The sequence below is a fragment of the Molossus molossus genome, unplaced genomic scaffold, assembly GCF_014108415.1.
Source record: "Molossus molossus isolate mMolMol1 unplaced genomic scaffold, mMolMol1.p scaffold_m16_p_13, whole genome shotgun sequence".
In the NCBI taxonomy this organism is placed as follows: Eukaryota; Metazoa; Chordata; class Mammalia; order Chiroptera; family Molossidae; genus Molossus; species Molossus molossus.
In genome coordinates this window covers 71701544-71823439 of record NW_023425348.1, presented here as the reverse complement: position 1 = coordinate 71823439, position 121896 = coordinate 71701544, and the positions used below count along the sequence as shown (strand labels likewise).

The 121896-nt window shown below is 38.5% G+C and overlaps 2 protein-coding genes across 10 annotated transcripts; both read right to left on the bottom strand.

Moving 5' to 3' along the window:
- Positions 1-369: 369 nt before the first annotated feature.
- On the bottom strand, positions 370-63671 carry QSER1 (glutamine and serine rich 1). Of its 9 annotated transcripts, none has more exons than XM_036258104.1 (14): positions 63475-63671; positions 47030-47139; positions 46472-46633; positions 39456-43139; positions 20493-20821; positions 18927-19043; positions 17772-17905; positions 16483-16700; positions 12817-12954; positions 9102-9199; positions 4835-4987; positions 3264-3359; positions 2116-2235; positions 370-693 (listed from the first exon to the last, which is right to left on the bottom strand). In XM_036258104.1, exons 1-14 carry the CDS (start codon positions 63669-63671, stop codon positions 550-552), a joined length of 5700 nt encoding a protein of 1899 aa, XP_036113997.1. In that variant the 3' UTR covers positions 370-549. The 9 variants fall into 9 exon arrangements, 7 of the variants coding, with proteins under 7 accessions (XP_036113997.1, XP_036113999.1, XP_036114004.1 ...); XM_036258106.1 differs by having other exon boundaries at positions 2167-2235; XM_036258111.1 differs by having other exon boundaries at positions 46472-46534; positions 63475-63531.
- A 19051-nt stretch (positions 63672-82722) lies between these two features.
- Positions 82723-97836, bottom strand: PRRG4 (proline rich and Gla domain 4). Its single transcript, XM_036259048.1, has 6 exons — positions 97592-97836; positions 97122-97234; positions 91617-91780; positions 90235-90283; positions 89289-89421; positions 82723-83333 (listed from the first exon to the last, which is right to left on the bottom strand). Exons 2-6 carry the CDS (start codon positions 97222-97224, stop codon positions 83099-83101), a joined length of 684 nt encoding a protein of 227 aa, XP_036114941.1. The 5' UTR covers positions 97225-97234; positions 97592-97836; the 3' UTR covers positions 82723-83098.
- Positions 97837-121896: the final 24060 nt, after the last annotated feature.

Here is a 121896-nt window from a genome sequence, read left to right as displayed (position 1 = left end):
AAATGTGGCTAGTGATTTCAAACATGTATTTCAAGTTACGTAAATACAAGAGGCTTTAAAAAATATATAAACCATCAGTGATTCAGGTAAGAAAACTGGGGGAGTAATGTAAAGACGATACTTATAACACTATATTAGGAGATGTACTTTGAAATGAAAGAAACCAATTCTGTCCAGAGTTAATACCAGAAAAAAATATGGCTGCTTCCTACTCTTCTACTTAGCGAAATTAATTTCACGATGCTCTCACTGCTGACAGTCTCTTATTTGAGTTACTAAAATGAATTTAATAGGTTACTTTTGTTTTCAAAATAAGCTGCCTAAACAGTTTTTTTTTTTTTTTAACTTTCAGAAATGAAACATTTAACCCTTAAGAGAAACTTCGATTACCGATTATCTTGTCTAATGGCAGGTACAAAGATTGTTGAATTAAGGATTATTGCTTTTAAAAAGATAACCATCAGAAATAAATATGTAAGCTTAACTAACATATTCATTTTTCACTCAATGCTACAATATTTTATTCTCAAATCAAGTCACATGTTACCTTCAATTCTTTGCCAGTTTACTGAGGTTTTGAATTATGAGAAGTTGGCCTGTTAACTCAAACCGAAGACAACAGCAACGGCCACAGAAGCACGCCTTATTTAGGCATGAAGCAGTAATGCTGCTTTCCTGATAGGACTTAAGGCACTAAATGGTGGTAAAATAAACAAAAGTAGGATGATTAACAACTTCTTTAGAATCCTAAAAAAGGAGATATTTAGAAGGACACTAGTAAATTTTTTTCTCAAACAAATAAGGCATCCTGTTGGCAAACACAAAAAACACAAGGTCATGATGAACCTAATACATTCACTGCCTCAGCTAAAGTGCTGGACACACTAACTAGCAAACTAAAGAAGCTACAGTAGCGTATAAAGGTTGGAAAGGCACCCAAAGGAAAGCTCTACCACTTCCAGTTCTAAGTCAGGTAAGCTGTGTTTAACACTGCATGTAGTCTAATTATACAATTTATTCTTTAAAATGTATAATGTGGTTAGAGTTTTGTTTCAACAAATCAGTTAATCAAGTGCTAGTTTAGTAAGAAATTTATTTTAATGAATCAGAAAATTACAGCAGTGTCTAACACAACCCCAATATAAAGCTAAACTAATTCTAGTACTGAATGCATATTCTGGATAACACTGAAGCAAATCTGTATAAACAAAAGGTTACCTCAAGATAGAATTCACAATAGAAATTCCATATATAACTAAATAAGATTTACTGAAAATAATGAAAAGTGTAGTACACATAAATCAAACATTATTTTAACCACATTTTCCTTGTGAAAAAAAATACAACCATTAGTGAAATAAAATGTACAATTGAAATTTTTTCCAAAGGAAAAACAGTATAAAGGAAAATACTTTTGAGATAGGGAAAATAGTATGTCATTGTTTTTTCATCACAATATAATTTGACACAAAAAGCAGTCACAGAATTGCACCAATTCCATATCCAGTTTCCTGAACATGTTAAGAGTAAAAGGAGTTCGTAAAGCAGAATGCAGTTTCTGAATTTTGTATTTTAAATTGAAGATATTCTCATACAGAGTGTCACAGCACACCAGATCTGTTTACATAATGTACAGTACTTTCCCTTTTGTGGCCAGCCATGAATACAAACATATGATTTCTGCCACCTTTCTTTCATTCTGGTGTTTAGTCAGAGTCGGGAAAAAATAATCAAGCTACTTAAGTGTTATCTCTCTAACAATACAGAAAAATTATATTTAGTGCATGCTTCATCATTTGTCAAAAAACATTTCTGAAAATAAAACTCAGTTACCTAATGGTTTACAAAATAGAAAATTCATTCATTAGGATAAAAATGTGGTGGGATGTAGGTCCACTTCTGAAGGACTGACTTCCTTGGCAGCACCTGTCCTTCAGCAGAGGTCAGGATGCAGGCAAGTTCCATGATCAAAGCAGGTGTGCCTGCAGGAGACCTCTGCTTGACATTTGATTATCTGAGGCCCTAGACCCACTCTGATCATCCCCTCCACCATTTCATTAGTGCTATAAAATAGATGGAACTTTTGTGGAAATGTTAGGAACATTTCTGCTGTACATGATTTAGTAGTTCTCCAAATTTTTCAAATAGGTCTTCTACCCATTTTACATTTTTCATACAAAGTTGAACAATTTCTTCCTGTCCTAAATCTTCATTTTTTTTCTGCACAGAAGAGATCTAAAATAAAGAGAATTGCCACATTAGCTTATACTTATCATTTTATAAGCTCTTAATAAGGGCTTACTATTTCTATATCCTGAATGAAAGGAGGATTTATTAATTCACCTATAAGTACTGATCTTTAAAAAAAAAAAATCCATCCATAGAGAATAATTATTTCATATAAATTTGGATAAAATCTAATATTATCATTTTTGGCTCCATGGGAGCAGGGAAGGTTAGGAAAAGTGGTTCAACTTTCTTAATTCCTTTCGATTGTATTAAAAGCAGAATGACAAAATTTGAGGTCATTTCTTCCTTTCTGAGATTGTAAAAATAGTCAACATACTTTGCATGACCACCTTTACTTCCTTCTTTGCTAAACAGACTTATGAACATCTTTCAATACCAGACCATTATCAAGCACATCAGGACTCACTTTGAGTAAACTTAACCCTTTTAAATTAAGAAACTGATAGTGTTGGTCCAATAAAGGTAGTACTATCTACATTTAAACCCTGAGAAATTAATTCTTATATCCCATCCACAAAGTGGTATTATCGTCATATATAATTTGTGAGCAACTTAAATTATGATATTTAAAAGCTACAATTAAATTTTAACTATCACTTTTTCATGCCAAGGCAAACAAAAAAACCATTTCTCTACAATTAAGTAGGATAGGACCATTTTAGTGATAAGGAGGACAATGAGATATCAGCAGTGACTGAAGTGAATTAAAACAGGATCATTATACATTATAAGAGAAGAAAATACAATAAAGTACCATTTATTATGGCAATGTAAAGCAAGCACTAACACTTAAAACATGATCACTTATAGCTCCTATGAGAGACAGAAAGCCTCGGATTAATCTGAGCACAACACATAACAGGCTCAGAACAATCTTCTAGTCATAATTTACAGGCGAATATAGACACACGTTTTTAAATAATTCTCTTTAGCACATTAAAAAATACTATAGCTACAGTTCCCTTAAAGTTTGGAAAAAACATTCTTTTTAAAATAAATGAAAAAATAATTACCTCATCTTTACATATCAGATAAACATGATATTTATAATGATGGAGTGAATGATACAAAGAATATAACTGTATTTTCTCTGGATCAACAGCAAACTCCTATAATAAGAAAACAGTTTATAGATGTAATTATTTCATGAAGCATCTGAGCTAAGAGTATTTTTACAAAAATATTAGACAAAAAGTGTCAATGGAAATCTTAAAAGTGACTTGCATGGCTAGATAATAGCTTGTATTAATAAGAGGCTTATTCAAGATAAGAATTTAAATTGTATTTTTAAATCTCCTTTTCCTGAATATAAATGTACACTATTTCAAAATATTTAACCATTAAAGAAAAGTTTAAACAATAATCAGAGAAGATGACTTATAAAGTAAAAGAATCCTATAATCTCTTAGTTTAGCGATAAATATGGTTAACACAATGTTGTCTCTTTTTCCATGTTTCCCCCTATGTATAACATACATCAACACTAATTTTGTAATGGAAGGGAATCATACTATATATTTTTTTCTGCAAATATGTATATATTTGCGTATATATACATATATATATATATATTTGCATTTATCTTCAGATAGAGCAGGGAGGGAGAGAGGGAGGAAGAGAGAGAGAGAGAAACATCTATGTGAGAGAGAGACATCAACTGGTTGCCACCCACACGACCCCAACCTGTGCCAGGGACAAACTGCAACCAAGGTATATGCCCTTAGTGGGAACCGAACCTGGGACTCTCTGGTCCGGGGGCTGACGCTCTAACTGCTGAGCCAAACCAGCCAGGGCTGCAACTATATTTTTAAAACTTTAAAAAAAAATCTAGATATCTCTTTATTACATACACCATCCCCCAATATAAATTCAATGAGGGCAAGGATTTTTTTACTTTTTTCAGTTTAGTATCCCTAGTACTTGGAACTGTATTTGGCACACTATAGGCACTAAAAAATTCTTATTGGAAGAATGAATTAGTCTATCACTTTTTCTGAAAAGGTATTAATTTAGACGGTACTCAAAATTGACTGAATCCCAATTTTAATAATTTCGAAGATATGTAATCAATACTGCATCTTATGGAATGTGAGCACTCTCATTTATCTGTATGCATTTGTATCCAATGACAAAAAGCTATATAAAAATATAAATACAAGCATGGGATGATTCCTTGCTTACTAGCCTATTTAAAAAATTTGTGGTCCGGCTGGTGTGGCTCACTGCAACTGAGAGGTCACCGGGAAGATTCCTGGTCGGGTTATATGCTTAATCGATGTTCTCTCATTGTTTCTATCTCCTTCTGCCTTCCCCTCTCTCCCTAAAATCAATAAAGAAAATAAATTTAAAAAATAAAAAAATAAAAAATTTATGAGCACTTTCTGTATGCCAGATACTGTGTGCTAGGCAGAGGGGAAAAACAAAGATGAATCCCTGTTCCTTAGGCCAGAGATGCTCATTCCTACCTGAAAAACTTTTATATTTAACAACAATATAGTAAAATATTTGTTTGTTTCAGTGTTTTAAGTAGGAACTATATTAACAACTGGAAGAGGTATAATTACATCAATCAATATGTACTTACTTGTGCAGATTTAGTGGTGGTTTTAGAAGTCCTTAGAGTTTTCTTATTATAAGTTTTGCCATTCATTTTGATTTTAGAAATAGAAGATCCCCCACTTTTTGCTTTAGAGTCTCGAGTAATTATTGTTAGTTCAGGAAAACTTTCCAAAGCATTCTTTAAAATAAAGCAAAAGTAATTGACATCATAAGAAAACTAATCTACACTACTTACAAGTAGTGTAATCTACACTACTTACAAGCTATTCAAGATGGGAATCTAATTAGACTCACTGTGGTCATCATTTCGCAATATATACAAATATTGAATCATTATGTTATACACCTGAAACTAATATAATGTTGTATGGAATTATACCTCAGTGAAAAAAATGTGAAATCTATTTCCCCATCCCTTGAATCTGGGTTAACCTTATGACATACTTCAAGAAACAGCACGTGAGACTGTGGAAACTCCTGAATAAGGCATAAAGTTCTTTGTAATAATGCCTTTCTGGCTTTAAGGTAGGGGAAAGAGAGACATATGCAGATGCTTTTAACTTATGAGGGGGTTATGTTCTGATAAACCCATGCTAAGTTGAAAATATTGTAAGTCGAAAATGCATTTAATTAATACTGCACTACAGAGCATCATTTTACCCTTGTGATCATGAGGCTGACTGGGAGCTGTGGCTCCCTGCTGTTGCCCAGCATCACAAGAGAGTATCATACCACCTATCACAGCTCAAGAAAAAAAATCAAAATTCAAAACTCAAAGTACAGCTTCTACTGAATTCATATCACTTTTATACCATCTTAAAGTCAAGAAATTAAGTCAAATCTATTTAAGATTCTTCAAAGCTCTACCAACTGAACCACTGTTAACACTGAAACTTGGCCAAGCCTTGGATCAGGGCAAGAACAGAGGAAAACAAGAAGCATTGTAATGTTCCTCTGGCTTCACCACTTCTCTTGCTTCCTTTGACTGTAGAAAAAGCAGCTGTGAAATAAGAGTGTAAAACAGAGTTTGATGAGTTTTCTGACTACAATGACATAGTAGTTATCATTGATAATTTAGTGGCCATATGGCAAAGCCTATTCCTGTCCATTTTTTAAAAGCCACTGGTATATTTATGCCCTTACCTACTTGGCAAATCATCCTGACATGAAAAGCTACAAATAACTGAATGATATTTGTAGCTAAATATAACTAGCTTGAATCGTTTTTAAAAGTTACTAGTTTTAATATTTTGATACTAAAAGGGTTCAAGTGCTCCCATTATATTTATTTTCCCCGTTGTATTTATTATACAGAATGTACTTCTCATTTGATAAACTCAACTGTTTTATAAACAGTTACAATCTTCAAGGATACTCTTTTCCAAGCCCAGTTGAGTTCCCAAGCACCTGGTATTGTGACTCCAACGTCACATTTTTAGACAGATAACCTAATGTTTTAGATATAAGTGTAGGAGGGAACTAAGTTTCATTTAATAGACACAATAGAATTTTTGGCATTTCCTACCAGAGTAAGCTATCATCAATTTCTAGCTTCATTCTCTTAGATTATTTGTGCTTTTATGATATACTTTGGTGCTTTCCTTATAAAACATGCCCAAATTTGAATTATTATTACTATTATTTTTTACAACAAATGTAATTTAAAGACAAAAAAAAAAAAAGGCTCTTCAAGCAGGCGGCAGCGGCAGTGGCTTGTTCAGCAATGGCCAAAATTAAGCTTGAGACCTTCGGGGCAAGGCAAAGGAGGAGCTGCTCTAACAGCTGGACGACCTGAAGGTGGAGCTGTCCCAGCTGCGCGTCGCCAAAGTGACAGGTGGCGCGGCTTCCAAACTAAGAGTTGTTCGCAAATCTATTGCCCGTGTTCTTAGTCATTAACCAGACTCAGAAAGAGAACCTCAGGAAATTCTACAAGGACAAGAAGTAGAAGCCCTCGGATCTGCGGCCCAAGAAAACACGCGCCATGCGCCGCCGGCTCAACAAGCGTGAAGAAAACCTGAAAACCAAGCAGCAGCAGCGGAAGGAGCGGCTATACGCACTGAGAAGTATGTGGTCAAGGCCTGAGTATCGTGAGTCAATAAAGCACAAACTGGCAAAAAAAAAAAAAGGATTCTATACTTGGAAACAATGAACACTAAGTCAGTGGAGATGAAAGGAGAACATTTAAATGATCTTTCTAATAAGCACAAGATAAGGTTTCAGAAGAAAATAGATCATTAACTTCAAAAGGCTTTAGGATTACTAAAATTACCAAGATCATTATGAGAAGTTGGTGTTATTTCTAAATAGAAAATATTTTATAATCTACTGTTTGTAGTATTTTACATCAAATCACTCTAAATTTTAGTACGGTGTGTGTACTGTGGCTTAGAAATGCAAATTGCTATAAATGAAAATTATCAAAATTAACTATAATTTCAAAATTTAAATTTTTTTTCTGTGCAAATAAGAATATAAAAACTAATTTTTTACTTGTTTATCATAAACTATTACATAAGCCTTAAATATCTACTTACTATTTAATTCCAAGTGGTGGCTGTATTTTTAATAAAAATTATTAGAGAACTGGTTTGACATATTTTTTGGTGCTGAAACCCGGGATTTGACCATTTTAAAATGGTTAGCCAAAACTGGTCATTATTAAGATTTAGTAAATCTTTAGAAAACACATATCTGAGAATATTCTCTTATCTCTAAAAACATGGTATTTCCCAAAGGATATTTCGTATGCAGACAGCAGTTAAGCAGAATATACTTGACTTGGAGTCTGTAGATCACATTCTCAGAAATGGGCTTCTTACCAGCTTCTGACACTTTTTTCCCTCTACACGTGTATGTCAGTGAAGAATACAGGACTACTAGTTTGGTGTCAATTAACTTTAAACTCAGTCTCAGCTTTAATTTTCACTTTTTTGTGGAGTTCAGATAAAATAGGGATGTGAAAAAGCTATACAAATTACCCAAAGGAGTTGAAAACTTAAGTCCACACAAAAACCTGCACATGGATGTATATAGCTTTATTGATAACTGCCAGGATTAGGAAGCAACCAAGATATCCTTCAGTAGGTGAATAAACTGGTACATTCAGACAATGGAATATTATTCAGTGCTAAAAAGAAATGAACTATTGAGCTATGAAAAGACAACAGTACCTTGAATACTAAGTGAAAGAAGCCAATCTTAAAAGGATACATACTATATGGTTTCAAATATGTGATATTCTGGAAAAGGTAAAGTGGTGGAGACAGTAAAAGGATAGTGGTTGTCAGAGGTTGGGGGGACAGATGATTCGATAAAGCACAGAGGATTTTTAGGGCAGTGAAACTACTCTATATAATACTATAATAATGGATACTCGTTTTATACATTTGTCCAAACCCATAATTGTACATCACTGTAATGTAAACTATAGACTTTGGGTTATGATATGTCAGTGTAGGTTCATCAGTAGTAAGAAATGTACCGTTCTGGTGGGAGAGGTTGATAACTGGGGAGGTTTTTCATGTGGGAGCAGGGGGCATACGGGAACTCAATTTTGCTGTGAATCTAAAATGTCTATAAAAAAATAAATTCTATTAATAAAAAGAAAGGCTATACAAATGTGCCAAAAATATTCTCCTAAGGCAGATAGACTTCTGTGCTTCTAGATGTTACATGTTATACTCTGAATAAGAAAAGCTGGAGAACATTTTGACAACTGAGTAGCTTCTGAGATAAATTTTCTGAGTTTAGACTAGCTTACTGTTGTTCTATATTTCTGGTAACACCAAAAAACAACTTATAGTGGCAAGATATATTAACAGATATAATTATATATATATATATCTCCTATCATTATGTGAGGATTAATTTTTCTTCAAATATTAGGTAAATCAGGCAAGTAAAGGAAATTTTGATGACCGTGCTAAGAGGACAATTCTAACTATAGACGAAATGTGAAAAATTTGAAAAGGTTTAAAACTAAAAAAGATGGGAAAACATTGGTAGTTTAGAGGAAGTATTTTTTAAAATATTTGGGAATTATTACACACAAGGAATACTAGATGAATATAAAAACCTGGAAAATGAATTCAAGCAGAGAAAAGCAAACAATTAACATTAAGAATATGCTTAATAACAAACACAAGCTAAACAGACTCATAATGAATAAAAATCAAATTTTTATTGGGTAGGAAATTTTATAAAATGGAGAATGACTTTCTTAAATTTTCCTTCCTATTATATTTAAGACTGATTGCCACTGAGTTTGCTAATAAATCATCTGAAGAAAATACCTTGAATGACTGATCCAAATGAAGATTCAAAAGAAGTCTCTTTCGGTTATCATTCAGCATGCTATCTATTTTTTTCATATGAGGCAAAAGTAGCTCATCTAAAACAAGATAAAAATTTATTGTAACAGGATAAACTATCAAAACAAAAAATTGTTAAAATCCAACTTTTTCTCAAAACATTAATATATTAAGACATTAAATTAATTGGCTTATGTAAAGTATTACTTTCAAAAACTAGGACATGAAGTTTTCTGAACAAAAGCTAACTTGAAAAATAGGTTTACAATAACCAAGTGAGAAAGAAACGGCACAGTAGGATATGATCAAGTCCTAGGTTTTACTGGTCTCTGTCACTAAAATTCATTGATGGCGGCGATGTGACCAGTGACTAAGCTGTCCAATTTCTCCAGACCTCATTTACCATCTGAACAATAACAGTATTGCAACTATTACAAGTATTATAAATTTATCTAACATTATAAAATTTTATAAATAATGAGTGTGATATTCTGAATTCACTGTGATTTGGGGCAAAGAAAAAAGTAGGAGAAGGCCCTGGCTGGGTTGCTCGGTGGGTTGGAGCGTCATCCTGTACATCAGAGGGGGTTGCAGGTTCGATTCCCAGTCAAGGCACAGGCCTAGGTTGCCAATTCAATCCCTAATCACTGTTCATGTGAGGAGCAACCACCAATGTCTCTCTCTCTCTCAAATCAATAAAAAAAGCCAGGTCTTCGGGTGAGGATTAAAATAATTATTTTTCACAAAATGATCAAAATTTAGTTTTAAAAACACAACTGAAGAGCTAACATAGTTATTAAAAATCCTTATCTGAGGATATTTTTTCCATTTATTTTTAGAGAGAGTAGGTGGGGGTTGTGGGGGAGATACATTGATGTGAAAGACACACATCAAGTGGTTGCCTCCCACATATGCCCCGACCTCCAGGATCAAACCTGCGACCCTTCGGTGCATGGGTGGATACTCTAACCACTGAGTGACACCAGCCAGGCTCAACATAGTTATTTTTAAAAAAGAGAGTGTGAAAGTATAACAAAGATTCCTACCCAAGACATTTTGCTTTCTTTTCACACCTCTAAAACTTTGTCTTTTAAGAAAAGCATCTTCAGAGTGTAAGTTAATTACTTTGGTGCTATATTAAATATTTTAGGTTACTACACGATTTCTTTCTTTCTTTTCTTCCTTTCAATCCTTACCCAAGGATATTATTTTTATTGATTGTTTTAGAGAGAGAAAGGTTAAGAGAGAAAACATTGATGTGAGAAACATCAATCAGTGGCCTTCCATACAGCCCCTAGGGGAGATCAAACCGACAACCTGGGTATGTGCCTGACCAGGAATGGAACCTCCAACCTTTTGGGATGTGCTCCAGCCAACTGAGCCACCAAGCCAGGGCTAGACGATTTCTAATGACATGTTTTAGAACACTGATTACCTTTAATAACCTTTCCGAAAAATATATATATAATACTCAGGATCTCATTACTAATTTCAGAGATAAATAAAGCCACTTTTTATATATTTGAAATACAAACACAGGCACAATGACCAGTAAAGAACACTTTCTAAGATCACACTATAGCACACCTGATAGTTTTCCTTTACCATTCTAGTAGTGATTAATTCTATTCAACTACTGTAAGAATTACATTTCACAAAAACAGGTTTTATGTATTTGTGGATTATTTTTTAATATGACCATTAAAACCGTTTCCCCTTATACTAAATGGAGAAAAATCAGAAAACAATAAGGAATAGAAAAAAAATCACTTAAAATACAACTATCCAGAAATGACCACTGCGAAGATGTATATTCTATGATGTACGATTTTTTTAAAATATGGTTTTATTGATTTTTTTTAGAGTAAGGCAAGGAGAAAGAGAGAATAGCAATAGGCTACCTCCTGCACGCCCCCCACTGGGTATTAAGCCCGAAACCCAGGCATGTGCCCTGACTGGGAACCGAACCAGCGACCTTAGTCCATGGGTTGACGCTCAACCACTGAACCACACCAGCTGGATGAGGAAGGAGTTTTGATTGAGAGAACAAAACATTTAATGGTAAAAATGCCAACCTGGAAAATTAACTATTATTTTTTTTTATCCTCACCAGAGAACATTTTTTTTTTTTTTTTTTTTTGCATTTATCCTCAGACAAAGCTGGGGGGAGAGAAGGAGGAAGAGAGAGAGAAACATTGACATGAGAGAGACACACTGAGTGGTTGCCACCCACATGACCCCAACTGGGGCGGGGGGACAAACTGCAACCAAGGTACATGCCCTTAGTGGGAACTGAATCTGGGACTCTCTGGTCCATGGGCCAACACTCTAACCACTGAGCAAAACCGGCCACGGCTAGGTTTTAATCATGGTTCATCTACCACTAACTTGTTCTGTAACTTTAGGAAATACATTTCATCTCTTTGAACTTTAGTCTACCAAATTAATGTTTTAGACTGATAATCTCTGACTCTAAAATGATTGATAAACGATTACTGTCTCATATGGTCAAAGAAGCAATGGACCAGAAACTAGAAGACCTTGGATCTTAATCCTTTTTCTGGTACTTGCAAGTCACTTAACCTCCAAGCCTCAATGTTTTCATCCACCAAAATGGATGTCCCCGTTGTTATGGGATTGAAATGGAATAACATGTCAAAGTATATGGAAATAATAAAAGAATATATATTATTAGGCACTGTTGTTGACTTACTACAAACTACCTTATTACTATTGTTTGATCTTACACCCATTCAATCCATTTTGATATAAGGATAATGAAAACTGGCACATTAACCTTTTCATTACTTCTTTTTTTTTTTATTCCTCACCCGAGGATATTTTTCTATTTATCATTTATCACTAGAGTGGGAGGGAGGGAGAGAGAGAGAGACAGAGAGAAAAATCAGTGTGATAGAGCCACATCGACTGGTTGCCTCCTGTGGGACCCAACCAGGGCCGGGTCAAACCGCAACTGAGGTACGTGCCCTTGACCGGAATCAAACCTGCAACTCTGGTCCGCGGGCCGACGCTCTAACAGCTGAGCCAAACCAGCCAGGGCTCATTACTTCTTTGAGTTGTCTCTGATGAAGGCTAACGTAGCTGAAGGCTAAATATTAGTGAGCAACATTAGCTATGTGAATTACAAATTTATTTCATATATCAATTTCTTCCCTATTTTACTGTAAGAAAATAATTACTAAAGGAAGAGTATAAAGGAATAATATTAATGAATATAAACTCAATGCATATACAATTTAACTAATAATAGATTAGAAAATAATTACTCTGTGATATACCTTTTACAGGAAACAAATAGTTTTAATTTTTATACCATTATTATCTGACTCATCTTTCCAATTATTATTGTTATCTGTATATTTCACATAATACAGATACTTAGTGAAATATCATGAGGATGATAAAGATTCTAGAATTGAAAGACACTATTGGGTAGTTACATAATTTTCCCATGAGTAGAAATAAAAAAAATTACATCCAATATAAAGTCGTTCAAATATTCAGACAATTCATGAAAAGATATTACCATTTTACAGAATATACAAATCATGGATTTGTTAACTGACAAAGTATAGGTATATATTACAAAAACCATATATTAAACACATAATTAAAAGACAAGAATAAAGAAGATCCAGAAAGTACTACCAAGAAAGTACTACTTAGCAGACTGTACCATTGCTCTTCTCTAAGGCTTGCATTGTGTCAGGGTCCAAAGCAATGCTAACAAGCAATTCCATGTAACTCTTAAAGGTTTCCTTCATTGCTCTTGTGTTCAAAAAACGAGTGACAAAGGGAGCTGGAGGATCAAATTCTGGGAGGGAGAAAAGATGAAATATTAAATATTCCTTCCTGATAACTTTAAAAACACTTTTCTCTATAACAAGACCCTATAAGCAGGGGAAAGGCTGTAGATAAAATTTCTCAAATTAAGGTTCTCCCACTGTGTCATTAACATCTAGGAGAGAGAATCTCAAAGCTGGTTTGCACATCTCAATCACTGAAGAGCTTCTATTATTATTATTATTACTTTTTAAAATCCTTGCCCAAGGAGATTGTCCATTTTTATATTCATATAGAGTGGGAGGGAGGGGGAGAGAGAGAAAGAGAAACATCATTGTGAGAGAGACAATGATTGGTTGCCTCCCACTGGACCCTTACCAGGGCCGGGGACTGAACTGCAACCAAGGTGCGTGCCCGTGACCAGGATCGAACCCGCAACTCTTTGGTCTGTGGACCAATGCTCTACCGCTGAGCCAAATCCGCCAGGGCTCACTGGAGAGCTTTTAAAGCAAAATAAAATAATAGATTGATTGATTTATTAAAATACACTCTTTTCGGGGTGGGGGGGGTAGTTGCAATGAAGCTTAAATATACTTTATAAAAGGTTCCTAGGTGACTCTGAAGGCCAACATCAGCCCAGCATTTGGAAACATCAGCCTCATCGGAACCTATTTCTCCTCCCTGGGCCCCACCACAGACATCAGCTGCTAGGTCGTACTATCCCAATATGATGGTTTCTCAGTATTTAGATAGTAAAGAAACGGTTAAGACATCCGATGGATGAGTTAATAGATACCTCTTCTTTTTACTTCTACACTTAAATTACTATAAAATTCAAGTCAAGAGCCAAGACATCTTAAAGAAAAATATTTAATGTAAACATTACCCGTACATAGAAAATTTTTCACTCAAATTCAATGGCAAGAACGGCAGGATTAGAAGTGTGTCTCAATTTTTACTTTTTCCCATCCAAATGTATAACTATCATTAGCTTTTTTGTTTTGTTGTTGTTGACAGTTACTACAGATGTCCTCGCCCACCCCACCTCACCCCAACTGACCCACTTCTGATCCCCACCATCACAGCGTTTTTTTGGTACGTACCCCTAGTGAGAACCAAACCTGGGACTCTCTGGTCCGCAGGCCAACGCTCCAACTGCTGAGCCAAATCGGCCAGGGCTCATCACAGTTTTTAACAGTAGTTCTTAGAGTATGGTCCAAGGACTCCTTAGGGCAGTGGTTCTCAACCTTTCTAATGCCACAACCCTTTAATACAGTTTCTCATGTTGTGGTGACCCCCAACCATAAAATTATTTTCGTTGCTACTTCATAACTGTAATTTTGCTACTGTTATGTCTTAGGTGACCCCTGTGAAAGGGTCGTGACCTACAGGTTGAGAACCGGTGCCTTAGGGTCTCTCCCAAGAACTTTTCAGGGGTCTCTGATGTCAAAATTATTTTCATAATAATATTAAGGTGTTATATACCCTTTTTACTCTGTTGACATTTGGAAATGTTGGATAAAACTGCTGGTGCCTTAATTAGCATGAATTTGAAGGGGGAAAAAAGCCAGTTTCACGTACTAGTCCTTGATAAAGCAGGAAAACTTATTAATTGTATCATACCTTCCCTCTTGAGTAGTAACTTAATATTCTTAATATTCAGTGTGATGGAATCAGAGGTACATTTAAAGTACTTTGAAGTATAATGGTTATCTCCAGGAAGATCATCCATGCAATTGTTTGAGTCACAAAATGAACTAGACACTTTTTCCCTTGTGGGACACCATTTTTATTTAAAAGAATGAATGACAGACATAGTATGTCTATTCAGACTTGGGTATTTAGCAGACATTTTCTTAAAAGTTAATGAAGTTGCCCGGTCGGTGTGGCTCAGTGGATTGAGCGTCGTCCCGTGGACTGAGAGGTCCTGGTTTCATTCCTGGTCAGGGCACATGCCCAGGTTGCAGGCTCCATCCCCAGTGGGGTACATACAGGAGGCAGCCGATCGATGTCTCTCTCTCACATCGATGTTTCTACCTCTCTCTCTAAAAAAAATCAATAAAAACATATATATTTTTAAAAGTTACTGAAGTGAATCTGTCACCTCTAGGAAAACAATTAATGTTATCTGTTGCCAATAATAAAATTTGAGGTTTCAAGTGAAAAATTAGAATTCTGGAAAACTTATATCTATCCACCACTCTCCTGATACTTAAAAGACTTTATCAATGAGCCCTGGCTGGTTTGGCTCAGCAGCAGAGCATCAGTCCACGGACCAAAGAGTCATGGATTCGATTTCGGTCAAGGGCACGTACTTCAGTTGCGGTTCATCCCCAGCCCTGGTCAGGGTCATGCAGGAGACAGCCAGTCGATATGTCCCTCTCACATCGCTGTTTCTCTCTCTCCCACTCTATCTGAAGATAAATAGAAAAATATCCTCAGGTAAGGATTAAAAAAAAAAAGATTTCATCAATGAAGACAGTAGTGACATTAATAAATGTTATTTTTGATACTATAAAAATGTATGACTTAGATGTAAGAGCTAAAACCATGAAACTGTTACAAGAAAATATAGGAGTAAATATTCATGAACTGGGATTTGGCAATAGATTCTAAATGACAATGAAAGCATGAGCAATTTTAAAAAATAAATAAATTTGGCTTCATTAGCATTTCAAACTTTAGTGCAGTAAGGGACATTATTAAAAAAGAAAATAACTGCTGATTTATTTCAACCTTTTCATGTTATAAAAGAGATGTAAGGCACAGACAGGTTACCTCGCTTAGCCATGGACAACTGGCTGGCTAGTGGCAGTATGCATTATAGTATGTAAAATATAATATACAGCCCTGGCCGGTTTGGCTCAGCAGTTAGAGTGTCAGCCTCTGGACCAAAGAGTCCCGGGTTCGATTTTGGCCAAGGGCATGTACCTCGGTTACAGTCTGTCCCCAGCCCCAGGTTGGGGTCTTGCGGGTGGCAACCAGTCGATGTGTCTCTCTCACATCCTCATATCTCTCTCTCTCTTGTCCTCCCTCTCTCCGAAGATAAAATGTAAAAAAATAAAATAACTCCTCAAGTAAGGATTAGAAAAAAATTAAAATATAGTATATAATACAGTAGTAGTATGCATTATATAATTGATCAACATTCCATGTATACGGAAGTATACATTATTACATATATTACTATATACAGTTTCAGAGTGGCTGTTTCCTAGGCTTATTTTACTCTTTTAGCATAAACACAAACTCAGAGATTTAGAATTAGAGGACTCTTAGTAAATCATCTGATCTAATCCTCAGTTTACCCAGATGTGAGAACTGGAATTACTAAAGCTAGACCTGAAAGGTCTTTCAGTTAACTGCTTTTTCTATTTTACAAAGCTGTAAGTGTGGGCAAACTGTGCTCAGGGAAAGTGAATTTATTTTTATAAAAGTCTAATTAGGTAGCTAAATCCCCTCCAAAATAAATAAATATTGAATTATCAGCATCACTGTTTCTCCCCATTTATGTAGAAAATTTAAAGTTATTAAGGTATTCATTTCATGGAGAACTCACCCTCATCATCACTACTACTATAGTGGATCTCAGGAGATGAGTCAGATTGGGATGATGAAAATTCTTCTTTCCATTTCTTCCGTTTCTTTGGTGGTGGCTCAGCCTTCACTTTTAGCTGTTTACCTTTGGGTTTCACGGACGGGGCTTTTGTAGTTGTCATTTTTGGTATTGGAGGATCAGAAGTTTTATTGCTATTACTAGGCTTAGCCTGAACAGTTCTGCAATGTTATAAACAGACTTCATTAGCACACTGAAATCTTGTCAAATGAAAATAAATTAGACCAAACAAGAGAAATACTGGACAAGTTTAACTACCTCAACAATGCCTAAAAAATAAAGTCCAAATCCTATACATCTGCAATGCCCCCCAAATTCTCTTGAAATGCATTCTTTCACTACTGACATTCAATATTCAGTTATTAAGGGACTATTAATTCAGACCCTATTTCTTTCTCTTCACTACCCCCTCCCTTTATGAACTCATTTCCCCAAGTATTAGGCTGTACAACAGATGATCAATGGGCTTTGGGAAGTAATAAACTCTTGATAACCACATCTAGCTGTGAACATCAGACTCTCGCATCACAGGTGGTGCAGGTTTTGATGTCGAGACCCAACTGCATCTAGCCTAGAGCCCCTTAAGAAGATCTGCTATATGCTAGTTCGGGAGATTTGAATGGATCAAATTCTATTATACAAATAAAGTGCGCTGTTTCCAATAAGTTGGAATTTTAATTAAACTAGACCTTCCTAGCATTAGATTGAGAATAACTGCTTATATCTCCATTTCCATACTGACCACAGGGAATGTGGCTAGGTCAGTTATCTTCCAGATTCATGCTCAGGACAACAGAGTTACCTTGATATGATGATAATTCTATTGTATACTTGTTTAGTAATATACAGGTCTTAAGACATTTTTTCTAAAAATTTATTTCATTTTAAATTTGACACACCACTGTCATTTTCATTTTATATATAAAAAAAGGTTGTCTTGCTCTGGGTCACAAAAAGCTGGATTCAAACCTTAACTCCAAATTCTTTTTTTCTCACTACACTAGGGTAACACCAAAAGGACTCATCGTCTCACCACAAACACGCATGGGCTTTACAATTCCTGTTTCATTACTTCAAAAGGAATCAATTATTAACTAGAGCACTGAAATTTTAGACTGTATATAATGAAAAAACAAGTCTCTTTCATTGATGCAATTCTTTGTACAAGACATCACCAATAATAAGCCTTCCAATAATTACTACACAAACATAATACATAAGAAAATAAATACCTGATAGTTTGTGAAGGCTTACTTCTTGGCTTTTTAGAGCACACTCTGACATATTCCTTTTTGTTTGTGTTTTCAATGAACTTCACATATATCCTTTTGTATTTACTCTTTGCGTCTCCAAAATATCCAAGGTACTAAGGAAAAACACCACTGAATTACATAATTATAGATTGTGTACATAGAATATTACTTTGTCAGCTTGACTGTCACATAACCATCCTTCAAGTTTTTCAAAATGCATCTCTGGCCAGGCTAATTTCACCATCAATAAAAATAATCCTAGGCTCATTCTTATTTGCAGGCCCATCTATACAAGCAATCTCATTTGGCTAACCAACAGATGCTTACTTACTCAATGCTATTAAACAACTACATAAGTACAAAAGAATAACCTCTGTAAATATTCTGGTAAATCAGGATATTTGACTGGAAGAATAATTAACATTAAGAGTCTGAGCCCATCTGAACTCTTCACAGGCTAGCACTAATTTCTTTCCATTATTAAAAAAGAAAAAGGTTAAGCAATAGTGTAAAGTGATTTAATTTTAAGTAGCTGGTATTTATACATTAACTTTATTTTAAAAGCAGTCCCTAAGAGTATCATATACAGATACACCTAGTTTTATCGTACTTCACAGACACTGCTTTTTTTTTTTTTTACAAATTGAAGACAAAACCTTCAACCAACAAAAAGATTATGACTCCTTCTATTGTGGTGGTCCGCAACTGAACCTGCAATATTACCAAGGTATGCCTGTACTCTGTCATTCAAATTTGATGCTATTTTATATTACAGATGCTCAATAAATAATAGGTTTAAATTTAAATCATTCTAGCCCTGGCCAGTTTGGCTCAGCAGTTAGAGCACTGGCCCACAGACCCTAGAGTCCCAGGTTCGGTTCCCTAAAAGGGCACGTACCACGATTGCAGTTTGTCCCCGGCCCTGGTTGGGGTTATGTGGGTGGCAACCAACTGACGTGTCTCTCTCACATCGATGTTTCTCTCTCTCCCTGTCTCTACCTCTGCTCTATCTGAACATAGATGCAAAAATGTCCTCGGGTGAGGATAAGAAAAAAAAATTTAAATCATTCTATATTTTCCCCAGGGTCACTGTCAAAAAATAGGAAGGGTAGTATAAACAAGCATTGTGCTTACACTATTGGTAGCAGCAAATTCTCTTTGTCCATCTCGAATTTCAGGAATAAACTTCTGTAATAAAGCTTTTTGTACTTTCCAAATAGCTGGCGGTTCTTTTCCTGTTTTTAAAGCCTCCTGTAATAAGCAGAATTCATTACACTTACAAATACTAGCAACATATTCTAGATTTATAGACTCTTAGGGCTTAAAGGAAACTTAAAAACCTACCTAGCTCAACCTTTTATCTTTTACCTAGCTGAACTTTTACAATAAATCTGATAAGTTGGCTACTCCATCTCTGCTTAAATTCTTCCAAAAACAGGGAGCACACCAACATGCAAAGTAGCCCATTACCCTTTTGTAGTTATTGGAAAATTTTCCTGTTGATACTGTCATACATTATTTATGTAATTATATATATATATATTCAAAAAGAGAAACAAATATGCTAAAATATTAACAGCAGTTGAATGTGAATGGAAATAATATAATTTGAATTTTGTACTCACTATACTTTTTAATCCCATCCCCTCTCCATCCCAATTAAAACATAAACCCAGCCCTGGTCAGTTTGACTCAGCAGTTCGAGCATTGGCCCTCAAACCAAAGGGTCGTGGGTTCAATTTCCGGCCAAGGGCACTTACCTGGGTTGAAGGTTTGATCCCTGGCCCTGGTCGGGGTTGTGTGGGAGGCAACCAATCCGTTTTTCTCTTTCACTCTCGCCCTCCCCTCTACTCTATCTAAAAAAAAAAAAAATAATGGAAAAATATCCTCGGGTGAGGATTAACAAAAAACACATAAATAACGCTGGCCAGTTTGGCTCAGCGGTTAGAGGGTCGGCCTGCAGTCCCGAGAGACCCGGGTTTGGTTTCTGCTAAGGGCACGTACCTCAGTTGCACTTTGTCCTCAGCCCTGGTTGGGTCGTGCAGGAGGTAGCCACTCGATGTGTCCCTTTCATGTGGATGTCTCTCTCTCTCTCTCTCTCTCTCTCTCTCTCTCTCTTCTTCTCTCTCCCTCCCACTCTATCTGAACAAAAAATGGAAAAATGTCCTCAAGTGAGGATAATAAATAAATAGCAAGCAAGCAAACAGAAACTTGAACATAGGTTATCTTAAACATAGCTAAAATGTTCTTGTATGAAATTATAATGTTCTACTCATGGTGCTATAACTTGAAATTATGAAAATAAGTCTAAGTGTACTTTTACATTATATTCCTGTTATTTTCCTTAAACTTTAAAATTAGATAATTACTTTCTCAATCTCTTAATAATATACAGTTAGTTGGGAGCCTTGAAAAAAAATTAACATTTGAAAACTGCTTTAATTACCACTATATAAATGCAACATATTCACTAGGCAGAAATACATAAATCTCAGATATAAGTTAAAATTACTTTAAGCTACTTTCTTTTATACAATATCTGATATATACTAGCGATTTTATTATTTAATAACAGAGTAATTGTGAAAATATAACTTTCTGCAATTCAAGCTAGATGCATGCTATGGAAGTTAACATGAAGGCTATCATAGTGTATTCCCACTAAACTATAACCTTTATACCTGTTGACATTCACATCACCTTAAAAGTCTCTATGTCTTCTATCTTTACCACAAACTCATCACGCTCTCTGTATTGGCCTTCTCCTCCACTTTCTGTGTTATCATCATCTGTAAAACCTTCTATGGCAACAGTGTCCTGTCCTTTAGCAAATTGGTTTGAATGAAGACCATCAAGTTCGATGGGCTTTGAAAGTTCTGTAGAACTTTTATTTTCCAGGATATTTCCAGTAGATGAAGTAGAGTAGAGAGGTTCTTGCTTAACTGCACGCACAGTGGTGGTGGAAGTAGTAGCAGTACCAGTAGTATTGGCAGTTAGGCTAGTAGTTGCCACCTGTAGGGCTTCTGAAACTAGATCAAGCAAATGCAAATAAATAATACAGATAATTAAACGTAACAGTTTAAAAATAAACACAATTATTTTTACCATCAAATTATGTAAAACAATCAAAACTGCAGTAAGACCCTGGCCAGTTTGGCTCAGCAGTTAGAGCATCGACCTGTGGTCCAGAGACCAGGGTTCAGTTCCCGCTAAGGGTGCGTACCTCAGTTGCAGTTTGTCCCCGGCTCTGGTTGGTCATGTGGGTGGCAGCCACTCACTATGTCCCTTTCACATCGATGTTTCTCTCTTCCTCTCTCTCCCTCCCACTCTATCTGAACAAAAAAATGGAAAAATGTCCTCGGGTGAGGATAAAAACAAAACTGCAGTAAGAAATTAAAGAATGGTTAATTTTCAATAATCAAAGTGGTGAGAATTACAGACTGAGAACCTCCATTGACCTACACTAACCCTAAGTCCACTTAAGTGGCACAAAGATATTTTTAAAAGAATAGAGACACAAAAGTAAGATAGAAGCAATATAAGTAAGAGTCAGCTAACCAAAGCTGTGAAAAATTCCTAAAAGAAAAGCCAATTAGATGTGGGAAAGAAAAACAATACCCCAAAAATATTTTGAATCAGCACTAGAAGCTATAGAAATAAAAAGGATTATAAAGTAGTAATATGAAAAACTATATGCTGACAAATAATTTAGATGAAATGGACAAATTTCCTAGAAAGATGCAAACTACCGAAATGGACACAAGAGGAAACAACATCTGAATGAATAGTCCAGTGATTCTCAACTGGTGTACCGCATAGTCAGGGGCACTGACGTCTTTAGACTGTCAAATGAAAAAATGGCAGCAGCCAACACAACAATAACCCTCCAGTGTAAATGAATTAAAAGTATACCTATTTCTGTCAGATCAGCAAAAAATGTATCTTTTGGTGTACCACAGAATATTAGAGTATGTGTGCCAAGAGATTTAAAAGGTTGAAAATCAGTGGAATAGACCAATAACAGAGAATAAAAAGTTTAAAAACATCCCACAAAGATAAGCACAGGCCTAAATGGATTCACAGGTGGGTTCTCCCAACAATTTAATGATAATTAATACCAATCAATCCATCATAAACTCCAAAATAAAGGAGGAAATACTTCCAAACTAATTTTAAAAAACAATCCTCACCCGAGGATTTTTTTCATTGATTTTAGACAGTGGGAGGGAGGAAGGGAGAGGAAGAGAGAGAAACATCAATGTGAGAGGCACATCAGTTGGTTGCCTCCCACATGACCTCAATGGGGGCCAGGGATCAAACCTGTCCTGGCCGGTTTGGTTCAGTGCTTGGAGCGTTGACCTGTGGACCAGAGAGTCCCAGGTCCACTTCCAATAGGGGCACGTACCAAAAAAAAAACCAAAAACCAAAACAAACAAACAAAAAAACCTACAACCGAGGTACATGCCATGCCCTTGACCAGAAATCGAATCCAAGACTCTTCAGTCCTTGTGCCAATGCTCTAACCACTGAGCTAGGGTGAAACTAATTTTATAAGACTAGTATTATTCCAATACCTAACAGACAAAAATGTAATGAAAAAACTAGACGAGTATCCCTTATGAACATAAACTCCGAAATCTTCAACAAAATGAGAAAATCCACCAACTATATAAAAAAGTGACCCCAATGGGTTTTATTCTAGGAATGTATACTTAATTTAACATCTGAAAATCAATCAATCAATCATATTACTATAACAAAGGACAGAAACCACAGGATCATCTCAATGGGCACAGAAAACGCATTTGGCAAAAACCAGTATGATGAATAAACACTTTAATGATAGAAAACTCACAACCTAAAAATAGAAGGAAACTTCTTCAACCTGATAAAGGGCATCTATTTATAAAAAAACCCACAGCTAATATCACACTTAATGGTAAAAACTAGATGCTTCTTCCTAAGGATGTCTGGAGAAATAAAATTACAGGCATACCTCATTTTATAGTTCTTGGCTTGTTTGCGCTTCACAGGTATTGCATTTTATAAATGGAAGGTTTGTGGCAACCCTGAGTAAAGCAAATCTACTGACACCACTTTTTCAACAGCATTTGCTTTCTGCATGTTTCTGTGTCTAGTAATTCTCTCAATATTCCAAACTTTTTATTTCTCTCTCCCTCTCTTGTCAAAAGCTGAGACAGGCTGAAAGCTAGGCCTCTTATGCCAAGCAGTTGTGAATGCAAAAGAAAAGTTCTTGAAGGACATTAAAAAGTGCTATTCCAGCCCTGGCTGTTTTGGCTTAGCTGTTCAAGTGTCGGCCTGGGGACCGAAGTATCATGGGTTTGATTCGGTCAAGGGCACATGCCTCGCTTGCGGTTGGATCCCCAGCCCCGGTCAGGGTTGTGCAGGAGGCAACCAATAGATGTGTCTCTCTCACATTGATGTTTCTCTCTGTCTCCTCCTCCCACTCTATCTGAAGATAAATGGAAAAATATCCTTGGGAGAGGATTAAAAAAAAAAAAAGTGCTACTCCAGTAAACACACAAATGATAAAGCAAAACAGCCTTATTGCTGATAGAAGAAAATTTTAGTGGTTTGGATAGAAGGTCATCCCAGCCACAAATTCCATAGCAAGGCCCTAACTCTCTCTAATTCTATAAAGGATGAGAGATGTAAGGAAGCTGCAGAAGAAAAGTTTGAAGCTACCAGAGGCTGTTCATGATGTTTAAGGAAAGAAGCTATCTCCATAACATAAAAGTACAAGTGGAAATTGTATGTGCTGATGTAGAAGCTACAGCAAGTTACCCAGAAGATATAGCAAAGATAATTAACGAAGGTGGCTATACTAACCAACAGATTTTCAATGTTGAAACAGCCTTCTCTATTGGAAAAAGATGCCATCTAGGACCTCCTAGAGAGGGTAAGTTAATGCCTGGCTTCAAATCTTCAAAGGACAGGCTAACTCTCTTTTTAGGGTCTAATGCACCTGGTGACTTTAAGTTGAAGCCAGTGCTCATTTACCATCCTGAAAATCCTAGGGCCCTTAAGAGTTGTGCTAAACCTACTCTGCCTGTGCTGTATAAATGGAATTAAGGCTAGATGACAGCCCATCTGTTCACAACATAATTTACTGAATATTTTAAGCCCACTATTGAGACTTATAGCTCAGAAAAAAAGACTCCTTTCAAAATATACTGCCCAATGACAGTGTAACTCGTCACCCAAGAGCTCTGATGGAGAATTACAAGGTTAATGTTTCCATGCCTACCAACACAACATCCATTCTACATTCCATGGATCAAGGAGTAATTTTGACTTTCAGACTTACTATTTAAGGAATATATTTCATAAGGCGATAGCTGCCATTGATAGTAATTCCTCTCAAGGGTCTAGGCAAAGTAAATTGAAAACCTTCTGGAAAAAAACCCCCCATTTTAGATGTTATTAAAAACATTCATGATTCGTGAGAAGAGGTGAAAATATCAACATTGACAGGAGTTTGGAAGAAGTTGCTCCCAACCCTCATGGATGACTTTTAGGGGTTAATCTTCAGTGGAGTAAGTAACTGCATATATGGTAGAAATATCAAGAGAATTAGAAGCAGAGCCTGAAGACATGACTGACTTACTGCAATCTCATGATAAATAACTTTAACAATGAGGAGTTGCTTCTTATATATGAGCCAAGAATATAGTTTCTTATGATGGAATCTTTTCCTGGTGAAAATGCTATAAAGATGACTGAAATGACAACAAAGGATTTAGAATGTTACGTAAACTTAAGTTGATAAGGTCATGGCAGGGTTTGAGAAGAATGACTACAATTTGAAAAGAAGTTCTACTATGGACAAAATGCTACCAAACAGCATTGCATGCTATAAAGATTGTTGGTAAAAGACCAAGAGTCAATCAATGCAGCATTTTTTAGCAAGTACGTTTTAATTAAGGTAATTACATTGTTTTTAAGCATAATGTTAATGCACACTTAAAAGACTACAGTGTAGCATAAACATAACTTTTATATGCTCTGGGAAACAAAAAAATTCATGTGACCCACTTTATTGTGAAATTCACTTTCCTGTGATGGTCTGGAACTGAACCTGCAGTATCTGAGGGAGTCTGTATCTCTATTTGCAGATGACATGATCTTCTACATAAAAATCATACGGGGCCCAGCCAGTGTGGCACAGTGGTTAAGCACTGACCCATGCACCAAGAGGTCACTCGTTCGATTCCCGGTTAGGGTACATACCCAGGTTGTGGGACAAATCTCCAGTGGGGGCATGCAGGAGGCGGCCAGTTGATGTTCTCTCTCACCAATGTTTCTCTGACTCTCTCCCTCTTCCTTCCTCTCTCTAAAAATCAATAAAGAAACAAAAGTTTAAAAAATCATAAGGAATCCACTAAAAAACCATTCTAATTAAATAAATTCAGCCCTGGCCGGTTTGGTTCAGTGGCTAGAGTGTCAGCCTGCAGACTGAAGAGCTGTGGGTTCAATTCCAGTCAAGGGCACGTACCTCAGTTGCGGTTCAGTCCCTGGCTCTGATCAGGGTCATGCAGGAAGCAACCAATCGATGTGTCTCTCTCACATCAATGTTTCTCTCTCTTCCCTTGGATGAGGATTTAAAATTAAATAAATAAATAAGTAAGTAAATACAGCAACTTTACAGGGTACAAGATGAGTATATAACTATCAACTGTACTTCTACACAGTTGCAATGAGTCATCCAAAAATGAATTTAGGAACACAATTCCATTTACAATAGCAAAGAAGAAAATACATAAGAATAAATTTAACAAAAGAAGTGCAAAGTTTACACTCTGAAAACTATAAACATTGCTGAAAGAATTAAAAGTCTAAGTGGAAAAATATTTCAGGTTGATGGATCAGAAGACTCAACACTGTAAAGACTGCAATACTACCCAAATTAATTTACAGAGGCAGGACAAACCCTATAAAAATCCTACCTGCATTTGTTGTACAAATTGACAAACTGATCCTAAAATTCATATGGAAATGCAAAAAACCCAGAATAGCCAAAATAATTAAAGAACAGCCCTGGCCGGTTTGGCTCAGCGGTTGGAGCGTCGCCCTGCGGTACAGAGAGACCCAGGTTCAGTTCCCGCTAAGGGCACGTACCTCAGTTGCAGTTTGTCCCCGGCCCTGGTTGGTCGTGAGGGTGGCAGCCACTCAATGTGTCCCTTCACATTGATGTTTCTCTCTCTCTCTCTCTTCCTCTCTCTCCCTCCTGCTCTACCTGAACAAAAAATAGAAAAATGTCCTCGGGTGAGGATAAAAAAAAAAAAAAAAAAAATTAAAGAACAAAGTTGACAGACACCTTTCTGAAATTTCAAAACTTACTATAAAGCTATAGTAATTAAGACAGTGTGATGGTAGAATAAAGATAGACATATGAATCAACAGGGTAGAATGAAAGTCCAGAAATAAACTCTTATATTTATGGTCAAATAATTTTCTTCTTTTTTTTAATCTTCACCCAAGGATATTTTTCTATTTATCTTCAGATAAAGTGGGAGAGAGGGGGAGAGAGAAACATCAATGTGAGAGACACATCAACTGGCTGCCTCTTGCACGACCCCGACCAGGGCCAGGAACCGCAACTGAGGTACATGCCCTTGACCAGACTCGAACCCACCGAAAACCATTCAATGGGGGAAAAATGAATAGTCTTTTTAACAACTGGTGCTGGGACAACTGGATAGCTACATACAAACAAGTTGGATCACTACTTTATAACAAATACAAAAATTAACTGAAAATGGATCACAGACCTAAATGTGAAAGCGAAAATTATAAAACTCAGAGGAAATAGGTGTAAATCATTGACCTTACAAGTGACAAAAGAAAAAAGTAAATTGGATTTTATCAAAATGTAAAAGTTGTGCTGCAATTCATACCATCAAGAAAGTGGAAAGAACCCTGGTCAGGTAGCTCAGTTGGCTGAAGCATCATCCCATATAGCAAATGATTGTGTGTTTGATCCCTAGTCGGGAAGCTTATGGGAGGCAACTGATCAATGTTTCTCTCTCCCTCCCTTCCTCTCTCTAAAAATCAATACAAACATATCCTTGGTGAGGATTTAAAAAAAAAAAAAAAAAGTGGGAAGAAAACCCACAGAATGGGAAACAATGTTTAAAAATCATGTATTTACCAGAGATGTGGATCCAGAATATATAAAGAACTCTTATAGTCCTGTCCGGTTTGGCTTAGCGGCAGAGCGTTGGCCTGCGGTCCAGAGAGACCTGGGTTCGGTTTCCGCTAAGGGCACGTACCTCGGTTGCAGTTTGTCCCTGGCCCTGGTTGGGTCGTGCAGGTGGCAACGACTCGATGTGTCCCTTTCACGTCGATGTTTCTCTCTCTCTCTCCCTCCTCACTCTATCTGGGCAGAAAAATGGAAGAATGTCCTCAGATGAGGATTGAAAAAAAAAGAACTCTCATACCTCAATAATAACAGAATTTAAAAAAGGGATCTGAATAGACATTTGTCTAAAGATATAAAAATTGTCAACATGTACACAAATGGCTGTTCAACATTACTAATCATTAGATCCATACAACTTCATTAGATAAATACTTCATACCTATTAGGATAACTATAATTAAAAATACAGACTGTGTTAGGAAGTATGTAGAGAAACTGGGACCCTTGTACATTGCTAAAGGGAATGTACAATGATACAGCCAGTTTGGAAAACAGTTTGGCCATCCTCAAAATGTTAAGCATGAAGTTATCACATGACCAAGAAACTACACTTTTGACTCCTACTTTCTAGAGAAATAAAATACCTCCATACAGCCCTAGCCAGTTTGGCTCAGCGGTTAGAGTGTTGGCCTGTGATTCCAGAGAGACCCAGGTTTGGTTCTCACTAAGGGCACGTACCTCAGTTGCAGTTTGTCCCCGGCCCTGGTTGGGTGGTGCGGGTGGCAACCACTCAATGTGTCCCTTTCACGTCAACGTTTTTCTCTCTCTCTCTCCCCCTCCTACTCTGTCTGAACAAAAAATGGAAAAATGTTCTTGGGTGAGGATAAAAGAATAAAAGCCTCCACACAAATACTTATACATGAATGTTCATAGCATTATTCATAATAGCCCAAAAGTGGAAAAAATTCCTTCAACGAACGGATACACAAAATGTGGTATATCCACCTTATTAGAGAATAAAAAGTAATGAAGTACTGATACATGCTACAACATGAATAAACCTTGAAAACATGCCAAATGAAAGCCAGTTGCACCCCTCGCCAGTTTGTCTCAGTGGTAGAGCCCTGGCCCATGGATCAATGAGTCCTGGGTTCGATTCCAGTCAGGAGTACGTATCTTGGTTGCGGTTCATCACTGGCCCTGGTCAGGGTCGTTCGGGAGACAGGCAGTCGATGTCTCTTTCTCCCCCTCCCTCCCACTCTATCTGAAGATAAATAGAAAAATATCCTTGGGTACGGATTTTTAAAAATTATAAAAAAATTCTTTTAAAAAGAAGCCAATTGCAAAAGGTCAAATATCATAGGATTTCTTTCACATTAAATGTCTAAAAAAGTGCAAATATATAAAGTAGATTAGTCATTACCAATGGCTGCTTGTAGGTGTGGGTATTGATAGATAATGGGTTTCTTGTTGACTGATGTAAATGTGACTGGCCACGGTTGGACAACTCTATAGAATCAATGAATTGTACACTTTAAATGGGTGAATGTTATGGCATATGTATTATAATGTAACAAAACTATTTAAAAAGTACTTTGAAGGCTAGAGCTGATAGAGGAACTCAAGGTTGAGAAACAAATATAAAGAGAATGCAGCATTCCAGTGGTAATTTTGAATGATGATGATGAATTGAAGTACATAAAAACAGGAAGGCCAGTCCTGGCCTATTTGGCTCAGAGCTTAAGAGTGTCGGCCCGCGGACCAGAGACCGGGGTTCAGTTCCTGCTAAGGGCACGTACCTCAGTTGCAGTTTGCCCCCGGCCCAGGTTGGGGTTGTGTGGGTGGCAACCAGTCGATGTCTCTCTCATGTCTCATGTTTCTCTGTCTTCCTTCCTCTCTCCCTCCCATTTGTTCTGAAGATAAATGTGAAAATGTCCTTGGGTAAGGATAAAAAACAAAAACAAAAACAACCCAGGAAGGCCAGTGACTCCCTTGCTTACACTGAGCCCTAGGCCACAGGGGTATTTGATCACAGGCTCATACACAGAAGCTGATCACTGAAGAAAGTGAACTCTATTTGCCCACAGAAGTGAACGGGTTGAGAGGGAAGGCAGAGGCTGAGGTAAATCCAGACTTATGAAATGCAGACAAGATTGGAAAAGCAGACTGGCAAGTGAAATAAGTGTACGTAAAGTACCTGGCAACTAGGGAGAGGAGGGGCCGGGAGGGGTCAGCAGTTGTTATCAACCAGCCTACCTGTTGTGTACCCCATAGTAAAACTATCCTCGTATATTTATATGATTCCACCAAATCAAGGAAAGGCCTATTGAGGAAATGCAGATGAACAGTCTAATCATTAAGTCATTATGCTGTACATCTTGAACATATACAGTTTATGTCAAGGAGATCTAAATAACAGAGGAAAATAATCTAATTATGTTAGGAACCCATACTATAGAACTTTACTCTAATGAAATATATTTTTATGCTACTTTAAATACATTATCATTTGCCCTGGCCGGTTTGGCTCAGCAGTTAGAGTGCTGGCCCATGGACCAGAGAGGCCCAGGTTCAGTTCCTGCTAAGGGCACCTACCTTGGTTGCGTGGCAACCACTCTGCGTGTCTCTCTCACATCGATGTTTCTCTCTCTTTCTTCCTCCCACTCTATCTCAAGATAAATGCAAATACGTTCTCAGGTGAGGATAAAAAATAAATACACAAAGAAATAAATATACTATCATACTTTTCTGCCTCAAAAAAGTGTATAAACGGAAACTGATTTTTAATGTCTTTTGACCAGAAGGCTCTAAATATTAAACTTTTCTGTTTTTTAAATTCTCACCCGAGGGCATGTTTTCATTTTTTGTTAAGATAGAGTGGGAGGGAGAGAGGGAGAGAAACATCAATGTGAAAGGTACACATCGAGTGGCTGCCACCCGCATGACCCAACCAGGGCCGGGGACAAACTGCAACCCAGGTATGTGCCCTTAGTGGGAACTGAACCCAGGTCTCTCTGGACCACAGGCTGATGCTCTAACCGCTGAGCCAAACCAGCCAGGGCAATATATTAAACATTTCTAATATTATATGACACAGAAGATCTCAGTGTTTTCCAAATTTAATGTAAAAAATATGTAAATGTAAAAATAATTAAGTATAAAAAGAATGCTTTTTTTGGGTGGGTGTGGCATTTTAAAACTTATGGATCCATAGGTGAATATTACTGAGATTGGTTTTACAAACAATTTTGTTTGTCCTTCATTTTTATTGACATAAGAACTGAGAAACCTTGTTTGTATAAATAATGGATGAATGAAAGAATAAAAGGAACTTTATTGCAGCAATGTCACTGAATTTTGAAAATACTTTCTAATATGGCAAAACAAATCACATAGCTATCTATGAACAAAAACAGAGGCACTGCCACCAGCAGACCCTCAGAGAAGGAAATTGGCAAAGACAAGCTTTAGTCATAAGTAATGTATTCTCAAAGAGAAGATATAGGGTGCAAGAAAGAATGATGGGCAACATGGTAAATATATAAGTAAACATAAACAAATACTATTTAAAAATTATTAATGATGTCCTGTTGAATATCAGAAAACTAGACAGTACATGGAAGCCGAAAATACATATTGTAATTCTTCTTATAAATAGGAAAAGAACAGAAATATTTCCTCAAAATAATCAGGGGGCGGGAGGGTAGGAAAAGATAGGACTCAAACAAGACTGACCACATATTATTGAAACAGTGATGCATAAATTGGCTTAATTATATCAATATTTGTTCTTTTGTTTATGTTTGAAAATTTCCATAATTAAAAGTTAAGCAAATTTGTCCTGGTCGGTTTGGCTCAGTGGTTAGAGCATCAGCCAGCAGACCAGGGAGTCACAAGTTTGATTCTGACCAAGGGCATGTACTTCGGTTGTGGTTCGTCCCGGCCCTAGTTGGGGTCATGCGGGTGGCAGCCAGTCGGTATGTTTCTCTCATATCGATGTTTCTCTCTCTTTCTCTCCCCTTTCCACTCTGTCTGAAGATAAATGTAGAAAATTTAAAAAATTTAAAAAGTTAAGCAAATTTTTTTTTGGTACATGCCCCTAGCGGGAACCAAACCCGGGACTCTCTGGTCTACAAGGCCGACGCTCCAACCACTGAGCCAAACCGGCCAGGGAAAATTAAGCAAATTTAGTAATATATATTCTTATTGATTTGTAGAGAGTAAGGGTGAAGGAGAGAGAAATATCAATGTAAGAGCAGAATATCGCCCCCAATCAGAGATTGAGCCAGAAACCTGAGCATGTGCCCTAACTGGGAATCAAACCAGCAACCTTTTGGTACACAGGACAATGCCCATCAACTAAGCCACACTGGCCAGAGCAAGCAAAATATTTTTTTAAAAGACTGTATAACTTCCAAATTAGTAGAGAGAAAAGTGTATCAATACTATATGATGCCCTCTATATGAAGTTTAAAAACAAGCTAAAACAAAAACACTGTGTCTAGGGATGCATATACAAGTGGTAAAATTATAGAAGAAAATCAAGGAAGTAATTACCATCCAACTCAGATAGTACTTAATTCTAGAGTACTTAATTCTAGATGTTATGAGTTGGTTAATTTTTAAAATGTTTTTAAAATTGATTTATTAAAGAGAAAGGAAGGGAAAAGGAGGGAGAGAAAAACATCTATCGACTGCTTCCAGTCCCCTACTAGGGATCAAGCCCACAACCTGGGCCTGAGCCCAGACCAGGAATTGAACGACACTCAATCCACTGAGTCACACTGAGCCACACAGGCAGGACAGCTGGGTTTAATTTAATACCCAATGTATTTTTGTACTTTCTTGCTTTCTAATGTGTAGCATTTAACATCAGAAGTTTTCTCTGCCCCACATTCTTAGCACATCCCATTGGCTTTAAAATATAATACTCCACTGTCCTTTCTTTTTAAAAAATATGTTCGTATTGATTTTTAGAGAGAGAGAGGGGAATATCTATGAGAGAGAAACATTTATTGGCTGCCTCGTGCACATCCCCTACTGGGGATCGAGCCCACAACTCAGGCATGTGCCCTGACCAGGAACTGAACCACCAACCTCTTGGTGCATGGGATGATGCTCAACCAACTGAGCCACACTGGCTGGGCTCCACTGTCCTTTCTAAGTGGTTTGTCATTTCAGTTCTGGTTTCCCTTCTAAGCCATGAGTTGTTTAGAAGTTATGACAAGTTATTTAGAAGATTTAAAATAACATATTTTTATTTCTTTATACTTTTCTTTTTTCTTTCTACTATTCTTTTATGAAATTACTGCATTGTGATCAAAGAATATGGCTTAAATAATGTCTGCATTTTCAAAATTATGGAAATTTTTATGTGTCATCCACATTTGAGTTTTATTTCATAAGAAAAACTGTTCTAAAAGAAAGAAAATAGATATGGAAAAATACACTAAATATGCTAACAACAATAAAATTAGTATGGCAATATTAAAAACAGAAATGGAAAATTAAACGGGAAAACGATTTTTATTATGATAAAAGAAAATTTAACTGTAGTAAAATTTTATGCACCTGATTACATAAGTTCAAAACATATCGAGTAAACAATATTAGATAGATAATTAAACATAGTTGGAAACTTTAACATTCTTTCCCAGGAATCAACAGATCAAGCAATCTAAAAAGAAATAAGGATAGGGAAGACTTAAAAAAAACAACTTTATTATTATTGAAAATTTTGAATACACAAAAAAGTAGAGAAAACAAACCCTCATGTACTATAACCCAGTGCCACGAACATTTTGGTATACTTCTTTCATCTGTCTATCCATCATCACACATTAAATATTTGCTGGGATACTTAAAGGCAAATTCTAGACCTGTCATTTACCTCCAACATATACATATACATTTTCTTATATAACCTAATGTCATTTATTAAACAAAAAATAAACATATAAAGGATTTAAACAATATTACCAAATGAAATCTATTATCACTTGTCACTCATGGAATTTTTGAAAACTGACCGTTTATCAAGCTAATAAAATTTCCATACATTAAAAAAATGCAGACATTATTTAAGCCACTATATCCTTGATCACAATACAACAGGGCTACAAATTAGTAATAAAAGAATACCAAAACAACAAACACTGAAACCTACTAGGAAATAAGCAAAAAAAGACCGTTCTTAATAACTTGGGGGTTCAAAAGGAAATGAAAACTGTAATGACAAATCATTTAGAAAGAACAGCGAAAGCATTACAAATTGAAACCAGAGGGATAGAGCCAGAGTGGGGCAAAGAAGAAAACTTACACTTTAATGCCATTAATTATAAAGCAAGCAAATATAAAAATTAACTAAGTATTAAACTCAAGAAGCCAAAGAGAGAATATTAAATTGAGTCCAGGGCAGAAAGAGAAAAAAGAACTGATAAAAGCAGAAATTAAGAAAAAGTGAGTACACTGAGTAAAATGATAACTGGACCAAGAAAAAGAAAGTACACTGGCTTCTTGAAAAGACTCATTAGCCGGGCCAGTGTGGCTCAGTGGTTGAACAATGACCCATGCACAGAGAGGTCGCTGGTTCAATTCTTGGTCAGGGCACATGCCCAGGTTGTGGGCCAAATCCGCAGTGGGAAGCATGCAAGAGGCGGCCAGTTGATGTTCTCTCTCATCAATGTTTTGCTCTCCCTTTCTCTCTCTCTCTAAAATAATAAAGGAAAAAAGAGAAAGGTTCAGCATTAATAAATCAACTGAATTCATAATTAAACTTTCTGATATGGGAAAACAGCTACATGCAAAAAAATGAAACTAGACCACCAACTTACACCATACACAAGAATAAACTTAAAATGGATAAAAGACTAAAATGTGACTTGTAAATCCATAAAAATCCTAGAAGAAAATGTAGGCAACAAAATTTCAGACATCACATGCAGCAGAATTTTCAGATACAACTCCTAAGGCAAAAGAAATAAAGGAAAAAATTAAAACACGGGACTACAACAAACTAAAAAGCTTCTGCACAGCAAAAGAAACAACCATCAAAATGGAAAGGGAACCCACTATATGGGAGAACATAACTGCCAATGATACATCAGATAAGGGGTTAATTTCCAAAATATGGAGAGTAATCATACAACTCAACAAAAGGAAGACAAAGAACCAAGTTTAAAAATGGGCAGACACCTCTTCAAAATAGACACCTCTTCAAAAAGGACATACAAATGGCCAAGAAAACTTATGAAAAAATCATCATATGTCACCAATCATCAGAGAGATGCAAATTAAAACAACTATGAGTTATTACCTCACACCTGCCAGAATGGCTGCCATCAACAAATTATCAAACAACATGTGCTGGCAAGGGTGTGGAGAAAAGGGGACTCTAGTACACTGCTGGTGGGAAAGCAGACTGGTGCAGCCACTATGGAAAATAGTATGGTGTTTCCTCAAAGTTAAAAATTGAACTGCCATTTGACCCAGTGATCCCACTCCTAGGAATATACCCTAAGCCTGAAACACCAGAAAAAATATATGTACCCCTGTTCATAGCAACACTATTTACAATTGCTAAGATCTGGAAACAGCTCAAATGTCCATCAGGATGAGTGGATAAAAAAGCTGTGGTACATATACACAACGGAACACTATGAGGCTGTAAGAAAGAGAGATCTCTTATCCTTTGAGACAACCTGGAGGGACCTGGAGAGTATTATGCTAAGCGAAATAAGCCAATCAGAGAAAGACAAATACCACATGATCTCACTTATCTGTGGAATATAATGAACAAAATAAGTTGATGAACAAAACAGACCCAGAGACATATAAAGGAATACGGTTCAGACTGACAAACCTTAGAGAAGGGGGGCAGGGGAGAAGGATAAGATAAACCAAAGAACTTATATGCATGTATGCGTAACCAATGGACATAGACAACAATGCTTGGGGGGGGCATCTGTAACAAAAATAAATAAAATTTACAAAAAAACAAAAGAAAAAACTTTCTGACAAAGAAATATCCAGGTCTAGATGGTTACACTAGCAAATTCAACCATACATTTGTGGAAGAAATACTACTACCAAATCTTTTACAGAAAATACAAAAGAGCCCAGCTGATCTGGCTTAGTGGTTGAGCATCGACCCATGCTCCAAAAGGTCGCCAGTTTGATTCCAGGACAGGGCACATACCTGGTTGTGGGCCAAATCCCCAGTGAGGGGCATACATGGAGGCGGCCAATCAATGTGATGTTCTCCCTCATCGATGTTTCTATCTCTCTCTCCCTCTCCCTTTCTTTCTCTCTAAAATCAAAAAAAGAAAAAATTTTTTTAAATACAAAAGAAGGGAACACTTCCCAATTCACTAATGAATTTAACAATAACCAGATACCCAAACCAGACAAAGGTATTATAAAAACAAAACTACATACTAATATCCATTGTAATCACAAATGCAAAAAAAATTAGAAAATTGAATCCATTAATGTGAAGTAATATATCAAAGTCAGTTGGGTTTATCCTGGGAATGCAAGGCCACATATATATTTTAAAATGAATATAATCCACCATATTGACAGACTAAATAAGAAAATTACATGAGGCCCTGCTTGGAAGCTCAGTTGTTTAGAGCATCGTCCTGATACACTAAGGCTATGGGTTCAATAATCCCTGGTCAGGGCACATACAAGCACCAACAAATAAATGCATAAATAAGTGGAACAACAAATCAATGTTTCTCTCTCCCCACCTTCCCCCCTCTCTCAAATCAGTAAATAACAATTTTTTAAAAAGCCCGGCCAGTGTGGCTCAGTGGTTGAGAGTCAACCCATACACCAAGAGGTTGCCAGTTCGATTCCCAGTCAGGGCACATGCCCAGGTTGTGGGCCAAATCCCTAGTGGGAGGCATGCAGGAGGTGGCCAGTCGATGTTCTCTCTCACTGATGTTTCCATCTCTCTCTCCCTCTCCCTTCCTCTCTAAAATCAATAAAGAAAAAATTTTTTTTTAAAAATTGCATGATCATTTCAAAAGATGAAAAAGCACTTGACAAAATTCAACTTCCATTCATTATAAAAATTGCCAATAATTTAAGAAACGTAAGGAACTTCTTTAAAAGACATCTACAAAAAATGTACAGATAACATCATACTTAATGGTGAGATTGATTTCTTTCCCCAAAAAATTAAGAACATGATCGGGATGTCCAAACTTACCATTCTCATTCAACATTGTATAGGAAACCCTAGTCTGTATACTGACAGGAATGAAAAAGGCATAAGATTGGAAAAGGAAAAATAAAACTATATTTGCAGATGCCATCATTTTCTACACAGAAAATCCTATGGACTCTAAAAGGAAAAAGATCCTAGAATAAATAAATTGTATACATATGCAGGATTTAAAATCAACATATAAAAGTCAACTGTATTTCTATGATCTACCAACAAATGTTATCTAAAAATCAATGGAGAAATATCCTTGGGTGAGGAATAACAACAAAAATTATTATTTTTTTAATCCTCACCCAAGGACATTTTTTGCATTTCTCTTCAGATAGAGCGGGAGGGAGAGAGGAAGGAAGAGAGAGAAACATCGACGTGAAAGAGACACATCGAGTTGTTGCCACCCACACAACCCCAACCGGGGCTGGGGACAAACTTCAACCAAGGTACGTGCCCTCAGCGGGAACCGAACCTGGACCTCTCTGGTCCGTGGGCCAACGCTCTAACTGCTGAACCAAATTGGCCAGGGCAAAAAAATGTGTTTTTTTTTTAAATAAAAATCCTGGCAGGAGTTTTTGCAGATGCCAACAGCTGATATGAAAATTTATATGGAAATGGAAAGGAACTAAAATAGGCAAAACAATTTAGAAAGAGGCAAACTTGGAGGACTCTCACTGCCTAACCGTAAAGCTACAGCAATGTGGTATTGGTGAAAACATAAACACACAGGTCAGTATAACAGAACTTAGTCCAGAAATAGATTAATGTAAATATGACCAACTGATTTTGACAAAGGTACAAAAACAATCAATGGAGAAAGGATTGTCTTTTCAACAAATGGTACTGGAAAAGCTGGACCTCTATATGTAAAAAAGTTACCTTCAACCTATACCTCACATCTTGTACAATAATAAAATCAAAAAAGACCACAGACCTAGCCAGTTTTGCTCAGCAATTAGAACGTCAGTCAGCCCATGGACTGAAGTGTCACGGGTTTGATTCCCAGTCAAGGGCACATGCCTCGGTTGCAGGTTTGATCCCCAGCCCTGGTTGGGATCATGTGGGAGGCAGCCAAGCTATGTGTCTCTCTCATGTAGATGTTTCTCTCTCTCCTTCCTCCTTCTCTCCCTCCCACTCTAAAGACCAATGGAAAAATATCCTTGGGTGAGGTTTAAAAAAAAAAAAAAGGGGGTGGATCACATACTTAAATGTAAAATGAAACACTTTCAAACTTCTAGAAGAAAATAGGAGGAAAATTTTATAACCATTGGTTAGGCAAAAAACATAAATCATAAAAGAAAAAATGGATAAATTTGACGTCATCACAATTTAAAACTTCTGCCCTTCAGAGTTATTTAAGGGCTGTGGTAATTTACAGGACAGGAACACTAATTCTGCTTAGAGTAACTTCCACAAAGTGACTTTGAAGATGGTCTTCAAAGATAACTAAGTGTGTGCTGGGCTAAAAAAATGGAGAGGCGGTCGAGGAAAACCCATTCAAAGACTCACAGTTGTGAAGGAGCTCACAGGTCCAAGAACAATGAGAAATTCAGTTGTCACAGAAGAAGGAAAGTGGAGAGTGGGGCAAAAGAGTACTATGTAGAAAAGGAGAATTTTTACATATTTGTCTTTTTTCCCCATTAAGCACCGAGTATTTCAAAGCAGAAAAATAACCATGTTTTCCTTTTTTAATAAAGATAAATTTGAAATGTGGAGGATGGACTGGTGTAGAGACTGGTGGAAAGCATTCTAATGAGAAGTCTGTTGCAATAATCCCAGCAAGGGATTAGTTCTCGCAGGTGAGGTAGCAATGGAAATGGTAAAGAGAATTTCAAAAACCTATTAGTAAGGATTGGTTTGATGATGATTTTAACTAAAAATGAGATAATAACAGTTATCTGGAAGAAACTATTTTCAACACATATTTTAGAACAAAATTACAAAAGGTCTGTTCTAGGACTGCAAGAGGGAATTACAATAGTAATTGCAAAGCATTCTGAATTGGGATAGGAGTGTAAAATCTTATTAGGATTAGCTACACCCTTAATGTCTTTGGCACACTGGCTCTCCATTATGCTATTTCCCTGCATAACAAAATAAGAATTCTTTAGAAATATACTAGCAGATAGTTATGCTAATAGATTATTTGGGATTCCATTTGTTTCATATTACTTTAGTAGTTAAAGGTAGTCTCAAGTCCAAAAAGAAGCTAAGAAATACATCACAAAACAAAGCTTAGCCCTGGCCGATTTGGCTCCCCGGTTGGAGCATTGGCCTGTGGACCAGAGAGTCCGGGTTCAGTTCCTGCTAGGGGCACATACCAAAAAAAAAAAAGTTTAACTCTTGAAGCACCACTCTGTTTATACAAAAGAGCTAAGCTCTAGAACCAGGCAAATTTGAGTTCAGATTCCAGCCCTGCCACTTACTAGTTGTGGGCAATTCATTTAAATCTGGGCAATTCATTTACTCTGTTATATTATCTATATACTGGACGTAATGATGCTTATCTCCCACCATTGCTACTAGTTCCTGGCACAGAGGTGGGTAGCTATTTTGTTTTAAATATTTTGTCTTAATATATTCATAAAATAGTAACATTTATACTTGTCAATTATTTATATAAGGCAGTACTTGTCAAAACAGTTCTTCTAAATGTTCCCTTAACTACAGAGTAAAGTGAAACACATACCCAAAGATTTGGACATATAGTCTGGAGCCAGCAGAAAATTTTATCTTATATTAATGTACATGCTGCATATAATGTAACCATATTTAATACTAAACTGTTTAATATTCAGGTAAAATTGGCCTACCAAGAAAATATGTCAGTTTATACTACAATAGGGCCCCTAATACAATGCCTTATATCCATAAGCCACCTTAAAATGTCTCAGCTTAGACAAGTCTGGATAGCATACCATGCAAAAGTTAGGTTGCATGTGGCAAAAAGCCAGGAAGAAAAACAGAACTACTCCACCAAAAACCCAGACCTTTCCTACAGCCAAGGAACATTAAAAAAAATAAGTCCAGCTCTGGCCGGTTTTGCTCAGTGGTTAGAGCGTTGGCCTGCGGACCAGAGTGTCCCGGGTTCAGTTCCCCCTAGGGGCATGTACAAAAATAAATAAATAAGCCCCTAAGATACCTACCTATGCATTTTGTCCTGAAAATTTATTTGCAGACCTGCTTCAAGTGAAGAAAGCTTAAAAATCAGTCTTACAGCCACAAAAATAATAGTGGAAAGCCATACTTATGAATCTAAATTTTAAAATTTTACCTGTTTTCTTTTTTTTATCAGAAGAAGCATCCAAAGTAGTTAAGGTAGTAGCGGCACTTTTATAAATATCATGACTGCATACTCCAGGATCATCTTCATCAGAAGAAAATGAAGATACATGTTCTAAGTTTTTGAGTTCATTATCAACTTTTTCTGATGGACTGTTACCCCCCGTTTCAGATACTAAGGGTGTGGGCGTTGTAGATGAAGTCTTTGGAAATGGTGGGGGACAAAATGTACGAACAATCTGGGTCCCTGGTCGTCTAGTCCTGTTAGGCATTCGTACAGCAAGAGTGGAAAACTGCTGCTTGGGCCCAGATTTCAGAAAATCTAAGAAAGAGGCAATAAATCCTGTTTTGACTTCTGGCTGTTTTTCCTCTACTTCTTTGATCTTCTGTCTCATTTTTTCCTGATGCTGATAAACATCATGGCAGCCTTCTGAGGGAGGAGGAGTATATGGTAAATATGTATCTGTTCCCCTTGGGTTCTGGCGTTTGCCTTGGACAGGTCTTTTCAGCTGTTTCTGATTACTGTTGTCTTCTTCTTTAGTTTGACCTTTTCCTTTCGTTTTTTTCTTTTGAAGGTTAAAATGCATTAAATCTTGGCTTTCTTCTTCAATCTTGACACTGATTGCCTCCCCAGGTTGGGCCATGGCCAAGAGTGCAAGTGCATTCCTAGCTGGGTTAACTGACACACCACTGTCATCACCCCCTAAGGTGAATTCACTCTCCGATGTAGCACTCTCCCCACTCATACTTCTACTGCTAGAAACAAACTCTTGGTTTCTGTTATTATTTAATGAACTACCAACAGGAACCTCACAATCATCTTCAGATTCATGATTGGTAACAGACTGTTTCTTGAATGGGCCAGAACTTTGCTCCTGGACTTCATGATTTGGTCCAACCACTGGTGAAGTTAGTTTAGATGCTTTATTTTGACCAGGTGTCTCAATATGCTGATGATCAAGAGTCATTTTTGACTGAAGGGTAGGTACTGGTGAAAGGTTTACTGTAACCTGACTGCCATTTAAGGAAATATCATTTATATTCTGTGGCTTTCCTACTGTTATTGAGCTAAAATCTGAACTCACATGCCCAACATCTAATGACTGCTGAAAATGAGATTTAGAATTACCATCTTCAACAGTTGAAATGGTTTCATTTGAAGTTGACTTGGAAAAATCAGAAGGTGTAACCCCACAAGCTGCTGCTGTAGCTGCTAAGATATCATCCACATTTGATAAAATATGTCTTTCATCACTGAGAAGCATTGCCTCTGGGAAACATATTGATCCAAGGGAAACAAAATGATTCTTTGAATCATGTTGATTTGTTTCACTAAAATGACCCTTTGTTGTTAGATGTTGTTGTAAAGGTTTTGAAGACTCAGACAGGTCCATTTTCATAATTTCAGAATTTTGGGTATGGAGTTGCTGCTGAGAATGATCACCATTGCTCTGAATAATATGACCATCCATTTGAAGAAAAGGATGTACTATTTGTTGAGGACTTGGAACACGCTGTAGAGACGCCTTCACTTGTCCTAAACCTGCCTGTAGTATTGACTGCTGAAGAATTTGTAAATCACAGGTAGAATCTAAAAGGATCTGTGTATTAGGAAGAGATGCCTGATGGCCATGCCCTAAAGTATGATTTGGAATTTGAATCTGAGATGAGGCGTTAATTATTTGATCATGTTGCTCCTGGACTTTGGCTTCATGTACCTTATGTAAAAGAGAGTGCTGCTGGTTTAAGTTTTTAGTATTCAACCTTATTTGTGGAGTTTGCATTAAATTAGTTGCCTTCTTAATATCAAGGGTTGCTGCATTACTGACTTGGCCAATTTGTTGGTTAAGTTGTGCCACTGAACCAACGATACTTTCTTCTTTTTTTGAACCTTGTAGAGTAATCCCAACAACTTGATCTTCAAGATGGGAATTACTTCTGATTACACTCTGAGAATATCTGTCATCTGCCTTTGATACCTTATAAGCTGATTCTTGAACATTAATTTCCCCATCAGATAGCCTTTGGGTTGATGACTCAAGAGATACTTGTGGCTGTAATACCTGTAATTCTTGCATTGGAAAATCATCTTGCTTTGAAGATGTATACACATTTGAGTCAAGTTTTCTTTCAGCATAAGACTTTGGATCAGGGGAAGGCATGTTATTCTGTAAAGTCTGACAATGAGTAGAGGATGTAAAAGATGATGATTGGATGGCAGGCAAAAACTTTTGAGACTGGGGAGATGATGACCCGTGAGCTTGAGCATTTTGGGAAGAATGCATAGAAATATAATTCTGGGTTGTGCTAGAATCTGGCAAACTCTGAGCCCGAGAGGCGGAAGAGTAAGAAAGAGAAGGAGCTGTTAATGTTAGGGACTGCCCTGACGCATAGCTTTCTGAAGGACTAACAACTGACAAAACTTGTGATTGAGATGAATAATTAACCTGTGTCTGGTTAACTGGTGATAAACCCTGAGAATGACCAGATGAATAACTTTGAGACTGGCTAACTGAAGATAGATCTCTTGTTTGGGCAGTATAATTCTCATTTGTAACTGAGGATAACATCTCTTGCTGATTAGAAGAATAATTAAGTGTTTGATTTTCAGAAGTTATAGTCTGAGATGAGCCAGAAAAAGTCAATGTTTTATATAAGGATGGCAACTTTTCAACTTTGCTGGACCTATAAACCTGTGAATGAACAATAGATGGCACATTATGTGGCTGTACTAAACCATAATTTTGGGATTGACTAACTGATAAAAGGCTTGGTAGTTGCGCTGTAGAATAAATTTGTGCTTGACCCGATATTATAGAACTCTGATTATGTGACGGTTTGGAATAGCTTAGTGTTTGCACAAGAGGAATTATACTTTGAGGTTTTGGGGTCTTAGTTGATGTGAGTGGTTGTTTTGTAGAACAGCTTTTTACTGTTGTAGAGGAAGGAGGATACCCTGATGATGGAATTGCAGATGAGTAAGACTGAGCAAGTTCCACTGAGACCTGGGAGGTCTTCTGCTGCAATCCTCCATTGCTCACCTGAGTGGATTCTCCAATTGGGCTACAGGATAAAGAAGACTGCCTGTTTGTTTCCTGAAAATTAACTACACTTGCATTTGATAAATAACTATGTAAGGAATGCTGTGAACCAGTCAGTTGTGCCTGAATAGACTGGGTACCTGAAGGCCGCTGATGGTGTTTAATAACACTACATTCTCGAAGAAGAGCTCTTTCAATGGAAGCAGTAGAATTAGTAAAGAGAGTTGAACTGTAGGCTTGAGGAGTTTGCTGGGTTCCCCCAAGTGCTGAAGGCAACAAACTGAACTGAGGCTGTAAAAGATGGGGTGCAGACTCTTGAGCTGAGCGATATGTTGAGGACTGAGGTGGTATGCTGTTACTTAACACAGAACTGCCCAGGCGCTCAAATGCCAAAGCAGTCGGAACAGTTCCCTGGGAAGTTTTGATTTGTAGCAAAGGGTCATGAGGATTTAAAATTCCATTTGATGTAGTGTTAAAAGTTGAATCCTGAAGCACCAAAGGTGAGGTGGTAGCAAAGTTTCTATTGCTAAAGGTGGTAGGATGTTGATAAGCAGAGAGGGCAGAAGGTGGAAGTGTTCCAGTGGTTGGCAAAGGTCCAGTAACAAACAGCTCAGTTGCTGCTGAGGAATGCATACCTATGAAGAGAAAACATAAAGATATTTATGCAATTACTGCACAAATATGTATGTTTTCATAGTAGATACTAATATAACATATAACCTTCAATCCATCAAAACTTCTATAAGACTGACAAATTCTATAGATAAATTCTGAAAATTACATTTCAAAATCATTAGCTTTCTTAGAGCAGAAACAAAATTACAGGTATCGGCAACTCATACCTATAACTGTTACATAAATATCAGTATATATATAAATGTCAGTATAATATTTTTAGATAAGGCCAATTAAGAAACCAGTAAAGCCCTGGCCAGTTTGGCTCAGCAGTTGAGCATTGGCCTACGGACCAGAGAGTCCCGGGTTCAGTTCCTGCTAGGGGCACGTACCACAGAAAAAAAAAAAGAAACCAGTAAAAACGATCACTGGCTGGGTAGCTCAGTTGGTAAGAGCATTGTCACAATATGCCAAGGTTGTGAGTTCGATCCCTAGTCAGGGCACATACAAGAAGCAACTAACAAATGCATAAATAAGTGGGACAACAAATCAATGTTTCTCTCTCAAATCAATCAATAAAAATTAAAAAAAAAAAAAAAAAAAAACCTAAAAATTTACATACTCTCTAGTGATTAATTTATCCAATGCAAAAAATACCAATGGACAAGCCAAATATTCATAACATAAAACTGAAACTAAACTGCCTAAGTTTAACATGATAAATAAATCTCACAATTACAGTAAGGTTAATACTGCAGTTTCTTTTGTAAAAATATATGCACTTAAAAAATCTCTTGCATTTCAAGTTTTGACTTCCTATAGACAATTCTCAGTAATAATAGATGCTTGTTTATCATAAAAGGCTAATTAGAAATTAATTAATAAAATACTATCAAGAAGAGACTGTTAACATTTCAAGACAGTATTCTAGCCCTATACAACTAAAGTAAAAAAGTGTATGCTCTTGTGATCCAAAAATTCCACTTCTAGAAATTTATCCTATGGAAATAAGTGGACACAAAGACATTTGTATAAGATATTCACTATAGTTATTGTATATAATGAACAGAAACAACCTAAATGACCATCAACAGGGGATTGATCAAATAATGATGGCATATCCTAATACTGTTGCTATAAACATTGATTAGGTGGATATATATGTTTTTTTTTTTTTTTTTTTTTTTTTTTTATACTCATACGAGGACATTTTTCCATTTTTTGCACAGATAGAGTGGGAGGGAGAGAGAGGAAGAGAGAGAGAGAGAGAAACATCAACGTGAAAGGGACACATCGAGTGGCTGCCACCCGCACGACCCAACCAGGGCCGGGGACAAACTGCAACCGAGGTACATGCCCTTAGCGGGAACCGAACCCGGGTCTCTCCGGACCGCAGGCTGACGCTCTAACCGCTGAGCCAAACCGGCCAGGGCTATATATGTTTTGATATACAAAGATATCAGAAAAGAATAAATACCAAACTGTTAAATCTTCTTTAAAAAATGGGACTGTTGTTAGAAACTATCACTTTCCATTTTATACAGCCTTGTATTGTTTACATGTGAGCTTCCATTAAAAATTTTTTTTTACTTTGGAAAAATGGGGGAAAACAGATCTAGCCCTTACAAAAATATTTTCTCATTTCTTTCCAATGAATGTCAAAAAAGTATTACTATTACAAGGACAGAAAATATCTAGTTATACTTAAAAGAATAAATAACACTTATAATTAATGGTTAAAATAATATAACCATAGGAACCAAAACAGAAAGTCTAACTGAATATGTATAATGTAAAATTATTCCAGAAAGCAAAAAACAAAGCTATTGTGTTTTTAATGTTGCTTTATTTCACACTAAAACATTAATTATCTCCTTGGAAGCAGAAAAAAAACTGCTGAGACATATTGAGAAGCTCTACTAATGGAATTCACATCAGAATGATAAAATATTATTTCAAATAGCTATCATTTACAAATACCTTTCAAATATGCCTTAACATTTTTTATTCTTTAAAATAAAACCTTAAAAACTAACCTTCCTGCCATCCTACAAAAAATAAAAATACATACAAATAATTGTGGGTGAGAAACAGTTGAAAAATAAAATTAAAAAATGCATAAAGCTCTGGCCAGTGTGGATCAGTGGTTAATGTCAACCCACTCACTAAGGGGTTCTTGGGTTTGATTCCTGGTCAAGGGCACATACCAGGGGTGCAGGTTTGATTCCTGCCCTGATCACCCAGCACGCGGGCGGGAACCAATTGATTTGTCTTTCTCACATGGATGTTTCTCTTTCTCCCATGCCTCTCCCCCCTTCAATGGAAAAGTATCCTCCATGAGGAGGATTAACAACAATAAAATACATACATACATACATGCATACATACTGTACATGTACTTTCTTTTCCTTATGATTTTCTTGGTAACATTTTCTCTATTTTAAGAATACAGTACATAATATGTATAACATATAAAATGTGTTAATCAACTGTTTCTCTTATTGGTAAGGCTTCTAGTCAATAGTAGGCTATTAGAAGTTAAGTTGTAGGGGAGTCAAAAGTTATATGCAACATAGGGAATATAGTCAGTATTGTAATAACTATGTATGATGCCAGGTGAGTACTAGAATTATCGGGATCACTTTGCAAATTATATAAATGTCTAACCATGACGCTGTACAACTGAAAGTAAATAATATAAAATAATATTCAATGTGAACTGTAATTGGAAAAAAAAAAAGTAAATTTTATTTTCTTAAAAAAAAGTTAGCCCTGGCCAGTTTTGCTCAATGGTTAGAGCAGCCCGCAGTCGAGAGACCTGGGTTCGGTTCCCGCTGAGGGCACATACCTCGGTTGCAATTTGTCCCTGGGGTCATATGAGTGGCAACCACTTGATGTGTCTCTCACATTGATGGTTCTCTCTCTCTCTTCCTCTCTCTCCCTCTTGCTCTATGCAAAAATGTCCTTGGGGAAGGATAAAAAAAAAAAGTTGTATGTGAATTTTCAATTGTACAGGGGGTCAACGCACCCCTAAACACCCATGCTTTTCAAGGGTCAATTGTACTTAAATTGCCAGATAAAAACTTTATTTCTAGGGTTTATCTTTAATGATTTAATGACTATCTACCTTCTTTAACTTGTTGGATTTTATCAGAGTGTTAAAACTGAATTTCTGCTAGTAACACTTTATTGAATTATAAATTTATTATCCACCTTAAAATTGTGAAAAATTCCAGGTTTTAAAGTTCACTGCAAAATCAATAATTAACTTCACTCTCAGCCACACTACCATGACAAGGCCATACAAAGTATATTTTTACAAGACTTAAAAATTCTGAAAACAAAGAATCACCTGTCTGCCAGGATGGAGCCCTGAATTGTGGTAAAAGAGTAGTTCCTGAAGAAGCAGCCGGAGCTGTTCGAGATTCAACAGAAGAGAGAAAGTTCATTACTGAAGATTCCTTAGTGTTAGTGCTGGCACTGTTCACACCAGTATCAAAACTTCCAGAAAGACCTACATAGAAGATAAAATATATCCCAAAGTAAAAATATTATTAATATAAAATTATATTCCTGATCATATTTTAAAAAGGAATCTCTGAAATTTGAGGCCAAAAGTTCTACAACCCTAAACTGTTTTATTTTAAAATAGCAAACAAATATTAATTTGACCAAGCATAGTTATAATTTAAAATCTATAAAAATGCATGAAAAGATATCCCAACTAATTAATTATATAGATATTCCTTATCAATAAAAGAGAAAGCTTTTAATCTCATTTTCAGTAAAAAATTTCCCATGACACTGTTATGTCCTGCACATACATTCATAACCCATCTGAAAACTGATTTTTCTTCTTATTCACTAAATGTGTCCAGATTCATGTTATATCTCACAAGAAAATTTTTACCGGTTGGCTGAGGTGTGGTAGGATATCCAGGAAGCTGATGAGAGGCTGCAAAAGTCTGTCTCTGAAGATTTGTTTCAGAGAGTGAGGGATGTCCTTCTTCATAGCTTAAACTGGAGGATAATAAACATAAGTGACCAAAAATACATCGCCCAAACCATATAAAAAAATTTCTAGAAAAAAAATTTCTAGAAGAGCAATTATCAAAGGTAGCATAAGTCTTTGACTAAATTCCTTTCCTAGAGACAGATAGATCAAACACAGTCTGAGAATACTGTCAAAATGGGGAACATAAACTGAAGATATACAATGAAGAAAATGGTATTGTGTTTTCCTTAATTCAACTTTTACCTCCTAAAAAGTCCTTTGGGAGAGGTAAAACACAGTATATTGGGAAAAGCAATGTCCTGGAAAACAGGAGAGCTGAATTCATTGTCCAAACTCTACTACTGGCTTACATTTTGATTACAATAAGTGATTCAATTACTGTTGGACTAATTTCCCCATCTATATAAATAAGGGACTACACAAGATAATCTTTAAGATTCCTCCAATTCTAACATTGTAGAGTATCAGATCATTCAAAAGAATTGATCATTAATACTATTTCCTGAAAGCTCACCTAGAAAATTTCAAGCTTGTACATGTTGAGTCACTCAAAACAAGATGTTTACTTCCCTTCATTTTTATTTTGAATATTTAAACCCAGAGAAAAAATTAAAATAGTACAATGAATACACCTGTCACTTAAGATTCAACAATTGTTAACATTTTGTTATATTTATCTTTCCCTATACACACAATTTTTTTCTAACTAAACCACTTGAAAATAACTTGCAGACATCATGACACTACATCCTTAATTCCTTCAGTTTTATCTCATAGGAATAGGATATTCTCCTATATAACCAATTATTAGACTTGAAGAACTTTAATATCAAGTCAATAACAGCATGTCACATAGAGGTCATAATCCAATTTCCCTCAATTATCACCAAAATGTATCACAAAATTTTTAAGCTTTTTCCATGTAGGATCCAATCAAATTCAAGAATGGCATTTGGTTATGTCTCTTTAAATTCGGAACAATGTCCTCACCCTACCCATAATCCCAGATCCCATTTGTCTTGATTTCGACATGGAATTCTTGATCATAGCCTATTCCAAATTCTGGACTAGTCTGACTGCTACATCATGAAAAGTACATAGTGATGCTTTGTACTTCTTATCAAATAACATGAAGATGCACACACAATGTCAGTTTGTCTCATTATGGATAATGCTAAACTGGAAGGTACCATCAGATCTCTCTGTGTAATTTTTTTCTCCTTGGAAATTAATATGCAATTTTGAGGTATTATTTTAAGACTGTGTAAATATCATGATCCCAACAGCCAAGGGTTTTAGGTATCATCCATTCATGATATTTAATTCAATTATTGCTTTGAAAATTGGAAATGGTAGGTTTCTGATTATATTATTATTTCATATTTAAAAGTTAGCATTCTTGCCCTGGCTGGTTTGGCTCAGTTGTTAGAGCATCAGCCTATGGACTGAAGGGTCATGGGTTCGATTTCTGTCATGGGCACGTACCTGGATTGCAGGTTCAATCCCTGGCCCCAGTTGGGGTCATGCAGGAGGCAACCAATCGATGTGTCTCTCTCACATTGTTGTTTCTCTGTTTCTTTCCCTCTGAAGTTATTTATTTTTAAAACAAAACCCAGATTAAAAAACAAATTTTATCCTGGAAAAAATTCCTCAAACCGTGGTCTATTTCTAACTCCTATATTTGAACCAATGTAAGATCTCCTTTGAATAAATGTACATTTCATATAGGCCACCATGACATATCCCTCCCTAGCCCCCAGGGCTAGATGGTTGGTAGGGAGAGAAACAGTATTTTTACTATCCTACATATTCCAAACATTACAGGAGCTAAGGCCTAGAGAAGAGGAAGAAGCCACAGGATGAGTCACACTCCTTCAATCTTCTTCCCAGTCTAGCTTAAAAATTTGATCTTCCATTCCCTCCCCATATACTCAAAGTGGGGTGTGGACTCAATCTTGATGATAAGGGTCAGAATTTTGCAAGAGGAAGTATCATCTTCCTTCAGGTGCTGTCACTTAAATTCCGAAAATAATTTCACATTTTCCTGAGTAAAAATTAAAAAACAAAAACAAAAGATATTAATTATTCAGTTACCACTCTTTACCTTTTTTATTTTTTTATCCTCACCCGAGGATATGTTCTTATCAATTCTAGAGAGAGAGGAAGGAAGGAGAGAGAAACATCTACCAGTTGCCTAACGTATGCATCCTCACCAAGGATCAAACCAGAAACCTGGGTTTGTGCTGTGACTAGGAATCAGACTGGCAACCTTTTGGTTATGGGACAATGCTCCAACCAATTTAGCCATACCAGTCAGGGCACCCTTTATCTTTTTTACTCTAAGTCTGAACATTCCCTAAACTTCTTTCTTAATTTTAATCTAATTTGTTTAACAAAAAAAATTATTTTAAGGCAGATGAGAAAGCTGACACAAAAATCTCATTTAAAATGGCAATTCTTTCAGTGAATATGGTACATGATCATAAGAAAAAAATGTTTCTAGGCAGGGGCTGGGTGGAGGGGGAAAAAGGTAGAGATTGATGTTTCTTTCTCATTAGTGTTTCTATCTCTCCGTTCCTCTCACTAAAATCAATAAAAATATTTTTTCAAAGAAAGAGTAAGTTATCTATGGTTTATATCCAGATATTAGTAACATACAAATCTACTCTTTGGGTAGCATACTTCTGTCCTTAATAAGAAATAAAATGGCCCTGGCCGGTTTGGCTCAGCAGTTAGAGCATCAGCCTGCAGTCCAGAGAGACCCGGGTTTGGTTCCCACTGAGGGCGCGTACCTCACTTGTAGTTTGTCTTGGCCCTGGAAGGGTCGTGTGGGTGGCAACCACTCAATGTGTCCCTTTCACGTTGATGTTTCTCTCTCTCTCTTCCTCCCATTCTATCTGAACAAAAAATGGAAAAATGTCCTTGAGTGAGGATTAAAAAATTAAATAATACACATTCTAAGTTTTAAAATCAATTAGCAAAAGCTCCATGAAATATGTTAAATCCCAGGTAAACACACCAGAACTTGCACACAAGTCATAAGTTACTTAAGCAATGAATGAATGATTTTGCCTTAAGTAGTCATATCACTTTCTTCTTTATTAAAGAATTCAGCCCTGGACGGTTTGGCTCAGCGGTTAGAGCATCAGCCTGTGGTCCGGAGGGACCCGGGTTCGGTTCCTGCTAAGGGCACGTACCTCAGTTGCAGTTTGTCCCCGGCCCTGGTTGGGTCGTGCGGGTGGCAACCACTCGATGTGTCCCTTTCACGTCGATGTTTCTCTCTCCCTTCCACTCTATCTGAACAAAAAATGGAAAAATGTCCTTGGGTGAGGATTAAAAAAAAGAATTCGGCCACTGCCTAGCCAGTGTGGCTCTGTTGGTTGAGCATTGTCCCATGCACCAAGAGGCTGCTGGTTCAATTCCCGGTTGGGGCACATGCCTGGGTTGTGGGCTAGGAGGCATGCAGGAGGCACCCGATGAATGTCTCTCTCCCTTCCTCTCTAAAATCAATAAAAACAGGGATTCCAAAATGGCAGGGGAGTGAATGGAAGCTACACAGACCAACTCCCAGGACCAAACTGGAATTACAACGAAAATAAAGACAAATCGTCAGGAAAAAGCAATAGAAAAGCAGCTTGGAGGACCATATAAGCAGGGACACTGACTAGTTCCTGAAAAAAAAAATTTTTTTAAAAGAAGAAATAAAATAAAATAACATCAATAAAAACATTCTATAAAAAAACAACCACGCCCTGGCCGGTTTAGCTCAGCGGTTGGAGCGTTGGCCTGGGGTACAGAGAAAACCGGGTTCGGTTCCCGCTAAGGGCACGTACCTCGGTTGCAGTTTGTCCCCGGCCCTGGTTGGTCGTGCAGGTGGCAGCCACTCGATGTGTCCCTTTCACGTTGATGTTTCTCTCTCTCTCCCTCCCGCTCTATCTGAACAAAAAATGGAAAAATGTCCTCGGGTGAGGATAAAAAAAAAAAAAACAACCACTAGTATTTTATACAGTCATAATTGTATTACATTATTTATCATATTGTAAGATTGACTTCAGGTAGCAAAGCAGATAGAATATTTACAGATTGCCTTAAAATATCCCACATATGTGGTTATGTTTAAAAAAAAAATTTAAGTCTTTATCTTTCAGAGGCATATTATGGTTGAGTGATACATACATGGCCTGAAATTTGCTTTGAAATAATCCAAAGCAAATACAAAGTAGAGAAAGTAGGTGAGAGATAGAAATGAAACAAGACTGACCATGTGTTGAAATTGTTGAAGCTGCCTAATTGATATATGGGGATTCATTACACCATTCTCTCTACATGTGTTTGGTTTGAATGTTCCATAATAAAAATGTTAATGTTTATAGTCTAGGAAAACAACTTTAGTGGGTAAATCATAAGGTTAATGTGAAGGAAGAAAATATAATGAACATTAGAGATAAGGTATATGTTTTAAAACATAGTTTTAGCCCTGGCCGGTTTGGCTCAGCAGTTGGAGCGTCGGCCTGCGGTACAGAGAGACCAGGGTTCGGTTCCCGCTAAGGGCACGTACCTCGGTTGCAGTTTGTCTCCGGCCCTGGTTGGTCGTGCAGGTGGCAGCCACTTGATGTGTCCCTTCACATCGGTGTTTCTCTCTCTCTTCCTCTCTCTCCCTCCCGTTCTATCTGAACAAAAAATGGAAAAATGTCCTCGGGTGAGGATAAAAAACAAACATAATTTTAAAAGAGTTCATAAAATATTATTCACGTGTCATAATTTACAAGCTTACTCTCTTAAAATTTCTTAATAAACTGTTAAGTGTGAATAACAGACATACTCACTTCAAAGTACATTTTATGAGGATGATGCTAAATGATCATAACAGGATTCACAGTAATCAAGATTATTCAGGTGGTGTATTAGATTAGCTTTTAATAGCAAGTTTGGAGTCATCCTGTCCTATGCTATATGAAATACAACTTAGAAGCAATTCCAATCATTAGCATGTTGAAGATCAGACTGATCCCAAATTTGCTTTTTAAAGAAAAAAAATTATACAAAGATATTAACCAGTGGCAAAAGACCATCTCTAGTTTTGTTTTACTTTGAGGTTTTGTTTTGTTCGTTTTTTGTTTTATTGTATAGCTACAGATCTACTTAAATACCACCCTTCCAAATGACTAACATTTTTATTTTGGCATTATTCCACTAAATCCTTTGTGGCTCTGACCAAATCAATCTTTGACTTAAATAGTTTTTATGTCTAAGTGAAGATAGTACCAGCTGCTTTATACCACAGTAATATTCATCTTGCAGTCTGCTCAATGAGAAATGTTTTAAAATATTAAGCCATCTAATTTAAGCAGATTCAAGCAAAAGTATTTTAGCTAATCCACATTTTTGTGTTTGCCATGCTTCACTGGGTCAGACAAATCTTCTCTCAAGTTATTTAAGTAGGATCAGTGATCACACAGTACTATAATGAGAATGATGGCATTAAGTCATATGAAAATTTCATTATTTTATGCTTAGTTACACTCCATAAATGCCCACAGGCCTATCACAGGACAAACTTACGTGGTCAGGATCCCTAAGAACCTTAAATTTATGGAGGCCAAAATTAAACTATAAATATTAGATAATACATCAAAGCAGAGTATATTCCAGCATTAAATATATTCTTTAGTAAATCAATATTTATTGAACACTTACTATATGACAGATATGAGGGGAAAAGACAAATAGTTCAAGTTGCACTGTCAAGAAACACCCAAGTTAAAGGACAGGAATCAACAATAAACAAGAACAAATATTTAATATCAAGGATTGATAAATGCTATGAAGAAACTTAAAGCAGGGTTATTGGGCTACACAGTGATGGGGGCGGATAGGGTAACTAAATCCCATGCCACTGAAGGTATTAAAGAGAGACCTTACAATGTGACACTTCGAATAGAATGAAGAGAGGGAGAAAGCCATGCAGATTATTAGAGGGAAGAGTGATCCTAGCAGAGGAAACAGCCCAAAGATCCAGAGATAAGAGCATTCTTGCTGCCCTTAAAAACATAGTGTTTCAGAGATCAAAAAGACAGAGGGCAAGGGAGAATCTGTGGTCACTTTTAGAGGCAACATATTCCTCATTTAGGTGTGTTAATTTGGCCCATTCAAAGAATGACCTGAAAAGCTGCTAGTTTTGAGTGACAAAAGAAGGCCCTGCAACAGCTCCAGGCTGCTATACAAGCTGCTCTGCCACTTGGACCATATGATCCAACAGATTCAAGGTGCTGAAGTGTGAGTGACAGACAGGGATACTCTTTGGAGACCTTGGCAAGCCCCTACAGGTGAATCACAGCACAGGCCTTTAGGATTTAGGAGCAACACCCTGACATAATCTGCAGATAACTACTCTCAATTTGAGAAAGAGCTCTTGGCCTACTACTGGGCCTTGGCAGAAACCGAATGTTTAACCATGGGCAACCAAGTTACTATGTGACCTGTGACATTATGAACTGGATGTTATCTGACCCACCAAGCCAAAAAGTTGGGCATGCACAGGAGCACTCCCTCATCAAGAAGTGGCCCAAATGCCCATGGTCTCCACTCCTGCTACATTGCATTCTCTCTCCCAGCCTCTACCCTTACTATCAGTTGACAGAAGAGAAGATTTGGGCCGGTTTACAGATGGTTCTGTAAGATATGCAACTACCACCTGAAAATAAACAGCTGCAGCACTATAGTCCCTCTCTGGAACATCTCTGAAGAATAGTGGTGAGCAGAATCCTCCTAATGGTCAGAAATTCAGTGAACTTGGTTGTTCACTTGGCTTGGAAGGAGAAATGTCCAAATAATTATATGTTGATTCATGTGCTGTGGCAAATGGTTGGCTGGATGGTCAGGGATTTGAAAGGAGCATGAATGGAAAACTGGTGACAAAGAAATTTGGGGAAGCAGCATATAGACAGACTTCTCTAAATGGGAAAAAAAATTCGTGTTCCATGTGAATGCTCATCAAAGGGTGACCTCAGCAGAGTATAATTTTAATTATCTAGTGGACAGAATGACCAGTTCTGTGGATACCAGTCAGCCTCCTTCCCCAGCCAACCCTGGGCTCAAGAATACAGTGGGCATGCTGGCAAGGATGGAGGTTATGCATGGGCTCAGCAACTTGGACTTCCACTCACCAAGGCTGAACTGGTTAGGGCCACAGATGAGTTCCCAATCTGCCAGCAACAGAGACCAATACTGAAAACCTGATATGGCACCATTCTCCAAGGGGATCAGCCAGCTACCTAGTGGCAAGTTGATTATATCAGACGGCTTCCATCAGGGAATAAGCAGCATTTTGTTCTTACTTGAACAGATACTTACTCTGGATATGGATTTGCCTTCCCTGTATCCAATGATTCTGCCAAAACTACCATCTGTGGACTTAAAGAATGCCAATGCCTACCATCATCATGGTATTCCACATGGCATTGCTTCTGATCAAGAAACTCACTTTCAGCCCTGGCTGGTGTGGCTCAGTTAGTTGGGTGTTGTCCCATGCACTAAGAGGTCACTGGATCAATTCCTAGTCAGGGCACATGCCAGGGTTGTGGGCTCAATCCACAGTAGGGGTGTGCAGGAAGCAGCCGACTGATGTTTCATCAATGTTTCTCTGTCCCTCTCCCTCTCTCTCTAAAATCAATAAAACCCTATTTTAAAAAAGAAACTCACTTCATAGCAAAAGAAGTACAGGTATAGACCCATGCTTATGGAATTCACTGGCCTTATCATATTCTCCAACATCCTGAAGCAGCTGGCTTGACAGAACAGTGGAATGGCCTTTTGAAGACATAGTTCCAGCATCAGCTAGGTGGTAATACCTCGCAGAGCTGGAGCAAGATTTTCCAAAAGGCTACCTATGATCTCAGTCAGCATCCTGCTGCCTTGTGCTGTTTCTCTGATAGCCAGAATTCACGGGTCAGGAATTAAGTGGTATAATGGGAGTGGAACCACTCACTAACACACCTAGTGACCCACTAGCAAAATTTTTGCTTCCTGTTCCAGTGACCTTGTGCTCTGCTAGCCTAGAGGTCTCAAGTCCAGAAGGTAGAGGAATGCTTCATCAGGAGACCCAAAAATGATTCCATTCAACTGGAAGTAAAGACTGCCACCTGGGCACTTTGGTCTCCTTATGCCTTTGAATTAATAGGCGAAGAAAGGAGTTATAATGTTGAATGAAGTGAATGATCCTGACTCCCAAGGGGAAATTGAAATACTCTACAATGAAAGTAATGAAGAATATGTCTAGCATACAAGAGGTCCCTTAAGGCATGTCTTAGTATTACCATTACCTGTGATTAAGATCCATGAAAATTATAACTCTCAATCCAGGCAGGACTAATAATAGTCCAGACCCTTCAGGAATGAAGGTTTGGGTTACCCCACCAAGTAGAGCCACAGCCAACTGAGGAACTTGCTGAAGGCAAACAGAATGAGTAGTGGAAGAGGTAGTTATAATACAGCTATGAGCACATAACCAGTTAAAGAAACAAGGACTGTTAACTGTCAAGAATATTTCCTCATTTTGATATGAATAGATGTATTTGTATGTGTGTGCGTATCTTTGTTTTCTTTCCTCTCTTATTTCTTTATCATGTAACACAGGATGTATTGAGTTACACTAAGTCACTCAGAGTATTTAAGTTATGGGATATCAAGGAAAAGAAACTCCAGCATTTTACCTACTCTCTGGGGGAAGAGATTGATGTTTTCAGTTCTATACAGGCCAGTTATATCATGTTAGAAGAAATTATGACCGTTTGTCTTTATTTAAAGATTAAGTTTAGTTGAAGGATCTGCCTATGGGTGCAAAGTTGACAACGGGTAGACTTCTGATGGGTTAATTTTATGTGTCAAGTTGTTGGCCATGGGGTGCCCAGATCAACCATTGTTTCTGGGTGTGTCTGTGAGGGTGGTTTCTAATAAGATCTGCATTTGAATCAGTGGGCTCAGTAAAGTAGATTGCCCTCCCTAATGTGGGAAGGCATCATCTAATCCATTGACAACCTGAACATAAAAGGCAGAGGGAAACCCCCCCCCCCTTTTCCTGCCTAACTGAGCTAGGACATCTCATTTTCTTCTGCCCTTGGACTAGGATTTACATCATGGGCTCCCCTGGTTCTCAGACCTTAACTCAGATTGAATCACACCACAGGCTTCCCTGGTCTCCACTCTGTAAACAGGAGATCTTAGAACTTCTCACACTCCATTACTGTGTCAATCAATTTTTATTTTTTTATGTTCACCAGAAGACATTTTTCCATTTTTTGTTCAGGGAGGGAGGGAGAGGGGGAGGGGGAGGGAGAGAGAGAGAGAGAGAGAGAGAGAGAGGGAGAGAAACGACGACGTGACAGGGACACATCAAGTGGCTGCCTCCCGCACATTCCCAACCAGGGCCAGGGATGAAGTGCAACTGAGGTACGTGCCCTTGACCAGAATCAAACCCGCAACTCATTGGTCTGCTGGCCAACAATCTAACCGCTGAGCCAAACTGGCCAGGGCTGAATCAATTATTTATAGATAATCTATCTACCTATCTCTCTCCCTCTCGTCCCCCCTTCCCCCATTGGTTCTGTTTCTCTGGAGAATCCTTACTAACACAACCTCCTTCCTGCCTGGTCTGATGAAATGCCTCTCATTCATTTGGTATCGTGTTTTCTACCTCTGCCAATTCTAACCCATTCTGTACTTGCCTACCAAATTACTCTTATTAAAACTTTCTTGCTTGTAGTATCATCATCATCATCATCATCCTTCTCAAAAACCTTTCAAAGCTCCTAATAGGCTATAGAACTAAACTCCATTGCATGTCATCAAAACCTCTATAAAATCTAGTACTAATCAGCCCTGGCCAGTTTGGCTCAGCGGTTGAGCATCAGCCTGCGGACCAGAAAGTCCCGGGTTCGGTTCCCGCTAGGGGCGCATACCACCAAAAAAAAAAAAAAAAAATCTAGCACTAATCCACTGTGCTACTCTGGTGACCACCCCAATGAAACATAGTTTTGTATAGTCTCCCTCCCATAACTGCACTGGGACCAGTAGACTGTGGAAGAAGTGATGCTGTGCCAGTTCAAGGAGCAGCACTTAACTTGTCTGGCACTTCCTCCCTCTTTGGAATACTTGTTCTTGGAAGCTCTCTTTCTGCTAATCCCTTATTCCACTTATGAAACATTAACAATAATTTTGATCAGTGTGTATGTAGTATAGACAAATGCTTCCATGATTCCCTTGAACCTAATATAATTTTTCCCCTGTAAGTTCCCAAAGCATTTTTGTATCTCTTAAAAATAAACAAATATTGCCAGGCCAGCATGGCTCAGTGGATTGAGCATCATCCCATGCACTGAGACAGTCTTGGATTAAAAAATAAACAAATAAATAAATAAATATTCTGCCTAGTAGAATAGTTACTTTATTCATTCACTGAATGTTTAATGGACACTTAAAATGTGCCAGGCACTATTCTAAGTGCCGACAACACAGCTAATATTTTATATGCTATGCTACACATTATTCTGTATGTTGGACAAGGTTCTAAACACTTTTTCTGAATTAATCTCATTTAATCCTTTAGAACTCTAAACAGCATCCTCATTTTACACAAAGAACCTCAAGCACAGAGAGATGAAGAAACTTGTTTAAGGTCATACTGTAAGTAGTAAAGTTAAAATATAAACCCAAAAATTCTGACTTTAGGGCTTATGCTATCAACCATTACTGTAAATTGCCTTCTACAGATGTGAACAATACAGACAAGATCCCTGTTCTAATGGAACATGCATTCTATTTGTGGTAGTTAGGGGTATGGGGAAAGAGTAATAATAAATTATATATATATAAATAAAATGACTTTAGAGAGTGATAACGCTATGAAGTAAAAAAACTGTGATATGACACAGTGATGAGAAGTTACTTTACATAGGGCAGTCAGTCAAGAGAAGGTCTTTCAAGGGGGTAACATCTGGAAGACCTGAATGTCCAGAAGCAGCAGCAAAACAAAGATTTGTAAAGAGACCTCTAGATAAAGACAACAGCCAGTGTGGCTGAAGGGTGGTAGGAGGAGTGAAATGAGGTCAGAGAATTAGCTGTGGCTCAGATCATGCAGGACCTTGTAGGTCACGACAAGGATTTTAGATTTTCTTCTTGAGAAACATTGGAAGGTTTTAAGCTGGGTAATGATATTACCTGATTTATATTCTGAAATGTTAACTCTGGCTGTTACATGCTTAATAAACTCTAGAAGGACTAAAGTGGAAGCAAGGAGAGCAACGGGAAGCAACTGCAACAGTCCACGCAGAAAGTTATGGACACAGAGATCAAACCAGCAGGATTCATTAACAGAGTGGATATAAAAGGAAAGAAATGAATCATAGACAGATCCAACCTTTTAGGCCTGAGCTACAATAAAAGTGGCATTATTTACTGAAGTGGGAAAGATTAAAAAACCAGGTTGGGGGTTAGGATGATATCCATGTTTTGGATATATTTGTTTGAAATACCTCTTTGATGTTCACATGGAGATAATAGGTAAGCAACTAGGTATGAATCTAGAGATATAAATATGAAAGTCATTTGATACATATGGCATCTTCACTTAGGATGACTTAAAGATGTTAGGAGGCTACTATAGTTATACAAGTGAAAAATAATGGTATCTTGAATTAGGGTAGAGTAGTGGAAACAGAAGAAACTAGACAATTTCAAGATATAGTATTTAAGAGATAAAAAAGTAGTAGGGCTCTGTGACTGAGTACACACAATTCCTGAGCAACTAGGTGGACAAATGTGTGACTGAGATGGACCTCACTAGACAAACAAGAGGTGGGGTAGGTGGGGAAAGCATGAACTCATCACTAAATGCCCACTACATATCCAAGTAAAATCTCAGAGAGGAAGCTGGATATGCGATTAGGTGCTCAGAAGAGGTCTGGGCTTTAGCCACATGTATCTCCAAAGATTATATTTAAAGCCATGAGCATAGCCCAGACAGTGTGGCACAGTGGTTGAGCATCGATCCATGTACCAAGAGGTCACCGGTTCAATACTCAGTTAGGGCACATGCCCAGATTGTGGGCCAAATCCCCAGTGGGGGACATGCAGGAGGCAGCCAATTGATGTTCTCTCTCATCAATGTTTCCATCTCTCTCTCTCTCTCGATAACCAGTCAATCAATCAATCAATAAATGGATGTATGTGATTGAGCATGGATATATGTGATGTCCTCAGGAGAAAGCACAGAATGGACAAGAAACCTTATCAGTACCAAGCCCTGAGGAAATGACAACATGTAGAAATTAGAAGAGTAAGGACTAATGAAGAATAGGGAAAGCAGCATGCCAGAGAGGTAGGAGGAAAATACACTGCTATGGAAGTAAAAGGAAGCATGTTTGAATTAGCAAAAAAAGGTCAATGGTGACAAAGAACACTGAAATAAATATGTTAATAACAGTTAGGTTTCCAGGCCGGTTATAAAAACTCATTTAACCCATTATATAGATAGATTATGGCATCAAACTATTTTACCATGAAGTAGTAGTACAGCACAGTAATTACACATGCAGGCTCCAAATCCACAATGCCCAAGTTTAAATCCCAGCTCCACTACTTACTAGCTATGTGTCTCTATGTATGTTACTTAATGTCTCTATGCCTCAGTTTCCTCATTCATTAAAGGAAGATAAACATAATACCTAAGGACTAGTGGAGGATTAAACAGTGTGCATGTGTAACATCGCTTAAACAGCAGCTAGCACACATTAGTTGCTCAGTAAATGAGTTACTATTGCTTACATTATTTCGATGGGAAAATACTTTCTGAGAAAAACAAGTTTGTTTAAAATAACCTTAGTAAATTGTGATCTTACAAGGTCTTTTTCCAAAAGCCTTGAGGAAAACTCTAGCTTTAAAACTTATTCAAAAACTACTTAATATAGTAGCTGACCATTTTTATTTTATTTATTTATTAATTTTTATCCTCCCCGAGGACATTTTTACATTTATCCTCAGATAGAGCAGGAGGGGGTGAGGGGGGAAGAGAGAGAGAAAAACATCGATGTGAGACACATCAACTGGTCGCCACCCACACGACCCCAACCGGGTCCAGGGACAAACTGCAACTGAGGTACGTGCCCTTAGTGGGAACCGAACCTGGGACTCTTTGGTCTGTGGGCTGACGCTTTAACCATTGAGCCAAACTGGCTAGGGCAGTTGACCATTTTTAGAGAGCAATTATTGTTTTGTTTTCTTTGGAGGGGTACCTATCACATTCATTACACTACACATACTATAATCAGAAAGAACTCATTAGTAAACTCTAAAAACTGGTGGAAAAAAATATATATAAATCATTGTCAAACAAAATATTTCCATCTATTCACTTTCTGGTGCATATTCAAATATAAACATCTATCATCACCATGATAAAAGTGCTGTCTCTTCCTGTTCAGTACAAAATATAAATATCAGATAGAGAAAAGGCAGCAAGTCTGCAGCTTCCTGATGATCATCTTATATCCAAAAGCATGCAGATATTTACAGTATCGAAAAGAGCCCCACAAAAAGTATTTCCAACTCTATAGTGATAGGCAAAAATATGCTCATTTAGTCCCTAAAACTGAGAAAAGCACAAATAAATGGAGACAAATATGACCAGTTCTTATCCCTGAATTTCCCATACTATTTTAGAAATATTCAGAAATCTCTCTGTACACTCTATTTAAGGTAAAATGCTGAGGTTTCCCATTACCTCTTTATTTCTCAATGGTTTAAAACAAAAGAAATACCTATATCTGATGGAGCTGTTATATAAAAAAAGTATTGTTTTAAACTCATGAAAAATTATTTACCATGCTTTTCCCTATCTAATGAAAATGTTCCATTTCAAGACCAAGCAGACAGAAAGTAAGATGTTAGATCCCATGCCAGTAACAACTGAATGTCATTACCATCTGGTAGCTTCTGAATAGGTTACTGGAAACAAGGTGACAGACAGGCTAATTCTTTATGGATAAGTATCCATATTACATCATCACAACTAGTACTCATTTGCACCTTCAAGAAGAAACTGCCACAAAGGGAAACAAAAACATTCAACTGATACTGAATTATGTAAAAGCTCTTTAAAATGTTATAAAAATATGAATAGGCTTTTGAAAATGAAGAGTATTGAAAAACTTAAGGGCACTATTTCAGATTCAGTATTTTTTATATAACTGAAATGAAAGAGGGCACTGCGCAGTTTGAGGAATACAGTAAAATGAGGTACAATTAAGAAGTGTAGCCCTGTACAGATGGCCTGATCCTAACACAAGATGTTAACAAAGCAAGTTGGTGGGGGAGGGGGAAAGCCTGCATTTTCTATGCTAAAATTTTGCTGACCCATCCCCAAAATATATTTTTTAAGGGGGGAGGACTTAGCATTTAAGAATCAGTAACTTCCAATAAACAGAAAATAAATTTCTTTTAGATTATGTGTTCCAAATGAATCTACTTACTGTTTTCAAATGTGTTTGGGAAGTCATTCTTTGTTATTTTGATAAATAACATTTGGAAAATATGACAAGTAGATTTTAGTTTCTTGCCTCAGAAGTATTCTGCTAAAAGAAATAACAGAAATAACTAGGTAGCATTTACCTAATAAAACAGTTTTTCATTTAAAACATAAAAATGTTGCACAAATACCTATCATTGCTGTTCACTTGAGAGTAATTTTAATTTATGAATTACCATTTTCAATGCAAAAGCTACTCAAAAAATGAGTCAAATTACCACCAAAACAATAATAATGGGAAAGATGCTAAACATCTTTCATCAAACTCCTTAAAATGGCTTAATTGTATATAATACAAAGTTATAACTATTTCCAAAAGATTTCAGCGTTTAATAAGTATTTATCTCCAAATTGGCACATCACATCATTGTTTTTTAATCCCAGTTCTTTTACACAAAGGACCTAAATTTTTCTTTAACCAGATTTTTCTCAGTGTCTCACAATCATCCCAAGGTACTTAGCCAAAGATCACCTGATCTTTACACCTATTTTCCAAATCGTTAATGTGGAACTTTCATAAAAACAAAGGTAACCTAAAACACTGTAATATAAAGTTTAAAAAAGTTCACTTCTGTCGTGACAATAATGAAATCTGATGAGACAAAGCAACGAAGCTTCCTGTTGGTAGTTGAGGATGAAGGCATTAGCAACCCAGGATTCCCTGGTCCTTGCAATCAGAAGCTGCACCTACCTACCAGATTCAGCATTGTTCAGCAGAGGTGGCTTTAAAACACCCCGCTCACGAATCAACCAAACCAGACCACGCCTTCCAGTTATCATTCAAATGACCGTTTCACAAAGTGGCACTACTACACATTTCCCGCGAGCTTAAATATCTAGTAAGAGTCAATACTTCAGATTCCCTCGGTCATGCTGGAGCAAAGATGAACTCTTGAACCCCACGCTACAATAATGAACCGGAGCTCCAGAAGCCGAGATGGAGAAGCATGCTCCTGTTTTTCAACCTTTATGGCCTTCAGCGCCGCCCCCCTCCAATTTTTCCCAACTTTCAGTTATCCCAAGACACAGAGGGCAAAGAGAGATTCCTTACTTCCTGCTGCAGTTGAAAGGGAAGAAAACCAAAGAGTAACTCTGAACGCGTGAAAGAGAAATAGCTTGATCTTGGCCACCACTGCAAACATATGTCACCCAGCTCGGCGCAGCATTCGCGCGCCACCAGGACCACTCTTGGGGCCCGACGCCCCAGGGGTTCTCCCGCGGCCCCACACTCCAGGGGCTCTCCCGCAGCCCAGCCCTCCTGGGTCCCCCAATGTCGACACGGCTCGGCGCCTCTTCCTCTCCCGCCTCCCCCACCCTCACACTGCCAGGGCCCCCAAGACCACATTGTCGGTTCCAATACAATGGAATGTCACTGCCCCGAACTCCTCGGGGCCCCCCTGGGCCCCCGGAGGCACTCTCGGGTCTCCGTGATAGCAGAGTTCAGCCACGAACCCAAACTTCACCATGTGAGAGCCCAAGACCCAGGAGGTGACGGAGACCCACGAATCCCGCCCAGCCCTCCTTTTTACCCACGATCCCCGGCCAGTCCCAGGCGCGAATCCCACATTGGGCGCCCCCACCCACCCAAGACCACCGCATAGGAGTCATCAGCCGCCTCTCCGGCGGGGGCAAGGGCAGGGAAACGGGTGGAGGGCTGCCCGCCCGGCCCGGACCCCGGGGTGGCACGGCACAGGGGCGAAGGCCCCAAACGCATCCCCGGCCTTTCCTGGCCCACCACGACCCCGCCGCCCACCCTCCCTACCTGGCCTTGAGGCTGGGGCTGCTGCCGCTACTGCTGCCGGCGGCGACTGCGGCTCGGGGTTCGTAGGCCCAGGCGGGGGCGGGGGCGGGGGGTTGTGCGGCGGCGCGGGCAGCGGCGGCGGCGGCAGGGGCAGCGGGGGGCGCAGGCGGCGGCGGCGGAGGGTCGGCGAAGCCGGAGGTCGCGTAGTTCCTGTCCATCGTGGGGGTTGCGTAGGTAGGGCGGGCGGCAGCAGTGGGGGCTCCTCTAGGGCCCCGTGTGAGGGGGGCGGGAGGGGAGGGAGGGGGCGGGGGAGGAAGAGGAGGAGGAGGCGGAGGGAGCTGCCCCTTCACATGGCCCCGGCCGCAGGACGGGCGGAGGTCGCGCTGGCCAGCTTGTGCCTGGGGATCCTGGGCCGCGGCGCGCGGCGAGGCCCCCCTGGGCGTCAGGGAAGCGGCGGCAACCACGGCCCGGACTCGCGGCGGCGGCGGCGGCGGCTTCGCCCCATGTTGGTGGATTTCCCAGGATGCACCTCCCGCCCCCTCCGCCCCGCCTTCCCCCCTCTGCGCCCCGCGCTGGCCGCTCGCGGGCCAAGCGGCGGCCCGCGAGGCCTTCGCTGCCACCGGCCGCTTTCCGATGGCCAGCGGGGCGGTGAAGGCTCGCGGCCTCCCCAGCCCAGCCGCCTCTGGGGACCCGGAGCGGCGCCCGGCAGCCGTGGCCCGCGGACTTCCCGCCGTCGGTTGCTCCGAGGGGAGCTGTTCGCTCGCCGCGCCCCGCGTGGGAAGGGGCCGCGCCCGCTGTTCTCCCTGCGCCAGGGAGGGAAATGGAGTGGAAGCGGAGCGTAGGGGGCTGCAAAGGGCGTGGGGGACTTGTCGGTGCTTTGCCTGGAATTCGTTGTTTGACCCTTCGAATTATTTTGAGTGACCCAAATACTCAGTTTCCACTTCAAGATTTCTTTCTCTGCGCCTAGTCCCAAACCAGAAACAGCTGAGCCGGCTGTTTTACAGTTCCGTTTACTCCCTTCCTGCCCAAAGTTTGCTCGGCGAGGGGACCCTTTTCCTGCTGTTAGGGGGAGATTTATATTTAAAGCGTTTCAATTCAACGTGTTATTTATTTTCCAATCCTCGTTGAAAGGGCCTTTCCCAGGGGCTCTTATTAACTGTCGCACCCCCACCTTAGGGATTTTCTCATTCTGGATTTTAGACTCCTCTACCCCAAAATAAATAGTGCCTCTTCATTGACTAATCCAGCTACCATCTGGATGACTTGAATTACAATTTAAACTCACTATTCACGCTTTGTGTTGGAGTTTTTTGTTTGCGACTTGGTACCTCAGCAGGACTCTTGACCCAAACATTTACTACCTGTTTGGTGCGCGTGATTTAATTACTCTGACACGAGTTGTGTTTTTTCTACTCTAGTAGTGAAATTTAGGGATCCTAGATAACATCGTTTGGTCCTTAAGGCATAAAGTAAAAGTTAAAAATAAGAGTAAAGTTTCTATTTCTTGACCACTGCCCTTAAAAATCAATACTGGTTTAACGCCTATTATGTGCTTAGCGCAGAAATACATTCTTCAAGATAAGGCAAACATAGGTTTAAGCAAATCGAGCAGGCATAGTAGAAGAACCAATAAATTTGATACACCAGCTCTGATCACCATTTTAAAGGCAGTTTAAACTTTGGTAATGCCCAGTATTGGATTAGCTATTCCTTTTGAGATTAATTTTGCCCTGGGAGATTGTTTTCCTCCTGGCGCCTACATCCTTTTGTTCCTATTCATTCCTTTTAGTAAGTCTTTCGGCACCTGTGATGCTTGGAGTCCGGTCCTGGGGTGGGGAAGCAAGGAAGTGAGTAGTGGTTATTTACAAATGAATTCAAACGTGTAGACACAAGTGACTTTGCCAATTTTATGTTAATTCCAGTATGCATTTACTGGGGTATCTTTGAAAAGTGGTTTTCCTTGGGGGAGGAATTTGCCAGATAATCTGAGATCCTGCAGAGAAGTAGCATAAATCTTCCTTACAACATTTATTTTTGTTACTGCAGAATGGAGGTCTGTAATCTAAATAAACCAAAAAAGTTTTCACTACTGACTATTACGTTTATATATACTTTTCTGAGCACTAAAGTTTTGTCTCTATGGAAAGTGTAGGAAGTGAAGTGGCATGCTATAAATGTTTTATGGCACTTAGTTTGAGATACCCACCACTGGTACTCAGAGTGAGTTATGCAGGCAATACCAGACAAGTGGCAATAAAACCTTTATAGTCTCTCGCACCATTATGTAGTTTGTTTATGTCATATAAATCAGAGAAAGCATATTAAGGAAAATTTTCAATGAGTGTTTTTAAAATAATATTTCTCTGTCACCATATGTGATGTTCCTTTGCCTATTAAGTGAAATTTCCTTAGTTTACGCTAAATCAATACATGTATATTTCCAATGTTACAAATAACATCATTAAATTATTTTAGTAAAATGGATATCTGAAGAATGTTTTCTTCATTACTGAAAATATACTCCCAATGATGCAAACTTTTCATGATCTCTTTTAAATAATCCCCAAATAAGCCACTTTAATTCTAATCTAGACAGTGTCAAAAGTCTGCAGTGAGCCTTGTTCTTGTTTTAAATAAAAATGGTCATACCATTCTTTGCCTGTGGAACTTTTACTCATCTTTCAAGAATCCAGATTAAACACTGTGTCTTCAATGACATTCCCCCAACTTCCCAAAGCAAAACCAATTGCTTCCTTTTCAGTTGCCTTGTGGTGCTTATTATATTTATTTAACACTATCATGTTCATTGTAATTAGTTGTGTGTCTGCCACTTTCCCTCACAGGTAATGAGTTCCTTAAAGGCAGGAGTTATATTTAATCCATTATTGTATCCCCAGCACTTAGTGCTATGCCTGGCATTATAGTAGGTTCTAAAGACATGTTTATTGAATGAATACATACATACACATTTTTTCTTTTTTATCTTCACCCAAGGACAGTTTTGTATTTATCTTCAGATAGAGTGTGAGGAAGAGAGGGGGGAAGAAAGAGAGAGAAACATTGATGTGAGAGAGACACATCGAGTGGTTGCCATCCACAGGAACCCCAACCAGGGCCAGGGACAAACTGCAACCAAGGTACATGCCCTTAGCGGGAACCGAAGCCAGAACTCCCTGGTCCGTGGGCCGACGCGCTCTAACCGCTGTGCCAAACCGGCCAGGGCACATATACTATTTTTTTAAAAATATTCATTCCTAAATTTAACTTGGTCATTTACATGTTCTTTCTAAACAAATAAACCACTATTTCTATATTAATCCTAAAATTAGGAGACAGGGTTTAAAATATTAAATCAAAGGCAGATTGGTTACAAGATACATTGAAATCCTACACTTAAGGAGTCTTTCTTCCCCTATTCCCCTCTTCACTTCTTCTGAGTTTATTGTCTAGGAGTTAGTGATCCCTTAGAATATGTCCATGAGCAGTCTCCCCACATTTTCCACATTTCCCAACCTTCCTCTCACACCATTAAATATTACTAAGTATTTCGACTGTAGGTAACTTGGAGTTAGACTGAGTACATCACCCTCTTTTTGTTGTTGAGGAAACTGAGGCCCAGGATTCAGCAACTTGCTTTAAGCTAATGGAAGCAATCAGTTGAGGGAAGGAACAATGGAACTTCATCTCCATTGAGGTAGCCTTATTTATTAGCTTGTTAGGGAAGGCAGAATTTGGGCTTGTCTGGTTAGAAATGTAGTCAGTAAAGTCCATATATCCCAATGTTACAAATAGATCAACCAGTAATTAGAAAGATCCAAGAAGGTCAAGTTTGTGGTTTCACTGAGACTATCAGGAGTATGTTTGTGAGAATTAGGTTGATAACGGGAATGGAGCCTAGTTTTCCATTTTTCCTTTCTCTTCTAATGTTGAGGGGAACTAGAAGTTCTACTGTGCCAGTGCAGCCCTATTTCTATCTGTTAGGTCAATGTCAGAAAATAAATTAAAACATTAGGAATGAACTTAAGTCTCACTATCATTTATTGGTCTCCAAGGCTTGACCCTATCAATCATCTTTGACTGCTCTCTCAGTTGCCTGTCATACCTCCCGAGCGACAGCAATGGCACCCCAAGAGCTGTGTCTAAGCCTGTTTCTTGGAAGCCACAGTCTCACTGGGAAGTGTCACTGAAAAATAGTAATGAGACATTCCTCCCAGTAACCAAAATTTCAAGAAGCATCTTCAGTCATCAATTTTATAAGTAGAGGGTGTGGCCTGAGCTATTAATATGGATGGATTCCAGGGCTCTGGTAGCTGGCTTGGCTCATGAAGGGTCTGAAAGAAGCAAGGTTGAATGATTGGAGACCAGGAGGCCTGGGAATGAAACACAATTTAAGTATGAGCTGTAAAGATAGGGGTGTGGCCTAATCATAAAGTCTTTCAATGAGTGTAGCTTTTATCTCTCTCGAACTTTATTTTTTTAGAATTGATTTGAGAGAAAGAAAGAAACATCAATTTGTTGTTCCACTGAATCAAGCATTCATTGGTTAATTCAGTCAAGTATTCATTGGTTAATTTTTTTTTCTTTATTGATTTTTAGAGAAAGGGAGAGGGAGAGATAGAAACATTGATGAGAGAGAACCTCCTGCATGACCCCCACTGGGGATTGGGCCCACAACCTGGCATGTGCCCTGACTGGGAATCGAACTGGGGACTTCTTGGTGCTTGGGTTGAAGCTCAACCACTGAGCTACACTGGCCGGGCCGTTGGTTAATTCTTGTGTGTGCCCTGACCAGGAATTGAACTAGTTCATGGGACTCTCAATCCACTGAGCCACACTAGCCGGGTTTTACATGGATTGTTTCATTGAAACCTCAAAATGTCCTTCAGATATGGGTATTGGTTATTAATATTGCCATTTTATAGGAAATTTAGGCTTAATGAAGTTAAGTAACTCCTCAAATAATTTGGGTTAATATAAATTGATAATGGTGCAGGTGGAACTTCAAACCAGCTGTGTTTGACTCTGAAACTCAGTAAGCTTAGTAAAAGGACTATTGTCAAGTTTCTCCACTGAGGAGTTACTGTATTTTTATCTTTTCCTTTATAATGAATAAGAATTTTGTTGGTACTTTAAGGGGCATCATTCTTTCACCACTGCTTTTAGCATCTGTATTAGTTTCCTGTGGGTGCTGCAACAAATTATTATAAATTGGATGACTTAAAACAACAGAAATGTATTGTCTCACCGTTCTGGAGGCCAGAAGTCTGAAATCAAGATGTATTTAGGACTGTGTTTACCCTTAAGTCTCTAGGGGAGAGTTCTTCCTCGCCTATTGCAGCTTCTGGTGGCACTCCTTGGTTTGTGGCCACAGTACCCCAGTCTCTGCCTCTGCCTCACATGGCCTTCTCTTCTGTGTACCTGTCTGCTGCACTGTCTTTTATAAGAACACTTGTCATTGGATTTAGGACCCACCTAGGTAATTCACAATGATCTCATCTCAAGATAATGTAATTACATCTGCAAAGACTCTTTTCAAATAAAGTCACATTTACTTGTTCTAAAGATTAGGACATGGATATATCTTTTGGGCAACCACAAATCAACTCACTAGAGCATCCATTAATGATTTTTTTAAATGTTTTTATTGATTTTTTTAGAGAGAGAGGAAGGGAGAAAGAGAGAAACATTCATATGAGAGAGAAACATTGATTGGGTGCCTCCTGCACACCCCCACTGGGGATTGAGCCTGCAACCTGGGCATGTACCCTTACTGAAATCAAACCAGGACCTCTCAGTCCATGAGACAATGCTCAATCCACTGAGCCACACTGGCCAGGCATTAATGATTTTTTTATTAATTTATATGAGAGAGCGAGAGAGAGACATGGATTGGTTGCCTCCCATATGCACCCTGGGGGTTGAATGCACAGCCTGGGTATGTGCCCTGACCTGAATTCAAACTCACCACTCCTTGGGGTCTGGGGCAATGCTCCAACCAACTGAGTCACACCAGCCAGGGCCCATTAATGATTCTTGCTTGAAGTAAGTATTATCATGATTACTAAATAGTGATTTTTGTAACTCCATTATTCCTCTTATAATCATTATTCTTCGACAACAAGGAACTTTTTCTTATCATCTATCTATCTATCTGTTTATTTATTTTAATATAGACTTATGGATTATTTTTTAATCAATGGGTTTGTGCCGAAAGATTAACTCAGTGGGTTCAGGTTGTCCAAACTCTGTGTGTTCCAAAGAAAGGCTTGTCCCTTGCCAGGCTCCAGGGCAATAACTTTTAGCACTTTGAATATTATTCCTGTTAAGAGCATCTTTGTTTACCTGAGGCTTTGGCCCACACCAGATAGTTTATGCTAATAATGTGATTTATGGTGAGGGCTTTGGGCCACACAGTACCAGCCTGACCTTGAAGAGGCTAGATAACAAAGTTCAGCCACCAGGGCAGTCATCCATGCCTATGTGACTGACCCCCAATAAAAACCCTGGACACCAACGCTCAGGTGAGCTTCCGTGGTTGGCAGTACTTTACATGATCAGTGTCCACAGGACTTCACTGGGAGAGGACAACTGCAAACTTGTACTGGCCTTCTGTATAATCTGCACTATGTACCTTTTCCATTGCTGATTTTTATCTGTATTCTTTCACAGTAACAAACTGTAACCCTCAGCACAACAACTTCTCTAACCTTATAGCAAATCAATGAAAGTGAGGGTGGTCTTAGGGGTCCTTGAACACAGGATTATAATCCATTACCATAGTTATGTATTTTGCTATTCAAATACTCCTATATTTGGCCTGATACTCAAGCATTTGATTACTTTAGTATACTTCCTCACAATAAGGAGCTATAAGAACTTTTTAGGCAGGAAGTGACATGATCAAAGCCATGGAAAACATTCCCTTGTAGGTCCCAATGTCCCAACCTAGTCTATATTTTCAGTCTGGATGGGACATTGGTGTACTAACATGAGAAACAATTCCTTCATAGATTTATACACACACACACACACACACCACCACCACCACCAACAACAACAACAACAACAACAACACCAACAATAATAACAATAAGAAAAGATAAAAACAGTCCCTGGCTGGGTAGCTCAGTTGGTTAGAGCATTGTTCCAATATGCCAAGGTTGCAGGCTTGATCCTCCCAAAATACCTTTCAGATGCTTTATTAAACTAAAAAAACAAAACAAAAAACCCACACACAAATATTTCACTACTTACGAAAGTCACATTTGTCCTGGTTGTGTGCAGACTCAATTGGAGACAAATATTTTCCAGAGGTTTTGCTATTGGAAGACTGAACCTCAAACCAAGGGTGTGAGCACACTTTACTGGTGTCTGTCCTCTCCTTTCTCTTGTTACTTCTCTGTTCCCTTTGTCCAGAAGCCCCAGTTATGGCCGTGGTAAAGGAAGCCTGTTGGGAAAGATTTAGGCTTCCCCTAATTAATGTGCATGTTAATGTTAGTATATGTATGCGACGTACTAAGCATATCATTACTTGGTATCAGATTTAGTTTTGTCATATGGGATTTCTTAGTTTCTTAAGTTCAGGGTAAGGTAGTCTCCGACATCTTGTGAAATAAAAAAAATCCCCAAATTTCTGCAAATTCTGGAGAAACTTATAGTCTCTTGTTCAACGTGTCTTCAAGTTTCTTCTGCTTCCATGAGCACTTTCTCTTTTCAGGGGAGAAACTGAAATTCAGTCTCTTCACAAAATCCAGCAGAGAACATTTTTTTAAAGTAACAAAGTAAGCACTGGACTATTCATTATACCAGTTTTATTATATTTATACATATTCATTTTTCTGCTGCTCATGTAATATGGTTGCTCACTCAGAACTTTAAAAACTCAGAGGAAACATTGCTTGTGGTATGTTGTAGCATGCCCCTTCGGTACCCACATCACACCTCCTGGCTTACCTCTGAGGCATTTCTGACTTGCTTCATGTCATGTGTCCTTCTGCACTCTGCTTTCTTTGACACCACTGAAGCTCCCTGACATGCAAGGGAGTTTGTGTCTCCCCATCAGGAGAAACCCCCAGTCAATGGAGAATGGAAGTTGGTGGATAAACACTCCAGCCTCCCAGCTTCCCGGTGGGTTGTTATGGAAGGCATTTAGCACCTATCTCAGTGGTCCTGACGGAAGTGAGCCCTTGTTGCCAACAACTACTTTGATAAAATGCCCTTTGCCTTGTCCTCCTGCCCTGTCTCTCTCCCTACTGTCATTCCTGCCACCTCCCGATTAAACTACCTGCATCCATATAATTGTCTCCGGTTTTGCTTTGGGGAAAACATCTCATACTAGCGTCATCACTACTTAATTTTAGTATTGTAATTTAATTTTGTTTTGTTTTATCCTCAACTGAGGATATTTTTGCATTTATCTTCAGAAAGAGTGGGAGAGAAAGAGGGAGGAAGAGAGAGAGAGAAACATCGATGTGAGAGAGACACATCGAGTTGTTGCCACCCGCACAACCCCATCCGGGTCGGGGACAAACTGCAACCAAGGTACGTGCCCTTAGCGGGAATCGAACCCGGGAGTCCCTGGTCTGTGGGCTAAGGCTCTGACTGCTGAGCCAAACCGGCCAGGGCTTAAATTTTTAAAAAAATATCTTTTTTATTGACTTATTTTAGAGAGAGAGAAAGGGAGAGAGAGATAGAAACATTGATGTGAGCCCTGGCTGGTTTGGCTCAGCGGTTGGAGCATTGGCCTGCGATCCGGAGAGACCCGGGTTCGGTTCCCGCTGAGGACATGTACTTCAGTTACAGTTTGTCCCCGGCCCTGGTTGGTCGTGCGGGTGGCAGCCGCTCGATGTGTCCCTTTCACGTCGATGTTTCTCTCTCTCTCTTCCTCCCACTCTATCTGAACAAAAAATGGAAAAATGACCTCGGGTGAGGAGAAAAAAAAAAAGAAACATCGATGTGAGAGAGAAATAATGATCAGCAGCCTCCTGCACGCCCCCTACAGGGGATCGAGCCCACAACCCTGGCATGTACCCTGACTGGGAATCAAACCAGGACCTCTCAGTACATGGGATGATGCTCAATCCACTGAGCCACATTGGCCAGGCTGTAATTTAAATTTTACGTATCTTGTCATAAGTGGCTGTCCCCAAGTCTAAGTAGTATGAATCTTCTCCTTGTCAGCTATGGATTGGCAAAGGGGACAAAGCAGAGGGAAAGAATGTTGCTAAAAGTGCTAAAAGCTACATCCCAAAAACATGTTCAAGAGGTAAAACTGAGCCCAGCTGGTGTGGCTCGGGACTGAGCATTGTCCCATGGACTGAGAGGTCTCAGTTCGATTTCTGGTCAGGGCACATGCCTGGGCTGTGGGTTCGATTTGATCAATGTTGATCTCTCATCAATGTTTCTTATATATCTCTCCCTTTCCCATTCTTTTTTTTTTTTCATGGTACGTGCCCCTAGTGGGAACCAAACCCAGGACTCTCTGGACCGCAGGCTGATGCTCCAACCACTGAGCCAAACCAGCCAGGGCTCCCTTTCCCTTTCTTTCTTTCTAAGATCAATAAAAACATACCTTAAAAAAAAGAGGTAGCCCTGGCCGGTTTGGCTCAGCGGTTAGAGCGTCCGCCTGCGGTCCGGAGAGACCCGGGTTCGGTTCCCGCTAGGGGCATGTACCTCGGTTGCAGTTTGTCCCCGGCCCTGGTTGGTCGTGCGGGTGGCAGCCACTCGATGTGTCCCTTTCACATTGATGTTTCCCTCTCTCTCTCTTCCTCTCTCTCCCTTCCACTCTGTCTGTACAAAAAATGGAAAAATGTCCTCGGATGAGGATAAAATAAATAAATAAATAAATAAATAAATAAATAAATAAATAAAGTGAATATCTTATTTAAAAAAAAAAAAAAAGGTAAAACTGGGACAAACAATTGTAAAGAAGTTATCAATACAAGCTAATTCTAATATATGTATATATGAAAAGTGCCTTATCCTTGAGCCCTGGCTGGTTTGCTCAGCAGTTAGAGCATCAGCTCATGGATCAAAGAGTTGTAGGTCCAATTCCAGTCAAGGGCACGTACCTTGGTGGCTGTTTGGTCCCCGGCCCTGGTCAGGGTCATGCAGGAGGCAACCAATCAATGTGTCTCTCTCACATCGATGTTTTTCTCTCTCTCTCCTTCCCGCTCTATCTGAAAATAAAGAAAAATATCCCTGGTGAGGATTTAAAAAAAATACAAAAAAGAAAAGTGCCTTGAATAGCCAAAATAATAATTTTGGGACAGAATAAAGTTGGAGGACTTACACTACTTTTCAAGACTGACTACAGTATTACAGTGAGCAAAACAGTATGGTATTGACATAAGAATAGCCAGATCAATGGAACAGAACAGAAATCTCCAAATATATATCATCAATTGATTTTCAACAAAAGTTCCAAGGTAGTTCAGATAATTTGGTGGAGAAAGGAAAGTTTTTAAAATAAACCTTGCTAAGGCCCTGGCCGGTTTGTTTCAGCAGTTAGAGCATTGGCCTGCGGTCCAGAGAGACCCGGGTTCAGTTCCCGCTAAGGGCATGTACCTCAGTTGCAGTTTGTCCCCGGCCCTGGTTTGTCATGCGGGTGGGAGCCATTCTATGTGTCCCTTTCACGTCGATGTTTCTCTCTCTCTCTCTCTCTCTCTCTCTCTCTCTCTTCCTCTCTGTCCCTCCCACTCTATCTAAAGAAAAAAAATGGCGGAATGGCCCTGGGTGAGGATAAAAAAATAAAATTAAATAAATAAATAAATAAATAAACCTTGCTAAGCCCTGGCTGGTTTTGCTCAGTGGTTAGAGCATCGGCCCATGGGCCAGAGAGGCCTGGGCTCAAGTTCCCCTTAAGGGCACGTACCTTGGTTGCAATTTGTCCCCGGCCCCTGTTGGGGTTGTGTGGGTGGCGACCACTCCATGTGTTTCTCTTACATTAATGTTTCTCTCTCTCTTCCTTCCTCTCTCCCTCCCGCTCTATCTGAAGATAAGTGCAAAAAAAAAAAAAAAAAGTCCTCAGGTGAGGATAAAAAGAAAAGATAAAAAAAACAAAAACAATAATAATAATAAAATAAACCTTGCTAAAACAACTGCATAGTTAAATGGGGGAAAATGAACCTTGATTTCAACTTCATATATAAACAAAAATTAGACCTACATGTAAAAGCTGAAATTATAGCCCTGGCCGGTTTGGCTCAGCGGTTAGAGCGTCGGCCTGCAGTCCAGAGAGACCCAGTTCGGTTCCCGCTAAGGGCATGTACCTCGGTTGCAGTTTGTCCCCGGCCCAGGTTGGGTCGTGAGCGTGGCAGCCACTCAATGTGTCCCTTTCACGTCGATGTTTCTCTCTCTCTCTCCCCCTCCCACTCTATCTGAACAAAATATGGAAAAATGTCCTCAGGTGAGGATAAAAAAAAAAAAAAGCTGAAATTATAAAATGTCTAGAAGAAAACACAGAAGGAAAGCTTCGCAATTTGGGGCAGACAATGATTGCTTGGCCAGACACACACACACACACACTCACACACACAGACATGAACATAAAAGAAAAGTTGATAAATTGGACTCCACCAAAATGTAAAACTTCTGCTCTTTGAAGATACTGTTAAAAAAATGAAAAGGTAAGTCATGGCCTAGGAGAAAATATTTGCTAAACATATCTGACAAAGAACTTATATCCGAAATATTTAAAGAACCCTTGTAACTCAAAAGTAAGAAGATAAAACCAATTAAAAAGTGGCTGTGGATTTGAATAAACACTAGATAAAAAAAGATACATGAATGGCTAATAAACATATAGGAAAATACTCAATATCATGAGTCATCAGGGAAATGAAAATTAAAATCACAATGAGATACCACTACACACCCACCAGGGTAACAGCAAGTGTTGGCAGGGATGTGGAGTCCCTGGAACCTTCATATGTTTCTATTGAGAGTGTAAAATGGCTCAACCACTTTGAAAAAACAATTGAGTAGTTTCTTACAAACTTAAACATTCACCCTACCTATTACAGGCAATTCTATTCCTAGGTGTTTATCCAAAAGAACTGACAAAATATGTCCAAACAAAGACTTATATATGAATGTTCATAGCACCTTTATTTACAAAGCTTATTAGCAGATGACTAGACAAACAAATAGTGGTATATCAATACAATGAAATACTATTCAGCAATAAATCAGAACAAACTAATGACCTATACAATAATGTAAAAGATACCAGAGACTAAAGAGTACACATCATATAATTTGATTTATATGAAATTCTAGTATAGGCAAAACTAAACTACAGTGACAGAAAGTAGATCAATGGTAACGTGAGGTTGGGGAGTCAGGAAATTGACAGTGAAGGGACAGATGAGAACTTTCTGTGGTTGGGATAATTGTTACATGGGTATCTACATTAGTTAAACCTCATGGGGCTGCTCACAGAAGATGGCTTCATTTTATGGCATATACTTTATACACCAATAAAGTTGTTATAAATGTAAAAAAAAAAAAAAAGAAAAAATCAGATCAGTTCTGGCCAGTTTGGCTCAGCGGTTAGAGCGTTGGCCTGCGAACCAAAGAGTCCCGGGTTTGATTTCGGCCAAGGGCATGTACAGTACCTTGGTTGTGGTTCATCCCTGGCCCCGACTGGGGTTGTGCGGGTGGCAACCAATGGATGTGTCTCTCTGACATTGATGTTTTTTTTTCTCTCTTTCCCTCCTTCCTGCTGTGTCTGCGGATAAATGGAAAAATATCTTCGGGTGAGGATTAAAAAAAAAAAATCAGAATAAAAATGCTCTTGAAAATTAAAAACATGACAATCTAAAAAATTGATATTTAATACAGTTGAAAGTTACAGTATAAAAACTTATGCAAAAAGTAGACTATATGGAGAAAGAAATGGAAAATAGTGCATCAGTCCATAAAGTCTAATATTCAACCATTAGGAATCACACAAAAAGTGGAGAAAACAAAGGAGAAGAAAATAGCAAAAAAATATATACAATAACATTTTCTAGAATTGAGGAGATTCTAGAATCTCCATATTGAAAGGAGGCTTTGGATGCCATGAACAATAAATGAAAACTTACACCAAGGCTCAGATTGTTCCAACTCTAGAATTCTCAGTGTTGTAGGCCAGTTTGAATCAAGTTTTTGTAATTTTCAACTAGACCTTTCAGACCCCACTTCCTAATCTACTTATCAGTGACCCCTTGCATCATTTTTTCTGGTCCCTGAGTGAGAAAAATATGCTTAGAGTCAGCAACAGACTTCAGACAATACTGCACTAATTATGAAAGAGTGTTTTTATTCATCCCACCTCCCAAATCGGTATGGTTTTAGTCCCCACAGTTCTCCTTTTTCACCTATATCTCTGTTGGAAGCATATTACTAAGCTGTTGTTAGGACAGGTTTTACCTTTAGATGAAGTGTGCCTATTCCACCTAGTTTTTAAAAGGTTGCTATCTATGTTTCTTTCACTATCTTGTCAATGCGATAAAAATCTCAAAGGTATAGCCCAGCCTGTGTGGCTCAGTGGTTGAGCATCGACCCATGCACCAAGAGGTCGCTGGTTCTATTCCTGGTCAGGGCGCATGCCCAGGGTGTGGGCCAAATCCCCAGTGTGGGGCATGCAGGAGGCAGCCAACTGATGTTCTCTCTCATCGATGTTCCTCTCTCTCTCCCTCTCCCTTCCTCTCTCTCTAAAATCGATTTAAAAAAAAAGGTTTTAAAAAACTCTAGAAGATATATGTGTGTGTGTGACTGTGTATTTAGAGAGAGAGAGAGAAAAAAAAAACATCAATTTGTTGTTCCACTTATTTATTCATTCATTGGTTGATTCTTGTATGTACTTTGACGGGGGATCAAACCCTCAACATTGGTGTTTTGGGACAATGCTCTAATCAACTGAGCAATCCAGCCCGGGCTAGAATATATTTCTGAATCAGTTGAAATTTTATATATAGACTTCACCTAGTAAAATATTTCATAAAAATTATCACTAAATTGTTTTTTTCACTCTTCAACAGCATATAAAGAAGTATTTTTTTTTTAAACTTTCAATTGGTCCTAAAAAAAGGTTTTGCCTTAAAAGTAATTTTAAAAACAAACATTTTTAGAGCAGTTTTAGGTTCAGAGCAAAATTGAGTGGAAAGTAAGAGTTCCCATGATACTCCTTGTTCACACAGATGAACAACATCCCCCACTATAAACATCCCCCAACAGAGTAGTACATTTGTTACAGTCAATGAACCTGCATTGACACATCATTATCACCCAAAGTCCATAGTTTACAACAGGGTTCACTCTTGGTGTTATACATTCTTTGAGTGGAGACAAATGTATAATAAATGACATGAATCCACCATTATAGTATCATAGAGCAGTTTCATTGCCCTAAAAATCTTCTGTGCTCCACCTATTCAACCCTTTTGCCCAACCACCACAATCCCTGACAACCAGTGATCTTTTTAGTGTCCCCATAGTTGTGCCTTTTCCTGTGCCTTATAGTTGAAATCATATGTAGCCTTTTCTGTTTGCCTTCTTTCTCTTAATAATTTGTATTTTTCCATCATGTGTTTTTATGACTCGATAACTCATTTCTTTTTAGCATTGAATAATGTTTAATTATCTGAATGTGCCACATTTATCTGTTTGCTTTCTGAAGGAGATCTTGGTTGCTTCTAAGTTCTGGCAATTTTAAATAAAGCTGCTGTAAACATCCACGTGCAGGTTTTTGTGTGGACTAAGTTTTCAACTCATTTGGGTAAATACGAAGGAAGACGATTATTAGATCAAATGGGAAGAGTATATTTAGTTTTGTTAAGAAATTGCCACCCCAGCTGGGTAGCTCAGTTGGTTAGAACATCATCCTGATACGCCAAGGTTGAGGGTTCAATCCCCAGTCAGGGCACATACAAGCATCAACCAATAAATGCATAAATATGTGGAACAACAAATCTATGCTTTTCTCTCTCTAAAATCAATATATAAATGTAAAGAAAATTTAAAAAAAAACTGCCAAATTGTCTTCCAAAGTGACTGTACCATTTTGCATTTCAACCATTAATAAATGAAAGTTCTTATTGCTGTCGATCCTCCCCAACATTTAGTGTTGTCAATGTTCCAGATTTTGGCCATTTTAATAGGGTGTAGTGGTATCTCTTTGTTGTTTTGATTTGCAATTCTCTGATGACATCTTTTCATATGCTTACTTACCTACCATCTGAATATCTTCTTTGGTGAGGTGTCTGTTCAGGTCTTTTGCCCATTTTTAAAATTGGGTTGTTTTCTTATTAGTGAGTTTTATGAGTTCTTTGTATAATTTGGGTAACAGTCCTTTAGATGTCTTTTGCAAATATTTTCCCCTAGTCACTAGCTTGTTTTCTCATTCTCTTGATTAAAGTAATTTTGTATGCATAACTGTGTTGGATCCAAAAAATGTAAGGTGATCTAAATGTTTAACACAATGTACTATTTAATAATAATCAGGGTTTATCTATGTGTATGATACTTAGTATTAGTTAATGTATTTCTCTTAAGCTAGAAGTACTGCTACTGCTACAATTTAGTGTAACATTGCTATATTCTCTTTTGCTTTTTTTTTTTTTTTTTTAGATAGAGGGGGAGGGAGAGAGAGAGCATTAATATGAGAGACACATCGACTGGTTGCCTCCCACATAACCCTGACCAGGGCCAGGAATCGAACCCAAGACTCTTTGGTCCTTGGGCTAACGCTCTAACTGCTGAGCCAAACCACTCAGGGCTCTCTTTTGATTTTTAAAGTATGTATAGATAATAGGCCACAAAAATAAATTCAGTTTTTTTTTTGTTGTTTTTTTTAATCCTCACCCGAGGATATTTTTCCATTTTTTGTACAGATAGAGTGGGAGGGAGGGAGAGGAAGGGAGAGACAGACAGAAACATCGACGTGAAGGGACACATCGAGTGGCTGCCACCCGCACGACCAACCAGGGCCGGGGACAAACTGCAACCGAAGTACGTGCCCTTAGCAGGAACCGAACCCGGGTCTCTCCAGACCGCAGGCGGACGCTCTAACCGCTGAGCCAAACTGGCCAGGGCAAATTCAGTTTTAAGGAGTAATCTATTATAAACTTCCCTCAAACAATACATTAAATATTAAAACCATGTTAAAGAGAATAGTACTTTCACCCACAGGGTGTAAGAAATGTGCAGCAACTCCATGCTGTAAACATTGTTTTGAAAACATTCATGGTGTTAATTTATATAGTTATAGACCACTATGTGAGGAAAAAGTATATTTAATTGAAACAAACAACAAATGTTTACTTAGTATAAAGTTTATTCACATTTATAAAAAGTGTCAGTAATAGGAAATCCATTAAAACCAAAACATAATCAAGACTGTAGGAAAAATATTAATTAAAAAAAATTTTTTTTTCAGATAATGAAAATACTGACATATTTGTACTGGATGGCCTTAAGTTCTTAACCTGTTAGGAAAACATTTTTAAACAACACAAAAAGGTGGAGGGAACACACAATACAGAAGATTGAAGACGTCAATATGTCATAAATGTTTCAAAATGCCATAATGGCGATTTACAAAAGAATCTAGTAAAAAATCCCCCAAAATTCTAGACATTCTTTTAATAGCATAATCACCATATGCAACATTTCAAATCAAACTAATAAAATTTAATTCACATTCAATTAGAAAAACAATATGAATGATAGGAAATTGAGCTTTTGAATAGCACTAACAAACCTTTTCTCATTAAAAAATCTCTTGTACATACAGGAAAAGTGTACACATACATAAATTATCCGATAAACAGAAAAAATGATTAGAATTTTATAGGCAAAGGGAAAACCAAAGACACAGAGGACACTTTTGTTCTAGTTTTTCATTGTTCTGAGGGTTTTTACCCACCATTTTTACGCAGAGGGTAAACAGATGTAATACTTTCACACAGTCAGATTTTGTGTTCTTTAATTTTTTTCATTTTTAAAAGAGAATATTTCATGTAGAGGTATACCTTATAAATGTATATTTCTCTTTTTTGAATCAATTTCCTTTTTATACCCATATTCCATTAATTTCTTGATTGTAATAAAGGAGAAAACTCATCTAATTAAACATAAACTTTGTGTCAAAGTACATTTAATGTTTAACACTAATCAGTTGCCTGGGGAAGAAGCACAAACAAAAAGATTAATCAAACAAAAAAATCAACCCTCAAAAATACAACAGGAATACAAAAGGGTAGATGAGACAGAAATGTTGTCAATAATTTTGCATTGAGATACTTTCCTTTCAATCATTATAAGCATTTGTCAGTTGTGGTTCTATCAGATTTTCCTTTTCACATTTAAATTATTATGAGGTTAACATTGAAAGAATGCTCTACAAATACCAATGATTCCACAATCTTAATGATGAATTCTAGGTTCATTCATTTAAGTTAGAGCAACTGGACGATGGCACATGACAGCTCTAAGCTGCTGCTGTGGGGAATGGGGTCGTCACAGGTTCTGAAGCTGGCTTTGCAGTTAGACTCTTGTGAATCAGTGGGAGTAAACAAGTTCATGGAATATTTCAAATTATGATTCAATAAGATATATCATATATTATATTTCTATTCACCCTAAGAAATACATGTGTGTAAGAATGTGTATATATATGTACCTAGATACATACATATATGTGACATGTGCTTATAAAGTCTTTATACAGATTTAGAATTAAGCAATAAGATCCCTGGGTTTCATAATTTGAGACAGTCTAATTCTGTAGGTCCAAGTTGGGCCTAGAAAAGTGTGCTTGCTCATTCTAAACCTAGTTCTCACCAACATTTTAGGTTTTAGGCAAGTTATCCTTCTAAGCCTTAGTCTGATTGTTAGTTACAAAATGAGCAAAGTAGTTTGCCTCTGACCTTTTAAAGAGGATTAAAGTGCAAAGTGCAAGGTGCAAAGTTACATGAGAAAAAGTGTTTATGTAAAGCCAAGTTATGACTAATAGTAAAATTTTTATAGGTAATGTAGGAGGCTCTAAAAGGACCACTTTTCGCAGTTATATGTTAATATTGCTAGATGATTTCTTTGGGACAAGCAAACAGACACAAGAGTCTAAAAGGATAATGTCTTTGGCAGTCTGTAATGGTTAAGGTATTGCTTTTATGTGCTTCAAGATCGTGCTATCTTTAAGGAGAGACACAAACACATACGGTAACATGACTTACACTTTCTAAACAGCCAATTTGGAAGGAATTATCAAAGGCATGTGAGTTTATTCCCACCTCTGTAAAATTTAAACAAAATACAATTGTACAAATGATCTTAAATGATAGAAAAATGCAAAGCCTACATTGTGTGTGTGTGTGTGTGTGTGTGTGTGTGTATGTGATTCTGGATCTCTTTACTATATTTAATAGTCGTACTTCTTGAGCTCCTGCAAGAAGGAAACAAATTCATACATACATACACACCCATCTCCATAAATGGGTGCATACACACTCACTCCAGAGGTTTATAGCTTATACTATTACATTCTTAAGGAGAGACTGGTCACATATACAATTAGAAGAAGAGATATAGTATAAATTAAAATGGTTACCTGTGGTGTTTTGTGTATAAACATTAAGAGATACAATGGGTTGCTGGTAACTTTAATCAATATTATTTTAATAGCAGAAAAGTAAATTACTTTTTCTAGGTTCTCAAGCTATTATTTAGAAAATCAACACATTTTCAAGATAAATAATTATATATAGTTATATATAGATAAATTAACAATAAAATAGGTATGTCTACATAGTAATATGGGCAACTTTATCAAGTTCTAGTCACTCCTAGATTTGAGGCCTATTTCTTTATTTGATAGTAAAACAACTTTTGCAAATCCTTGCTATTGCAATCCTTTGAACATCTAACTCCCTAGCATGTGTTTTCATTTTTTTCTAAAGAAAATTGCTGATCCCACTCCTCATAATGAAAACATAGCAAGACTTAACTAAAACCTACAAAATATGGTGAATGCTATGCAATAGTTTACAATATAAAACCAAGTGATTATAAGGCCACCAATTTATAATGAAATACCAAATTCTGTGAAGTTTTGCAACCAACAAGAATTCCTAATAAAGAGTGGGCCCAATATTGTGATGTGGGATAATCTAATGATTAGGAATTTTGACTTTTTAAATATTCAACACAAATAATCTACAATCTTGCCCTGGCCAGTTTGGCTCAGCAGTTGGAGCATCGGCCTGCGGACCACAGAGTCCCGGGTTCGGTTCCCACTAGGGACACATACCAAAAAAACCCCAAAAAACTACAACCTTTATCTGCACAAAGGATATAGATACTTCATCAGTTCTAGCTATGACATCCATACTACAGATTTTTTTGGAACTATTAAAACAAACAAAAAAAGTGCTCTCTTCTTAACTGCAAGGATATGGAGTCCAAGCTTCTTATCAAGCTGATAATGATCAGGTTCAGGTTCAAGCTGCCAACAAAACTTCTGTGGTGTATTACTCATCCTTATTCCTCCTTTATTCCTTGCAGTTTGTCAGAAAGGGCTGAACTGACGTTTCTTTATGGTTCGGGAAAAATGAACCATTCAAATAAAATAAACCTCTTACACCAAGATGGGAAGGTGGGCTTAGTGAGATGGGAGTGACAAAGACTTTTTAAATACCCTAAACCCTTTTGTTGGCCCAGGATATGGCGGTGGCGGTGAAATACTGTGCTTTCTGGTCAGTGCCACTGCCTGTTCATAAGAAGGTAATCCTGTGTCCTCCACTGAAGGTGATAATGGAGACAAGACTGCCTCTTCAGGTCTTCTGAAAATGATGGAGGGAGTCTGCCTGTCCCCTCTTACGTAGGTGGCTGAAGAACTAAAGAAGAGAGACAGTATTTATGTCTAGAAAAGGCAGTATTTTTAGGTTAAGGTGGCAATATTTAAAACTCTAACTGATTAATTTTACATAAGTTGAGCCCAGCCCTGGCCGGTTTGGCTCCGTGGTTAGAGCATTGGCCTGCGGTCCGAAGAGACATGGGTTCGGTTCCCGCTAGGGGCATGTGCCTCAGTTGCGGTTTGTCCCTGGCCCTGGTTGGGTCATGCGGGTGGCAACCATGTGTCCCTTTCACATCGATGTTTCTTTCTCTCACTCTCTCTCTCTCCTCCTCTCCCTCCCACTCTGAACAAAAAATGAAAAAATGTCCTCGGGTGAGGATAAAAAAAAAAAGTTGAGCCCAATGTATTAACACAACACTAGTTATCTAACAATAGAAAGTCTTGAAATAGTGGAAAGATCAAGAGCTTTAAAGTCAGACATGGTTATGAAACTGGATCCTGTTATTTCTTAGCTATGTGACCAAAGGCAAGTTACCTACCTCAATTTCCTCGTCTGTAAAATGGGGATAAATAACAGCTACCTCTATATAAGGATGCAAAACATGCTATTTTTCCTTTTCTGCCGCTCCTAGATGAAAACTTTCTCAAAGTATGGTGTGAAACCAAACCCAGGCTTTGTTGAAAGGCAGCACAAAGCCAAGTCAAGGAAACCAATGCCACAGATCATACAACAGCCGATGTCTGTCTCTCTCCTCTGTCCCCTGCTCACAGTCCTGCTGCGGGTGGGTAGATCCCTCCCAAACAGTTCTTCCATTGCATCACTCTTCTTTTTGAAAGTCTAATCTGCAGCCTTCTTTCTAGTGAATAGAGTTCTAACTCCTGTGCCTCCTTTGCAAAGCCTCCCTTATTCTGGCCTTGTCTTATTTTTTATATCTCTCTGCTCTTGCCAAGGTAGTATCTTTAACACCCCTCAGTATGTGCAATAAATTCCATCCCATCTCTGTGCTTTCACTGGTAGCTTTCCTTTCTCAGATTATGTCTTTTCCCTACTCCACTGATCTAAGCCCGACATTTTTTTTTAATATGGCCTACTTCAAGTCCCACCATTTGCACAAAACTTTGTCAGCTACACCAGCCAATGAAAATAGAAATGCAACATGGGTCTGATGTTTTGAACCTACGTTTTCCCTGCTCACTTGCAAATTACAAAATGATAATTTAAACATTAGTAAATTGATCTGTTTAGACTGTGAAGCCAGTGGTCTATGAAGTATCTCTGCATAAATTAACCTTATATAGTTATGGCTAACAAGATAATTAAAATTTATAGGTAATCTCCAACCTCTAGTCAATATTTACAGTATCTTTCCCCAAAAGAGACAGCCTGGCCAGTGTGGCTCAGTGGATGAGTGTTGACCCATGTCCAGTAGGTCACCGGTTTGATTCCTGGTCAGGGCGCATGCCCAGGTTGTGGGCCTGATCCCCAGTGGGGGACATGCAGGAGGCGGCCAATCAATGTTCTCTCTCATTGATGTTTCTATCTCTCTCTCCCTCTCCCTTCCTCTCTCTCTAAATGTATCAATAAAGAAAAAAATAAAATATGCCCTGGCCTGTTTGGCTCAGCAGTTAGAACGTCAGCCCTTGGACCAGAGAGTACTGGGTTCGGTTCCCGCTAAGGGCGCGTACCTCGGTTGCAGTTTGTCCCAGGCCTCGGTTGGGGTTGTGCAGGTGGCAACCACTCGATGTGTCTCTCTCATGTTGATGTTTCTCTTTTTCTTTTCCCCCCTCTCTCCTTCCCACTCTGCCTGAAGATAAATGCAGAAATATCCTCGGGTGAGGATAAAAAAAATAAAAAGTAAATAAATAAAAATAAAAGAGAGACAGTTTAGCAGACCCAAAATTCTATAAACTTTTCCAAACTAAGTCAGTCAATTTGCACTTTAAAACACCCTTTCCTTTGGAGGTAATAATGAAATCTGAAATTAAAGGGAAGGAGAGAAAAAAACAGATCTGTGTAAATCTAGGAACTGGATAATCAGTCCTTCAGTAGCTAAGAGGTGACTGACAGCATTACAAGTTTACTTAGAGGGCTAAACACAATTCCTCCTCTGTCAGAAATCTGGAATGTTTTCATGGTAGGCTAGCCACTTGCCAAATTCATTAGCTTGTAACGAAAAGTTCTATTTGTTTGCATATTTGAACAAATAAATATTTCCATGTCAACTTTCAAAACTTAAGATAAGAAACAATATAATAATTGCATCACAGTCATTAAATATCTACACAGCTATTTCTTACATACATCTTAGATGACTGAAATCAGAAAGTATGCACCAATAACATTTCTAATAAATGGACATCATTTAACACCCATTTTACTCCATAAAGTAAGGAAACTCAAAAATGAAAAGATCTTATTTCCCATTTCTTGGCATGTTTTTACAGAGGAATGAGACAAATTTTTCTTATACTGATCTTATTTTTCACTTTCTTTCTCAAGTATTTCCTCACCCTTCCCCCACTTTCAGACTTGCAAACTATAGAAAGGAAACAATAACTCTGCTGGAAGAATTTCTTGGGACAACAGATGAAATGCACTTTAGTAAGTATTTGAAAGTTAATCCCAGCATAGGAGAATATTTGGTAAACCTAGTTTGAAATGGCCTCTAAAACTTAAAGGGTTGCTCTGAGGGTCAAAGTGAGACAATAGATATAAAAATGATCTGTGAACTGTACAGCATTACACTGTACTAACATTAAGTATAACTTATTTTTTTAGAAAATAAGAGATGTCCAGGGTTTTTAATTTTTAATTTTAATACATGGAAAACACGCATAATAATGGCACCACTTTGTTCTCTCTGTCTTTGAATTGCGCTTCTAACCTCTTGTGGGGAAGACACTAAATGGTTTCAGAGAAAACAGGCATAAGGTAAGAAGATGTAATGGTGTAGAAAAGTATAAAGATAAAGAAAAACATGGGAAAAGAGAGAAGAAAATGTCAAGAATGAGGACACTGAATCATGGCCATGCTGTCACAAACCCTGAGTGGAATTATTAAACATGAGGACATAGATTAACCTTTTTGGAAAAACATTATGAATGGGGTGGGAAATAAAAGAAAAAGACAAGCAGAGTGTTCAAAGACAAATTTAGCCTATTTCTTCATTAACCTCTGAGTTCCAGGATTCTACCAGCTTGTGGAGAAAGCCATTGAAAAAAATCTTAGTCAAAAGTCTTCAAAAATGAAAAGACCTTGCTCATTTCCTGTCTGTTAAATAAGGGGAAATTAATAGAAGTCACAGCTTAAAAGACAGTGGCTTGGGAAAAATTAAACAAATTCTATGTTACTTTCTCTCACTTTTCAGGTTTTTACAGGATTTACAGAAGTCTGACAAACTCCTGCCCACAGTCACATTAATGCTTCAGGGAGCTCTTCAGGAATTCCAGCGTGGGGACAGAATTACAATCTGTGTTGCCCCTTTCCTCTGCCCTCTTTGCTGGCATGTCTCCTTTCTGCACCCTTACTGTGGGCATCCTTACAGGCTCAGTCCTTTGCCTTCTGTTCTTTCATCTCACTCAGAACTTGCCTACTCTCATGGCTTCATCTTTATCTTCCAACAGATGAATGAATCCTAATCCTACATCTGTTGTTCTAAACTCTTACCTTAACAATAAAGAAAAATATTTTATTGTGGTAAAATATAACTTAAAATTTGCTATTTTAACCATTTTTACAAAAACAATTTCGCAGTATTAATAATATTCACAATGTTGTGCAACCATCACCATTATCTATATCCATAACCTTTCATCACCTGGTCACCATCATGTACTTGTTCCCGTAACTGGAAAGTGTGAATAGCAGTATATAAGCACTGATTTTGAATAGCCTGTTTAGCATCCAGTGCTTTTTTGGAATAACGTTAGTTTACACTTACTTTATTTACTGAGACAATAATATAGAAGATGATAATTTTTTATTCCTATAAGTATGTTGAGGTTCTATTATGCAAACAATTATGGATTTTATGAATATTTATGAAGCTTTATTAATGTGCTATCATCTTCAAGTGATAACCATTTTATTTATTACTTTTTATTTAATTTAGAGTATCAGTAAAAATAATCGACTTTATTTATTATTTTTTTTTTTTGTCCTCACCCGAGGATATTTTTCCATTTTTTGTACAGATAGAGTGGGAGGGAGAGAGAGGAAGGGAGAGAGAGAGAGGAAGGGAGAGAGAGAGAGAAACATCGACGTGAAGGGACACATCGAGTGGCTGCCACCCGCACGACCAACCAGGGCCGGGGACAAACTGCAACCGAGGTACATGCCCTTAGCGGGAACCGAACCCGGGTCTCTCCGGACCGCAGGCCGACGCTCTAACCGCTGAGCCAAACTGGCCAGGGCAAAATAATCGACTTTAAAAGCTCGTTATTCTGCTTCTATTTGGGTGCCACATGGCTAGAACTGATATCACTGTGACTCAGAGTAAACTATGGGATTTCTTGCCTCTGGAAATAATGTGGGGACACTGGTATCTGCCTCCTGTTCAAGAAGGAAATTTTGAAAAATCAAGCTGACATTTGTGAATCTTCTTGAATTCTTCTGAAGGACTTTAGAAATTGCATTTAGTTTTTTACTTGTTTTATTGTTTTTATTTTTATCCTCACCCGAGGATATTTTTCCATTTTTTGTACAGATAGAGTGGGAGGGAGAGAGAGGAAGGGAGAGAGAGAGAGAAACATCGATGTGAAGGGATACATCGAGTGGCTGCCACCCGCACGACCAACCAGGGCCGGGGACAAACTGCAACCGAGGTACGTGCCCCCAGCGGGAACCGAACCCGGGTCTCTCCGGACCGCAGGCTGACGCTCTAACTGCTGAGCCAAACCGGCCAGGGCTTACTTGTTTTAAATTAGGCAACCAAACAACTGTCATATACTAAACTGGGGACACATCACAACCATCTTGATTGGATCCTAGACCAGAAAGAGGGCAATAACGGAAAAATTGGTGAACTATATATAAGGTCTGGAATTTAGTGAATAGTAATGTACTAATGTTGGTTTGTTAGTTTTACAAATGTACTATGATCACGTAAGATGTTAATAATGACGGAAACTGAGTGAAAGATATATAGTACCTCTTTGTGCCATCTTTACAATTCTTTGTATATCTAAAATTATTCCAAAATAAATAGTTTACTTAAAAAACAGACAGCCATTTTTTTCTTTTTATTAATCCTCACCCGAGGATATTTTTCCCTTGATATTATTTTTAGAGTGGGAGGGAGAAAGGGAAGGAAAGAGAAAGAGGGAGAAACATGAATGTGAGAGAGACACATTGATTGGCTGCCTCCTGCACGACCCAGCTGGGGCCAGGGATTAAACCCGCAACCCAGGAACATGTCCTTGCCCAAGAATCAAACCAAAGACCCTTTGGTCTTTTTCTAATTTTTTTTTCCTTTATTGACTTTAGAGAGAGAGGAAGGGAGAGGGAGAGAGAGAGATAGAAACATCGATGAGAGAGAACATCGACTGGCCGCCGCCTCCTGCATGCCCCCCACTGGGGATCAGGCCCACAACCTGGGCATGTGCCCTGACTGGGAATCAAACTGGTGACCTCTTGGTGCATGGGTCAATGCTCAACCACTGAGCCACACTGGCCAGGCAAGGGCAGCCATTTTTAATTCATTTAAAATCATAGTACTGCCCAGTCAGTGTGGCTCAGTGGACTGAGCATCATTCCATAGACTGAGAGATCCTGGTCTGACTCCTGGTCAGGGCACATACTCAGGGTTGTAGGTTCGATCCCCAGTAGAGGGCGTGCAGGAGGCAGCCAATGGATGTTTCTCTCTTACATCCATGTTTCTATCTCTCTCTCCCTTCCTTTCTCTCAAAAAAATCAATAAAAACATATAAAAAAATAAATAAAAATAACAGTACCTAATATATAATAGTGAATTAAATATTTTCACTTGGTACTTACCCTGGGTGCTGTTGTCCGTCACACTTAGTGATACAAAGATAGTAACCAAGTAATCCAAAAATAACCAAAAATACTCCAGCAGCAATTAGTCCAGTCAGAAGGCCCATACCATCAATTTTCTCTCTGTTATCACCTTAAGAAAAACAATTAAAATAACATAAATATGATAACTGAAAAGCACTACCTATGATTTCAATAAATTTAACCCTGGGTCTAAGCACAGTATTAAGCATCAAATAATTAATATTGATTTTTTTATTGTCTTTGAGCTAGACATATAACCAATAATTTTAAATGGCACTTCCTAAAAGCCCTAGTTATGGTTTCATTTCTTTTAAATAGGTGATATTAAATGGATAATATTCAAGACCAAGCAGGATAAACATAAACTTTGTTCCACTCCATACACTTTGATATTAACTTCTAAGATAAATATATTGAGCAACTCTACTGTAGCTAAGTAATATAGTCTGCCTATAAGCTGGGGCCCCACCTGACTAAAAGTCAGCTAGAGATGATCAATATAGATAAAAGACAGGATCATCCCTCTTTGGAAGTTACTTCATTCTACCTGGCAATCTTAACTTATCTAGTAGCATATGTATTCCTTTCACTTGTAATGGTAAAAAAAAAAAAAAGACCAAAAAAAAGTACTACTTGAAACCAATGGAGTACAACTTTTATTCAGTGCAAGTCTTGACTTAGCTGAGCTGTTTAAAGCAGCTTTAAGCCTATTATCTCATTTCCCCAGTATCTCGCCAAACTTGATTTTCGGTAAACAGATGAATGTGGCCTTCTTTGTCTTAGATCGCCCAGTGTATATCTGAGAAATTTTCCTTGGATTTACAAGGTAAGTATGTTGAGCAATAACCAAACTCAAACAGTGAAATTAAAATGTATTATAAAAGAGAGATATGGGAAAAACATTAATCTATTCTTGTCTTACCTGATTTTGTGATTAGTCCTTTCATTGAATATTCCCGCCAAAATTTCATCTAAGAGAAAGGTAAAATTTCCAAGTTTATTTAATTTCTTTATTATCATTTCATTTGGTCCCAATGACCTAGACTCGGATACCAGTTCATTCCAGCTAAAGGGCGTGACTCACTCTAATTAAAGGACTACCACGCACCACTGTCTCTCCCTGCTCTGGAAATGGTCAGGGGATGATTGCCACTGCCACCTCTCTAACACTGTACCTGCTGTTCTCCCTTCACCTGCCCAGCGCTCCCACTCAGGCATCAGGGGAAACTACTGCACTGGAGAGTTGAGGAGAGTACTGAAGGTAGAAGCTGAGGCAGGGGACTCATTTGAGAAAAGGAGTCTAAGTTTTTCTATGCTAGGTAGGCCCTCGGTTTGCTAGATTTTATTGATTGGAAAGCATCCCTGACGCTGTTTATGTTCAGTGTTACATGAGGGAACGGAAGCAGATTTCAAGGAACTGTGATAAAATTATAAAATGAGTTTGTGAAAAACTGAATAATATCTCAAGAGGCACCATTATGAAGTGTAGACTTTGTTTTCCTTCTTTAAGACAAGTGGCAGATATTAGTGTGGAGGCTGGGCACAGTTTTGGGGAAAAAGAACTAAGTTCCATTAATATCTGCATTTGAAGGATTCCTAGAGAGGTTCTTACTAACCAAGGAGTAAAATAGAACTTCTGAGGAAGGGAAAAAGGAGCTGGGGTTATTTAATCTACAAAGGTAAAGAATTTGGGTCACTTAACATTCTTCAGGGATATGCCCGATTATAATAAGTCCAATGCTGTCTCTGTTTTGTAACTTTTCAAGATTAACAGACAGGATTTAATTGTATTTGAAGGGAGAACCTCTAAAAGTTTCTCCCTTAAATTACACTGTTATATCAAACAATAAACTCTTGAGTGCAGGGACTATTTATTTTGTATTTTCAGTCTCTAGCAGAGCACTTGGCCCACAGTAGATCATCAATACTTGAAATATAAACACAGTAATCCAAAAGCTTAGGCCACTGTTAGAAAAATTGCTCTGTGTCAAAGAACTAACTCAAATTATATCCTGAAGTTTACTTCACTCTGCTTCATGATTGTTTTTGAATATAATAAACATTAAACACACAAAATTACAGCATAATCGATCAGTTGCTGATTACTATAAGCCCAGTTAATTAAGTACAAAGCCAAGTCTAAATTTAAAGCTAATTAGCTTTTTAAGGAACTAGAAAGAGATAACAGGTATAGACTACTGATTTTATTTAAAGCATCAATCAAATCTCTAATGACTAAAACTGCCATTTTCTTAAGTACGATTTAATACATTTCCAGACAGTTAACATCATCAACCAAATTACCGTTTTATCTTCATCCTCAAAAATCTCTCTGGCTTCCTCATAATTACAGAGTTCTTCGTTGCACTCTCTTTCTAGGTCACCGGGAGTGAAGAGCTCCAAATCAAATCTATTGTATAGCAGGTGTCTATGTATGAAAGAATTTGCTGCTTCTTTTGATGTAAAGACTAATAAAGAAATAGAAAGATTTCAAACACTGATAAAAATAAGGAAGAAAATTCCTGTTTAAATTGTGAAAAGAATGAATAGTTCTTTTGATGCAGTTAAATTACACCAAACCCTTTTGTATGGTTTTCAAATCTGACAAAAAGGAATTATCAGTAAAAATAATTTCTGCTAAATATGAAATACAAATATTAGTATAACTCCAGAAAATGCTGGAGTTTGGATTATATCCAAAATTATCAGCATAAATAAAAATTATTTAAATATCTATCACATTTCCCTCCTGAAAATTATTTTTTCAGTAATTGACAGGCCAGACTATTTTATTCCTAAAGGGTTGGTTTCCTATTATCTTGTCTGAGAGAAATTAGTCTGGTATAATGGACAGTACTGGACTAAAGTTAGAAGACAGAGATTCTTGGTTTTAAATTAGCTTAGTGATTGTATCCTGGGATAAGTCACTTATATCTCTGGGTTGCCATTTCCTCATTTGTAAAATTGGGAAATGAACTAAATAATCACTAAGATCTCTTTATATTTTAAAATTATGTTAATACATTTTCTAAAATTATTAAATTTATTTGGGTGACATTGGTTAATGAAATAAATTAAAACATTTATATTAAAATTATTATATAAGTTTATATTAAAACATAAATTTTTAATTTCTAAGTTAATAAAATTATAAGTTAATTATAAGATAATTAAAATGCATTAATTACTTCCAAGGGAGTATTCCTTCCACCCATCCCCCAAATAGGTGTCTACAATGCTTTATAAGACTCTCTCTATATTTGCTGGAAAGTAAATGGTAAACAAGATAGAGTTAAGCAAAGGTTAACATGAAACAAGAATATCCCACCATGGCAGCATTTTCAAAGCCCACAAACTTTATTTTATTTTTTGCATTTATCTTCACGTAGAGTAGGAGGGAGTGAAGGAGGGAGGGAGAGAGAGAGAGAGAAACATCTATGTGAGAGAGACATCGAGTGGCTTCCACCCACACGACCCCAACTGGAGTGGGGACAAACTGCAAGTGAGGTACATGTCCTTAGCAGGAACCGAACCGGGGACTCTCTGGGCTACAGGCTGATGCTCCAAAAGCTGAGCCAAACAGGCCAGGGCAAAGCCCACGAACTTTAAACTTGTCCTCGTATCACATAAACAAAGCTTAAGTGATCTTGCTACATACAGATCACATTATCGAGACTGGAATTCAGAAACTCTCTGAAAATTGAAAAGTGTTTGTATTTCTCACTGCTAACCACTATTAAAGGGAGAATACATTAAAGTGGGCAATTAAAAGACTGTTCAAGACGAAGAGAGAGGTCATGGCCTGGAAGAGGAATAACTGATTTGTGAGTAGGCCATTTATTCTTAGCCCCTTGAGGACAGTCACACCTTTTTCTACTAATCAATCGCCTTTCCAAACAGGTCTGAATCTTCTAGAACTGTTTTGTTCAATACATTAGCCACTAGCCATATATGGCTATTGAGCGCTTAAAATGTGGCTAGGTCTGAATTGAGATGTGTTATAAGTGTAAAATACACACAAGATTTCAAAAACTTAGTTAAAAAAAAAAAAAAAGACTGTGAAGTAGTTCAATGGTTTATATTACTTATTTTTTGATACAATGGGTTAAATTAGAAACATTATTAAACTTAATTTCACCTATTTCTTTTTACTTTTTTTTTTTTTTTATCCTCACCCGAGGACATTTTTCCATTTTTTGTTCAGATAGAGCGGGAGAGAGAGGAAGAGAGAGAGAGAGAAACATTGACGTGAAGGGACACATCGAGTGACTGCCACCCGCACTACCAACCAGGGCCGGGGACAAACTGCAACTGAGGTACGTGCCCTTAGTGGGAACCGAACCCGGGTCTCTCTGTACTGCGGGCTGATGCTCCAACCGCTGAGCCAAACCGGCCAGGGCTCTTTTTACTTTTTAATGTGGCTTTTAGAAAATTTTAAATTATTTATGTGGTTCACTTTTTTTTTTTGGCCAGCACTAGTTTAATGTATTTATTTTAATGTTATAAATAACATACATTGGCTATTTGAACCAAGGGGAAGCTAAAATGATCACTGGTGTTAGCTGTTTTAAGAAATATTCTAAAAGACAGAATAGTGTGATGAAATATTTCTGTTCTTTCTTCTCCTTTGTCTTCTTGTAGATTTTATGCTTTCACCAAATGGCGACAGAATGAACAATTTTCCAAATCTCTATCATCCCTCATTGAGATTCTTGCAATGGCCCACTAATGGGTCTCCTGCCCCACCCCCACCCCCCATAGTCTGTTTTTGACATTTTGTTGTAGCTACACACTGGCTCCCAACTGACCTGGTTCTCTCCTGCCTTTGTACTTGCTGTTTCCTCTGAACAGAACTTTCTTCTTTCAGTTTGTTCTCTCACCTCCTTGATTTTGTTCAATGTTACCTTGAACCCCCACCCCAACCCACACACCTCTGGCACTCCCCATCCCCTATTATATTTTGTTTTTCTTCATAGCACTCATTACCACCTAGTGTTCTATATGTCGTACTTATTTGTTACCACTCTGTTTCCCTCACTAGAAGGAAAGTTCCTTTAAAGCAGGGATGTTGGTGCCTGACACATAAGAAGTGTTCAGAAAATTACTATATGAATGAATGAAGTCAACTTTCCTATTTTGGAAGGAAAATTTAACTTTCCTATTGTGGAAGGAACTCTTGGACCTAAATTCTATCAGTTGAAGCAATTCATAGGTATAGTCTGGTGTTACTCAGCTTGGCATAGGTTTAAAATACTAAACCAGTGATGCAGTACCTCACAACCTGCCTAACTTAGCTATAACTACATAGAATCTAATTTCAGAAAGATAAATTAGAAATCTGCTTCTGCATTGCTACTTCTCAGATTTGCCCAGATCTTCACATTTTATTGGCTAAAATAAGCAGTGCCAAATTTCTCATTGTCAGTCTTCTGTTCGAGTAGGTTATTTGAGTTATAAAAATACCCCCCCACCCCGCGCCCTGGCTGGTTTGGCTCAGCGGTTAGAGCGTCGGCCTGTGGTCCAGAGAGACCAGGGTTTGGTTCCTGCTAAGGGCATGTACCTTGGTTGCAGTTTGTCGCTGGCTCTGGTTGGGTCATGCGGGAGGCGGCCACTCGATGTGTCCCTTTCACATCGATGTTTCTCTCTCTTCCTCTCTCTCCCTCCCACTGTATCTGAACAAAAAATGGAAATATGTCCTCGGGTGAGGATAAAAAATAAAATAAAATAAAAAAAATACCCCCTCCTTCCAAATGTCACTCAATAAAGCTACCTTCAACTTGAAAGGAATACAAAAGAGAGAGAAGCATAAACATTTTTATTGTTCCTGAAGTGATTATGCCAGTAAAAATCCTCATCCCTGTATTAAGCATGCCTTCCAGAGACTGCTATGTCCAAGTGTGAAAGTTCCAATTCGGTCAGTGGTTGTGCCTTCCCAAACTTTTCCCTGCCTCCCTTACAGTCTTAGGAGAAATACTGTCCTCTATTGTTTAGGTTCTAAATAAACCTGAAAGTGCTTATAATTAAAAGAAGCAAACTTCCTTGCCTCTGGAGAGATCCTATTTTCCCTCTGGCCTTTGTATTTTCATATCTGCCTCCTCAAATTCTCTATCCATCTGTTTCTCCTGTCTGAGACCATTCTAAGAAGCTCTCTGTGCAGTTCACCATTTCAGACCCACCAACCCAAATATTGCATTCTCTTCCTCCCTAATTAAATTCCTTTTGAGTCATTGGCCTTTATGAGAATTTAGCCATAGGTCCCTTATTTCCGTAGTTACTTTTCACATTTTCATTTATTATATCTCATTTGCAGATACAGAGCATTGACTTCTGTGCCAAACAACACTCCCAAGATAGTTACTGCTACTTACTCTTTTCTCTGCACTCCAGGTAGGTCTCTGTTCCTACCTTTGTCATAGTTTATGGAGATTTTCTGTTTATACCCTGCCTCCCTGATCAAGGAAGGGGCCCTCCAGGGCAAGGATTATTGTCTTTCATTTCTACATCTCCAGTACCTAGCATAGGGCCTGGCACAGAGTATATATTAATCAAGTGGTTACTAACTGAACAAGTTGGCTTTTTAAATATACAGAATTCCTCTTTTACATTTCCCACAGATTACCAGCCTTTTGCCTTTTGCAAGTATGATCTCCAAATTCCTTCCAGAGTTTGTGATGATCTTAAAGGGTCTCTTTGTCTATTATTGTGTGAATGAATGAATACATTTACAAATATTCTGGGTATCAGCATCTGGTTGGTCCCACTGAGAATGGACCATCAACCTTATATATGAGTGGAGTTATATATATGGTACAACTTAGAAGGATATCCTTCCAAAATTTGTCTTTTTCCCACTAGCTGGCCTACCCAATGCCTAGAATTCTGCCATCAGGATTCGATTCCTTTGGATTAAGATAACTGCCCTATCTTAAAACACACACACACACACTCCTAGAAGGTTTAACACACTAAGCTGTATTAATCATTAATAAGTCCCCCAGGAGTATTCGTGTAATGGATCCTTTCCAAATGAAAATGAGTAGAGAGTAGGATCTGATGAGATAGGATAAGGGACAGGAATGTGTGGGGAAGTAGATCCAAAGTACTAGCACTGGGTAGGGAAGCACAATGACAAGGCAGGGAGAAGGATGCTGACAGCCAAAACAATTTTTTGTTTGTTTGTTTGTTTGTTTTTTTCTAGGTTAGGCTCTTAGAACATGGGCAGGAACCAGTCTATGATCTGGAACCCACAAGGTGTGGAAATATAGGTTAGCAAGCCCCAAACCTAATCTCACAACCATCTGATTATATCCAGAGATCTGAAAATCAAAAAGGACCTCAGAGATCATTCCACTTCTCACCCCCATTATTTTACAGATGAAGCAATTCAAGCCAAAAGGTTTCAAGCTACTTGCCTAGAGAGTCAGCAAGTCCAGACTAGATCTTGGACTCTCTCTCCATCTTTCCAGGAAGAACAACTAATTATGCTCATTATAATTACCACATAGCCTCTTTTTTTTTAAATGGCACTCACTGATTTTAGAAGTTGAAATGGGTTCTCCATTCAAGTTAACCACAAACAGGTCTTAAATATATATGTTTAATCAAAAGTAACTCAAAATAAATTTGTATAAATTGCACTTAACAAACCACAACATTACCAAATAAACCACGAATTAAACTAAAGAATAATTTAGTGCTTCTGTGATTGACGTAGGCATGTAATTTCAAACACTACTTTCTAATTTGAGATCTATAATAGGCGACTTGGAGTTCCAAGAGGGTTTTCTGGAAAGCTGAAGCCACGCTTACCTTCTTCCCCCGCATGCCCTGACGCCTCTGGACTTCTTGTACAAAGAGGAAACGCGATGGTAGCTATGGGCAGCTGGCTGAGCAGAATCAGAAGTGTAAACATAGTCCAGCAACTGTCAAACGAAGTAAAACAAGCAAACAAACAAAAACAGAAAAACACGTCAAAAAAGCCCCTGGCGCAGCACTTTCAGTTTCTTTAGGGACTGGGTCAAGGACCTGTTGTGCTCAAAGCCACTGGACAATTGTGCCCCGCGCGCGGTTTCGGTCACCCGGATCCTATCCGCGCCCTGAAAACGCCCTGAAAACGGGCCCCGAGAGTGCCTGGGGACAAATGCCGCGCCCCGGGACTCTGCGGACGGCTGAGCAGGCACCTGTCGCCATGGGTGACACTGCCTCGCGTTGGAATCGGACCGATCTGTGGAGGTGGTCCCTCCGAGAAACCCCTCCCCCGCTGGGGCTGGGCCACACACCTGAAGCTCTGGGGGCATGTTCCCGAGGCTCCCGGGCCGGAGCCCCGTCGTAGGGTGGTCCCTGCGGCCGCCAGACCCTCGGTCTCTGCGCTCCTCAAATCTCCGCGGAGCACTTCGCAGGGCCGCGATGGCCCCTGAGGCTCGGGCCGAGGACGTGCCTGGGGTCCGCGGAGGGGTTCCCTGGCCAGCACCGGGACGCCTGCGATGGAACTTCCTGCCTGGAGCCCGGGAGGCCGCAACGCCGATCGATCGGTGGGAGAGGGAGGCGCCTACTGAGGGAGTACCTGGGGAGGGAGTACCTGGCGGCGCCCCTCCTCCTCCAGGGCCACGCCTACCTGCGGCGCCCGCTCCGCTTTCACAGTCACGAACCTTTAGCCCGGAGCCCTGGGAGAGCCCGGCCCCCAGCCTCCAGTTCTGGCCCCGCATCGGCGCACGGGTGGCTGGTTTGATCTCGATCTAGACCCGGCTTTTTCTGCGAAACAAGGAGGCATTTTCAGTTCTCAGTACTCAGCCGAGCGCCCTTGGAGCGTCCGGGGCTTGTCGTTTGCGGTTCCACTAGGTTGTTGGTTTTGTAGTTACGTTGCGTCAACAGTCCTCAAAAGATGATCCGGGAACGAGAACAAAATATGCATCAGAGAAAATTCACTTTATTAATAATATTAAATGGGAAGTAACGTTAATTTATTCCGTGACATTGGTTCTCAAATTGTGGTCCGCCACATCTCCAAGATCTTTTTAAGGAATATCTGAGGTCAAACTATTTCCATTATGATAATATGACATGGTTTGCCCTTTTCAGTTTCTTTCTTTCTTTCTTTTTTTAATTTATAAAATTGAACCTAATCTTATTATGCAAAAATCAACAAATACGTGTTCAGATCTGGTTAGCCTTCAAACCACGTGTTCATTTTTTAACAAACATGCAAGTTAATTTGGCATGACAAACATCTTTCTCTCTAGATCTTTTTGGGAAAAAAGTTTTTTTCATAACACAAACAAGTGTGCAAATATTGTCCAAAAACTATTTACATTTTGACTCTCCAGTATTACTAATATTAATATTTATTGAGAGGAACAAAATACTGCAATGTTTGATCTTTTGCACTCACATTTGATTCAGCAGTATAATTAAAAACTTGTAATTGTGTGGGGCGTGTGTGGCTCAGTGGTGGAGCATTGACCCGTACACCCAGAGGTTGCAGATTGGATTCCTGGTCAGGACACATGCCCTGGTTGTGGGCCAGATCCCCAGTGTGGAGCATGCAGGAGGTGGCCAATTGATGTACTTTCTCATCAATATTTCTCTCTCTCTCCCTCTCACTTCCTCTCTCTCTAAATTAATAAAGGGAAAAAAAAAATGTAAAAAACAACAACTTGTAATTGTTTTGAAGATAAACACTTTGAAGGAAATTTAATAAATCTTGTTTCTGCTCTACAAAGGAGCCACTATATCTAAACATTTAACTGGAGCTGGTAAAATATGACTTCCAGCCTATTTATTAGCTTTTTCTCCTGTTGCCCAATACATGCTCCTCCTCTTCCCTCCTTTGAGTGAAAGTACAGAAAGAAAGCAATTTCTTTTCTCTTCCCTCCCCAGTCCCAGCATCATGCAAGGCAAGACATTACAAGTCACAACATCTGAATTTACCTTGATTATATTTTGTTTCTTATACTTAAAATTACTTTGTATTATAATACTTAACTGGGTCATCTCACATCAACATTGTCGATTTTAATTTGTTATAAAGCCAGACTTTTTAGAGGCATTTGAAACAATTCAGGAACTATGTCCTGATAATTGCCTCCAACCTATTCTTTTGCACTTGAAGTAAAAGAAGTTTAGGTATCAGTAGTTTAGTAAAAAACAATATTTTGGGGGTCCCATATAATGTATTCACATCTTTACATTGTAAACAAGGATATGATACTTTTGACAGCCTATGAACAAATTTTTATAAATTTATCCTTTGGTCCAGCTGGTGTGGCTCAGTAGGTTGAATGTTGTCCCATGCACCAAGAGGTCATAGGTTGAATTCCTAGGCAGGGCATATGCCCAGGTTTCAAGCTCAATCCCCTGTGGGGAGTGTTCAGGAACCAACCGATGTCTCATTGACGTTTCTCTCTCTCTCTCCCTTCCTCTCTCTTAAAAAAAACCCAAAAAAACATATTTTTATTTATTTTTCTATTTTTATTGTGTTTTTTTTTTCCCTAATTTAATGTTTTTTTCATTATTAATTAATTTTTTGTTACAGGTGTTTCTCCTTTTCCCCCCAGACACCCTCTTCCCGATCCCACTCCCCAAGCATTGTCTATGTCCATTGGTTACACATACATGCATATAAGTTCTTTGGTTTATCTCACCCTCCCCCTTGTCCCCCTCCTCTGAAGTTTGTCAGTCTGAACCGTACTCCTGTCTTTGTCTCTGGGTCTATTTTGTTTATCAGCTTTTTCTGTTCATTATGTTCCACAAATAAGTGAGATCATGTGGTATTTGTTTTTCTCTGATTGGCTTATTTCACTTAGCATAATGCTCTCCAGGTCCCTCCATGTTGTCTCAAAGAATAAAAGACCTTTCTTTCTTACAGCTGCACAGTGTTCCATTGTGTACATGTAGCACAGCTTTTTTTTTTTTTTTTAATCTTTATTATTGAATGTGTTACAGACGTTCCTCATTTTTCCCCCATTGACCCCCTCCTCCCCACTCCCTCCCCCATCCTGCCTTTCCGACACTGTTGTCTGTGTCCATTGGTTATGCGTATAAGTTCTTTGGTTTATTTCTTCCCACCCTCCAACCCCCTTCTCTTTGAGGTTTGTCAGTCTAGCAATGAATTTGTACTTCTTAATCCCTTCACCGTTTTCACTCATTCCCCCTACCCCCTTCCCATCTGGCAACCAACAAAATGTTCTCTGTATCTATGAGAATGTTTCTGTTCTGCCTGTTCATTTTGTTTGTAGATTCCATTGTCAACAGATATGTATTCATTGCCATTTTGTTTGTTCATATATTTTATCTTTTTCTTCAAAAAGACCCTTCATCATTTCATATAATAACGGTTTGGTGGTGATGAACTCCTTTAACTTTTTCTTGTCTGGGAAACTTTTGCTATGGCTATCAATTCTAAATGACAGCTTTGCAGGATAGAGTAATCTTGGTTGTAGGTTCTTGCTTTTCATCACTCTGAATATTTCTTGCTACTCCCTTCTGGCCTGCAAAGTTTCTTTTGAGAAATCAGCTGACAGCCTTATGGGAACTCCCTTGTAGGTAACTAACTGCTTTTCTCTTGCTGCTTTTAAGATTCTCTCTTTGTCTTGAACCTTTTGCATTTTGATGATGATGTGTCTTGGTGTGGGCCTCTTGGGGTTCATCTTGTTTGGGACTCTCTGTGCTTCCTGGACTTGTATGTCTGTTTCCTTCACCAAGTTAGGGAAGTTTTCTGCCACTATTGTTTCAAATAGGTTCTCAATTTCTTGTTCTCTCTCTCCTCCTTCTGGCACCCCCATGATGCAAATGTTGGTATGCTTGAAGTTGTCCCAGAGTCTCCTTACACTATCTTCATTTTTTTGGATTCTTTTTTCTTTTTGCTGTTCTGATTGGGTGTTTTTTGCTTCCTTATATTCCAAATCGATGGTTTGCTTCTTGGATTTACGTAGTCTACTACTGAATCTGTGTAAATTATTCTTTATTTCAGTTAATGCCTCCTTCATTTCTGACTGTGCATCCATCATTTCTGACTGGTCCTTTTTTATGCTCTTGAGGTTCTCACTGAGTTCACTGAGCATCCTTATAAGCAGTATTTTGAACTCAGCATCTGTTAGGGCAGGGCTACCAGTGTGAGCCAGGTTGCTGGAGTCCCAGATGTGGCGGCTGTCTCCCACCCCAGGAAAGGGCTCACCAAAGGAACAGCACCTTTGTCCCGGAGAAAGCCCCCTCTCCAGCCCCCGCTCCAGTGCCAAACAGCTCAGTTCTTTCCCGTATGTCTCTGGTGCCCCTCGAGCTGCCTCCCTTTCGAGCTTAGAGGGAGAGAGTCCGATAAGTCCATGCGCGGGCCCTTTAAGGAGCTGCCTGGGGCTCCAGCCACATCAGCTTCCCTGAGCCTCAGTTCCTGCTGGTTTTTCCAGCCAGAAGTTATGGGGACTTCTCTTCCTGGCACTGGAACCCTGAGTGGGGCGCCTGGTGTGGGACGGGGACCCCTCGGTCCTCAGAGAGGACCTTCTCAGCCGAGGTGTCCTCCTGATTTCTATCCGCCACACGTGGGTGTGGGACCAGCCCGTCCCCTCCGCCCCTCCTACCAGTCTGGATGTGGCTGCTGCTTTAATTCCGTAGTTGTAGGACTTCCATTCAGCTCCATGTCAGGTGGTTTTGAATGATGGTTGTTCTGTAGTTTAGTTGTAACTTTGATGTGGTTGTGGGAGGACGCGATACCGCGTTTACCTACACCACCATCTTGACCGGAAGTCTGTACCACAGCTTTTTTTTTTTTTTTAATCCTCACCCGAGGACATTTTTCCATTTTCTACTCAGATAGAGCGGGAAGGAGAGAGAGGAAGAGAGAGAAACATCGATGTGAAAGGGACACATCGAGCAGCCGCCACCCACACAACCCAACCAGGGCTGGGGACAAACTGCAGCCAAGGTACATGCCCTTAGCGGGAACCGAACCCGGGTCTCTGTGGACCGCAGGCTGACGCTCTAAACGCTGAGCCAAACCGGCCAGGGCTGTACCACAACTTTTTTATCCACTCACCTATTGATGGACACTTGGGCTGTTTCCAGATCTTAGCAATTGTAAATAGTGCTGCTATGAACATAGGGGTGCATACATTCTTTCTGATTGGTGTTTCAGGCTTCTTAGGATATATTCCTAGGAGTGGGATCACTGGGTCAAATGGCAGTTCAATTCTTAATTTTTTGAGGAAACACCATATTGATTTCCGTAGTGATTGCACAAGTTCGCATTCCCGCCAGCAGTGTACTAGAGTCCCCTTTTCCCTATACCTGTTGCCAGCACTTGTTGTTTGATGATTTGTTGATGGCAGCCATTCTGGCAGGTGTGAGGTGATACCTCATTGTGGTTTTAATTTGCATCTCTCTGATGATTAGTGATGTTGAGCATTTCTTCATATGTCTCTTAGCCATTTGTATGTCCTTTTTGAAGAGGTGTCTATTTAGGTCCTCTGCCCATTTTTAAACTTGGTTCTTTGTCTTCCTTTTGTTGAGTTATATGAGTACTCTATATATTTTGGAAATTAACCCCTTATCTGATGTATCATTGGCAATGATGCTCTCACATACAGTGGGTTGCCTTTCCATTTTGATGATTGTTTCTTTTGCTGTGCAGAAGCTTTTTAGTTTGATGTAGTCCTATGTATTAATTTTTTCATTGTTTCTCTTGCCTTAGGCATGGTATCAGTGAAAATTCTGCTGCATATGATGTCTGAAATTTTGTTGCCTATATTTTCTTCTAGGATTTAAAAACATATTTAAAAATATATATACCTTTTAATATAGAAGAGGTATCAAAGGAACAGTTTAAATATGATTCTGGTAGGTCTCTTATGAGCCTACTTTCCAGAAAAATTTTATATGAAATATTCTGATTTTTAAAAATCTAAAGACATAGATTTATGTTGGGAAAATATGGTATGTGAGGTAAGGTCATTGTATTATTTATGATCTGATAATGTAACATGTATGAAAGAAATAAAGACACATCTACCTCAAACTTCACGTAGGATATAAGACTGCATGGAGAACTGAGAGTTTTGGTGTTTTGTTTTTTTTTTATCCTCACCCGAGGACATTTTTCCATTTTTTGTTCAGATAAAGCGGGAGGGAGAGAGAGGAAGAGAGAAAGAGAGAAACATCGATGTGAAGGGACACATCAAGTGGTCGCCACCCGCTCGACCAACTAGGGCCGGGAACAAACCGCAACCGAGGTACATGCCCCTAGCGGGGCCGAACCGGGTCTCTCTGTACTGCAGGCCGACGCTCCAACCGCTGAGCCAAACCGGCCAGGGCGAGAACTGAGAGTTTTTAAGGTCAGATAGTGAAAGAAGACACAGTATTCACCTAAAATAGTAAGCTGTAAGCTCTTTGGGGCTTTTGATAATGTTAAAGAGTATTAAAAGTCCTCAAGATAATCCTGGCCAGTTTGGCTCAGTGGTTGGAGCATTGGCCTGCAGACCAGAGAGTCCCGGATTTGGTTCCTGCTAGGGGCACGTACCAAAAAAATAAATAAAATACAATAAAAGTCCCCAAGATAAAAGAGTTTTGAGAACTGCTGCTGTACGTAATGAAGGTAGCAGGTGTACAGAGGACCTCTGGTAGGTGATTTTCTCATCCTTCCTTGTCCAAATAACATGATTAGCAATTATTTGGAACATTATTTAAGGTTCCATGCTTTGGCCAAAGTGGCTTGGCACGTGCTGGAAGCCAAAGGAAACATTTTTCCCTCCTTCCAATCTTTGGTTAATTCAACTTCTACCAAATTCTCTTTTTGTCTCCTCACAAAGGCTGCTATTGTCTATTTTATCCTAATTATTTAGAATCAACTGTGTTCTTCTTTAGTTTTCTGCAGAAATTTTGTTTTCACTGATTCCTTTAGACAGTGCTTTTTTCCCCCTTTCCCCAATCTCTTTCTCCTGGATTTTTATTTGTTTACCTTCCTCTCCAGCCCATTCCTATTGTAGATCCCTCTTCTTTCACTCTTCAATTCTTTTATTGCTCTTAAGTAATTGCAATCAGAATGAATAGGCTAGAAATGATTTCTTGTGGTTGGCATCCTATAACAAAAAAACTTCTTCATTAGAATACCCATTTTTCTATTTATTCATTTGTTTAAACAGGCAAATCACCTCACTAAGACCTAAGGATAGAGAGATAATCACCATAGTTCCTGTTTTGGAGAAGAATGTAATCTAAGATCTGTATCTTTCTTAAGAATGTGGGCCTATGAAGTTCTTACCAAGAGCAAGAACTGACTTATTCATCTTTGTATCTTCCACAGTGCCCAGAAGAGTGCTTTTTATGTTGTTCATGATCAATATATTTTGGGGGGTGGAGCAGTTTATTTTCAGGTAGGAAAAGTACTTCACAGTATAGTGGGAATGGCAATGGTCAAATGCCTCATGCTGTAGAATCAGCAGATATGAAGTTTAATGACATTTCTTGGTAGAATGCATCCACTCACATATCTGAATATTTGGACCAACACAAATGAGGCTTTGTGTTCACATGAAATATCAGAGTGTATAGTCTGAGAGGGGGAGGCAGAGATAGAAATAGAAATGACTCTGTTTCTAGTAGTGGAGTATATCCCTGAATGTTTCCCTGTAATACTGGATTCTAAAGAATATTACAGCATTTGGCAGGATGCACACAAACTCCAGCCACTATGGAACGGCAAAATCTTTTGAGATTAGATAGCAAAGAAAAAAGAGTATAGTCAGAAACAACATTGTTCAAGATTATTGATTTCTTCTATTTACTTGCTGTATTTATTTTCTTATTTTGTACCATTTGCTTGTTAAAGTCACAATATTCTTATGTCTTTCTTTCAAAGCATTTTAAGTGCTCTTACTCTGGCTATCTGTGGAGTCGGGCCAGGTATTACGATTCTCACTTTACAAAGAGGAATACTGAAGCATGAAGTAAAAGGTCTTGAATGGTCATTGGCCAAGTAGTAGCCTAGCTCTTTCCAATGCTTTTTTTGAGTTATTACTAAGCAATGAAGGGCAGTAGGTAAAGAATTATTTACTTTGAAAAGAAATAAGAAAAAAAAAACAAAAAAAAACGGAGCAATGAGATTAAAATATTGAGATTAATGTGATGATGCATCTTTGAGTTTGAGCACATACCCACCCACTTACCTGTGTGAATTCAAGAATGAAATGGAAACTCGTTTTACTGTGTGGGCATGAGGCTTGACTCAAGGACTGTGACAGGAAATGTTTAGGTTGTGGCCATGAAGCTCTCACAGCATGAGATCATATTCACATCCTTAAAGACACACCGATGACTGTATCATTCAACTACTTGGAACAGGAGATGCAACTTTACTGAACTTGATATTTCTGTGACATTTTAGCCTTGACATTTCAACATCAACTGTTTGCAATTTTAATTTATCCCAGTAAAATCAGCAGGTGGAAAACGAAAGACTCCCAGTGTTCAAGGGTCACTACATGTTTGTATCAGGTATTTTCAGATTCAACCAATAGGTAAAGGGGTTAAAGATTTTATTTTAAACATTTGATTAGAGCTCACTAAAAGAACTTTTGACTGGGGATCTCTTATTTAAGAACAATGATTGTAAACAACAAAGAAAATTTGTAATAAGAACTACATGTTACAGGTAAAAAAAAAATCCTTAAAGTCCTTACATAGCACATAAGAATTTGACAGGGGCCTGTGACAGGGACTTGTGTCATACCTGGTCACAAAACTCTCAGTCTTTGTTCAGGCCTTGGCATTTTTACAACTATAATTAATTCTTTGACTCATGAGACTTGTTTTATCATCATAATCTTACTGTCCAATTGCCACACATTTTTTGCCTCTATTTTAGAAACTCATGTTCAGGTTATCATAACGTTGTAAGAAAACACAGATGTTATTTTTATACACAAGTTTATTTGGCACCAATTACAAAACCATACTTTCTTTTTTTTTTTTTTAATCCTTACCCAAGGATATTCTTACATGTATGTTCAGACAGAGTGGGAGGAGAGAGAGAGAGAAAGAGAAAAACATGGATGTGAGAGAGACACATAGACTGGCTGCCACCCACGCGACCCCAACCGGGACCGGGGATGAATGGCAACCGAGGCACATGCCCTTGGCCAGAATTGAACCCAGGACTCTTTGGTCCACAGGCTGACGCTCTAACCACTGAGCATACCGGCCAGGGCACAAAATCATACTTTCTATCCACAATATGTGAAAGGGGAGTTTAAACGAATCATGCATTTTATTAATTTTGCATGAGAAAAGGATAATAATGCAGTGTTGACATTACTGATATGAATCAAGACACACATTACATGGAAGAACTATTAGGAAGTCTACAAACTAGGCTCCCATTATTCTTCTTTGGTGGAGAATTCTCTTTTGTTATTTTAAGTACCACTCTGGCTGGAAGCTCTCTCAAATAAGAGTTCTCAAAATCTGGGTTTTGAGATATAAAATGTGGGATTTTAAGCATTGTTTCTTTTACTGATGTACTCTAATGGCTTTAGTAAAATTTATGGCTCTCCTTTACTCACCTTCAACACTGCCTCCCTGCTAGTTCCTGAGAGCCAGGAACAAAATCTACCAGTCTTTGTATCTCACCCGGAACATAGCAAGATTTCCTGAGGACTAAGTGAATGAAAGAATGAATACATTCTAGTCCTGAGTCTGCTTCTCTCTAGCTAGATGACTTTGAAAATATCATTTCTCTGAACGGTCTGCCTCTTCTGAGACATTGAGGGTTTGATTTGAATGAACTCTAAGATTCCTTCCTGTGCTAAAATTCTATGGTTCTTTGACCATCCTTAATAATAGAAGGGTAAAGAGAGCTAGACTTAAATAAGTTTCTAATTATTCTTCCCTGTCTGGATAGTCTTGGATTACTTGCTATTATATAATTTAGGTTAATTAAAAAGTAATTAATCATATCAAAATATAAATGTTAGAATTTGTATACACAAATTATGTATTTTATAATTTGTTCATCCACAATTATTCAAAATGAGAATTAATACAATTTTCTGTGTGGGAAGAGATATTTTAAAACATTTCTAGATTTATTTTTATTGGCCTCTGCTCTGATAACTTGATGTATACTTTTCATTCTTGTGTCAATGACATTGCTGCAGAATCTTTTTCCTATTATCAGGACTCTATTTCTTTCCAACTTTGCTGTCTTTTGGGATTTGTATTGAATTTCTACATATAAATTTCTGCTGCCATTTTTCCTGTTTTAGTGTTCCCATTGCATGTATGTGTGTGTGTGTGTGTGTGTGTGTGTGTGTGTGTGTGTATGTGTGTATTCCTCACCTGAGGATATTTTCCCCATAGATTTTTAGATAGAGTGGAAGGGAGGGAGAGAGAGAGAGAAATATTGACATGAGAGAGACACATTTTAATTGGTTGCCTCCCACATGACCCCAGCCAGGGCCGGGGATTGAACCTGCAACTGAGGTGCGTGCCCTTGACTGGGAATCAAACCCGAAACCCTTCAGTCCGAGGGTCGACGCTCCAACTACTGACCCAAACTGGCAAGGGCTGCTTCAATATTTAAAAATTTTTTCTCTTTTATCCTCAGAATTTAGAATTAAAAAATACAGGGCATATTGACCTGTCTTTCATATTTAAGGAGAATAAAGTTTTTGTTTTTTTTCTTTTGAGGCACATATTGTGTCTACTACAAAATTATCTATATAGTTTTGGACATTCAATAAATACTAGATGAATTAAATTATTAGTTTTTATGATCATATTTTTTTATTGTTCAATTTTTGTTCATATGTTCCCTTTTTCCCATTTCCCAGTTGTATTTTTTTTTTTCTTTCTTTCCTTCTTATTTCTTCTAAGTCGTTATTTTGGAAATTTTTGTGTTTTTTTTCATGATTCTCAACTCTTTTATTTTCTTTCCCTCTCTAAGGAATTTCTGTAATTTTCTTAGGTTGAACTGTAAGAAATTGCAATTTTTGTAAGTCAAAAATATTTAACTATCAGCAATTTCATATGATTCAACCTGATAATTTTCCTTAGTGCTTAGCAGCACAGAACCTGGCAGATGCTCAATTAATATTTGTTGAATAAATAAATAAGTCCTCCTTTTCATCAGTTTCTCCGAGGGCCTTGATAACATTAGGCAGATAGCTCTTTCTCAATTGTGGACTCAGAAGTCTTTAATTAATGATTTTACCAGACTTGCTCATTGCCTGATTCAATTAGTCCTTTTCATCAATGTGCTAAAATAATCCTAAGGATATGCTTGTGGGCAAGCATGCGATTACCCGCATCAATGTGATTATATACATATTTGCATGGATGTTGGTAAACAAATTTACAGAGTATATATCTTTTTTGAGAACATCGTCTCAAAAAGCTGAAACAATAAAAGGGAACTAGCTTGTTCAGACTAGCAGAAATTGAAAGGAAGGTTAGGCTTCTTAAAACACATTATTATTTCAGTGTCATTAGCATTATTGTGAAATATCTGTTATCCCCCAAATGGTCACCTCTGATACTCTACCTTCAATGGGCCTTTGCAAATGTATGCACACTGAAATAACAGCTGAGCCTTGGAGCGGAGACTTATCATTGAGGAAACGTTTTCGGTTTCCTGAGTTGCTGATGACTAAAATTGCTGATGCTGTCCATGAAGATTTTTTAGTTCAAGATGCTTTTAATACTTTAACATGATATCTCATAAGCCCATTTTTTCTAACAACTAAGATCTTTTTTTAATGCATTGACAAATAGATACAGAATTTTAAGAAATTTGTCTGAGGAAATTTAGTAAGGTAATTAGGGGGAACATTAAAACTAGGATTTCTGGTTTCTACCCAATAGGATTTCCACTTCAGCCCACTGGCATTAGAATTTAGTTAGTCATTCGGTAATTGCACTTATGATTCACACCCCATGAATTATGAAGAGTTTCTTTTGTTATCTTTTAGTCATAAAAAGGTGAAGTTCAAGATCTGACTCTGACATGTGGCATCAACCTTTTCTGCAATGATGGGAATACTTTTTCTTTTTTTTTAAAGAAAAATATATAATTATTTAATAGTAAATCAATATGTATCCTTTGTAAAACATCCAAATAACATAGAAGTTAGTAAAAAGACACCTTTTCCCAAAGAAAGCTGTTAAAATAAATTTTCACATAGCCCAATCCTTTTTTTAATGAACTCAGAACTGTTTAAATGCTTATGTTGTATTAAGTGATGACTCTTTGGACACTTTTAATATTGCAAATATTTTCTTTGCACAGAGTATGTTGTAATGCGTAATGTTTTATTTTTGTTTAATTTCTTATTTATTTATTGATCTTTTTAGAGAGAGGGGAAGGGAAAGAGAGAGAGGGAAACATTGATTTGTTGTTCACTTATTTATGCATTCATTGGTTGATTCTTACATGTGCCCTGACCATGGAGAGGGAGAGAGAGAAATATCACATTGATGGTTGACCAAGCCCACAACCTAGGCATGTGTCCTGACCAGGAATTGAACCAGTGACCTCTCGGTGCATGGGTCATTGCTCAACCAAATGAGTCACACCGGCCAGGGCACTTAATGTTTTTAAAAATGTGTTTTTAAGAGTTAGTCTCCTTTCTTACATCATACTCCCAAACAAACTTCAGATAGCATTAAGAATAAAATGAGAACCCTGGCCAGTTTGGCTCAGCAGTTAGAGTGTCGGACTGTCAGGGCCCAGCCCAGTCAGGGTCATGCAGGAGGCAGCCAATCAATGTGTCTCTCTCACATCGATGTTTCTCTGTCTCTCTCTCTCCCCATCTCCCTGTTGAGGATTAACAACAAAATAATCAATGGAAAAATATTCTCAGGTAAGGGTTAAAAACAAACAAAAATGATTAATAGATTTGACCTCATAAAAATTAAACATTTTTAGAAATTATAAGACATCATTAAAATTAAAAGGCAAATGGCAAATTGGGGAAAACAGTTGAAACAAAAATGACAGATAAGGCCCTGGATGTTGTGGCTCAATGGATAGAGCATGGGTCCACACACTGAAGGGTCTCTGATTTGATTCCTGGTCAAGAGCACATACCTGGGTTTCAGGTTTGAACCCCAACCAGGGCACATGCCACAGGCAACCAATCAATGTGTGTCTCTCTCACATTAATGTTCCTCTCTCTCTCATTCTCTCTCCTCATCCCCTCCCTTCCACTTTCTCTAAAAATCAGTAGAAAAAATATCCTTGGGTGAGAATTAACAACAAAAACAACAACAAAATTACAGATGGGAATTAAGATCTTTACCTTTTAAAATACTGCAACAATGAAATAGAACAGACTCATAGATACAGAGAACAGACTGATGGTTGCCAAAGGGCAGGAGGTTGGAAGCTGGCTGAAGGCATTAGGAAGTACAAATTGGTAGTTGCAAAACAGCCCTAGGGATGTAAAGTACAGCAAGGGAACAATATTGTAATAACTCTGTATGTAATATTATAATCAATAATATTGTAATAACTATGTATGGTGCCAGGTGAATACTGATATTAGGGGGACAACTTTGTAAAGTATATGATTGTCTAACCACTATGCTGTACACCTGAAACTAAGACAAAATAATATTAAATGTAAACTGTCATTGAGAAATAAAATTTAAATAAAAAATACTGTAACAAATTTAAAAAGAACATTTGTAAAAACAGATATAACAGACTTCTGGTCAAGATGGCGGTGTAGGTAACCATGGTCTCGCCTCCTCCCACACCCACATCAAAGTTACAACTAAACTACAGAACAACCATCATTCAGAACTGCCTGAAATAAAGCTGAATAGAAGTCCTACAACTGTGGAATTAAAACAGCAGCCACATGGAGACTGGTAGGAGGGGCAGAGACGGAGGGGCTGGTCCCACACCCACGTGTGGTGGATAAAAATCAGGAGGACACTTGGCTGGGAAGGTCCTCCCTGAGGAGTGAGGTGTCCCGTCCCACACCAGGCTACCAGCTCAGGGTCCAAGTACCAGGAAGAGAATCCCCCATCACTTCTGACTGTAAAAACCAGCGGGAACTGAGGCTCAGGGAGGCTGAGGCTGCTGAAGCCCCAGGTAGCTCCTCTTAAAGGGTCTGCACATGAACTTACTCAGTCTTGCTGAGACTTGCTCCCTCTGAGCACCAGTGTAGGGGAGGCAGCTCAAAAGGCACCAGAGACATACGGGGAAGAACTAAGTTGTTTGGCATTGGGGCGAGGTCTGGAGAGGCAGCTTTCTCCTGGACAGACTTGCTGTGGGAGGCCGTCGTTCCTTTGGTGAGCCCTTCCCTGGGGCGGCAGACAGCTGCCATATCTGGGACTCCAGCAACCTGGCTCACACTGGTTGCCCCGCCCTGGTGATTTTTTGAGGCCCCGCCCCACCCAACTTTCAGGCCCACCCAAGCTGTTCCCAGTTGCTATACCATAGGAATGGCCTGACTTGGATCCTGCTTTAGATTTTTCTAAATTCTCTCAAACAAGCAGCATCTGGTCTCAGTGAGCCCCATACCTCTTGTTAAGTGGCCCCAAGACTAGCAATAGAAGCAGGCAGCCTTGGTTCACAACTTGGCTTTGCCTGGGCCCTTCCAAGCTTAGCACAAGAAGCAGTTGTCTGCAGACTGCTTTGTAGCTTATGCTTGGTGGCCCTGGGTAGGACACAGGTAGTGGTTGACCTTGCTCCAGAGCCAGCACATCCAGTGGACAGCTTCAGAACATTACGAAGCACCACCACCCAACCACACTCACGGACACACTCAAGGAATGGACTTAGTGGGTACCTGAGACTTGCTGAAGTAAGTCTTGCATTGTGTGGTGGGCCCCTGCACAGCTGATCATCCAAGGTAGTCAGAGGTTGGTGGTTAGTGGGCACAGCCAGTCAGCTGAGCAGCCTGAGTTAAACCCTCTCATTGATGTGCCAACAGCAATCAAGACTCAATTACAACAGAAGGGTATAAAGTTCATATGAGGGGTGCACCTTGAAGGCCCAGCTGGGAGACGAGGGAGGCTGTGCCTATAGGACACCTACTATAATAGGCTACCATGGGAAGCCCAAGAGACATAGCAATTCTACCTAATACATAGAAACAAACACAGGGAGGCAGCCAAAATGAGGAGACAAAGAAACACGTCCCAAATGAAAGAACAGAACAAAACTCTAGGAAAAGAACTAAGTGAAATGGAGATAAGCAATCTAACAGATGCAGAGTTCAAAACACTGCCTATAAGGATGCTCAATGAACTTAGTGAGAACTTCAATGAACTTAGTGAGGGCCTCAAGAGATACAAAAAAGACCAGTCAGAAATGAAGGATGCACTAAATGAAATAAAGAATGATTTACAGAGATTCAATAGTAGAGTAGGTAAAGCCAAGAAGCAAACCATTGATATAGAATATAAGGAAGCAGAAAACACCCAATCAGAACAGCAAAAAGAAAAAAAATCCAAAAAAATAAGGATAGTGTAAGGAGATTCTGGGACAACTTCAAGCATACCAACATTTGCATCATGGGGGTGTCAGAAGGAGGAGAGAGAGAACAAGAAATTGAGAACCTATTTGAAACAATAATGGTAGAAAACTTCCCTAACTTGGTGAAGGAAACAGACATACAAGTGCAGGAAGCACAGAGAGTCCCAAACAAGATGAACCCCAGAGGCCCACACCAAGACACATCATCATCAAAATGCAAAAGTTCAAGACAAAGAGAGAATCTTAAATGCAACAAGAGAAAAGCAGTTAGTTACCTACAAGGGAGTTCCCATAAGCCTGTCATCTAATTTCTCAAGAGAAACTCTGCAGGCCAGAAGAGAGTGGCAAGAAATATTCAGAGTGATGAAAATCAAGTACCTACAACCAAGATTACTCTATCCTGCAAAGCTATCATTTAGAATTGATGACCATATAAACAGTTTCCCAGACAAGAAAAAGCTAAAGGAGTTCATCACCACCAAGTCAGTATTATATGAAATGTTGAAGGGTCTTCTTGAAGAAAAAAAAGATAAAAAATATGAACAAACAAAATGGCAATAAATACACATCTATCAACAATTGAATCTACAAAATGAACAATCAGAACAGAAACATTCTTACAGATACAGAGAACATTTTGTTGGTTGCCAGGTGGGAGCGAGGTTGGGGGAATGGGTGAAAAAGGTGAAGGGAATAAGAAGTAAAACTTGGAAAAAAAAGAAGTACAAATTGGTTGTTAGACTGACAAACCTCAAAGGGAAGGGGGGTGGGAGGATGGAAAGAAATAAACCAAAGTACTTATATGCATATATGCATAACCAATGGACACAGACAACAGCGTGGGGAAAGGCAGGAGCGGGGTGGGATAGGGGAGGAGGGAGTCAATAGGGGAAAAGGGAGGAATATCTGTAATACATTCAACAATAAAGATAAGGTAAAAAAAAACCCACACAGATATAACATATGAATAGACAACTTACAAAAGAGAAACTACAAAGAGCCAATAAATAAACCTTAGAAAATGTTCAGTTTCACTAATAATCAAAGAGATAAAAAGTAAAATGAGGTTTGTTTTTTGCTTAGTATATGTAGTATTGAGAAGGGGTGGTAAAAAGGATAGTCTCTGTTCACTGCTGGAATAACCAGTTTAAAAGGCATTTTAGCAATTCACTTTAATAAGTGTGAAGAATCTGTTCTTAAACATTATAAGAGATTATTGCCTAATCCATTTTTATTGACCTAACTATTGCACTTTCGCATTGCTGATTTGTAAAGATAATAACCTCATGAGTCAACCTCATGATCATAATCCCATGAGTCATTCTCTAATTGTAGATGTAATGTCTCTTCAGTTATTTCTATATTTTATCAATTTACAATTTCCTAGGTATGCTACCAAGAAGTTCAATTAAGTTCTAGTTTATTCATAAAAGTTCTTAAAAAATTAATAAATTGACTTCAACAAAGTGAACTGGTTTCCCTTGCTCCCAATCAGTCCTTATATTTATTGTAGAAAATTTTAGGGGATAAGAACAAAGAAGAAAAATGCCTAATTCCACTTCTAAGTACACCAGTTAATTTTTTTTTTTATCCTCACCCGAGGACATTTTTTCATTTTTTGTTCAGATAGAGTGGGAGGGAGGGAGAGGAAGAGAGAGAGAGAGAGAGAAACATCGACGTGAAAGGGACACATCGAGTGGCTGCCACCTGCACGACCAACCAGGGCCGGGGACAAACTGCAACCGAGGTACGTGCCCTTAGCGGGAACCGAACCCGGGTCTCTCTGGACCGCAGGCCAGCGCTCTAACCGCTGAGCCAAACTGGCTAGGGCCTAAGTATACCACTTAGAGTATATCATTCCTGACTTTTTTTTCTGGATATAAATATATGTATGCATTATACATGCTGTCAAATTAACCTCCAGAAAGGGTTATAAATGTATATGCCCACCTATATAAAATGGGACATGACAGGCAAGACCATCATTTCTCCTTGTCAACAGTGGATATTAACATCTTTAAAAATGGCCCAGCAGCCCTGGCCGGTTTGGCTCAGCGGTTAGAGCGTCGGCCTGCGGTCCGGAGAGACCCGGGTTCGGTTCCCGCTAAGGGCACGTACCTCGGGTTGCAGTTTGTCCCCGGCCCTGGTTGGTCGTGCGGGTGGCAGCCACTCGATGTGTCCCTTTCACATCGATGTTTCTCTCTCTCTCTCTCTCTCTTCCTCTCTCTCCCTCCCACTCTATCTGTACAAAAAAATGGAAAAAATGTCCTCAGGTGAGGATGAAAAAAAAAAAAAAAATGGCCCAGTAGGTGTGGCTAAGTGGTTGAGCATCGATCCATGCACCCAGAGGTCGCTGTTTTGATTCCAGGTCAGGGCACATGCCCAGGTTGTGGGCCTAATCCCCAGTGGGGGGCATGCAGGAGACGGCCAATTGATGTTCTCTATCATTGATGTTTCTCTCTCTCTCTCTCCCTTTCTCTTTCTCTCTCTCTAAAAATGGTTTAAAAATACCTTCTTGTTGTAATTAGCTTTCTTTTTTACATACTAAGTTGATATTTATAGTTCTTTTTTGAATTCCCTATTAGTATTTTTTGCTGGAGTATATTTTAGCCAAGTGTAATTATTGGAAATGTTTTGTTTTCGTTGGGATTAGTCTATTCTTGGAATTTCTACAGAATAATAAATTACCATTCATCTATGGTTTTTTCTGCATGCAAATTGTAATCACTATAATTTATAGAAGTTACTTGAATCATTTCACTTTTGCATTTAAGGTTATATTAAATGTCTTTCCCTTAAAAAAATTACTTTTTAAATGATATCTCCTTATGCCCTTTAGGGGATATAGAGATAAATAGTAATATAATGAACATTTTAAAAACGGAGATAAAATTCATAATTTTAACCATTTTTAAGTGTACGATTCAGTGGAATTTGGTATATTTACACAATTGGGCAGTCATCACCACTGTCTAATTTTAGAACATGTTCATCATTCCAAAACAAGACTCCATACCCCTTCAATCATTTCTCATTCCCCCTGCTTCTCACCTCTGGCAACTGCTAATCTACTTCTATTTCTATCATTCTGGATTTGCCTATTCCAAACATTTTTAATAAATGGAACCATACAATACATGGTCTTTTGTGATTGACTTCTTTCACTTAGCATAATGTTTGCAAGTTTCATCCATGTTACAGCATAAATCAGCATGTCATTCCTTTTTATGGCTGAATAATATTTCATTGTGTGAATATACTACATTTTGTTTATTCATCAGTTGATAGATATTTGGGCTCCTTCCATATTTTGACTATTATGGATAAAGCTGCTGTGCACAATCGTACACGTTTTTATGTGAACACGTGTTTCCAGTTCTCTTGGGTTTGTACCTAGGAGTGGAATTGCAAGTCATATGGCAACTCTATGTTTAAGATTTTTTGTTTTTTTGCATTTATCTTTAGATAGAGCAGGAGGGAGAGAGGGTGGAGGAAAGAAACATCAATGTGAGAGAAATACATCGACAGGTTGCCACCCACACAACCCCAACCAGGGCGGGACAAACTGCAACTGAGGGAACGGAACCCGGGACTCTCTGATTCTGCAGACCGACACTCTAATCGCTGAGCCAAACCGACCAGGGCCTATGTTTAAGTTTTTGAGAAATATGTAACAATTCTGAAGGCTTAATAACTGTGTGACTTGACTTAGATTTTCTCACATTGCATCCTCACAACTTTTTCTGGTGGGTCCAATTATTATGTCCATTTTACAGTTTAGGGCACTGCAACTCCAAGACGTGAGCTCAATGCCCACAGCTAGTTGGGACAGATGCAGGACTGGAACTAAGGCCTTCTGGCTTCAGAATCTGAAATCTTTCCTACTATTATTGCTTTAAGACACATATGGTTCAAAAAGGACAGAAGACAGCACACAAGGCAAAATGAAGTACAAAGTATAAGACCCATGTAATGTGCTCAGAGAATTGGAGGTGGAGAGTGGAATCAGGAAAGGCTTTCTAGAAGAGGGAACGTTTCAAGTGCACCTTAATTTATGGGAACAAATTCAAGAAGATGAGCTGGTGTGAAAGCCAACTAGGTGAAAGGACTACAGTGAGAGTCATTGAAGATTTTTGAACAGGGGAACAGTGTCATAGGAATCCTATGATAAGGAAATGAATCTGGTAGTGGCATACAGAATGAATTGATGTGGAGAAAGATTTAATACAAGGGGAGCAGCCCTGGCCAGTGTGGCTCAGTTGGTTGGAGCTTCGTCAAGTAAACCGAAAGGTCGCAGGTTCGATCCCCCATGGAACCCATGTGGGTCTGGTTGATGTTTCTTGCTTACAGTGATGTCTCTCTCTTTCTCTCCCTTCCTCTCACTCTCAAAAAAAAAAAAAAAAAAAAAATCAATAAACCTGTGCTCGGGTAAGGACTGAAAAAGAAAACAAATTTTTAAAAAAGAAGAGGAAACAAGACCATTTAAAGTGATGTTAAAAAAAGTTAGATGGATGGCCCTGACCAGTTTTTCTCAGTGGTTAGAGCATCAGCCCGCAGTACAAAGAGTCTTGGTTTTGATTCCGGTCAAGGGCCCTGGTTGGGGTTGTGCAGGAGGCAACCAGTCGATGTGTCCCTCTTGCATTGATGTTTCTCTCTCTCCATCTCTCTCCCTCTCACTTTGTCTGAAGATAAATAGAAAAAGAATATATCCTCGGGTAAGTATTAAAAAAAAAAAAATTGTGGGTGGCCCTGGCGCAGTTGGTTGGAGCATTGTTTCATACACCAAAAAGGTTGCAGGTTCTATTCGTAGTCAGGGTACATACCTAGGTTTTGGATTTCCTGGTGGGGGACATGTAGGAGGCAGCCAATCCATGTTTCTCTATCACATTAATATTTCTCGTTCTCTATCTCTTCCTCTTTTTCTAAAGAATCAAAAAAAAAAAACATATCTTTGGGTGAGGATTAAAAACACTTAAAAAAAAAAATTTAGTGGGTGGTGTGATAAAGCCATTAGAGGTTTGGTTTAGCTAATAGCATCAGAGCATCAGCCCACAGACCAAAGAGTCTCGAGTTCGATTCCAGTCAAGGGCATGTATCTCGGTTGCGATTCGGTCCCCGGCCCTGTTTGGGGTTGTGTGGGAGGCAACCAATCGATGTGCCTCTCTCACATCAATGTTTCTCTCTCTCTCCCTCCTACTCTATTTGAAGATAAATAGAAAAATATCCTTGAGTGAAGATTAAAAAAAAAAAGTGAGTTCCATTTTCCCTCATTAATTTGATAAAGATTAAAGTGTATGTGTGAGGAAATGAACATCCTAATACTCTGCTGGTGGTACATTAGTTCAACTTTTCTGGAGGGCAATTGGCAATATGTATAAAAAGATTTTTAAAATGGCCCATACTTTTTATTCCAGTGTCTAGAAATTTATGCCAAGGGAAGTTATCCTAAACATATGCAAAGATATAGGTCCAAAGATGTTTATTGCATTGACAATAAAAACAAAACCAAAAACATAGCCCAGTTACTGGCTGTGTAGTTTCTCTTCTTGTCATCAGCTCACGTGCATAAAAACCATTTAGTTAGCAATGTCGAATTTACTGAAGATTATGTAGGGGAGATGGAAGAGAGACAAAAAAGAAAAAAGAAAAAGAAAAACACTCAACAAATTTGATAAATTCCCCACTGGATGTTTCTTTAAAAAAATTTTTTTTTCTTTTTATTGATTTTAAAGAGAGGAAGGAAGAGGGAGAGAGAGCTAGAAACATCGATGAGAGAGAATATTGATTGGCTGCCTCCTGCATGCCCCGCACTGGGGATTGGGCCCACAACCTGGGCATGTGCCCGGGCAGGAATCAAACTGGCGACCTCTTGGTGCATCAGTCGACAGATGTTTTCTGTTTTCTCCACAGTGCCGAGCAGAGATCATCTCTCTGACCTTCCCCACAGCACTTAGCCCTGCTTCCCTCCTCTTTTCTTCTTTACTATATAGAGTTACTTTATCGGCTTGACTTTGAGAATCAAAGTCTAGTGTAAGTAGGCCTCTTTTTTTAAAAAGCTGTTTTCTATTAGAAAAAAAATTGTTGATACCCTAGCCAGTTTGGCTCAGCGGTTGGAGCATTGGCCTGCAGAAGAGAGAGTCCCGGGTGTGGTTCCCGCTAGGGGCACATGGAAGGAAGGAAGGAAGGAAGGAAGGAAGGAAGGAAGGAAGGAAGGAAGGAAGGAAGGAAGGAAGGAAGGAAAAATTGTTGCAAATATTTGTGGAGAATATAAAAATTATTCATGAGTAAGTAACACAAAACGTTGGGAACACATTTTTATTTTCTGTTTTAAAAATATGTTTTTATTGATTTTTTAGAGAGAGATAGAAACATCAGTCAGCTGCCTCCTGCACACCCCCTACTGGGGATCAAGACCACAACCAGGGCATGTGCCCTGACTAGTAATTGAACTGGGACTGCTCAGTCCATGGGACTATGCTCAATCTGCTGAGCCACACCAGCAGGGTAGGAACACATATTTTTAAAAAAGAGGTGGGGGAAAGATTTGTTAAATAAATTGTGGTTCAACCTGTTACTACCTTACATTTATTGAGCACTCTTGGAAAACATTTTCTCTCTAGGTGATTATGTTTATTTACATGGTTTTAAATATTACTTATCGGCTGACAACTCCCAGATTTATACTTCTAGCACAAATCTTTCCTCTGTGTTCTGCACACATATTACACCACAGGGCATAGGAACCAAAAACATTATGTACTCTAGCAATATGAGAAGCATAAATGAATCCCCCCTCCCTGGCTTTAAATGGTTTGATGAATTTGAAGACTGGATTAAGAGTCAGAGACCCAGGTTTCTAGTCTTGCTTTGTCTTTTATTAATTGTGTGATCTTGAGTAACTAATTTAGTCTCACCGAATCTCAGTTTCCTTAACAAGATGATTTCCAAGGCTCAGCTTTTTAAAATAAATAAATAATTAAAAAAAAATTGATTTTAGAGAGAGAAGTAGGGAGAGGAAGAGAGAGAGAGAATCATTGATAAGAGAGAACATTGACTGGCTGCCTCCTGCCTGTACCCCACCGGGGATTTGGCCCACAACCTGGGCATGTGCCCTGATCAGGAATCCAACTGGCGACCTCTTGGTGCATGGGTTGACACTCAACCACCAAGCCACACCGGCAGGGCCCAAGGCTCAGCTTTAAATTCAGTTATTCTACAAGCTAGAATGTCTCTCCACCAAAAAAAAAAAAAAAAAAAAAAAGTAGATGTACATTCATCATTTTAATAAAGACATATTCTATTAATTTGGAAAAACCAACGAGAGTATTAATTTTCCTCCCACAGTCTTAATGAAGAAATAAAGAAACTAATTTTCCATTACCATTCAAGGGGGCAATCCACTCCTTCACAGATTGTGAAATTAATGTAACAGATCCGACCAACTGAACAGCCTATGCATCTTCTCCTCTCTAATTCCAAGCCTTGGAACTGTATTTTATATGAACAAAGTTTTAAAAATTAACTCAAAATTAATGTAATTTTAAGAATTAAGTTTATGTATAGTACTGTTGTTAGAGCAAATACCTGAAGACAATTTCCAGTATCTTTGACTTGGTAACATTTATTGTGATCTGTGTCTGAAGCTCAGCAGATATTATGATCTTTACTAATTATAGTTTCCTTGATTAAAATAGTTTGTATTTATAATACATTTTTCTCCTCAGGTGTTCAGAGTCATTAGCAGATACGAAACCATTCATCTTTACAATGTATCAATAAAGCTATTAGGAGCAAGTATTGTCTCATAATTTAGAGAAAAATATTAAAAGTCAAGGATTAGGTAGTGATCATATAGTAATTTTTGGTCATAAATGTTAAGACTGGATCTTCTCTCTCTTCCTGATTAGGGGTACTTCCCTATTGTGTGGAATGCAGGGACCTGCCTTTCACTGCTGAAACCAAACAGGAGTCATCTTCCCTTTCCCTGGCCTGGGGGCAGCCAGGGTAATGGCACCTTATTTAGGCTCCAGGATTTGGACACTGAAGCTCAAGGCCTTGAATCTGGAGAAGTAACACAGAGATACAGAAGCAGTTTAGGAGTTACTTGTAATAGCAAAGCTAGCAAGAATCTGCAATAGTGTTGTGTCCCGTGTCAGTCGGTTCCTGTGTGTGACCTCTCTCAGCATCTGTTCCTTGGTGGTGTCTGGGTTGTGGCTCTCGCTGCAAGGCTTCCTTGGCTCCCGCCCATTTTCTGAGTCTTCTCCAGGCTTCTCACAGATTTTGTGAGCTGCCCAAAACCCTTCCAATAAAGTTATCTCTGCTTATGTTAGCCGAGGTTGATTTTAATTGTTTGCACTCAAGTACACCGATTTCCTTAATCTTACTTCTGTTGAAGGCACCATATTCTAATTCCTGAGTTGTCCTTGTATACTTATGATGTTTAAGTTTTGCGTTACAGTATATTTAAATTTTTCTCTACCATATTAATTGAAGTATAGCTGAAAAATCATAATAAGCCTGTGTATGGCCTTTAGGATGTCAACACATTTTTTTACTGAACTTAAGTTAAAATGTAGTTAGAGAGTACAGATATTTCCATTATATAAAACAAGGAAAGCAAGATACAAAGCAGTATGTGTAAAATGATCTCAATTATAAACACATATGTGATTAGAGAAAACATATGAGAAGGATAAATAATGAAAATATTGACAGGGGTAATATCCGGGTCATGGGATTATAGGTTTTTTATTTCTTCTGTTTATGTAAGAAATGTCTAAACCTGTAGATAATTTTTATAAGTTTATTTGAGCCAGTTTGGCTCAACAGTTAGAGCGTCGGTCCTCAGACCAAAGTGTTGCAGGTTTGATTCTGGTCAAGGGCATGTACCTTGGTTGCGTTAGATCCCCGGCCCTGGTAGGGGTCATGTGGGAGGCAACCAGTCGCTGTCTCTCTCAGATCAATGTTTCTATCTCTCTCTCTCCCCCGTCTCCTGCCCTTTTACTCTATCAAAAAATCAATGGAAAATATCCTTGGATGAGGATTAAAAAAATATATCTCAAAGGATTGAGAGAATGCTCTGGAGAATGGCAGTTTTGCAGTTTATTTCATACATTA

Excerpts from the sequence above, each read along its gene's own strand:
- QSER1 (XM_036258104.1), bottom strand. The coding sequence starts at position 63,671 with ATGGACAGGAACTACGCGACCTCCGGCTTCGCCGACCCTCCGCCGCCG. Across the intron at positions 47,140-63,474 it reads AGCCCCAGCCTCAAGGCCAG|TTTAAGCTATGAAGAAGGAC; the intron begins GTAGGGAGGGTG and ends ATTATCCTCCAG. Across the intron at positions 2,236-3,263 it reads ATCTGATATGTAAAGATGAG|ATCTCTTCTGTGCAGAAAAA; the intron begins GTAATTATTTTT and ends TCTTTATTTTAG.
- PRRG4 (XM_036259048.1), bottom strand. The coding sequence starts at position 97,224 with ATGTTTACACTTCTGATTCTGCTCAGCCAGCTGCCCATAGCTACCATC. Across the intron at positions 91,781-97,121 it reads AGGGCATGCGGGGGAAGAAG|TCTTTACATCAAAAGAAGCA; the intron begins GTAAGCGTGGCT and ends TTTCTTTATTAG. Across the intron at positions 83,334-89,288 it reads GACGGACAACAGCACCCAGG|TTCTTCAGCCACCTACGTAA; the intron begins GTAAGTACCAAG and ends TCTCTTCTTTAG.